This window comes from Pinus tabuliformis, chromosome 6 (assembly GCF_031772625.1).
Source record: "Pinus tabuliformis cultivar Carrire ecotype Pingquan chromosome 6, CPIR1, whole genome shotgun sequence".
Taxonomy (NCBI): domain Eukaryota; kingdom Viridiplantae; phylum Streptophyta; class Pinopsida; order Pinales; family Pinaceae; genus Pinus; species Pinus tabuliformis.
In genome coordinates, this window is record NC_142292.1 from 404,721,298 (window position 1) to 404,865,476 (window position 144,179).

The 144,179-nt window shown below is 36.7% G+C and overlaps 1 protein-coding gene across 1 annotated transcript; it reads right to left on the minus strand.

The window, feature by feature from the left end:
* Positions 1-19,031: 19,031 nt before the first annotated feature.
* LOC149259016 (putative pectinesterase 11) lies at positions 19,032-92,486 on the minus strand. Its single transcript, XM_089446170.1, has 10 exons — positions 92,424-92,486; positions 92,175-92,338; positions 91,774-91,945; positions 91,447-91,650; positions 91,228-91,324; positions 84,611-84,737; positions 20,283-20,454; positions 19,892-19,904; positions 19,657-19,771; positions 19,032-19,176 (listed from the first exon to the last, which is right to left on the minus strand). The coding sequence occupies exons 1-10, from the start codon at positions 92,484-92,486 to the stop codon at positions 19,032-19,034; spliced, it is 1,272 nt and encodes a 423-aa protein (XP_089302296.1).
* Positions 92,487-144,179: the final 51,693 nt, after the last annotated feature.

A 144,179-nucleotide genomic window follows, 5' to 3' on the forward strand; every position in this document is an offset into this window, starting at 1 on the left:
TAGATTAATTACGCAGCATATTCCTAAAATTATTACGACAGACCACAACAAAATGCTTCTCCAGCCTATCTCGATGCAGGAAGTGGAGGATGCTATGGCTCAACTCAAGGATGGCAAAGCGTCTGGTCCCGATGGCTTTACAGCTAATTTCTATCATTCTTTCTGGGAGCTTATCAAAACAGAGGTCTGGGAGATAGTGGAAGAATCGCGATCGATGCATTGGATCCTTCCCTCCCTCAACACGACCTTCATAGCATGAATACCTAAAGTGGAAGAATCCAATACTCCTGACAAATACAGGACCATCGAACTTTGCAATGTCATCTACAAACTCATATCTAAAGTCCTAGCGAATAGGCTAAAACCTCTACTCCCTCTCCTCATTTTCCCAGAGCAGACAGGCTATGTAGAAGGGAGACAGATCATGGATGATATCATTCTCTCAACTGAAGTGATCCACTCACTCAAGATACTAAAAAAGCTAGGTATGATTTTCAAGTTAGACCTTTCGAAAGCTTTTGATAAACTTAGCTGGAGCTATATAAATCAGATGTTATTAGCATTTGGCTTCAGTGCCACTTGGACATGTTGGCTAATGAATCTTATCTCCTCCCCATGTTTCTCCATACTCTTTAATGGTTCTCCTTCCACACCCTTTTGCCCTTCCCGAGGAATACGATAAGGTAACCCTCTTTCCCCGTTGCTCTTTTTTATTATGGTCGAAAGCATAAGTCACCTTCTTCATTTTGCTATCTCTTCACATACCTTAAACAAAATTTTTCTCCATGTTCTACCTCCCATCTCCCACCAACAGTTTGTCGATGACAATATGCTATTCGTCCATCCTTCAGTTCAAGAGGCCTCTACCTTCAAGTCCTTGCTCAATCTCTTCTTAGAAGCTTCAGGCACCACCATCAATGCTTCCAAATCCCATCTCTTCTTCTTCCACACGCCCACTCTTACTCAAAGAAATATAGCCAGGATTACGGACTTCCCTATAGCTAAGCTTCCTTTGAAATATCTACGAGCTCCCCTGCTAGACTCAGCTATCAAACATGCTTCCTGGAGATCCCTCCTTGACCGGTTAGAAATCAGGCTCTCCTCTTGGACCTACCGCTCGCTCAACATTGCCAGCCAGCTTGTCCTTATCAAGTCTGTTCTCCAAGCCATGCCTCTGTATTTATTTTCTATATTGGCAGCTCCTAAATGGGTACTTAAAAATATCCACAATCTTCAAAGAAACTTTCTTTGGGGTTCTTCAGGACTCAATAGAAAATGGGCTCTTGTCAAATGGACTGAGGTCTGTCTTCTGAAATCAGTTGGTGGGCTAGGTCTGAGGGATCCCCTACACAACAATCACACCATGGGAGCCTGCATCTGGTGGCACTGGATATCCAAACCACACATTCCTTGGGCTCAACTCTGGCAGGCCAAATATGCGCCAGGTAGTCAACAGGAAGATCTCATCCACATTAGCACAACCACCCCTAGCTCGTTGATCTGGAATGCTGCTAAGCAACACAATGTCTTTATTCAAGCACACAGCTTTTGGGAAATCCATTCGGGTACTATAGCTCGATTTTGGGAGGACTCCTGGCAACAAGCTCCCAAACAAGCCTCACTCTTCCACAAACCCAAGTGGCAAGCTTCTATGTAGCATACTGATCAAATCCATGTCCATCAGTTTTGGCAGCAACAATCCCCTTAAGGTTTTCAACTTTGGAAATTAGCTAGCACCTGGTAGGATAATTGGCAGGAGAAAACATATGAAGAGATTGATCAAGAGCTCAAACTCAGGAAAATCAAATACTCTAATCAAAAGGACAAAGTGCGATGGGGATACACGCCTAAAGGTATGTTTACTAACAAGGAAGTATACCAACTTCTCTATCAATCCACGCAGATAACAAAGGATCAGCTTTGGGATCAGGTTTGGCAACCATGCATCTGGCCTAAGATCTCTACCTTCCTTTGGCTTCTAAGAAAACAACGAATCCTCACTTGGGATAATCTACAAAAGCGAGGATTCACCGGGCCTTCCAGATTTCCTAATTGTAATCTTAATGTAGAGACCATCTTGCATCTCTTGGATACCTACCCATTAGCAGCACAACTTTGGGAAAGAACATAACAGTGCAACAGAAGAATGGGCAGACGTGTGGGAGATATTATAAACACTATCAGAAACTGGCCTCGACATCCTTTCCAAAGCCTTCTTCTCAATTCCATCTGGATCCTCTTACCAGGCTCTATCTCCTGGATTGTCTGGAAGGACAGAAATAACAGGATCTTCAACAATATCAGTAAGCCCCGTGATACCCTATGGCTACTTCTCAAACATAACCTTCAAGAAACTCTAGCTCTAAGACACTGGCAAGACTCAGATTTGCCAACCTCACCCTAAGAATGCCTAATTTTGAAAAATTGGAACTTGGACCTCACTTCTTTAGCTCAAGTCAAGTCCAGCTCCTCCATTCATGCTAACTCTCCCCACTCCTGGTCTCCCCCTGCCTCCCTTTCCTACAAACTAAATATTGATGGGGATACTAAGGGCAATCCTGGGCAAGCTGGCTATGGGGGTATTTTCAGAAACGATTCTGGCTCAGCACTACACATATATCATGGATCGCTTGGAAAAGATACCAATAATGCTTTCAAACTTGAAGGCTTATGGAAAGGAATTTGTATAGTAGAAACGGAAATTTTTTTCCCTCTAGAGGTAGAAGGGGATTTTCAATTTTTAATAGAAGCAGCTACTTGGATTCACTAAGGTAGACCAACAGTAAAGATTGCATCGAGCTGGCGACTTCTAAGCAGATTGCAACAAGTTGAAGAATGGCTCAGGGTAGCCTGAAGCATAACCTTCAAGCACATTCGCCATACAGCTAATAAGGTAGCAGATAGACTGGCTAACCAAGGTGTTAATCCACAGCTCCTATTCTTCTCCGGTCCAATAAGCGATGCCAATGATGCAAAACTCAAATAATACTGCACTCTTTTGGTGCAACAAGATATATCTCTCCTGGGTTCGGGTGTGTAACGTGACAAGTTGTACGAGGGCGGCTTGGTGGGCTAGTGCGTGGCTTACTACCACCGCCATTTGGCCTCGCGTGAAGCCAGATTTAATGTCTTCATCGAAAAACATCAATGCAGTGTTAATGCCATTCGCTCTCCCTCTCTAGTCTGCAATTTCTTTAGGTATGGCGCCCCTCTTAAATTACACTCTTGCTCCTCCCCTGAGCTCTTGTCGTTCCAATACTGGTGCAACACTTCACTCTCGAGCTAGTCTAGGGTATCGTTTTACTCTGGATTGTTGTGCTAAGGTATCTTTGGGCTTCCACACTTCTCATAGCCCTGTTTGCATCCACAGCTATCGCTCCTCCTTTGTTCTTCCTGTTGTTGCCAGTTTAGCTCTTCTGGCTCATTTCACAATGCCTAGATTGCACTCAAGAATGAGCTACAGAAGAGGAAGTTGTTGAGGGTTCATAACCTGCCAGCCCTCCTCCACTACCTCGGACACCTCGGCTGAAGCCTTGAACTTCTGCACTAATAGCAATCCAGTTACTAGGCGTGGACATGGTCGGGGTCAAGGGCAGAAAAATATAGCAGAGTGCTCTCAGCATTCCCATTCTCACACTACTTTTTTTTAGTTCCCTTGCACTCTCTATAATTCCTCCTTCATAGCCTCTGTCACCATCGAGCTTAGGGAGGATTATTTTGGTTCGGTTGCTGCCACACCAGGGGAGTCTTAGGAGATGTCAGTGGACGTCAATCATGGGACTTGTCAAACTAACAAGGTGCAGACTAAGGATCCTGGTGGCTCAGCTGGTCCAAGCGTCCCCACTGGTAGAGGTTCTTCAGGTATAGAAGGCCATTCCTCCGAGGAAGAAGACCCCTACAAATATGGGTGTTGCATTGTTGAAGAGGCACCTACCACCTCTCATGAAGCCTAATCAGGTCTGTGCTTCTTGGTTTTTGTTTCTTTGCTATTCGAAGCTGCTCAATTCCCTTATGGTTAATAGTCATCACATGATTTATAGTTCTCAGGCTCAGATTTTTATTCCAATGTCAAATGGCCAGTTTCCCCTGCGAGGGCGGCATTCTCCTAACTGTGTCATTAGGTCTCAGTTTCAGTTTAAGTTGTTCTTTGCGTCAGTCTCCAGTTTTGAAAGGGAAACGCATAAACGTTTACTTGTGCGGGCTCAGTTAACTTGTCCTAGTCTAAATATTCCTCTGGTCAGTCTTCAGCTTCAGTTTAAGCTTTTTCTGTTTCATGGAAGATCTATTAGTCAGTCTTTAACTAGTATTTTTGGTCAGTGATCAAGCGAGGTATTGTAAGAATGCCGCCTCTCTGGGCTAGATGTTTCGAGGCCACTGCCTCTCTGTAATTATAACTTTTTGTATCAATATAGGAGTAGATAAATTCAAAAAAAAAAAAACCACCCTAGACACACAACATCGTAGGTGCAACGTATACAACATATATACAATAGTAGTACTGCACATCAAAACCACAATGTCTCTACCAAGCAACCTTGCTTCCAGTGTCTTTCCACCATCCATGCTTATGGTAGCATGTTGCGGATCATGTTGTTTACATTTTGTTGACGTATCTCTTAGCATTACCTGTTCATAACGTAAACATAGGCATAGTATAAAAACATAATATCAAATCATATCCACATTCTATTGACCTCATAAATATGTTGAGGCTACTCTTTCCACTTGATTCCCCATAAGACTAGGAACCTCTTTCAGGCCCTTCACTTGCACAAGAAATCATTCCTCCACAGAATGATCCCTCACAACCCTGTCAAACAATGACTGACACACACACACACATATGTGTATATATAAAACTTTTAGCATAAAATAATCATGATCTCGTCAAAAAATGACATGCATACATACATATACATATTAGCATTAAACAATCATGATTTCTAATGATATTGTCAGACAATAACATACATACATACATGTATACATATATAGACGTCAACATAATCATGATCACAATATAATTAGCAAATAGCATAAGGTCAAGGTTAAAAGAATTCGATTTATCCATTCACAACATGCACAATATTGAGACAATGGTTCGCAACATAGCCAAGGCATTTGACACCTAAAATCCATTTCCTTTACCTTTCTATTTACCTTTCTCATGTTTGTACTTCCACCATCCATTTACCACAATGGACCCAACCAGTCCAACCGATTGCCATATTCTTACGTTCAACTACCCTTACTCATGCACCGAGCTTCATCGAGGTCTTACATTACATATCAGGTATCACACAACTCTTCCTAGGCTCCATTAACTTCCTTCTTCCCAACCAATTCCCATGATGCTCAAAACATAAAAGGAAAGACCAAGAGAAAAACAATAAGAAAACCATGAAAACCAATAACAATATGACACCACAAACAAAGTGCAATGGTCGTGCACCCAATGCAATCAAAACTACAAATGAAGCACAAACAAATCACAAAAGGCCAAAAGAACAAAACTAGCAACAAACACCATGACTCAATCCCCATGGATTCCCAATGCCTCCAAGGGAAATTCAATGTGATCCTTATTCAATATTTCATGGAAATCTCTTGTGCCATGTAATCCCCTGCATCATACTACCATAAACACACAACTGTAAGTGCATAAGTAAACCTAACAATATACCAGTTATCTTACCTTGTTGTGCCAAGCATGTTGCCTTGTCGTTTAACACATCCATGCCATCACTCTAGGGACGCCAATTCCCTTGAGATATATAACTATAACCGCACACCAACAATTATAACTTTCAATACATGTCCATGAATATAGCACATATCCACATAATCGCAAACAAATCAAGGTTAATAATACTTCATGTATGAAAAGCACTCATTCGTTTGGAATTAGGATTTCCAAACATATCCAAAGGAATTCTTACCCAATTCCTTTCTTTTACCATTTACCTTGCTACAATTGAGTCTTGTTATATGCTATCACATCACCCAACTGTTAAGCATATATAAGAAAATCAATTTTTACCTTTTCACACTAATGCTAAACATGTTTCCTACAATTGTTTACACATTTCAGTCACATGTTCCAAGCATCAAGGCATCATATTTATTAATTTGAAATCAAACTTTACAATTACTAACAAACATATCATAATCAACTCCCAAGTGTTATGCATAAGACTATGACTAGCACCTACTTACACTCAAATAGATATCAATTGTCTCAACACATATGTATTAGTACAACCATCTTAAACTGATATCATTTATCCATGCAATCCTATAGACACATACTCATATCATGCAAATAATCAAGCATTAAAACAACTTGCAAACATACAATGTTAAATAAATCAACTAGATGAGATAATCAAACACTCAACCATCAAATAGATGACATAATCAAACTTATTCCTTAATGTATCTCGGGGGAGGTTATCTTTTCTACACAATTAATCTAGTTTAGCATTATATAACTTCACAACATGTGAAATCAACATAAATAAGACAATGATGTCCATAACAATAACTAGCTAACATGTTCATATCATAAACACATAAACAATTGTCACTCATGCATATCAATCACATATGCACACTCAATATACATTAGTAGAACAAAATATCACAAATATGTTAAGTCATACCTAAATTCCATAACCATAATCATCTAGATAGGTCAATCAATGTTAGCATGATACATATAACCTCAAGATACTATTTGTAATGAACATACTCATCATGCATACAACTGCAATGCATATAACAACAAGTTACTATCCTTAATGACTAATCAGTGCATGTACATATGATCACACTCATTAAGTAACATATATCATACATGTAACCAAAACAATAATAGAGTGACGCAAATGTGTAACTAGGTTCTGGTAACTCTAGCAATACACATCTTATAAGGCTATCTGAGGTCTCTAAGCTGACATATCTGGGCAAATGGGGCATTTTAGATTTCAAAAGGTTTAATCTCGCTCTTTTGGCAACAAACTTATGGAGGGTATTCAATGAAGATGGCCTATGGCAAAGAATTTATTTTGGTAAATACATCTTTCAGCGTAGCATGGATGAATGGGTTAGAGCAGGGGCACATCGAATGCCCATTCGTCTATCATATGGCGAAGCATCAAGAAGGTGATCCCATATTTATGCAGTAGCCTTCATTTTCTAGTGGGCAATGGACAAAATATTTTAATTGTAAAGGATGCCATTAAGGGTGTATCTGGATGCCGTATTCTCTCAACCCCTTTGACTCATCTCCTAAATACCAAAGGGATTGATACTCTATCCAGCATGTGGCTGGGGGACTATACGTCATTTTCCACCCTGGCATGGTCCCATGCATGGCATCTTGGTATTCCTCATTTCTTTGAAGAGGAATGGGAAAGCTATCAGAACCTACTCTGCAAAGCAAGCATCACACTTTCACAACATAGGGATCAACTTGTATGGAATGGTCACATAGAAAATGAGAGGATTTGTGCCAAGGAAGCATATATGCTCATCTCTTCATACATCATGCCCCTTCCTTATGTTTACTCAATTGATCATATGTAGAGTTGGCATGTCCCTTTGAAATTAAAATGCTTTGTCTGGTTAACCATCCACAACCGCATTTTGACTTGGGATAGATTGATCAAATTGGGATTTACTGGTCTTTACATATGCATTCTTGGCAAATTAGATGGGGAAGACTGCGATGACATTTTTTCGAAATGTCCTTTTGTTAGTGTTGTTTGGGAGGAGGTTTCCCATCTCCTGGGATTAAATGTCACACGTGAATTATTTTCTATTACATATTGTCTCATATGATGCGCCCAACATGCCAGGCCTTATAGGTTTATCTCATTTATATATTTTGGAGGATTTGGTGAGCTAGGAACAACTTTGGCTCCTTCTCGATTAGTCACTTTGGTTGATTTGGATGGTATATTCCCCCTATGTTACTTTGACGGTGTATCTTCAGGGGGAAGATGTGGATGTGGTGTATATCTTCATATTGATCCCACTTCTCTATATCGTTTTCTTTGGTTTGGCAGGTATGGAGACAATTGCAGAGAAGAGATGATTGTTTGTGGGGTGACCTTCAATGTTTCTCTTGGATAGGCATTGCGAAAGTTAAGATAATTGATAACTCCCTCTCTTTAATTCAGTGGATTCAAGGTAGGAGTGATCTGGATGTCCATCATCTATGCAATTGGATGTAACAAATTCGAGACTTGAAGGCTTCCTTACCTGATGTGTCATTTCAACATGTATAACGGGAACAAAACCTAGAGGCAGACGCTCAATCTAGCACTGGTACCCAATCAAGCACTGATACCCAAACTACTATTTATAGTAGTGTTATTTTTAGCACTTCTAATTTTAGCATTTCCTGTTGCTATTTTCGACATGGAGTAGGAAGGATAATGTGCATGGACAAGTGGGATGATTCATCTCCTATTGGTTTCTCTCATGATTTCATTCGAGTGACCACCTCCCAAGGGCATGGGCAAGGGTGCACAAAAATTCGTCACGACCAAAAAGTTTGGAATTATCATGGTGAAGGTGGTTCTAATAGAATCTATTCCTGTGCCACATCTACCCATGGATGTCTGGGCCACATTTTCCAGTGGGTGTCTATTAGAATCGTGGATGTCTACCCAAGGGCATGGGCATGGGTGCACAACAAGTCATCACGACTGAAAAGTTTCGAATCATCATGGTGAAGGTGGTTCTACTAGAAGCTATTCCTATGCCACATCTTCTCATGGATGTCTACGCCACATTTTCCAATGGGTGTCTATTAGAATTGTGGATGTCTATTTGAATTTTTTTGTGTTCAAGTACTATTTTTCATGTACAGTCATATCATGATACAAGTATATGTATGAGTCAAAATTTGTTTGTATCTTTTTAGCTTTGGGTTACACCCATTAGGTAAAAAAAAATTATGAATGGACACCTACTTTTGGCATTATGCTAATGTTGATGTTTTAAAAATAAACCATACCATGTACATCTTATTATTGTGTTAATAGTAATCTCATTATTGTATATATAATGAATGTTGAGTGAACATTGTTACTACTTATTCTCTCTTAGGAGAGTGAGAGAGAGAACTATAATAATACATTTATTCAATATTGATCAATAAAATTCATAATATTGAAAAATAAATTTGTATAACAATAATTTGAATATCTTATTTTAATTTTTGTTAAACATAATTAATAAAAGAAAATACGAGTCACTTCAAAAAAAAAAATCTCCATTTTATTACCATTCCAGACCTATAATTTATACTCAAACTTGTTGTACATTACACTGCATGCATACATGCAGCACTTATTTTCTATTACCAGGGTACGAAGTCTTTGTATCCGTATAAACTTCTCATTCAAATCAGTGTTTGGGATGGGAATACTTTTTGGAATGAGATTGGTAGCTGGTGTCATATATCTATCTGATCCATCTACGCCATCAATGTAATCAATGGTTATAAACAGTGCGGCCTCTGTAGGACTGAGTTCATTCAACCATGTAAATCTTTTGGTTTCACTTGAACCAGCTCCGCAAAATTTGTACTACCCATAATGCACAGTTCTGCAGATGTAGAAAGAATGAAAACATGAATATGTTAGATGGGATTCTGAAGATTATATATATATATATATATATAGTAAGCTTAGAGTGTGTTTGTCTTCATTGTTACATCTTTCTTGTTTGTTGGATCGCACATTTGTCTTCTTAGCTTAGGAGTAGGAGTAGTGTTTTCTATTGACTTGTTTTCTTGCATGCTTGTTTGCTTACTTTCTTTGTTTGCTTGTTTGTTTTCTTTTTTGTTTTCTTACTTTATTTTCTTTCCCTTTTGCTTCTGCCCTTGCCTTGCTTTGTTGTTTGTTAGTTTGCTTGTTTCGCTCGTAGGTTAGTTTCACATGAAACCATGTATGACTCTTGAAGCAAGCTAGGTAAATTACAAGAGGCCTTGTGTTGCTATCACTCCTTGTTTATTTGTCATCCTGCCTCTCTATGAAGAACTTGTTATTTTTAGTCCATGATACGTCAAAAGAAAATACGTATTGTTTGAAGCGTACCTTGGTGAAAACACAACATTTGCGCGCTAACTAGTATCACCTACTCTAGTCGGTTGTTTTTGGGTCAATCCTTGTCAGTTCATTTAAGTAGAGTAAGGTGAGGGGGGAAACCTTAACATGCACATCAAAGGTATAATAAACTTCTTCACTACAGGAACTACCTATTCTACTCTCAATAAGTTAGGATCCCTCTTCCACCTCTGGAATGAATAAGTGTTATGCACAGTTATGAAGATGTTAAATGAAAAAATTGAAAAAGTGAAAAATCTTGAAAAAATGAAAAATGAATAAGGCGAAAGAAGAGAAAGGCTTCCTACGGAAGGAGGTGATGCAAGTAACTTTGTCGGGGTACTGACCAGGCTCGCTGGCAGCAGAGCCATGATTTTGTTCCTTGTGACTCCGTCGGGGTACTATCCAGGCTTGCTAATGGTGGAGCAACACCAAAGATGAAACTAAGACTCTGACAACTATAGTTCTTGTACACCAATATTCCCATCAACCCAAATCGAAACAGCTGTGTTGACTTGGCTTGGAATGTGTGTCAATTGACCAAGAGTTTCGTAGATGCTACAACTTACAATCAAGATAGTGTGAAACAAAGAGGAGCTGAGAATTGAACAATACATCCAGAGGTGTTAGACTTGCTTTTCATGAAAAAGGTCCACTCAAAGAGCTGGAGTTCTACTAGTATGTCACCAACTGTTGTAGCGGCTACAACCACCCTCTAAAATTTTTCCTTAGATTCATTTTGGAGCCTCCCTTCCAACTTTTCGTAGTATCTTGCCTTGCTTCGCCAAGTTCACAAACTTCAGTGTTTTTCTTACACAAAGGAAGTCAGTCTATCATAGCTCAATGCATTCCCCTCATAGGATAATCACTCAAACTTGGTCTAGTTGCAGGCTGAGCAGCTCCCTCAAGAAATTGCGTAATTCTAGAGGGGAACCAGCCTTCCCTCCAAAAATTGCGTAATCCTAACTGGCAGCCCTCTAAGCTCCAGAATTGTGCAATTCTTTTAGTCATCCCTCACAGAGAAAATTACGATATTCTCCCCAACAGAGCTACTCAGCCCAGAATTTTCAGAAATCTGGGTAGCAGTCAGATGCTCTACCTATAAATTGCACAAATCTCCTCGCTAGCTAGCCTAGCTCGCAGCCAGAAATGCACATTTTCTCCTAGAAGTTGAGTAGTCTCTTGCATGCGCAACTGAGTTGACCATTTCTCTCAAGGTCCGAGCAAAACTGACTTGCATGCATGTGATGCTTCTCCTAAGGTAGCATGCAAAGACATCCCTTGTTTCAGGGATCTATTTTTGGCACTTGGAGGTTAAATGCAAGGACCATTTCATAAACCTCACACCAAGTGTTTCTTTACCTATATTCGTGGCATGCCCATCACAACCTCGATGTTATCAAAACTCATCAACCAGAAGTTGGAGATCTCATTCCTCAATCAACCTTGCATCTCTGACATCCCACATCAAACCTAGGAGTAGTCGACACAATCAACTCAGTTGTTCTGTGTAAGACCGATTTCCATAACTTGTGTTACATTTTTGGTGCTTTTTGTGTTTCGCTTCATATGAATGCTATCTCCTTGATTTCAATGAGAACTTGTTTTCATTTTGATACATACTAATTTGTACTAGCATTGTCTCAGTTTTCATCAATATCTCACTATTGTCACATGCATGAAATTGTTTTTCATGAATGGTCACCGATTTCGTGACTCACCTCACCCACATGCATGTTGTTCCCTTTTTTGAATCTGTCATTCTTTGTTTCCATGTATGATCATTCACTTATGCTTACACTTAGTATCACCATGCATTCACACTCACACTCACTTTCAGTTTCTTATCAGTGAGTCTGGACAGCCTTGGCCCAAACTCTGCCTCACCAGGAGCCTCACCAAGAAATCATTGCACAAACCTGAGAGGGAAGGCTCTATCTTCCTCATAGGAAATGTACATTTCTACCCAGTAGCTATTCCCTAGGCCTGCTTTGCACAATCTTGAGGAACAGTGATTGCTACCTAGAAAATTGTGCAATGCAGTCATTAAGCCTGCAATCATTGCTAGTTGAAATTGTGCATTATATAATTCCAGCATTCAAGTTGGACTGTGCATTGCACAGTTCCAGTAGTGAGTTAGTCTCTAGTAGCCCAGACTGTGCGTTGTGCAGTCTTGGCAGTCAGTCTCCTGACGTCCCAGTCAAAATTGTGAAACCTTCATGATCAATCACACAGGTATGTTGCAAGTAATTTCTCAAGTTCATTTGGGTTTTTGACTTACAGATTTCTTTCCATGAGTGTTGCCATGTCTCCAGGGATTACAGGTGTTCATCTGCCTCTCAACAAGTGTAGGTACAATGGTTTCTAAGAGAGCAGAGTTGAAGACACCATTCAGAGCACACATGGAGATGTAGTCGATCAAATGTCTATGGGCTTGCCTACTCATGAAGATATCAACTTGTTTCTAGACAAGGGCATCAACGTATGACAATAGTAGCATCATAGTGAGTAGCATCATGAATAGCAGTTGAAGGCAGCATACCGAATGCAAAGAACACAATGAATGAATCGAATTCAATGAACACAATGAATGAAATGAATGCAAGAGGAAGGTTGTTGACAACATAGAGGTGGAACAAAGTTGCAAGCTCAAGTAGATCCATTGGTGATTAAAGAAATTTTGGAGACTCAAACTATGAGGGGACGGCGTGACATGAAGATCGCGTGAAGACAGAGATTGGAACAAAGAAGGAGTTGCATGTGCTGAAGCATCATCTCAAGGAAGAACATGAAACTACATAGATAGACGATTTACTTGTAGTAGGAATAGGAAAAGCAGTGGAAGCAACTTGTACTCACGGTTGAAACTGCACCTGTTCAAGTTATAGATCCATCCCAGCAACTAGCATGGAGTAGACACGACGAAAAATGTTCTTGATTACATGCAAGGGATTCAGCAGCATGCATGTTATTATGTGCATGCATGCGATCCAACCCATTCAATAAATTCACCAAGGCGAAGACAAGAAGCAAGTCCAAATGGAGTTGAAAATGTACTTCAGCAAGTTGACGTGCATGACCACCAGTACACAGTTGAATATTAGCACAAAATCTATGCATCAATGTGTTTCCGGTTTAGTTGCACCCAAGAAGACCATGTGCATGTTAGCAGACGAGTTGGATGAAGGAGTCAAACCAATGCACTAGTTACAACAGAGGCAAGAGTTCGCTTCAGCAAGATGTCACCATGGGGTGCATGCACACCATCACGGATGACCAAGCTTGGCATCAACTCACCACCTTCACCATCACAAGCATGCCAAAGAGTTGGTCTCATCACAACGGACCAAGTTCCACTGATGTATTGCATCACTTGCTCAAGCCATGTTGTCTCACATGAATACATGTGCATTGTAATGTAACGCCATGTCAAACGTAAGTCAAGTGCTAATATTTGGATGTAATAGTCATAGAGTAGGGGAAGAGTCATGAGGGTAGTTGAATTGTCACAAAGGGGAATCTCAAGGATCACCCCACCATTTGCTATAAATAGTCCCTCATAACGCATTGTAAGGGCTTTTGGTCAACCAAGCTTCCGATAAGACTATCTTGGAGAGAACTTGGATAGTATTATAATGAGCCTTGGATTCTCCACTGCACGAAGCTAGTACATCTTTTTGGAGGAGCAGGTAGATGTGGTTGTAACATTCCACCGTTCGGGCTAGCAGGTTTACATGTATGTATTGTGTGATTGGAACTTATACTTCTTTATATAATAATATCCAACAAGTTTTCATGAATATGTTGTTATTGTAGTTAGACTGTTCCGGTTGCTGTAGCAATGTATGTTGTTTAACATACATAGTTGTGCATGAACTGTTTTGTATGCAATTATATGAATCTTGTTGCAAATGTGCTATTGGTTTAACCATCACTTTGGATTGCCAGCTGACATTTTTTCCAGCTTGTGATGTATCTTCGCTCGTGTGTTCCCTTCCCAGCTAGGTACTGTTACAGGTTGTCAAGGAGAATTTAACCCACCTGTGTTAGATCCTCTCATGCACCTTCCGTGACTCACTGTAGTGATAACACCCTTGCTACCGAACGAGTTATCTTTCTTGCCTATGTGTGACATCACAGTCAAGGCATTACTATACGAACCATTGTTGGGACTCCTATCCTAAATGGTATGAGGTCTAATTGGGACTTCTTACGGGGAGATCCCCTTACATGTTGGTGGAACCAACACCATCAAGAGGTTCCTAATGCCTCCAAGGGATATTCAATTTGAGCCTGATTCAATATTTCAAGGCAGTCCCTTGTGTCATGTAATCCCCTGCATCATACTGCCATAGACACAAAACTGTCAGTGCATAAGTAAATATAACAATATACCAGTTATCTTACCTTTTTGTGCCAAGCAAATTGCCTTGTAGTTAAAAACATCTATTCCCTCACCTAAGGGACGCCAATTCCCTTGACAGATATAGCTATAGCTAGAGACCAGCTATTATAACTTTCAATACGTGTCGATGAATATTGCACATATCCACGTAGTCTCAGACAAATCAAGGTTAAGAAGACTTCCTGTATGCAAAGCACTCATTCGTTTGGAATTAGGGTTTCCAAACATACCCAAAGGAAATATTACCCAATTCCTTTCTTTTACCATTTACCTTGCTACAATTGAGTCTTTCTATATGCTATCATATCACCTAGCTGTTAACTATATATAAGAAAATCAATCGTTACCTTCTCACACTAATGCTAAACATGTTTCCCGCAATTGTTTACACATTTAAGTCACATATTCCAAGGATCAAGGCATCCTATTTATTAATTTCAAATCAAGCTTTACCAATACTAAAAAACATAACATAATCAACTCACAATTATTATGCATAATACTACTACTAGGACCTACTTACACTCAAGTACATATCAATTGTCTCAAAACATATGTATTAGTACAACCATCTTAAACTGATATCATTTATTCATGTAATCCTATAGAAACATACTAATATCATGCAAATAATCAAGCATTCAAACAACTTACAAACATATGATGTAAATTAAATCAACTAGATGACATAATCAAACACTCAATCATAAAATAGATGACATAACTAAATTCATTCCTTAATGTATCTCAAGGGAGGTTATCTTGTCTACACAATTAATCTAGTTTAGCATGATATAACTTCACAACATGTAAAATCAACATAAATAAGACCATGATGTCCATAAGAATAACTAGCTAACATATTCACATTATAAACTCATAAATAATGGTCACTGATGCACACCAATCACATATGCATAGTTAGTATAGATTAGTATAACAAAATATCACAAATATGTTAACTCATACCTTAATGTCGTAACCATAACCATCTGTATAGGCCAATCCATGTTAGCGTGATACATATAACCTAAAGATACTAGTTGCAATAAACATACTCATCATGCATACAACCACAATGCATATAACAAGAGGTTACTATCCTTCATGACTAATCGATGCATGTACATATGATCACACTAATTAACTAATATATATCATACATGTAACCAAAACAATGATAGAATGACCAAAAAGTGTAACTAGGTTCTCGTAAATCTAGCAAGATACATCTTATAAGGCTATCTGAGATCTCTAAGATGACATATTTGGGTGGATGGGGAATTTTGGATTTCAGGAGGTTCAATCTGGCTCTTTTGGTAACAAACTTATGTAGGGTATTCAATGAAGATGGCGCATGGTAGATAATTTGTTTTGGTAAATACATCTTTCAACATAGCATGAAGGAATGTGTTAGAGCAGAGGTACCCTTGAATGCCTGTTCCTCTATCATATGTTGAAGCCTCAAGAAGATGATTCCATTGTGATGCAGTAGCCTTCATTGGCTAATGGGGAATGGAAAAAATATTTTAATTGGAAAGGATGCCATTAAGGGTTTATCTTGATGCCATATTCTATCAGCCCCTTTGATTCACTTCCTAAATCACTAGGGAATTGATACTCTAGCTAGCATGTGGATGGGGGACTATACCTCATTGTCCACCCTGGCATGGCCCCATGCATGGCATCTTGATATTCCTCATTTCTTCGAAGAGGAATGGGAAAGTTATTAACTCTGCCAAGAGGGCATCACGTGGTAACAACGTAGGGATGAACTTGTATGGAACGGTCACATAGTGAATTGGAGGGTTTGTGCCAAGGAAGCACATATGCTCATCTCTTCATACATCATGCCCCTTCCTTATGCTCACTAGATTGATCATATATGAAGTTGGCATGTCCCTTTGAAATTAAAATTCTTTTTATGGTTAACTATCCACAACCGCATTTTGACTTGGCATAGATTGATCAAATTGGCCTTTATCGGTCCTGACATATGCATTCTTTGCAAATTAGATGGGGAGGACTATTATCACCTTTTTTTTAAATGTCCTTTTTCCGGTGTTGTTTGGGAGGAGGTTTCCCATCCCCTGGGATTAAATGTTTCTTGTGGACTATTTTCTATTACATATTGTCTCATATCATGGGCCCAACATGCTAGACCTTATAGGGTTATCCCATTTATACATTTTAGGGGATTTGGCTCGCTAGGAACAACCTCATTTTCAAGGGTAAAGTCCCAGATATCAAGATGGCGGACCTCAAGATTGTTGCATAGTGAAATGAAATTGGTCCATGGCATCCTAAGGCTCCTTCTCGATCAGTCACTATGGTTGATTTGGGTGGTCTATTCCCCATATGTTACTTTGACGATGTATCTTTAGAGGGAAGATGTGGTTGTGGTGTATATCTTCATATATATCCCTCTTCTCCATATCATTTTTTTGGTTTGGTGGGTTTGGAGATAATTGTAGGGAAGAGATGATTGCTTTATGGGGTGCTATTCAATGTGTCTCTTGGATAGGGATTTAGAAGGTTAAGATCATTGACGACTCCCTCTCTTTAATTCATCAACTATAGGGTAGGAGCGATCTAGATGTCCCTCGTTTATGCAATTGGATGTAATGAATTCAAGACTTGAAGGCTTCCTTACCTGATGTGTCGTTTCAGCATGTATAACAAGAACAAAACCTAGAGGCGGATGCTCTTTCCAAGCGTGGTGTGGCTCTCTCTGATGGGCATATGCTTTAGTAATACAGGGTCGATGGTATCATTAGTCGGCAACATTATTTTCAGATCTGAAGGAGAGACATTCCTATCTCTTCTGCGATTTTCAAAACTTCGTTTTTTTCCAGAATTTTTGTACTCTGTCTCTTTACCTCTGTTTTGTTTTATTTTTTCTCTCATTGTGAATAATCTTTTTCATAGTCTTATAGTGATGTATTGATGGCATATCAGTAGTCCGATTTTTTTTATATTTTGTAGTTTACAATTTAGCTCGGGAAAGACCTGCAATATATGTGTGCTAATGTAAAACAATATTCACTTCTATTGAAGACATGTTTCTATTTTTTTTTTTCTGAAAAAAAGTGTTCCAACTACACTCAGTATCTCCTGATATGCTTATCCTAGACAAAGTAAAGTAGATAGTAGCCATGAGATTGGTAAATCTGTGATACCAAGACATACGCAAGTAAAGTAATCAAGAACATGTGGGTGATTGGAAGGAACCTTGTGATATTATAGAATGAATGGGTTGTGGAAATTTTTCCCTCACATTTATGGATAATTAGATGAACAATGTGGATAACATTTTGAGTTGATGCCGTTGGGAGTAGGAAGGATAATGTGCATGGACAAGTGGGATGATTCATATCCTATTGGTTTCTCTCATGCTTTCATTCGAGTGACCACCTCCCAAGGGCATGGGCATGGGTGCACAAGAACTCGACGGAAAAGTTTGGAATTATCATGGTGAAGGTGGTTCTAATAGAAGCTATTCGTGCGTCATGGATGTCTAGGCCTTTCCAGTGGGTGTCTATTAGAATTGTGGATGTCTGTTTGAATTCTTTTATGTTCAAGTACTATTTTTATCATGATACATGTATATCTATGATTCAAAATTTGTTTGTATGTTTTTACCTTTGGGTTACACCCATTAGGTAACAAGAAATTATGAATGGACACCTACTTATGACATTGTGTTAATGTTGTTGTTTTAAAAATCAACCATAACATGTACATGTTATTATTGTGTCAATAGTAATGTCATGATTGTATATATAATGAATGTTGAGTGAACATTGTTATTACTTATTCTCTCTCGGAAGAGTGAGAGAAAGAACTATAATAATAAATTTACTTAATATTGATCAATACAATTCATAATATTGAAAAATAAATTTGTATAACAATAATTTGAATATCTTAAATTTTTTTTTTTAAACATAATTAATAAAAGAAAATACAAATCACTTCAAAAACAAAATCTCCATTTTATTACCATTCCACGTCTATAATCTATATTCAAACTTGTTCTACATTACACTGCATGCATGCAACACTTATTTTCTATTACCAGGGTACAAAGACTTTGTATCCGTATAAAATTCTCATTCAGGTCAGCGTTTGGGATGAGAATATTATCAGAAATATTACAATGCTGACAAATTGTCGGGACAGCCAAAAGTGGCTGGTGCAAAAAAATTTCAAAATATCTTGTAGAAACAGTGTTTGCATCGTGTTTTTGATGGTTGAAATGGATTCAGCACCATCAAAAACTTCTAGGACACCTAAAATTTTGAAATTTAACAACTATAACTTGGATTTACAAAATTCTTTACCAGATTTTATCAAAAACTTCTAGGAAACCTAAAATTTTGAAATTTAACTATAACTTGGATTTACAAAAATCTTTACCAGATTTTCTCTAAATATAACGGGAATTTCCAGCCTGGTTAAACTACGGGATATTTTTTGGAATGAAATTGGTATCCGATGTCATCTATCTATCTGATCCAGCTACGCCCAACAATGTAATCGATGGTTATAAACGACGCGGCCTCGGTAGGACTGAGTTCATGGGACCATGCAACTCTTTTGGTTTCACTTGCACCAGCTCCGGAACATTTGTACTGCCCATAATGCGTGGTTCTGCAGATGCAGAAAGAATGAAAACAAGAATATGTTAGAATGATAATGAGATATGATCCAGCTATGCCAATCAATGTAATCGATGGTTATAAACGGCATGACCTCCGTAGGACTGAGTTCATGCGACCATGCAACTCTTTTGGTTTCACTTGCACCAGTTCCGGAACATTTGTACTGCCCATAATGCGCGGTTCGGTAGATGCAGAAAGAATGAAAACAGGAATATGTTAGAATGAGAATGAGGTATGGGATTCTCAAGGTTGATTATATATATATATATATATATATATATATATATATATATATATATATATATATATATATATATATATATAGAGAGAGAGAGAGAGAGAGAGAGAGAGAGAGAGAGTACTGGTGCAGGCGACATAGAATAAAGGGATATCGTTATCTCTGCTGGGCTCATTCCAGTTATCACATCCTTGGGGGACAATAATGTCAGCCATGTAAGTGTAAACATACAATACTGTGGGATATGGTGCCCATGCCCTGCCCAGAAACATTAATGCGTTGCCTGTCAACATGCAGGGCAGAAAAACGAAGCCCGTGTTGTCGGATAGAGGAGATCTCTTCTGAGCTGTAAATGCCCCATTATGTATAGGAATGGCATGCAAATCTCAGCTCTGCAATCAACAAATCCAAAAATTCATTACCAGCAGCTCCCATTTTATATGAGAAATCAAAACCAAAATAATGCCTGTCTCTGGGTACTGCAGATTGTATTTGTGTTTGGTTTAAACTTTACCTCATAGATAGATCTTCCATTGCCACATACAAAATCGATAGCACCCTCAATGTAACAGTTTTGAAAATAATGCCTGCCACCTTAGTCTAACGCGGTGTCCTGATACCCTTCAAATCTGCAATCGTAAAATGCAGAACGATCTCCCGAAATCCTCACCGCCACAGCTTGATCTTCCGGGCTAAGATTTCCTGGACCATATGAATTTTGCATATATATAAACTTGGCATGAGTATTTCAAAATATATATATATATATATATATATATATAATCTAGGCATATGTCATCTCATGTACTTTTTATACTATGACATTAATAGTCAATAATAAAATTCAAAAGCCTTACCTTGATTGTGATTTTTCTGGCTATGAAATCCGAAGCATACAGAGACACCGTTGCAGAATAATATGTCCCACCGCTCGATTTAGCGCTATCATTCCAAGTGATGACGGTGTTGTTGGCGCTGGACCAAATGACCCTCCCTAATGGCTTCTCTGCAGGAATCGTCACCTTCTCTCTGCACACCAGTACCAGTACACACAAGAATAAAAGGACTCTCATATATACACCCTTTCGTTTTCTGATCACAAAACTTGGATAGTACACTGGGTAGGTTGCGTAAAAAACACTTGCACCACTGCAAGAAATACTCCTATAACAAGCAATCCTCTAGAGTTTGCCTTGGCCATGGCCATGAATGAATTAAAGGAATGGGTGGATTCACAAAATTGGTGGGTATTGAAAAGAATCTATCTACCCAATTCTATATATCTTACCGATAATCTATCATTTTCAAAGCAGTCACACAAAAAACAATAATTCGTATACTGCCAGCAGAAGTAACTAGTAAGGCCCTACACCCGATTAGTTTCACCCATACAGCTAGCTACCCTACAGCTCTCAGCCAAATGAAAATCCAATCGCTCAGCTTTGCTTAGGAGCTAGTCCTAATCTCTCTGCTCAACTGTGACATGCCTTCTCCTCTGGTTGTGTTTGTGCACACCATGACTGATCATGCGATCACTATTTGAGCCTTTGCTTTCCTAATCCACCTTAAGTGGTGTAAGATTTTTGAGATACACAGATAGATATAGATCTGCAAAACAATAACAAGCTTGCAAGAGAAGGAAGGAAGCGAGCAAGAATTGAGAAAAGAATGAAAGTTGATTCTACAATATTAGTTTTAGAATAAATACATAAAAGCAACTAAGTTAAGCTTAGTTGTACATGTAATAACTAAAGCTAACTAAATCTAAGTGTGCTTTATCTTATGTTAATGTGTACATGTGCCACATGCAAGCAATAAGTTAACTGGAGCTAATCTAGGTGCATCTACACCAACACAGCTAGTCTAAGTGCATGTACACCAACAACTGGAGCTAATCTAGGTGCATGTACACCAACACAGCTAGTCTAAGTGCATGTACACTAACTTGCATGCACAGTAAGTGCATGCACCGCTTTGGAATTTTTAAGTGTGCCCATTTTGATGAGCTTATCTTGCTCATGCATCAAAGACTGAATAAAAGAATCCAGTGAGGGCATCTTCCAATCTGCACCAGTTGCAGATCTGACTGTGTGGAATGTAGAGACGAATACTGCATACTCTGGACCAAGTTTTGATAAAATGGAAAGAATCAACTGCTTTTCTTGCTTGGATTTGTCGATCCCGCATCTTTTCAGCTGAACCAACAAGGCTTTATACCTTGTGAAAAAATCTTGAATGTTCTCAAAGTTTCTCGGATCTAATGAGTTCAACTCATTTTCGAGAATGTGACCTTGCATTTCATCCTATTTTCCAAACAATTCTTCCAAAATTTTCCATACTTCATTTGGAGTTGAACATAATTCAACATGAAATAGCAGTTCCGGAGAAATAGATAAACATAGGATGCCGAAGGCCTCGTCCATGCGATTGAAATATCTTGATTTCTCCATTGCCGATGTTGGTTCAACTTCCATTCCCATGGTTATTCGAAATAAGCCTCTACTTCTGAGATGAAGTTGAATCTTTGACTTCCATTCGAAATAATAATATGGAGTGAGAATTGTCGATTGTGGAAACTCCAATTTAGACTCCATTCTTTGCTGTTGCTTCAATCTTCTGAACCTGCAAATAAAATTGCTTGTGCACTGATTACAAATCCCTGTGCTCTGATACCATGTAAGATTTTTGAGATACACAGATAGATCTAGATCTTCAAAACAATAACAAGCTTGCAAGAGAAGGAAGGAAGCGAGCAAGAATTGAGAAAAGAATGAAAGTTGATTCTACAATATTAGTTTCAGAATAAATACATAAAAGAAACTAAGTTAAGCTTAGTTGTACATGCAATAACTAAAGCTAACTAAAGCTAAGTGTGCTTTATCTTATGTTAATGTGTACATGTGCCACATGCAAGCAATAAGTTAACTAGAGCTAATCTAGGTGCATGTACACCAACACAACTAGTCTAAGTGCATGTACACCAACAACTGGAGCTAATCTAGGTGCATGTACACCAACACAGCTAGTCTAAGTGCATGTACACCAACAACTGGAGCTAATCTAGGTGCATGTACACCAACACAGCTAGTCTAAGTGCATGTACACCAACAACCGGAATTCTGCGGAATCCACCTTAAGCGGAATTCTGCGGAATCCACCTTCTCCCTATTAATATTTGTGCAAACCCTAAACCGCGATGCTGGCGACAGAAATATTATGCTACGTAGCGGACAATGGGCCTCATATCTATACTGATCTGTTTCTATAATTTTCAAACATGGCTCAAATTCAAACTACAGTCTCTACCATTGGTTGAAATCATATGGATTTCAAGATTTCACATTTCAACGAACGGTTGAAATCTTCACGGCTTCCATCAAATGATATACGACACGATGTCATTTATCAATTCATGAGTTTGAAATAGACGACAACTCTTCTTGAGAGCGGAACTTCCTCTTACATAAACCTAAGGAGTCTTACAACTCATTATTCAATGGTCTCTTTAAAGGAGGTCTACAGTTCGATGTTCAATAATGATACAAGGGTGGTTAGAAATTTTAGACACTATGAGAGAGCGATATTTTACACGATTTTACACCATGCAAATTTATAGTATATAGATTTACTTTATAAATCAAATATTTCAATATGTATATTTAGTAAAAGATTTTAATATCTCACATATATATAGTGTCCCTATTCTATTAATAAATTTTTTTTCTTTGTATTTTGGAGCTTAGTAATTCTTTCTATGTTTAATATAGGGTTGACATGCAAGAGTTTAAAAAATACCAACAACAAAATTATATGTGTGTGAGAGAGAGAAGGGGAAATTAAACATGTAACATTTAAAAAAATATTAATGACAAGATTAATTCTATACATTATACTAAAACAAAAGAAAATTAAAGTTTCCTTATAGTTAAAACATTTTATTAGTGTGTCTTTCAAAACCAACATAGGTGCATCTTAACTCCAAAACACTCAAGAACTGAGAAGGATCAAATCTCCTAGGTTGCAAACCTTTGCTCGCATTCCAAAAATGGTTTGTATTATTTGATCGACTTGATATATATGAATCTATGTTTGTAATTAAAAAATGTCAAACCAATCTTCACATCCAAATTAAATAGGATGAAGTCTAAAATTCAAAATGGGGTGAAATTATTGAAATACGCAAACTTATTATTAAAGTATTATTAAAAACAGAAACCTTTGGAAGAAACATAAAATTTAAAATTAAAAGAGATGAACTTTTAGGATTGGAAATTAATAAGTTGAAAAATTAATAAGAAAGGGAGTAAAGGAACCACCTTCGGTGGGTTAGATTCTCATCATTATGAGACATTCTTTGGCTTGTCTCATCTATAATCACATAGTTTAATTAAATAATAAATAATTTTTCTATTTGGTGAATGCATGAAGATGAGTTACACTTTGGCAAATGTAGCCATTCAATTTTAAATTTTCCCTCTTTTATTAAATTGAAATCTTCAAAATTCATAAAAGCCTTGTGAATTATGATTCAAAATAAAAATAAATGTGGAGAATTATTCCAAACTAATTAGTGTCCCTATTCTATTAATAATTTTTTTCCTTAAAATAAATTAAATGAAAAACATGAAGAATTAGGGTTAATGATATTAGGGTTATAATTTCATAAATATGAGAAATAATACTATAAAGAGAATAAGATCAAGGTGAATCTAACTAAACTTATTAATTTCAGGTAATTAATGTTATTAATATAGATATTTATTAATTAGTCAAGATAGGTTGGATAAAGTGGAAAAAAGGGGAAGAGAGAGGGCCCATGAGGATCATAATTCTAAGAATAAAATAAGGAATCCGAATGGATTGCCCAAGAAAAATAATAGAAAACATATAAGAATTAGAATAATATTTAAAGAATAGATAAACCATATTAGATTGTGTATTAAAAGGTTTTAACATAAGTTAGTGAGAGGAAATGGGTGGACTGGATGTCTAGTGAGATGATGGATGGTGGTTTTCAAGCATTGACTAAGTTTATACATATCTTGGCCATTTAAACTATTGGGATGTTTCTCTATTTTGAGGGCTTCTCTGATGACATGATGAGTATAGAATAGAGAGGTTATGAGAATATGAGAACATCAAAATTAATGAGGTATTCAGTATTATAGGAACCCTCAATTATAAATGATTTTGAGATATGAATATTGTGGTAATATTGTATAGTTTCTTTTAGATTAAACATGAAGGACCTTCTTGTTGGCCCATGTACCCTTTTCCCTAGGAGCAGGGAATCAGATAAACTTCTAGGCTGAGCATAGGATCAGATTTGTTTATTAGATCCAAACAAATTTTTAATGGTGATGTGGGATTTAAATAGAGTCTTAATGTTTTTTTCTTGCAACAATCTTGGACATGACTGTAATAACCTTATTCTCCACTCCACTACAGTTAGAGAGACTCTAGTTCAACATACATTAGTTGTTCATAGAAACTCGTCCCCTTTCACCCTTGTTTTTAATTATATGGATCTTAGAAGGAAGTTCTTAGAGGTTATAGGTCTGAAATTACTGAGTAATTTATCATAATTATTTTTTCACAATTTCATAATATTAAATAATAATAGTCATATAATTGAGAAGAATGTTCTTTGTGAGTTAGGAAAAGCTCATAATTGGGCATGAAACATAATTTGATTAGTGAAAGAATTTGTGAGTTCTCTCCCACATATTTCATGTCTTTTTATATGTGTGTTTTTTAATTATTGCTAGTGCATGTTGACATGTCCTCTGTGGCAAAAAACATCATCTTGTTTCACTATGTATATGTGTAGTGGGTTGGTTGAAGAAGTTAATTGTGGGATATTTCAATTGAATTAGTCTCCAATGCTATCCGTAGGGTCTAGAAATTTCACTGATTTGTGAGGGTTTCATGCATGCATATTCCATCTTACTTAATGAGATGAATATGACGTATTTGCTTTAAGTATTGATAATTCATATACACTTTTCTACACATTATTTGATCTATCTAGAGAACAATACATGAAGCAATAGCCCTTTGACTTCTAAGAAAATTTATGGGTAATATAATTGACGACTCCATTGGGAAAAATCACTAGTGAGCCTATTCTCCTTCTCTTTACTACATCCCTTGCCTTGGTTAATTTATAAATAATTTTGCATTGATGGAAATCTATTTTTTCTATCCCCTGTTTTTATTTATTATTGAATTGATTCTTTATTGATTGAATTGCCCTTGAATTTTTAGATCCAAGTTTGTTTTAAAACTTATTCTAAAAAATAAATAAATAAAAGGAGGAAAAATAAGTCACATATTTTAGATCAAATTATGTGAATTTTTGTACATAATTTGAATGAAACAAATACATATATGAATTCTCCTTGAAGTTTTAGCTAAACTCAAGAAAGACATTGTCTAAAACAGGGTCTCGATAAGGAAGAAATCATTGATTGAAAACATATTAATCTTCTTATTTTTCATGACAATGATGCAAATTTATTTTCACAATATCTTTTGATACGGACCTATGTTTTACATCATAACAAACCATTTGATAAAAAAAAATTTCTAGATTTATTTCTATATGTAATATGTTTTGTTTCTTAGATATATTTAGTAACCAATTGCCTTAAAAAAAATTTGCTCTATTTCTTGTTTTATTTTATTTTTAGTGAATTTGAAGCTTCATTTGTCACCTAAAATAAAGAAAACACGTCCTCTACCCTTCATTATATAGTTTTAATTGAATTGGAAACGAAAAATGTACTTCAATAGCTTGCATTAGGGTTCATATTGAGCCTTTTTCACACCATCTCTATTTCACTCTTTAGCCCTAAGAAACAAAAAACCTAAAATAAAGTGTAATAAAATTTATTAGACATTTTTCATTATAGAAAACGAAAAGTATCTTAGGTTTGTAGATCCTTGTGGTATAGAAACCATCGAAGAAAGAGAATAACCCATGGAAGTAGCTTAAATTTTTTCGTAACATGTGCCTTTGAAGGTAAAGAAGGTGGAAGAAAGCCATATGTTGATGAGATTGAGGGTCTCAACATGAACGGAAGTGGACATTAGATTGATGCATTTAGGGAGAGGTATTTGGGGAAATAAGAACACCAAATCAAAGCTTACCTTGATGGCATGCTCATTAAGATGAAAATATTTGCCTTTCTCGATGAAGTAATGGGAATATTTGATAAAGGAGGGGGTGTAGCTAGTAAGGGATCTAAGATTTTTCTTAAGGAAACAAGAGAGGGCATGATTAGTGATCATATTTCTATGATATGGGTAGTGATCATATGGTTAGTAAAATTTTGTGGATATTCCACCAAAGAGTTGATGGATCATATTGGTAGCAAAATATCTTTCTTTAGGTATATTGTGGGGAGTTGTATGGGATCCATATTAGTTAAGCCAAAATTCATAAAACCCTGATCGTAGCCAATGAATATGTGAATAACCATTACAATCCCATTAAGTACATGTTTACAAAGCTAGAAGCACAAGTCTTAGATATAAACCCTATTTTGAGCTTCCTTATGAAGGCCACAACCAATAAGGGCAAGGCATTAGGGTAAGATGGAGGTTTTAATACAGGGGTTGGACTACATGGGAAATAAATAGACGAGTAATAAATAGAGAAGGAATTTAAGAAAGAACCTAAAAATATAAACCCCATTCGAGTGTCATGAATCATTCAAAGTCCTTATTCAAAGTGGAATCGAAGATAAAGTTCAAGTTGTATCAAGGATAGATTGATGATCTAAATCTAAATCATTGGTTGTAACAATTAGAAGACTATTTTATTGTTCACCATATGGAGGAAGAATAGAATAATTCATTTACCCAGTTGAAAATTGAAATTAAGGGCCATGCCCTGACCTCATGGGAAATCCATATGGAGACCTTGAGTTTGGAGGGGGATCCTTTAGTGACTAAGTTGGAGTATTTCAAAAGCCTCATAAATTTATAATTTTACCCTATCAAGCATTTAGCTTACCCGTGGATCTAGTGGAATTATTTCACGCAGAAGTAGGGGAAGAGAGTACATGAGTACACCACTAAATTTAGAAAGATAGCCATAATGTTGGGTATCTCCCAGAAGTACCCAAACATGATCTTCCAGTATCTTGAGGGTCTACATATCGATTTTTTAAACAAAGTGATAGTGTTAAAAACTATTTTGGTGGGTGACACTTTTGTATAGAAATAAGTCTTGAAGAACATAGTCTAGAAGAAAGTGAAATCTAATGGCTCGAACGAGAAGTTGCACCAAAACACTTCTAGGAGGGGAAGAAAAAGTGGGGAGTGGCAAAAGATAAAAATATAATAACCATAGCATGCCAATTTAGAGATACCAAGGCCACTACAACCATTTTAATATTGATGGTCATAAAGAGAAGTGTTGGAAGTTGCATCCAAACCTTAAGTTGAAGAATAAAAAGAAATATACGTAGAAGAGGAATCTCATGGCTACTTTTTCAAGAAACTAGGTTGAAATCAACTTGGAAGTGGATGATAATATCATTTGTACATCATTGTAAAATGAAGTGAATGTGAGTATCCTTCAGAAACAAGAAGATAATGAAAATAATAGTCTCTTCCACATAATGATATAGGTAAAGAATGCAAAGATTGATGCTTTGTTTGACTTTGGATCATAGGTGAACCGCATTGTGGCAAAGCAACCAAAAAAATTCTATTGGAATTTCATTATTACCCAAGCCCATATCCATTGGGATGGGTAAATAATGATGTTGAAATAAAGGTAACCAAACATTGCAAAGTTAGATTGCTACGAGTGTTAATTGTATTGATGTTTTAGAAATATATGTAGTCCCCCTTGATGAATGTGAATTGGTGTTTGGAAGAACATATATATATATAGTAAAACATATTTCTTAATAATTGTTCTACAGAATAATTGTTCTACAAACTAATTTTGTCCTAAAATAGTAAAACATATTTCTCTCTAGAACTGACCAGTTTCTCAGCTTGGTTGGTACTGATTGTTCTAGAACTGATCAGTCTCTCAGATGATTTTTCTCTTATTAATTTTTCTACAGACTGATTCTATCCTAAAATAGTAAAACATATTTCTTTCTAGAACTAACTAGTTTCTCAGCTTGGTTGGTACTTGCTGGTGAAATTTTGACTTGCCCTTATGAATGTTGATGGTGAGGTATTTTCCATCTTAGATGAGGCAGTACTAGTTGGTTCTCTACATGAAGATTATACCTTATACACACACACACACACACACACGCACATACAAATACACATCCATATATGTATATGTATGTGTATGTGTATGTATATCTGCATGTATATATGTATATATGTATAAATATATATATATATATATATGTATGTATATATGTATGTATGTATGTATCTATATAGATGTATATGTATATATGTATGTATATATATATATATATATATATATATATATATATATATATATATATATATATATTTGTATATATATATATATGTATATGTATATGTATATGTATATGTATATATATATATATATATATATATATATATATATATATATATATATATATATATATATATATATATATATATATATATATATATATATATATATATATATATATATGAGATGTAATCTTCATGTAGTGATCTAGCTAGTACTGCCTCATCTAGGATGGAAAATACTTCACCATCAACATTCATAAGGGCAAGTCAAAGCTTTAGTAGCAAGTACCAACCAAGCTGAGAAACTGGTCACTTCTAGAAAGAAATATGTTTTACTATTTTAGGAAAAAATCAGTCTATAGAACAATTAATAAGAGAATTATCATCCCTAGAGGGGTGTAGTAATAAACAAAAACAACAAGAAGAAGAGTTACTACATGCATACAAGGATGTTTTCCAAGAGCCTAAAGGGGAACAATCCAAAAGGGAAGTGGAGTATGATATATTGTTATTTCCAAACTCCCCATGGTAAAACACTGGGTTGTACAATTAGCCTGTTATAGAAGCAAGTGATGCGAAGAATTCGTTGTAGTGTATACTGGGGCAGTTGACCAAATACATCACCATGTATGTCAAACATTATCATTGTGCCTAAGAAGGATGGGACTTGGTGGATGTGTATTAATTATAGGGTGTTGAAAAAAATCATGCTTAAGAACTAGTATCAAGTACCTAGGATAAATGATTTTCTATATTAGTTGTGATAAGCCAAATGCTTCACCAAGTTGGAGTTAAAAACTAGATATCAAGGGTTTTGAGTCAGATAATAGGATTTCTGGATGACCATATTCAAAGCTAGGAAAGGTTTGTATGAGTGGTTACTCGTGCTTTTTGAGTTATGCAATGCACCAACTACACTTGTGAGGCTAGTTATTGATATACTGCACCATTTTATGGATAAATTTGTTATTATTATAGATTAATTTGTAATTTGTGGGGAAAGGGTTAGCAAAAGGCCTTTAAGAAGTTAAAAAATAACATCATTCAAGCACTAATTCTAAAATTAGCAAACCTCCAGCAACCATACGAAGTGGGGACAAATTCAAGAGGGTGTGATATGTGAGAGGTCTTGATGCAGGAAGGAGTTCTTATATGTTATCATTATAAAGTGTTTCATGGGGGATTTCTTAAGTACCCTACCTAGGACTAGAAGATATATGTCCTTGTACATTATGTGAAGAATCGGAAACATTATCTGATCAGAAAGGATGTAGTAATCCACACAAATCACCAATCATTATAGTACCTATAGGCCTATAGTAAGCTACTAAGAACTACAAGTGGATGGGGTTTCTATATTAGTTTTATTTAAAAATCAAGGATAAGAAGGGAAACAAACACAAATTGGGTGACATGATGTCAATGCCACCCACATCAAAAATCACATTTTTGGGAAATTTGATGCACATGGATCCATTCACCCATGATGCATACATAGAATCATAATTAGAGGATGAGGATTTGAAGGAGGTGTTTTAGCCTTTGTAGAGACAGAGTTATGTGCACGATAGAGACACCATAATCGATTAACATCTTCAAGATGCGTTACTTTATAGGTTGATAACATATGCATTCCTAAATGTGAGCGATTGTGGCTACTTAGAGAGGCTCACACCTCCATGGTTTTAAGGCACTCTGGTGTAGGGAAGTCAGTGGAAAACTTGCATAGGTGTGTCTATTGGTGCAATATGCAAGAACATGTAGCTAGGTTCAAAACATGATACATGTTCTTTTGTACTAGCAAGGCTAGTAATAAGAAATAGGATCTAAATCATATCGTTCCTATGCCCACTTTCCTCAAGAAATAATTTCCATGGAATTTGTGAGACATCAAAATAATGGCCTTTTAACATAAATGAATAATCCTAGAGGTCTAGAAACTTAACCCTATAAAATGAAACACAAAAAGGTTTTTGGGGCTTGAGGTGGTTAGTGATACATCAACTTCTCAAGGATTCAAATTTTTCATACAATATTTATTTGGGATTCATGATATCTCATTGGAAAGAACTATTCAAGGACCACAACTTTCTACTAGGATAAGGGAATTCCATGGTAACTCACAAACCCCCAATTTCCAAAAAGCATCATTTATTCCTAAAAAAGGATCTAGATGTTTGGGACCCAAAAGTCATAGAAAAAATACAAAGAAATAGAGAACTATTGGGACAATCGAAAGGTCGATGGCCATCAATAACCATGTTAATCAACATTCATCATTTGTTTCTATCCTTAAAGTGAATAGGAGATCCTCTTCTTATTGTGAATGTTTGATTTAGGATAATTCTTCCCTTTCAACATGTTAGAGTGGTGGGGTTATTGTGTGATTTCATCTTATGTGGACTCCAAATCACCTTGTGACAATTGATTGAGGAAACTACGTCATATGAAATTCATGAATTTTAGAGCTATATGGAACTAGGGTGACATCCGTTTTTGCCTCCAAAGTTCCCCTCAATTTTTGGATCATCTCCCTCCCATCTAATGGCTCTCATCCTTACACAACTTTATGAATATTCAAGTGAGGCATGCATTTATGAAGGAAATATTTTCATTGTCGAATTTTTTTGGATAGGGTAATATCACTATAATAGATATAACCATTTAGCCAAAGCATATTCATCTACTTGGCCTTAAAATACAGGGTTATAAAAGTTAACATGTACCTTGAAGGGTTTAATGCCATAAAAATTGTTCATTGGTGAAGGTGCCTCGATTGTTACTGGAAGTTGTTGAAGGTTCTAAGTGAAATTGTCCATAGTCTCATTTCTTTATTGTGCAAGTGTTTCCTTAGGAAAAAAGGTAGGATATTATATTGCAACATCTCTCATTTATTCTACCATTGGAGGCCACAATGTTTTGCAAGAGTGATCATTATCGAGTGAAATTAGCTTGAGACCAACTCTCAGCACCCTAACCTCGTCAAGGACATGCACTAATAAATAACGAGAATATTTCTCTCATACCATTGATTCACGTTGTACAAGGAATGAAATGGAATACAGGGAAGTAAATAGAACACGCAAATAGAAATATAACAGATATTGGAAGCCTAAATTCTATTAATAAATGAAATAGTAACACAAATTGGCTAGAATGTTGGTAGCTATCTTTGAATATAGAGAGATGTTGGCGACATTTATTTGCAAAGGATATTACAACATGCTTAAATAATGGCCTTTTAACATAAAGAAAGAACCATAGAAGTCCAAATACCTAACCCTAGAAGATGAAATAATACCAAAAGGTTTGTGGGCCTTGAGGTGGCTAGTTGGTACATCAACTTCTCACGGATGCAACTTTTGCATACAATATTTTCCAAGGACTAAACTTTTTGAATAGAGATAGGGAATGCGCTGGAAATCCATAGCCTAACAAATTTCCAAAAAGCATCACTTTTTACCTAAAAATATAGAAGATACATGTTATCATTATAAAGTATTTCATGGGGAAGTTATTAACTACCCTACCTAAGACTAGAAGATATATAACCTGGTACAATATGTGAAGAATCGAAAACATTATTTGATTGGAAAGGACGTAGTAATCCACATAAATCACCAATCATTATAGCACCTATACGTCTAGAGTAAGCTACTAAGAATTACAAGTGGATGGGGTTTCTATAGAAGTTTCATTTAGTGATCAAGTATAAGAAGGGAAACAAAAACGAGTTGGGTGACATGATTTCAATACCACCCACATCAAAAATCACATTTTTGGGAACTTTGATAAACATGGATCCATTCACCCATGATGCCTACATATAATCATATTCATAGGATGAGGATTTGAAGGAGGTGTTTTAGCATTTATAGGGACAACGTCATGTGCCCTATGTTGACAACATAATTTTTTACCATCTCCAAGATGAGTTACTCTATAGGTTGATAATGTATGCATTCCTAAATGTGAATTATTGTATCTACTTAGTGAGGGTCACACCTTCAAGGTTTTAGGGCACTCTGGTGTAGGGAACATAGTGGCAAACTTGCATAGGTGTGTTTATTGGTGCAAGATGAAAGAACATGTAGCTAGGTTCATAACAGGATACATTTTTTTCGTACTAGTAAGGCTAGTAATAAGAAATAGGATCGAAATCATCTCGTTCATACACCAACTTCTCCTTGGGAAATAATTTCCATGGAATTTGTGAGACATCAAAATAACGTCCTTTTAACATATAGAAATAATCCTAGAGGTCCAAAAACTTAACCCTATAAAATGAAACACCAAAAGGTTTGTGGGGCTTGGGATGGTTAGTTGATACATCAACTTCTCAAGGATGTAACTTTTGCATGCAATATTTATTTTGGATTCATGATAGCTTATTCGAAAGAACTATTGATCAAGGACCACAATTTTTGACTAGTGTAAGAGAATTCCATGGTAACCCACAACCCACCAATTTCAAAAAGCCATCATTTTTTCCTTAAAAAGGATCTAGATGTTTGGGACCCAAAAGTCATAGAAAAACAATAAATAATTAGAGAACTATTGAGACGGTCGAAAGGTCAGTGGTCGTCAATAACCATGTTGATCAACATTCATCATTTTTTTATATCCTTATACTGAATAGGATATCCTCTTCTTATTGTGAATGTTTGATTTAATATATTTCTTACCTTTCAAAATGTTAGAGCAGTGGGGCTATTAGATGATTTCATATTATCTGGACTCCAAATCACCTTGTGACAATTGATTGAGGAAACTACATCATATGAAATTCATGCATTTTAGATATATATGGACTTAGGGTGATATCCACTTTTCCCTCCAAATTCCCCCTCCATTTTTGGATCATTTCCCTCCCATCTAATGGCTCTCATCCTTTCACAACTTTATGAATATTCAAGTGAGGCATTCATTTATGAAGGAAATATTTTCATTGTTAAATTTTTTTGGATAGGGTAATAGCACTATAACAGATATAACCATTTCTCCAAAGCATATTCATCTACCTGGACTTCAAATATGATGATATAAAAGTTAACATTTTCCTTGAAAGATTTAGTGCCACTAAAATTGTTCATTTTTTAAGGTGCCTCGACTGCCATTGGAAGTTGTTGAAGGTTCTAGGTGAAATTTTCCATCGTCTCATTTCTTTATTGTGCAAGTGTTTCCTTAGGCAGAAAATGGTAGGATATTCTATTGCAAAATCTCTCATTTATTCTGCCATTGGAGTCCACATGGGTTTGCAAGAGCGATCATTCTCAAGTGAAATTCGCTTGAGACCCAACTCTCTACGCCCTAACATGGTTAGGGACATGCACTAAGAAATAAAGAGAATATTTCTCTCTTACCATTGATTCACGTTGTACAAGGAATGAAATGAAATAGAGGAAAGTAAATAGAACACACATACAAAAATATAACATATATTGGAGACCTAAATTCTATTAATAAATGAAATAGTAACACAAATTGGCTAGAATGGTAGTAGCTATCTTTGAATATCGAGGGATGGTGGCGACATGATTTTGAAAAATATATTACAACATGCTAAAATAATGGCCTTTTAACATAAAGAAATAACCATAGAGGTCCAAATATCTAACCCTAGAATATGAAAGAATACCAAAAGGTATGTGGGCCTCGAGGTGGCTAGTTGGTACATCAACCTCTCAGGGATGCAAATTTTGCATACAATATCCAAGGACTAAAACTTTTGAATAGGTCTAGGGAATGTGATGGAAAACCCTAGCATAACAAATTTCCAAAAAACATCATTTTTGACCTCAAAATGGCCATAAAAGTTTGGGACCCAACTTTTTTCACCTTGACCTTTTAAGGGACTTGCACTAAGAAACAATGAAGAGAATATTTCACGGATACTACCAATCTAGTTTATACAATGAATGAAATGAAATGCATGAAAGTAAATGGAAAGCACATAAATAAATATAGTAGAGATTGGAGACATACCTTCTATTGATAAGTGAAATAGTAACACAAATTGGCTAGAATAGTGGAAGCTATATATGAATAGACAAAGATCGTGGCTACATGCACTCAAAAATTATATTACATGAGGTTGGAATAAAGTCCTTTTAGAAAAAATAAAGAACCCTAGATGTCTACAAATATAACTATAGGAGATGAAACAACAAAAGGAGTGTCCACCTCATGGTGGTTAGTTGGTACATCAACTTCTCGGGGATGAGAATTTTGCATACAATATCCATTTTTGGTGCTTGATAGCTCATTAGAAAGAAATATTTGAGGAATCCAACTTCTGACTAGGTCTAGGGACTTCCATGACATTCCCTCACCCACCAAATTTCTAGAAAACCTCCTTTTTAGCCTAAAAATGACCCTAGAAGTTTGGGACCCAACTCTCTGCACCCTAACCATGTTGGGGATATGCACTAAGAAACAAAAAGGATAATATTTCTCTAATACCACTCATTTTGCTAATACAAGAAATGAAATGAAATGGAGGAAAGTAAATGGAAAACACACAAAGAAGTATATTAGATATTGGAGACCCAACTTGTATTAATAGGTGAAATAGTAACAAAAATTAGCTAGAATCGTGGAAGCTATATCTAAATAGAGAGAGATGGTGGTTACATGCATTCCTCGTAGACATTAAAAGAGGACAAAATAATGGATTTTAATGTACATAAACTACCCTAGAGTTCTAAAATCCTAACCCTCGAAGATGAAACAATCAAAGATTTTTGCACATTGGGGTGGTTAGTTGGTACTTCAGGTTCCTGGGGAAGCAAATTTTTCATACAATATTTGTTTTCGCTGCATGATATCTAGTTGGAAATAAATATCCAAAAACTATAGCTTCTTACTAGGGCTAGGGAATTTTGTGGAAATCCCTAGCCCACAAAATTTCCAGAAAACATCATTTTGGCCTCAAAATGGCCCTAGAAGTTTGGGAGCCAAAAATCATTAAAATACTACTAATAAAATAGAGAGTCATTGAGAGAGTTAAAGAGGTGGGTAGTCATCAATGCTCACCTATATCAACATTCATCATCTTTTTCTATCCTTCTAGTGAGTAGGAGCTCACTTTTCTTCTTATTGTTGTAGTTTTATGTAAAATAATTCTTTCCCTTGGGCATGTTAGAATATTGGAGCTATTGGATGATGTCATCCTTATAGAGTATTAAACACCTTGTGGCAAGTGATCAAGTCCACTCCATCATATGAATCTCATGCATTTTAGAGCTACACGACCTTGTGGTGACATTTTTCTTTCCCTTTCAAGTCCCCTCAATAGCGATTATTGAAGTAGGTTGTAGATTCTTCCTTTATTTGATGGAAATATTCTACTTTGGTGCCATTTACCATGATTTCCTAAATTATATTTTTCCTCTACCAATTTTTGGCTTGTTTATGGAAAACATTTGTCTTTTGGTCCGTTTCCCAGAGCCACACACTACTAGATTTCAGTTTCCAGTATTCTTCTTCTTTGAGAAAGGAGAGGTACTTGTCAAATTTATATTTGTCATTGATAAAAACATTTAAGGAAACTCATTTTCCATCCATGGAGGTATGAACGATGCCATTTTATTTTTCCATAGATTATGTAACAAATTGATGGGAAGGAAAATAGGATTTTACCAAGTATTTAATGTAGGATTTAAGCCTTTTGATTTTTCTTTCCAAAATATGAATTAGGTTGTTGTCTACCCAAGGAAGCTAGGATTGAGTGACCGCATTGTGGAAATTGAGATGTTGGATCCATAAGGGGATAAATCAGAACAAGATGGGATTAAAATTAAATGGAGGAGACAAGACTATCTAGGGTGATGATAGAAGGCACTCCATGGAAGGATAGAAAAACTAAGGGAGAGGTTACACCACACGAAATCATATGATATGAGGAAATGATGTAGTTTATCTATGATGTGGCTAGATCAAATCTTCTTAATATTCCATATATATTTATTGTCGGTAGATTTAAGACCCATAATATTGGAGTGTCTAATATAGTCCTCCATATTCTCTTGGAATGGATATCTAACATGCAATCCCCTCCTTTTCTCCCAGCTATGTAAGTTGGTATTGATATCCCCACCAAAGATACTAAAGGCACCAAACTCTAAGCCACTTAAGATTTATAATGGTGCCAAACATTCATGCTTTTATCGAAAATAAATTGACATATAAATATTGATGAAAAAACATACCTGGTTAGTGGTGAGGATAAGAAAGGAGTAAGCAAGCTAGTGGAAAGTTTTGAGCAAATTGAGTAATTGGTCTTGGGACTGATCTTAAAGGGTGAAAATACCTACAGATACAACTCTAGCACTTACAGAGGCACTATTGTTGCGACTCTGCATTTGATGTTATTGAAGTAAAATTTGTTACTCTTCCACTTTTATCTCATCATGCAGAACAATTGAGGGTCTTTCTTTTATCATTATATATTTTACTTCAAATCGTATTTTTTCAGACCCCAATCCCCTATAGTTCCGGGAGAGGACAAAGATTGTTTACTTTTGGATTGAGATGCCCTTTTAGAAGTGGCAGCACTAATACTTCTTTTACTTCCCTTAACTCCCATATAGGCCAGCTTGGAGATTTTTTAAAGTGGATTGATGACCAAGTTATTTTTCCTTTTATGTTTTCTCCATTCTAATTTCTCGATTGCACTTCTTCTCAGCATGGAAAAATCGACGATATTTTTCCTTTATCATTTATTCTTATAATTTTTCATCATTTAAACTAGAAAATGTGACTTCGTTGTGCCCTCTAGTGACAAAAGGAATCCTTCTTCTCCTTCTAAGGAGTCCTCTAAAGTGACTTCTCATTCTTCATTGGAATTTGAATCAATCACTCGATCTATTTGAAGTTGGGGAGATTTTGGATTACATGGAGGGTCTCTGGCATTAGAACATTTGAGGGATTTCCCATTCTTCCTCATGAACAAGAGCATCATAGAAGTTTCAAAGTTTGCCATGGTTGGCATATTTTCTTGTTCCTTATCCATTGGTATTAGATTTAATTTTAGGCGAGCTTGGCCTAGATCCCTTTTGTTGTGTATGCCCTTACTACCAGAATTATGGGGATTATTTCCTTTGCGGTGATTTATGATTTTTATCTTATTTCAAATTTATCTCCAAAAGCCCCTTTCCTATCCTAATCTTCTTTCTTTTTAAGGAAATTTATGGCAAATGTCCATAATTGCGACATATTTTTCATTTAAATGGAAGAAGATTGTAATTGATCTCCTGAATATGAGACCAACTATCTAGGTTGAGGTTAATTTCCTTCGTAAATCCTTTATCTATGTCCACCTCAATGTATATTTAGGCACAAGGGAAAATTCAGTCACATGGCTCTGCGCCATCCACATATTTCCCTAAGGAGTTTCCAATTCTTCTAAAAGTTGCATCATTCTAGTAGTGCAGGGGAGAAGGGAAAATTTACCTAGACTCAAATAGAAGTGCGAATGTCACAATCCAGTTTGATGTTTGAGCTCCAATTGTTGTGGGGAAAAGTATCCGATGCGGATGACACTAACCCTTTCTAAAGGTGACAGACTTTAGCAACAACTGAATGACAAAGTTTTCATGTTCATCTTTATGAAAGCACAGAGAGAATAGAAAGAGGATCAACCAACCTGGTGTCTTGCGCTTAGTCGATCCTTGTCCTTCTCGCTTTGTATCCCGTTCCCAGCTCTTTACTCTCCAAGCCGATCCAGCTACACACAGAATCTGCACAACAAAAGGGAGCAAACTACGAGATACAAGCAATCATAATTGAAGCATGGATTAGGTTGCATCAAATATACATGTAAACACAAAAGCATCTATGTAAAACAAGTATATAGAAGAACATGCAAACTTTATTGATAGAAAGTAACAGGGTTCCAGAGGAAGTTACAACCAATGATGTTGGCCCCAATCCAGCAGCACCTCCTCGGCAGCAAGAACTCTCTTCTTCACCTCTAGTAAAACAATCACCCAATAATCCTGGCAGTATACCAACAGCACCTCCTTGCTTATACCAAAATTCCAGCCTCCATAGACCTCATAGAAGAGCTCTATATATAGGAGAGAAGAAGAGAGGATGAGTCAGCTTGAGGCTGGCATAGAGCTGACTAGTGTCCTCTCCCTCTTCAGTTAATCTTCAGTTCTTGAGTCCACTTGGAGATCCTTGGTTACACATGGTGATCAAGTACCTCTTACTCATCACAAGGCGAATCTGATGAACCAAGTGTCAGTTTGGAAGCTTCCTGGGCAATTGACACCTTGCAGGAGGACTGTGCCACTTGGCCAATCTCGCCCAGCGCAGGTAGCCTTCATTGTTTTTGACTTCCAGCGCAGGTACAGAGTGGGACAGTTGCAATACAGCGCAGAAGCTTAGTTAAGCAGCTGACATGATCCAAAATAAGCCTGTTCTGAAGTGTTTTCAGGTGGAGAACTGATTGGAAGTGCTGTTGATTGATGACCTTGTTCTTTTAGGGGTAAGAACAACATGTTTAGGGACTGAGGATCCCTGTAATTATCGACATTCCCTGCTCCTTGACGCGAGGCACAAAAATGTCTATAACAGTTGCCCCCTAAAGTATGAGGCCGTTAATCGGGTGAAATGCTTTAGCTAGAGGGTCCGAAGTTCGTTCCAGTGCTGAGGAGAGTGCCCTGTAATACAATACAATACAATACATTATCTTTCATTCATCATTATTCTCATGATCTAGCTGAGGCGGGTATTCCCATGCTCAGCTTTCTATAAATACATTTTGGTACATATGACAGACGATCGTCTGAAGACAGACTCATAATCTTCCGCTAAAATTATCATCCTTTGAGGAGGATGATCATCTGCTGCAATGATGTACATGGCAAATGCTTTTATATTTCCTGAATATATATCGCAGCCCGGATGGATGAAACTAGATCCGGGGTCTTCAAACTCGTTCGATCTTCACTCTAAGTACAAGTCGATCCATGTGAGAATTACGCTGAAGTCGAACATGGAAAGACATCGCTTGATTACCGGTCAATAATGAAAACCGTTAACAAGCGCGAGAGGAATCACCAATAATGACGATGACCCTCAAGGTACGGCAGCACAATTCACGTGGCGTGAATAAAGGACTTGGCGTCGAACGCCACGCAAAATCTTCTGGTCGAAGGTCATTGATGTATACCTGTCGCCGGAAGTGAGAAACTTGCCATTGAGGCATGCAAGCTTCAAAGTACTGATGGGGGTGTTCCTAGATCGACTTCTTGGATAATGAGCTGAAGTCGACAAGAAGTGATCCGTCAAAGGAGGGCCTTGATGAATCCCACATCAATGACACGGAACGGAGCTAATGATTTAGTGGAGGTGAAACAAACTGTGACATATGATTCAGGGTGGCGATCATGAAATGGATGAAGGCAAATGTATGGTAGTGGATGGGACACGGTTGACACTTTCTGAATGACCCCTCTTGAACATATAACGACACTGATGTGATGGATCGGTAGCATTACCCCGAATGGATGGTGTGGCGAGGACCATGGTGATGAAACCGGTGAATGAGACAACCCAACCCGATATGATACGGAAAAAGTGTCATGTTCAAGAGTGACTTGCTACCTCTAAACTTTGATGTTCTCCCAATTTTTCCCCAGTCATTTCTGACCAGTACCTCTTTATTTTTGTCAAGCTTGAGGAGGATAACATATGCTTGTTCTATAACCTGCCCTTCGGGCAAGCCCATCGCTAAGATTTAACGAGCCTAGCGATAGGGAAACTCGTTGTCGTCTAAAGACAAGTTTGTCGCTATTTAATTATTTTAACGAGTCTAACGACAAGGAAAACTCGGTCCTTTTCATTTTTAGAGAGTCTAAAAAGGCACAGAAAGTCAACTCCATAATTCCTTTTTCGTCAGCTAATCCCTTAAGTCCGAAAAGGTATAAAACAATACAGAAGGGATGGCTGTTCGGTATTTTTAACGAGCTGAACCAGGCAAGCGCTCGATCCTTTTGTGCAATAATCCCTCAAGTCCAAAAAGATTAAAATTTAGAGGAGGGATAGCGTTCCGGTCATTTTAACGAGCTGGAAGGCCAAAACTCGGCAAACTTTTCATATTTTACGAGTCAGTGAAAAGAGCTGAAAGAAGACTCGTCTTTTGAGGAACGAGTGATAAACAGGGATAGCTACAGATTCCAGGTACAGGTTGGAATTTCCAATCACGGCAGTGTCACAAGGATTGCTAGGTGCAATCACTCTTCGCAGCTGTTTCTAAAAAGAGGTAAACACACCAATGGAAGTGAATGATCGGCCAAATGAACGGTGGAGGTGGTGGATGAAAACACGATCAAGGTTCTTATGGCTAATGAATTTACGATCTCAAAAGGTTATTTACCGGTTCATTTTTTCCATGAGCTTGAACTCTGGGGGAAACATTTGCTCACACTTTTCTATTTTTTAACGAGCATAAATTCAGGCCTAAAACTACTCGAATTTCGCGTTTATTTTTTAACGAGCATGAACTATATGCTAAAACTGCTCGATATACCAGTCATAAGAATGCCTCCTATAAGGACCAATTTTTATAGAGCTTATGCCTTACTACAGCTATGCTCTTATTTTGGCAAATTTTACTTCTGCCCCACAGGCTTTCTTTCATGCAAGTTTGGAAACGGCTAATCTTAAAACCAGATAAATAACCGCCCCTAGCTTGCACTCCAGAAAGTTTGCATGCCCCCAGGTATAGGATAGAATTTCGAGGTTGCCCCTCCTCTCTCCTACTTCTGCTTTTCTTTGGGTGTTCACAGTTATTTGTCATCTTGCTAATCTAATGCTAACGATACTTGTCTTCTCGTTATTTTAAGGGGTCTTACGCAGTACTCAGACTTCCTGTCGGCCCACTTTTAACAAACAGCTATTGTGACAATAGAAGAACACTACTCAAAGATAAAACATTGGTATTATCGAGGGAGGCTTGCCTCTTTCTTATTATCCGAAGAGTGGTTCTATTCGCTGCCGCAAATCAATCTCTTTCTTCGGCGGTGTCTATCATTGGGTTGTCCAAAGATGGTTACCCTCTGTCACAACAATACGGTCTCCTTCTTAGTTTACTGCCCCTGCTTATCCTTCAAAACATATGTTTCGATGGGCGAGGCTTGAATTTAAAGATGGTGACTACTTGTTACAATAAGGGAATTCCTACTTGGGCATTGCCCACTTTTTAGACAAAGGTGAATGATTCCCAAACACATAACTTTAACAAAAGATCATTATTCCAGAACAACCCCACTTCCTTCGGACGGGGTACGGACTAGTCATGTTCTCCTGCGGAAATTCTTCCTTATACCCGGAGTTTCTTCTGCCCGAAGCAGACCAGGGTGCATGCCCCCTGGGTCCTAGTCTTTCTTTCCGAATTACTCGCGCTCATCGGGAAGGAGGACTGGGGGCGGAGGCGAATCTTGAGTGAACAGACCATTTAGGATTGGTATTTGACTATTTGCGATGCGAGATCCCGGAAATGAAAGCTGGTCTACGAGCTTGACCACCCTTCCTTCGTGTGGAAAACACATTACTCTAAAGAGTGAGGAGACTATCGCTCCCATGCAATAAATATAGTCGCGTCCAAGGAGTAGGTTATAATCCAAGGGTCCTTGAACTACCAACACGTTCATCCTGACGGTCTTCCCCTTCAATGTAACAGGTACATCGGGGAGGATTCCTAATGGTCGACTGGTTCCTTTATCAAAACCTGAGAGATTTCTCAACTCAGGTAAAAGCGCTGGGGAACCCAGTGCTTTCCAAGCAATAGAGTAAAGGATACTCACAGATGCCCCTTCATCAATGATAGTACCAGCCATAACCATTCTATAGATCTGGACAATGATTCTAAATGGTGTACTGGCTGGTAACCGGGGTCTGCCTAGTTGATTCCAATCAAAGGATACAACCAGGTTGCTTGGTGGTGGGACCGAATATACGGCCGGATACGACTCAGATGATGTTCCTTCCTGCGATAAAGGAATGGGCGCATTGCCAGGATGCTCGCCGGAGTCGGTACTGATAAAGAGAACCTGGATGGTGTCATCCTTGTTCTCATCAGTGAGGGTGTCACATGAAGACGACACTTCGGTGACGGTGTCATTTGAAGACGGGTCTTCAATGACGGAGTCATTGGACGATAGAACCTTTGAAGGAAGAACCGGGTCAACTGCCGTTTCGACCTTTAGACTTTCGTCTGGTCTAGATTCGGTAGGTTCATTCTCAATGACTGACACATCAGCTGACCACTTGAGTGGTTCAACTGGATTTTCAACTATCGAGGGATTAGGCGCGAGTTTTCGGTATCCAGGCGGAAGTTGCACCGGTGACACCGGGCGATCTTCCAAAACTCTCTTTGCCTCATCTAAGAATGGACATTTGTGGATGGCATGGTGACCTTCACACAATAGACAGGGTGATCTTGGTCCCCTTCTTCATCCTTCACTCTCGCTAGTTGAGGGAATGCAATCAACTTGACAACCAGAGGTTGATGCTACCGGATTGTGCAACCTCGGGGACCAGTCCCTTAGTATCCGGGGAATACAAGGACAATCACGATGGAAATGGATCCCTTTGCAAATGACACATGGCGATTTAGGCCCGGTCGGTGCAGTGTGTGGGTTTTTGTCAGTTTTCTTCTGCTTGCCCCCAGTCGCCTTCGCTAGAGGCTCCTTCTGCTTCTTCCCTTTCTTCTTCTTTTCTTTCTTCTCCTTGGGAGGCTGACTTTTGCCGGCTCTACCCTGCGAAGATGAAGGATCAGAGGAAGTATCACAAGAGGTAGAAGGCTGGTGGGTAGTTCTAGATTGTTCTGACAGTTGATTCGACTGCTCAGGATTAGTGGCGATTTGGACAACATTAGTTGAAAAGAGCCAAACAGGAAGGCTGATTGTCAATCCTGGAAGTGACAATGTAGCCATATGAGGCGCACCAACATCTCCCCAAGAGGAGAAGGGATTTGGACTTCCGCCAAGGTTACTTCCTTGGTTGGTGGGCTCCATACTTTTCAACTGAAAGATCAACGTGGGAATAACAGGTGATTATGTTCCGCTTTACTATAAGTTTTATTTACGACGCTTTTAGACACAAACTTGCTTTTTCATGTTTTAAGAGTTGAGAAAAAGCTAAAGATGACTCTAGTCGCCTTCGATGTATTAACGAGCCCGAAGTGACAAATGCTCGGTTGGACCTTTTCAGTTATAGAGTTTGAAAAGGGCCAAAAGAAACTGCTCTGGAGATCTAGGCAGAGGGTGTGCCAAACCTTTCGCGAAACCACAGAATACGTTTTATGGTACGGGTGGTCGATCTTCGTGAATGCTGTGTTCACTGCATCGCGATCAGTAGGGCGGCCGATACGGTTTCCTAAGGATAAAGGATAAAAGCCTATAGGGGTCTCCCAATATACGCGACGGTACGCGGGAGCTCAAATCCGTGTTAGTGCCACCGACTCTCAGGAGGAATCACCCACCTTCGTAGAGATCGACAGTCACTATGTTTAACGACGCCGGAACACGTCTCTACCTAGACCTCTAGATGTTTGCGTTAAATTCCAAAGCGTTGTTATGTAAATTGAGTTTATTTTAATGTTGATCTTTCTTAACAGTTTGCCTTTCAGGTTCGCCACGAGATGTATATATACAACTTCCTATATGCAATCTAAGAATGAGAAGCAAAATCTTTTCAATCTTTCAACTTTGAAAACCTTAATCTACTTGAGGAAAGAGCAAGACACAACTTTTTCCACAGATCAAAGAACACACACTAAAATGCACATTTTCCTAAATCGTCAAGCATACAGTCAAATGCAAAATGCACAATGCATGTATTTCTTTTCGTTATCCTTAATGTTGATGGTTAACAAAAGGAAACTGTTGTATGATTTTTGAATCAACTTTCAAGTAGAAATAAACAAGCTTGTCCACAATCAAAAGAACACCTTTATGAAAGACTTGTTTTAAATACAGGAAAAGTATAGATTCAAACCATAAAGTGAGAAGCAAACCAATCCAAAACAGCTATGAACAGCAATAACACTAACTCATAAGATCGCAATCTAAGAGGCCACAGCTACTAGGTTCGCTTTTCACAATGGGAAATTGTAACTGAAACAAGAAATACTGAAAGAACGTTTACAATTTCATCACACAACTGAGGCGGAATAATGTCAAGGAGAAGTGGTCTACAGCAAATACAATAACCAGCAAGCAATCAGCCAAAAACAAGTGCAAACAGGGCCAAGACACAAAGGAAGAGCTGAGCTAGACTAAGGCCAACTGGACCAGCGCAGGCACTGGTCTGCCAGTTTCACTCTCAGCGCAGTTCCCGAAGGGAGCACCTGCGCTGTAATGCAGACTGCCTGTGGACAGCCTGCACTGACTTACGAGAGTTACGTCTGCTAAGAATTCCGGGTCATAAAAAGCTCAAAAATGTACTGTTTTGACTGAAATAAAATGCTATGGGTTAAGTACAGGCTAAGGGATGATCAAGAGGATAAAGATCTATCACAAAGAGTAAGGATTCATCTGTAGATTAGCTCTTTAAATCTTGAATTTGCTCAGCAAAGGAGCAAGAGTAGCAAAACCCTCTACTTCGCTTTTGATAGAGTCAAAAGCTTTTCGATTCGGTACTCCTTTCTTCAAGAAATGAATAGCAAAATTCTACAACAACAAGATACTAGGATCTCCCCAGCGGAGTCGCCAGTTTGTTGTGGGGAAAAGTATCCGATGCGGATGACACTAACCCTTTCTAAAGGTGACAGACTTTAGCAACAACTGAATGACAAAGTTTTCATGTTCATCTTTATGAAAGCACAGAGATAATAGAAAGAGGATCAACCAACCTGGTGTCTTGCGCTTAGTCGATCCTTGTCCTTCTCGCTTTGTATCCCGTTCCCAGCTCTTTACTCTCCAAGCCAATCCAGCTACACACAGAATCTGCACAACAAAAGGGAGCAAACTACGAGATACAAGCAATCATAATTGAAGCATGGATTAGGTTGCATCAAATATACATGTAAACACAAAAGCATCTATGTAAAACAAGTATATAGAAGAACATGCAAACTTTATTGATAGAAAGTAACAGGGTTCCAGAGGAAGTTACAACCAATGATGTTGGCCCCAATCCAGCAGCACCTCCTCGGCAGCAAGAACTCTCTTCTTCACCTCTAGTAAAACAATCACCCAATAATCCTGGCAGTATACCAACAGCACCTCCTTGCTTATACCAAAATTCCAGCCTCCATAGACCTCATAGAAGAGCTCTATATATAGGAGAGAAGAAGAGAGGATGAGTCAGCTTGAGGCTGGCATAGAGCTGACTAGTGTCCTCTCCCTCTTCAGTTAATCTTCAGTTCTTGAGTCCACTTGGAGATCCTTGGTTACACATGGTGATCAAGTACCTCTTACTCATCACAAGGCGAATCTGATGAACCAAGTGTCAGTTTGGAAGCTTCCTGGGCAATTGACACCTTGCAGGAGGACTGTGCCACTTGGCCAATCTCGCCCAGCGCAGGTAGCCTTCATTGTTTTTGACTTCCAGCGCAGGTACAGAGTGGGACAGTTGCAATACAGCGCAGAAGCTCAGTTAAGCAGCTGACATGATCCAAAATAAGCCTGTTCTGAAGTGTTTTCAGGTGGAGAACTGATTGGAAGTGCTGTTGATTGATGACCTTGTTCTTTTAGGGGTAAGAACAGCATGTTTAGGGACTGAGGATCCCTGTAATTATCGACATTCCCTGCTCCTTGACGCGAGGCAAAAAAATGTCTATAACACCAATGATCCTGATAAATCCCTTGTGCTCCCATGAAATATGAACCACATTGAAACATCAGGTTATGATCTGATTTATTCTAAAAATTAAGAAGGTGAGAATCCCGTTACCATAGAAAGAAGAAGTGAGACACCAAAAGGTTTGTGGGCCTTGTGGTGGTTAGTTGGTACATCCACTTCTCGGGGATGTAAATTGGCATACGATATATTTTTTTGGCGCATGAAAGCTCATTTGAAAGAAATGTTTGAGGAATACAATTGTTGACTAGGTCTACGGAGTGCCATGACATTCCCTAGCCCTCCAAGTTTCTAAAAACCTTATTTTTAGCCTCAAAATGACCCTAGAATTTTGGGACCCAACTCTTTGCACCTTGACCATATAAAGAGAAAACACATAAAGAAATATAGTAGATATTAGAGACCCAACTTCTATTAATAAATGAAACAGTAATAAAAATTGGCTAAAATGGTAGAATCTATATCTAGATAGAGAGATGATGGCTACATGCATTCCTAATAGATATTGAAAGAGGCTAAAATAATGGATTTTAATATAAGGAAAGTACCCAAGAGGTCCAAAAGATGAAACACTAAAATATTTGTGGGCATTTGGGTGGTTAGTTGATACATCATCTTCTCAGGGATGGAAATTTTTCATACAATATCTGTTCTTTGGGTGCATGATATCTGGGTGGAAAGAAATATCCTATGATTATAGCTTCTCACTGGGGATAGGGAATTGTGTGGCAATCCCTAGCCCACCAAATTTCTAGAAAAAATAATTTTTTGCCTCAAAATGACCCAAGAAGTTTGGGAACCGAAAGGCATAGAAAAACGACTAAGAAGACAGAGAGTTCTTGAGACACTGGAAGAGCCAGATAGCCATTGATATTCACCTAAATCAAAATTTATCATTTTTTTCTATTATTCTAGTGACTAGGAACTCACTTTTCTTCTTACTACTAAAGTTTTATGTAGAAGCATTCTTTCACTTGAGCATGCTAGAGTGTCGTGGCTATTAGATTATCTCATCCTTGTAGAGACTAAAGCACCTTTTGACAACTAATCGATATCACTCCATCATATGAATCTCGTGCATTTTAGAGCTACAAGGTCTTGTGGTGATATTTTATTTTCCCTTTGAATTCCCCTCCATTATTTGATTGTCTCCCTCCCATCTAATGTTCCTTGCCCTTTCACAACATTATGAATATTCTATTGATGCATGATTTTAAGAAAGGGATTGTGAAAGGTCAACCTTCACATGATCAACTCCTATGAATTAAATTGGTGGTTGATTAGTTTTATTGAACTCCTAAAATCCTTACTTTTGGTAGACAATGAGAGAAACATTTAGAATTTGCTAAGAATTTGAGCCTCATGTCTTTGTAAGAAAGGTTGTTGGATTTTATGAGCACAAGTTTTAACTTAATACTCCAAGTTTTAGCGAGGAATTCATTCTCCCACAAAAGGAAGACGTCAATAAGAGAGAAAGAATGAGGAATTCATGGAGAAGAAGGAAAAATATTGGAAGAGGAAAAGAATAGAAAAGGAGGGAAGACAAAGGAAAAGACATGGAAAACGAAGGAAAAGGGAAATAGAGAAGGGAAAAAATTTGAGGTTATTTTGATGTCTATGTTGGTATATTTCCATTCAAATTTATATAAAATTTGTTGTGACTTAAACCAACAACCATTTTAATTTTAATTTTTTGCTGAAGCATATTAACCTTGTAAAATAGTTGAATCCCATTGAGGCATTATGCATGAAAATTAATAAAATGTACAATTCAAAATAAATTTTTGTTGTAGAAATTTGGATCCTCTCCATTTGTGTTTATTCCAATTAAGAAAAGAGTGTGTTCTTCCTTATTTTTGTTGTGACTCTAAGCTTATTTTTGGTAGAACTATTAATTGTTGTTATTTGCATGTTATTTTAGGGTTCCAATACCATTCAACATATGTTTCTTGCAAAGTAAATAGAAATCATGAAAACGTAAATGCCTAAGCCTTTGATGCCACAACTAGGGCCCCTAATATAGGATAATATTCCTAATCCATGACAACATTCAAAGCATGAGGAATTCCACTTTTAATCAACGGGGGAAATATCTATTTTTTTTCATGGAAACTTGTATAATTAATTTGTTTCTTTTTATTTAGTCAAGGAAATGCCCAAATGAACTAAACAAATACTTCTTCATGATCCATGGATGGTGAACAAGGTAAATTGGTAACCTTAATTATAGCCCAACGTTAAAGGGATCAAAGAGAATTGAACCTGAACCCTTGACCTCCCAAATTTTGCGAGAAGGACAATCAATCTCACTCCATGATTATGATCCTTGATATAATATTATTATAAATGTGACCTCCATCATAAATATTGTACTTTTTATTCTCAAATATATACATAGCTTCTCAAAACTACACAAATTATATTCTAAACCAGGGGCATAACAAACATTTGAAATTTGAATTATTCTCACCTTAACTTGTCTTAAATTTGAATGAGGGTTATCTTTATCTTGTTTTCAAAATTTATTTCAAAGTGCATTAATCCATTAAATTTGAAGAATATCTTCTTATTCTTTTTTGTATGACGATTCATCTGCTATTGGTTTTCTCATGCTTCATTCATATTCTATTGGTTTCTCTCATACTTCATTCTAGTGACCAACTCCCAAGGGAATGGGTGCACAACAAGCCATCACGACCGAAAAGTTTGGAATTATCATGCGGAAGATGGTGCTGCTAGAAGTTATTCTTCCACCACGTCTGCAAGAGGATGTCTGCGTCACGTTTTCCAGTGGATGTCTATTTGAATTTTTTGTGTTCAAGTACTATTTTTTTATGTACAATCCTATCATGATATGTGTATATGTATGATTCGAAATTTTTTTATATGTTCTTAGCTTTGGGTTACACCCATTAGGTAAAATAAAATTATGAATGGACACCTACTTTTGGCATTGTGTTAATGTTGATGTTTCAAAAATCAACCATAACGTGTAGTTATTATTGTGTTAATGGTAATGACATTATTGTGTTTTCAAAATGTGTCTATTTTTATAGTCCCTTGATGGCCATGAATATTTCTAATATGTCTAGATAAGTTAGGTTATAGGAAGAATTAGGTAATTGATGCCATTGGTCTTTCTATACTGTTAATCTTGAGTTGGAATCGCTAGATCTCTCTATGGGACTGGAGCATCGAACAGTTGATGTACCGAACTGGGTTTTTTTATTTATATAATCATTCCAATGGAAATATTGAGTTCACTATGTTTTTAATGCTATATATGTTCCTTTAACATTTAATCATTCTTTCTTTTCCTTAGTAAGGGAACAAGCTAGTTGGCGAGGACCTGACCAACCTAGCTCGTTACCCTTCGATTAGTGGTAGTCATGTGTGCATTGGAATGAATATTGGAGTTTGGGTTTGACTATTTATGTGTGATTCACAAATAAACGAGCTCTGTGACTTTTTGTGTGGTCGACCATATTTGGGATTGAATGGTAGTGTTTTGGAGATTTATGCAATGATTTTTTAATGCTTCAAATAGTTATAGTGGGATATGGTATCGTTTTGAAAACAGAATTTCAATGTTGGTCTTTTGCTTGTTCTTTTTGTGAGTCTTTTATTTAAGATATTGAAAACAAAAGTTTAATTTTATACTATTTTCAATTTCCTTCTTTCATTCTACAGGAAGTTTTCCAGGTTCTGTCTACTCTTATGGTTATGTAATGAATTTTTAATACAATAACTTGTGAGATCAAACTATTTACATGGTTTAAACACTTGAAGTTGTTATGATTTCATATCATTGTGATATTGTGGAAGATAGAGGCCTCGACAAGTAGAAACTTGGAGGGTTAGGGTTGGTACAAGAATAAAGATCAATATATTCCTTGTTTAGGAAGAGTATACTTATAATCATTTGAATTCTTCCTATTATATTCAGGGTTTAACGAAACAACATAGGAGTGATTTATAATACAACTTATTCGAATACTTTGTTTTGTAAAGTAACCCAAGAGGTGGAAAGAGGAGACAGAGAGAGACCATTTGATTGTCGAGAAGGAGAAATGTTTTTATGTCTTGTTAATTAGTGTGAAATAAGAAATGTTTATTCTTAGATAAGTGAGTGCGAAGAAGAGTTTGTTTCAAAGGAAAGGTTTATGTTTTGTTTCCTTTACTTGAACTTGGTTCCCTATTCACCGTGTATGATTGGAGTCATTCCTTTTGGTTGAAGCTTAAGTCAACTTTGAGATTTGAAGATTGATGTTTCTTGTGTGATTAAGGTGAGAGTTATTTTCTTGGATTCACATGTTCATGTTTTGTTTATCACAATATTTTTCTTGCCAAATAACAAAGTGAAGATATTCTGTTCCGAGGCATCATAAACAAAGTAGTAACTTTCTTTCTCACAACAGTGAGATCCGCTGTGTGATTCTTTGGTTTATCTTGGAGCTTGTTGATCGGCGTTTGTGGTTAATGGAATGATTTATTTCTTGTTTATTATCTCAGTCACTTTGAATGGTTCATGAGTGGTTTTATTAGTAGCTACAGTGGTTTTGATATTGCAAAATCAGCTAGTGTAGGAACAGACTGGTAGAGTTCTTGATTTTTTTTATTACTGAACTTAGAGAGATTTAATGTTTGGTTGGAGATAGTGTCTTGTAATACATATTTTACTATTACTTCTTTGCAATGACTATCATGTGCCTCAAATTGTATGATCTACTAGTTTGACAAGTAAATGTTGAGGACACCTTCATGACCAATAGGAGAGTGAATTCCTCTCAATAATTTGGAGTATTAAGTTAAAACTTGCACTCATAAAATCCAACAACCTCTCTTATGGAGACATGAGGCTCAAATTTTAATCAAATTATAAGTGTTTCACTCATTGTCTATTAAAACTAAGGATGTTAATATTTAGATAAAACTAATCAACCACCAATTAAAGTTACAGGAGTTGATCATGTGAAGGTTGACCTTGCACAATCCATTTATGAAAAGCATGTATCACTTGAATACGCATAATTTTTTGAAAGGATGAGGACCATTATCTAGGAGGGAGATGATCCAAAAATGGAGGGGACTTCAAAGGGAAAGGTAGATGTCGCCACGAGGCCCTATAGCTCTAAATTGCATGAGATTCATATGATGGAGTGGCCTCTATTAGTTGTCGCAAGGTTCATTAGAATCTACAAGGATGGCATCATCCAATAGCCATAACACTCTAACATGCTCGATAGAAAGAATATGTAACACCCTCCTCTCACATTTACCCGAGCTAACCGTTCCACCGAGGTAAACATTTGACAAAGAGTTACTATGGTATTATTCAATGCCCTAAGTGTAGTTAAGGAAGTGGAACCAATGAACCAACACTCTACAGAGCTCCCTCCGGTGCTACATGAGCTCCAGGAGCTAATCGACCACTCCAGGTGCCCAACCCATGAGTTAACCTAGCCTTTCAATGAATTAAACCCTAAGTCGCTCCCATGACATGGGAATGCATGCAACTGGGGCCCTCTAGTTTATCCCACAAATACTGCAATGGAGAGACTGAAGTCTTTTTCAACCAATTCTGTGTGAGAGACTATGAGATTTAATCCAGTTTTTCAGGTCTAGTCTCCATACCACTGCATGGAACTTGATGAGACTTTCCAAGGAAATAAATGACACAAATGCAAAGCCTCTAACATAAAAATTGATCAACGAACTAACCTAAACAATCTTAACCATGTCATACATTTCATCAAACACATTAGGAACATGCAATCTGTAGGACATAATAACATATCTGAGCAGAGGGGTATCATACTTATCTGATAATTCATAAGAAACGCTGATGCCTTATCAGATTAGCTGCATGATCATCTATTAGGTCATATATTGATTGTTCATTCATTTACAATTTAAAACATGATGAGATCCATACATCATCACTATCATAAAACATGCTCAAAACCAACATGTAAACAACAAAAATAATAATGATACAAAAACCATAGAATCCACATGCAAACCAATACATTTACACATGAAATACCAAGGAGAAGGAACCCTTATTAATGGATATGAAGACTAACCAAGTTTTGGACTTCCACGAACCACTTGACCATAGATTGGCTAAACCAATTCTTTATTTCAGCCAAACACCCTTGCGCCATATTCCAAGCATGAATGTAGAACTCATAACAAAAAAAACAAATAAGATTGTATTCCGATGGATTTTTTCACCTACACCATGAGGAATTTTATTGTCTCCTAGTATCTAGTCTTTACCGCAATCCACAATCTGATTCAAGGATAATTATGCCATAATCAAGACACCACTCTCCAAGCGTTATCATATATCCTACCCCTCACTGGTCAAGGATTCCTAGTCCCGATCAAGGGCACCCACCTCTAAGTTTTGTCATATATCCCATCATTCATTGTTCAAGTATTCCTAGGCTCACCGAGGCAACATAAAACATGGTTGTACCACATCCCACATTTCGGCTCATGGGTTACTAGGCCAAGGCTTTAGCACAATTCATAGTTTGGTTCAAGGATCACTAGGCCATATGTTCTTCTTTTCATAGATCCACCTCACTTAGCTTCGAATCCATTCAAAAATCTAGCTCAACCAAACATGAGAACCACATCACAGCAATGCTATCTAGAAATGACAATGCTAGGTCGAAAAACATTGTCACTCCTAGAAAAACCCATGCCAATGACAACAAGAGAACCAAGAACACACATGCATAACCATTCATGCCAAAAATAGCAAGAAAAGAATGCATGCAAATTGATACCTATAAATAATCCCACTATAGTTGCTCAATCATGTTCTTCCTTGCTTGATCCTTTCTTTTCTTTACCTTCTTTTCTTTCCTTGATTTAATGTTGAAATGCTCTAAGAAAATTCTAAGTGTCCAAGAATGTGAGAGAGAGAGCTCCAAAACTAAATTGAGAGAAGGTTAACTAGTAAAAGCAACCAAATCACCCTCAAAAGTGTGTTTCTTAATTAGGCCTCTATTTTCTTCACCTTTCCATTATTTTCCTTCGTTTTCCTCCTCACATGCAAACTATGACCTTTCCCCTTAATTTTCTCCTAATTTCCATTATCTTCATAAATAAAATGTTAATAAATGCCTCTTGACTTTCCAAAGCCTTTTCCTTTTCCCTTTCCATTTTCATTTAGATGTAATAACCAAAATGAACACCCACTAGGATGTTTTTCCCATCATTCGGCTTGGAATATGTGTCCCATGACCTTGGTATTATATGTTTTACATGGATTTTTGACAAGGGGTGTTACAGAACCCTTCCCCTTGGGGGAACACCATCCTCAATGTTCAATGACATCTACAACCAGCAAGACCATTGAAAAGAAAAACATATTTCCCATGGAGATTTATAACATAGCTCATTGCAATATTTGCAATGATCACTATTGAAACAGGACAAACATACCATTCAATAGATCTTGATAACACACCTCATTATGGTAATTATGATAACCACCACAAATAATAATACACATTTACTTCAACAACCAAATAACAATATTGTTCATGGAGCTTTATAAATCCAGCTCAATACAATATTTAGAATGATATACACATATGAATATTTGCTAAACCAGTAAACAAAAGGACACAAAGCATGCATCCGCAATAAGGGAATCCAGAGGCTCACACCTCAAACCTCAAAACTAATACCAGGATTTAATTCCTTCCTAGGAAGTCCAAAATCCACTTCCAAAGTCAATGTTTCATCCATTGTCCAGCGGTACAATCGCGTGCCACGTATCCCCTCAGTGAACAATTACTGACTCATTGTTCCAAGGAACACTCGCATTGTGCATATGATTCCATCTCGCCATGTTAATGAGAAAAACAAATTTATTCTCGACCTTCACTTCTTTGCTACACAGTCCCTTGGGCATTTTGGTCACCCCCTTCAGTGTAGTCACACACCTTCCAATCTCCATGGGCATCTGCTTCTCTACTACAAAGTCTCTCAAGAAACCCCCCCTGGCAAGGTTTCCTCACATCAAAAGGTCTGAAAACCAAGGCATATCCCTACCTCAAAACCATCATACCAATCATAGCATTCTCATGGAAATAAATCGACACTATTGAGTACAAGTGTCCCACAATGGTCATGATTCTGAAGTTCATTAACAACATATTATTGTTTGTCCAATTCCTTTCACTATTGTTCTTATTTCTTGCAGTCAATTTCAACCACCCAACCAGGCATGTTCATGCATTCCTGTACCAAGTACATAATTTCCATTAGATTCAAAATTAATTGAAATAAATCCAAATTATACCTCATTGGTGGCTCATCTATAAGTTACACTTGCACTTCTGTTTACTTCGTGTCACAAGAAAGTCAAACTAGAGTATTTAACCAAATCATCACGTCTAAACATATCACATTTGGTTAGCTCAAAAATCAACCATCATAAATCAAAATCATAGATCACATGTAACCATCATAAACAAAAATCATAGATCACATGCATAATTAAAACTGAAATAAAATATTAATACTTATCCTTTAATTGATCCTTTTCGTATGCACACTAGATCGGTTGTCACACCTGACAAACACCTGGTTCCTTCTCTTCAACCACATACGCATACAACCACACATGATGTACAATACATGCACCTATAGGTAATATACAAAACATACGCCTACTCCAAGTGTACAACAAAACACAATACATACACTTACATATGATGTACAACACAACATAATACATACACCTACAAATAATACATCACAATGAATAAACATGTCACGATACCACGACTATGCAATGCACATACACATTACCATAGGTACACAAAACAACATGTACAACATGCACACAATGCCACATGTACACAATACAACTTGTATGACATGCACATAATACAACACGTACAACAGTACCACATGTACAACATGTACAAAATACCACATGTACAAAACATCGCCTGCACAACATGTACACAGCACCACATGTACACAACATCACCTTCACATTGTGTACACAATACCACATGTACACAGCACCACATGCATGACATGTACACATAACCACATGCACAACATGTGAACAACACCACATGTACAATCATACGCACAACACAATATGTACGCAGCAGTATATGTACAAAATGCACACCATGCCATATGTACACAACACCGCATATGCAACATGCACAAAGCACCATATGTACACAACACTGCATATCCAACATGCGCGCAACACCATCTATACACAACATTACATAAACAACATGTACACAACACCATATATAAATAGCATTGCATAAACAACATGTACGCAAAACCCTATACACACAAAATCATAGGTGCAACATATACAACATATATACAATAGCAGTACTACACATCAAAACCACAATGTCTCTACCAAGCAACCTTGCTTCCAGTGTCTCTCCACCATCCATGCTTATCTTAACATGTCACGGATCATGTTGTTTACATTTTTTTGATGTATCTCTCAGCGTTACCTGTTCATAACTTAAACATAGGCATAGTATGAAAACATAAAATCAACTGATATCCACATTATATTTACCTCATAAATATGTCAAGGCTACTCTTTCCACTTGATTCCCCATAAGACCAGGAATGCCCTTCACTTGCATAAGAAATCATTCCTCCACAGAATGATCCCTCACAACCCTGTCAAACAATGACACAAACACACACACACATATATATATATATAACTTTTAGCATAAAATAATCATGATCCCATCAGAAAATGACATGCATACATACATATACATATTAGCATTAAACAATCATGATTTCTAACGATCCTATCAGAGAATAACATACATACATACATGTATACATATATAGACATCAACATAATCATGATCACAATATAATTACCAAATAGCATAAGGTCAAGGTTAAGATAACTCCATTTATCCATTCACAACATGCACAACATTGAGACAATGGTTCCCAACATAGCCAAGGCATTTGACACCTAAAATCCATTTCCTTTATCTTTCTAGTTACCTTTCTCATGTTTGTACTTTGACCATCCATTTACTACAATGGACCCAACCAGTCCAACCGATTTTCATATCCTTACATTCAACTATCCTTAATCATGCACCAAGCTTCATCGAGGTATTACATTACATCACGAGTATCACACAACTCTACCTAGGCTCCATTAAGTTCTTTCTTCCCAACCAATTCCCAAGATGCTAAAAAAATAAAAGGCAAGACCAAGAGAAAAACAATAACAAAACCATGAAAACCAATAAGAATATGAAACCACAAACAAAGTGCAATGGCCATGCACCCAATGCAATCAAAACTGTAAATCAAGCACAAACAAATCAGAAAAGCCCAAAAGAACAAAACTAGCAACAAGCACCATGGCTCAATCCCCACGGATTCTCAATGCCTCCAAGGAAAATTCAATGTGATCCTTATTCCATATTTCATGGAAATCTCTTGTGCCATGTAATCCCCTGCATCATACTACCATAAACACACAACTTTAAGTGCATAAGTAAACATAACAATATACCAATTATCTTACCTTGTTGTGCCAAGCACATTGCCTTGTAGTTTAACACATCCATGCCATCACTCTAGGGACGCCAATTCCCTTGACATATATAGCTATAGCTAGACACCAAAAATTATAACTTTCAATGCCTGTCCATGAATATAGCACATATCCACATAATCTCAGACAAATATAGGTTAATAATACTTCATGTATGCAAAGCACTCATTCGTTTGGAATTAGGATTTCCAAACATAGTGTTGGGTCCCTATAATACTAGTGATTACCCCATTACTATTGTAGTTATATGCCTTATTAATATTGTTGTGCCCCTATTGCCCCCATATTGTTATTACTGTGCCCCATAGAATCCCTCTATTGTTATTTTTGTGGCAATATATTATTATTTTTAGGTTGGCTGGATTATATTGTGACTCCTTAGACTCCTATATATAGAAAGGAGGTTTTGTCATTTGAATCATTCAAGAATTGTTCATTTATGTAATGTAAAGCAGGTTTCCCCCTTGAAGAGGCTGAATTCTAAGGCGTTGATCTATCTTTTCTATCTTTTCTTGAGTTGGTTTCATAACATTTGGTATCAGAGCTTTGGATTCTAGGGTTTCGCTGCTCCAAACAGGTCATCGTGGCATTTTCGCTATAACTTTTTTTCTATGATGTTTCGGAAGTCACAAAAAAAAACCCATTTGACAAGAAATCTCGCTGAACCTTGGGTCCAAATTTCAGAACTTTTCGCATGATATTTGCAGAGATATGATCTGAGGAATTTGGTCTTTTTGCAGACTCCTGAATTACATTCAAAAGAGGTTACCTGGGAAAAATTGTCATAACTTTCTCTCTGAGGATCGGATTGAAATTTCATAAGAAGTTACAGAAAGAGGACAGACTTTAGTTTCTTGGATGCACTGTTCAGATCCAAAGGTTGATACAGTGACTCGTGGCACGTCGTACAAGTTCGCTCTACTGAACTAGTCTATAATCGAGTCAATGTGGGAGATTTCGCATAACTCTTCCTTGGAGAATCCAATTTGGGTCATACTTATGGCATTGGAAAGAGGACACAGAGGGCTACTGTAGGTCACAAACTTAGAACTAGAAGATTGAAAAGTACAGAGATACATCAAAGGCAATATTGAGCTCCTACAAAGTGAAAAAAGGTGTGTAGATTTTCTTAAATTTTTGCTTAAGTTTGGTTTGAAAATTTATTTTGAAGGAATTCAAAGGGAATAATAGAGAATTATTATCGGTAACTGATGCCCCGAGGAAAGAAAATGAAAACACCTAGTAAGGAACCTGAAATCTCTAGCATGACTCATGAAGAAGAAGAAGAAGAAGAAGAAATGCTATATGATATATCAAAATTACAAGAACAAGTGCAACAAGTGTCACTTGCATAAAAAGGAACAGAATCTAAAATGGATGGTTTAAGGAAAGATGTAGAAGATAAGATGGATGGTTTAAAGAAAGGTGTAGAAGCTAATATGGATGGCATGGAAGCTAAGGTGAATGGCATGGACGCTAAAATTGATGGCATGGATGATAAGATGGAAGAATTGAAGATAAATATGAATAAGTTGCTACACAAAATGGTCACTAAGGGTCAAAGGGTACTAAAGGAAACTCATGATGAGAAAAAAATAAATGTTAATCATGATTCCATAGACTCTAATGTTGGATCAAAGACTCACCATCTTCCAAAAATCGATATGAGGAAGTTTGATGGCAAGGATCCCGCCACATGGATATTACAGATGGAGCAATTCTTCGATCTCAATAATGTGCAAAACACACAAAAGGTACGTATGGCAACTTTATATTTGGAACCAAATCAATTTGTATGGTATCAATGGCTTTGCTCTTGTAAACAATTTATCACTTGGGAAATTTTTACGAAAGAATTGATAGCACATTATGAGGATACAAAAAGCAACACTTTTTTTAGCCAATTGATAAGTCTCAAACAAAAGGGTTCAATAATGGAGCACATTGAGGAGTTCCAAAAATTGAACATAAGGGTAAAAGATATTCCAGAGGAGCATATTGATGTGTTCATAGGGTCTTTAAAGGATAATATCCAACATGATGTTCGCCTTTGGGAACCTGATTCATTAGAGAAGGCATTCAGGTTAGCAAGAAAAATGGAAAGCAAAATTATGGCAACCAGGAAGCATACCACCCACAACTATAAAGACGGAAGTGTTGTTTCCCCTAGTCTTCCACAACCTATAAGGTTGACACCACAACAATTGGAAGAAAAAAGAGCAAAAGGGCTTTGTTACAGTTGTGATAGCAAATACACTAAAGGTCATAAGTGTGCTGAGAAGAAATTATTCTACATAGATTGTGAAGAGGAAGAAGAAAAGGAGCAAGAAAGGTCAAAAGAAGAGGATATACTCCAGGAACAAAGCCTAGATGAAGAACAAATAAATCCGACCATATCTTGTAATGCATTGCCAGGAATTACCACTCCTCAAACCATCAAGATAGAAGGACAAATCAAGAAGAAAAAGGTAATAGTGTTGATTGATTCAGGAAGCACCCACAATTTTATTCATTGTAAGGTAGCAAAAGAATTGAATTGCTTCCTATATCCAGCACCAGAGTGTCAAGTGATGATTGCAAATGGAGGAACAATAAATTGCTCTGGAAAGTGCCATAATATCAAGCTATCCATGGGAGAATATGTATTGACTAGCCCAATGCTTTCCATTCCAATGGGAGGTGCTGATGTTGTACTAGGAGTCCAATGGCTACAATCCTTGGGTACAATAGCTTTTAATTTTCAAGAACTTTTCATCAAATTTTCTACGGAAGGAAGGAAGTTGAATTAAGGGGTATTGCAGGGAAACCAGGAAAGATAATCAGCTCTAATGGTATGAAAAAGCTTCTAAAAAAGGAGCAAAGAGGTGTAATTGCACAATTATGTTCGCTAGATGTTTCCACATCGGAATCATCTATTTCTCCAGATCTCCAAAAAGTCCTGGACAATCATTCCAAGGTATTTGAGACTCCCAAAGGTCTCCCACCTATGCGTGATCATGATCATGCTATTCATCTGATTCCAGGAAGTGTTCCTCCAAACATCAGGCCATACAGATATCCCTATGTCCAAAAGAGTGAAATTGAACGTATGGTTGCAGAAATGCTAGAGGCTGGTATAATTCAACTGAGTCAAAGTTCTTTCTCTGCTCCAGTAGTATTGGTGCACAAGAAGGATGGATCATGGTGCATGTGTCCAGATTATAGGGAGCTCAACAAGCTCACTATTAAAGATAAGTTCCCCATTCCTGTCATTGATGAATTACTGGATGAATTGCATGGATCAATTTACTTCACCAAGTTGGATCTTCGTTCAGGATATCATCAAATCAGAATGAAGACTGAAGACATTCCAAAAACAACATTTAGAACTCATGAGGGTCATTATGAATTTTTGGTCATGCCTTTTGGCCTTACCAATGCACCTTCAACATTTCAAGGTTTGATGAATTCAATTTTCAAACCATTCCTTAGAAAATTTGTGTTAGTATTTTTTGATGATATACTAATCTACAGCAAGTCTTGGAAGGATCATGTTGAACATGTTGACAGGGTGCTACAACTATTGGAGGAGAAACAATTATATGCAAAAAGATCCAAATGTTTCTTTGGAGTCCAGGAGGTGGAATATCTGGGTCATATTGTATCTCATGAAGGAGTTAAGGTAGACCCTAGCAAAATTAAAGCCATTAAGGAATGGAAAATCCCCACATCCATAAAGCATCTGCGAGGATTTCTCGGGTTGACAGGGTATTATCGCAAGTTTGTTAAGAATTATGGGAGAATAGCAGCACCTCTAACAACATTATTGAAGAAAGATGCATTTTCATGGACTCCGGAAGCAACAAAGGCCTTTGAACATCTTAAAGAGGCAATGTGCCAAGCACCGGTCTTAGCTACACCGGACTTCACAAAAACCTTTATTGTGGAATGTGATGCTTCAGGAAATGGAATTGGTGCTGTTCTAATGCAAGATGAAAGACCCATTGCTTTTGAAAGTCGTCCAATCAAGGGAAAGTTTTTAAGCAAAGCTATTTATGAGAAGGAAATGTTGGCAATACTCCATGCACTTAAGAAATGGCGACCCTACCTAATGGGAAGACACTTCAAGGTAAAAACGGATCATGATAGCCTTAAATACTTTTTAGAACAAAGATTATCCTCTGAAGAGCAACAAAAGTGGGTCACAAAGATGTTGGGTTATGACTTTGAAATCATCTACAAAAAAGGGAAGCAAAATGTGGTGGCAGATGCACTCTCAAGAAAGGATGAGGATGTGGAAGCATTGTTGTGCGCCATTTCTATTATCCAACCAGATTGGATAAACGAAGCAAGGGAGGAATGGAAGAATGACGAAGAAGTGTGGGCACTTATTCGAAAGTTACAACAAGATTCCAGTACATCTGATACATTTAGCTGGCAAAATGATTCGTTATGGTACAAAGATCGCTTATACCTCTGTAAGAATTCCCAGCTAAAACAAAAGATTCTTATGGAATTGCACACTTCTCCCTTAGGAGGGCACTCAGGATTTTTAAAAACTTACCACAGGGTTAAGAAGGAATTTTTTTGGGATGGCCTTAAATCAGATATTCAAAAGTTTGTGGCGGAATGTTTGGTTTGCCAACAAAATAAAGTTGAAACAATTAAGACACGGGTCTATTACAACCTTTATCCATTCCAAGCCAACGTTGGGAGGAGGTTTCAATGGATTTTATCACAGGTTTACCCAAGTCTGAGGGAAAGAGTGTCATCATGGTGGTAGTTGACAGACTTACCAAGTATGCACACTTTTGTGCATTATCACATCCATTTAAAGCCAGTACAGTTTCTACTGCATTTATGGAAACAATTCAAAAGCTACATGGAAACCCAAAGATTATTGTAAGTGACAGAGATCCCATTTTCACTGGAAATTTTTGGACAAAATTATTTTCTTGTCTTGGTACTCAGTTAGCTCATAGCTCATCTTATCATCCTCAATCTGATGGGAAAACTGAGATAGTAAACAAATGTTTGGAAGGATATCTTCGTTGCTTTGTATCTGATAAACAGACACAATGGGTCAAATGGTTGCCTCTGGCTGAATGGTGGTATAACACTTCCTTCCATACAACAACAAAAATGACCCCATTTATGGCACTTTATGGGTATCAACCACCATCCATCACATCATATTTAAGAGAAAATTCTAAGGTTCAGGCAGTGGAACATCACATCGAACATCAACAACAAGTCCTCCAACTCTTAAAGGATAACCTCGTGTTGGCACAAAATAGAATGAAACAACAGGCAGATCAACATCGCAGTGAAAGAAGTTTTGATGTAGGTGATTGGGTATTCCTACGGCTACAACCATATAAGAAATGTCCCTCAAGCAAGCTAAGAAGGATAATAAATTATCACCAAAGTATTATGGTCCGTACAAGGTGTTGCAAAAGATTGGTACTATGGCATACAAATTGGAGCTTCCTGCAGCTTCTCGATTGCACCCAGTTTTCCATGTTTCATGTTTAAAGAAGGTTATAGGCGACAAGCTCCCAGTTCAAACAATATTGCCAGAACTTGACGAGGAAGGAAAAATTATATTGGAACCGGAAGCAGTCACAGAAACAAGAACTCGACAGCTACGAAATCGATCAATTTCAGAGTATCTTATCAAGTGGAAGAACTTATCCGCTGAAGATTCCACATGGGAGGATGAGAATTTTAGGCAGAAGTATCCAGAACTACTCAAGCGTTGAGGACACCACTTTTTTGAAGGAGAGGGGCATGTTGGGTCCCTATAATACTAGTGATTTCCCCATTACTATTGTAGTTATACCCCTTATTAATATTGTTGTGCCCCTATTGCCCCCATATTGTTATTATTGTGCCCCATAGAATCCCTCTATTGTTATTTTTGTGGCTTTATATTATTATTGTTAGGTCGGCTGGATTATATTGTGACTCCTTAGACTCCTATGTATAGAAAGGAGGTTTTGTCATTTGAATCATCCAAGAATTGTTCATTTATGTAATGTAAAGGAGTTTGCCCCCTCGAAGAGGCTGAATTCTAATTCGTTGATCTATCTTTTCTATCTTTTCTTGAGCTGGTTTCATAACACATAGCCAAATGAACGCTTACCCAATTCCTTTATTTTACCATTTACCTTGCTACAATTGATTCTTGCTATATGCTATCACATCACCCAACTGTTAAGTATATATAAGCAAATCAATTCTTACCTTCTCACGCTAATGCTAAACATGTTTCTTACAATTGTTTACACATTTTAGTCACATGTTCCAAGCATCAAGGCATCCTATTTATTAATTTGAAATCAAACTTTACAAATACTAACAAACATATCACAATCAACTCACAATTGTTAAGCATAATACTATGACTAGCACTACTTACACTCAAGTAGATATCAATTGTCTCAACACATATGTATTAGTACAACCATCTTAAACCGATATCATTTATCGATGCAATCCTATAGACACATACTCATATCATGCAAATAATCAAGCATTAAAACAACTTGCAAACATACGATGTTAAATAAATCAACTAGATGACCTAATCAAACACTCAACCATCAAATAGATGACATAATCAAACTCATTCCTTAATGTATCTCGGGGGAGGTTATCTTGTCTACACAATTAATCTAGTTTAGTGTGATATAGCTTCACAACATGTCAAATCAACATAAATAAGACAATGATGTCCATAACAATAACTAGCTAACATGTTCACATCATAAACAAATAAAAAATTGTCACTCATGCATACCAATCACATATGCATAGTCAGTATACATTAGTAGAACAAAATATCACAAATATGTTAACTCATACCTAAATTCCATAACCATAACCATCTGCATAGGCCAATCCATCTTAGAATGATACATATAACCTCAAGATACTAGTTGCAATGAACATACTCATCATGCATACAACCACAATCCATATAACAAAAAGTTACTATCCTTCATGACTAATGAGTGCATGTACATATGATCGCTCATTAACTAAGATATATCACAAATGTAACCAAAACAATAATCAAGTGACCCAAATGTGTAACTAGGTTCTGGTAACTCTAGCAATACACATCTTATAAGGGTATCTGAGGTCTCTAAGCTGACATATTTGGGAAAATGGGGCATTTTGGAGTTCAAAAGGTTCAATCTGTCTCTTTTGGCAACAAACTTATGGAGGGTATTCAATGAAGATGGCCTATGGCAAAGAATTTGTTTTGGTAAATACATCTTTCAACATAGCATGAAGGAATGGGTTAGAGCAGGGGCACCCTTGAATGCCCGTTCCTCTATTATATGGTGAAGCCTCAAAAAGGTGATCCCATGTTTATGCAGTATCTTTCATTGGCTAGTGGGGAATGGACAAAATATTTTAATTGTAAAGGATGCCATTAAGGGTGTATCTGGATGTCGTATCCTCTCAACCACTGTGATTCATTTCCTAAATACCCAGGGGATTGATACTCTATCCAGCATGTGGCTGGGGGGCTGTATGTCATTGTCCACCCCAGCATGGCCCCATGCATGGCATCTTGGTATTCCTCATTTCTTTGAAGAGGAATGGGAAAGCTATCAAAACCTACTCTGCCAAGCAGGCATCACACTGCCACAACATAGGGATCAACTTGTATGGAACGGTCACATAGCGAATGGGAGGATTTGTGCCAAGGAAGCATATATGCTCATCTCTTCATACATCATGCCCCTTCCTTATGCTTACTCGATTGATCATATGTGGAGTTGGCATGTCCCTTTGAGATTAAAATGCTCTTTCTTGTTAACCATCCACAATTGCATTTTGACTTGGGATAGATTGATCAAATTGAGATTTACCGGTCTTGGCACATGCATTCTTTGCAAATTGGATGGGGAAGACCACTATGACCTTTTTTTGAAATGTCCTTTTGTCGGTGTTGTTTGAGAGGAGGTCTTCGATCTCCTTGGATTAAATGTCAGACGTGAATTATTTTCTATTACATATTGTCTCATATCATGGGCCCAACATGCTAGGCCTTATAGGGTTGTCTCATTTATACATTTTGGAGGATTTGGTGAGATTGGAAAAACCTCATTTTTTAAGGTAAATTCCCAGATATCAAGATGGTGGCGCTCAAGATTGTTGCATACTTCAATGAAATTGGTCCATGGCATCCCAAGGCTCCTTCTTAATCAATCACTTTGGTTGATTTGGACGGTATATTCCTGATATGTTACTTTGACAGTGTATCTTCAGGGGGAAGATGTAGATGTGGAGTATATCTTCGTATTTATCCCTCTTCTCTGTATCATTTTTTCTCATTTGGTGGGTTTGGAGACAATTGCATGGAAGATATGATTGCTTTATGGGGTGCCCTTCAATGTTTCTCTTGTATAGGTGTTGAGAAGGTTAAGATCATTGATAACTCCCTCTCTTTAATTCAGTGGATTCAAGGTAGGAGTGATCTGGATGCCCCTCATCTATGCAATTGGATGTAACGAATTAGAGACTTGAAGGCTTCCTTACTTGATGTGTCGTTTCAGCATGTATACCAGGAACAAAACCTAGAGGAAGATGCTCTTTCCAAGCGGTCTCTCTCTAGTGGGAATATGCTTTAATAATGCAGGGTCGATGGTATCATTAATGGCCAGGCTATTTTGAGATCTGAAGGACATTCCGATCTCCTTCTAACATTTTCAAAACTTCTGTTTTTTCCAGAATTTTTGTACCCTAGCTGTCTACCTCTGTTTTGTTGTGATTTTTGTCTCAGTGTGAATAATCTTTTTCATAGTCTTATAGTGATTGTTAGAAAATTATATATTATGGAGCAATGGAACACATAAAATATTGCAGAAATATAAACACAGAAAACGCACAAAACAAGAGAAACACAGATATATGTGGTTCACCCAGTTTGGGCTACGTCCACCCCAAACAACCAGTCCTTCCTTTCTATTATCCAGCAAAATGAAGAGACACAACCTACAACAAATCTGTTGTAATATCCTCTATTTTCTCTCACAGTCTCACCTCTCTATTTCTCGCTCACAGAATACACATCTATCACACAGCCTCAAATACAATACCCTCATACAAAGAGAGGGGTTGCCTTCTAGGGCAAAAAACCCTAAATTAAACATAAGTTGTGCCGTCAGATCATCCGCCTAATCAACGGCCCAGATTGACTAGAAATTACTCTACTTTTACAAGGCAATTTTACAACTGTTTTTAGCTTCAGGGGCGCTACCCCCAAAACCCCCCCGCCAGGGGGGGGGCTCCCAAAGGTCGCAGCCGCACCCCCTGGACCCCCCCTGCAGCGATTATTTTACGAGCGGCGTTGCCGCCCCCATTTCGAACTGGGGTCCTATGTGGCGATACCTTTGAATATAGAAGATAATCAGGCTCCACACCCAACAATCTCCCACTTGGAGACTGATTGTAGCAACTCCACCGTTGCTCCATTTGCTGGACAATTACTCCTCTTTGGACCTGGCTGTTTCTCGTCTTCATTGTCATCCTTGAAGACCAACTGAAACTGAGCATATTCTCAGTTTCTCCCTGGTTACAAATTTTGTTAGCATATCTGGAGGATTCTGGCTAGTGTGTATCTTTTCCAGCTTCAACTCTCCATCTTCCAACACTGATCGTATGAAATGGTACTTGAGTTGTATGTGTTTAGTCCTGGAATGAAACGCTGAGTTCTTTGCAAGATGAATGGCACTTTGGCTATCACTGTATAATGTACCCATATCATGCTCCTTACCCAATTCACCCATGAACCTTTGTAACCAAATCATTTCTTTACTAGCCTCTGTAGCAGCAACATACTCTGCTTCTGTTGTTGAAAGTGCAACAACACTTTGGATTTTTGAAAGCCAACTGACAGTTGCTCCTCCAACAGTAAATGCATATCCTGTAGTTCTCCTCTTGTTATCTCTGTCACCTACCATATCTGCATCAACATATCCTTGTAGGGAGATGTTTGAACCACCAAAGCATAATGCTTGATTTGTGGTACCTTTCAAATATCTGAGAATCCATTTCACTGCCATCCAATGCTCCTTTCCTGGATTGTTCATGTACCTGCTTACAACTCCCACTGCATGTGCAATATTAGGCCTTGTGCAGACCATTGCGTACATTAAGCTTCCAACTGCTGATGCATATGGAACTTTAGACATATAATCCATGTCTTCTTGGGTCTTTGGGCACATTTCCTTGCTAAGTTTGAAATGGCTAGCAAAAGGCGTACTAACTGGTTTTGCATTATGCATGTTAAATCTTTTCAACACCTTTTGTATGTACTCATTCTGAGACAATGTTAATTTATGATTTTTCCTGTCTCTAGTTATTCTCATACCAAGGATTTGTTTTGCAGCTCCCAAATCCTTCATTGCAAATGAATTTGCCAATTTTCTTTTGAGCATTTCCTGCATGTTAGATCTTGCAACAAGCATGTCATCTACATACAATAAAAATATAATATAGCTGCCATCATTTTGCTTTTTCAAATAAACACAATGATCAGAGTGACATATAGTATAACCTTGTTTAGACATAAACTTGTCAAATTTTAGATACCACTGCCTTGGAGCCTGTTTTAAGCCATACAAGCTCTTCTTCAACCTGCACACTAGTTTCTCCTCCCCTTTCACCTCATATCCTTGTGGCTACTGCATATATATCTCTTCCTCCAAATCCCCATGGTGAAAGGTTGTATTTACATCTAACTGCTCAAGATGCAAATCTTCAGCTGCTACAAGACTTAAAATAGTTCTGATTGAAGTGATTTTAACAACATGAGAAAATATTTCATCAAAATCAATACCTTTCTTCTGTGCAAACCCCTTTACCACAAGTCTAGCTTTATACCTCTGTTTTCCTCCATCTTCTTCCTTCAGCCTGTAAACCCATTTATTCTTCATTGTAGTTTTTCCTACAGGCAACCTAACTAAATCCCAAGTCTAGTTATGCATTAAGGAGTCCATCTCTTCTTCCATGGCTACCTACCACTTCTTCCTACTTTCAACCTGCATTGCTTCTTCATAACATTTGGGTTCACCGGAATCAGTCAACAATAAATAATATAATGAAGGAGAGTATCGTTCAGGGGGTCTACTTATCCTGGTAGATCTTATAACACCACTTTCAGGTGTTTGGGGTGCCTGTTGTTGTTGTGGTGGTTGTTGATTATTATTATTTTTAGGCACCTTTACTTTTTCAGTGATTTCATCAAGAACTGCGTATTCCTTGATTTCCTTTTCCTGTTCCTTTTCCTGCAACTGATTCTTATACAAGACCTTTTCATTGAATATTACATCTCTGCTCCTAATGATTTTGTGATTTTCGTAATCATATAAGCGATAACCAAAATCATTAACACCATATCCAATAAAGGTACATTTCTTTCACTTTGCCTCAAGCTTTGTTCTATTTTCTTTATCAATATGGACAAAGGCCTCACAACCAAAAGGCTTTAAAATAGAGTAGTTTACCTTTTTACCTATCCATGATTCCTCTGGAACACCACCATCCAAGGAACTTGAAGGCCCTCTCTTTATTAGATAAACAGCAGTATCTACAGCATCTGCCCAAAACTGTAAAGGCAATCCTTCATGCAATATCATGCACCTTGGACGCTCCATGATTGTTCTGTTCATCCTTCCTGATACACCATTTTCTTATGGTGTTCTTGGAACTGTCTTCTCTCTACGAATTCGATGTTCTGAACAGTACCTATCAAACTCTTTGCTGCAATATTCACCTCCATTGTTTGATCTAAGACACTTCAATTTCTTTCCTGTCTCAATCTCAACCAAAGCTTTCCATTTCTTGAAAGTATCAAATACATCAGATTTATTCTTAATACAATAAATGCAAGTTTTTCTAGTTGCATCATCAATAAAAGTAACATAATAATGAGAGCCGTCGAGAGATGATACCTGAGCAGGTCCCCATACATCTATATGCACAAGCTCTAATTTTTCATTCTTCTTTTCTTTCCCAACTCTGAGAAATCTGACTCTCTTTTGTTTTCCATAAATGCAATTCTCACAGAAGTCCAAATCAACATTCTTCAAACCCGGCAATAAATTCCTTGAGTGAAGAATATTCATCCCCTTTTCACTCATGTGTCCAAGCCTATGATGCCATAATGCTGCATCTGCTCCTTTGGAAGTTAAAGCATTAACAAGGTCAGAAATACCATTGCATAAATACAATGTACGAACATTTTTGCCTTTTTCTATTACCAGGGCTCCTTTGGTGACCTTCAAAGCTTTATCTGTGAAAGTTGTCACGCAACCTTCACCACCTAACTGCCCTGTTGAAATAATATTTTTCTTTAGATCTGGAACATGCCTTACCTCCTTTAATCGCCATTCGTTTCCATTCTGCTGTTTTACAAGAACCTTACCCATTCCAACGATTTTACAGGGTTTATCATCAGCCAGATGAACTTGTCCAAAATCTCCTTGAACATAGTCATGAAAGTATTTCTTATCAGGTGTGGCATGGAATGAAGCCCCTGAATCTACCACCCAGGAATCAGTAATATTTTCGAAAGAAAGAATCAAATCATCTTCTAACACCTCACCTGTCACATTTGCTTCATGATTGTTTTCTTGTTGTGCATCTCCTTCTTTTCCCTTCCGAGATCTACAATATTTCTTTAGGTGTCCTTTCTTTTCACATTTCTAGCATACTATCCCTGATCTGGACTTGGATCTGCCTTTCCTTGATTTATTGCGATATCCTGAGCTCTTTCCTCTTTCCATTTTTCTTCCTCTAGACTATGCACTCAAAGCATTTCCCGATGTCTCACCGGAGCTTTTCCATCGCATTTCCTCGCTAAGGATAGCACCGACAACATCATCAAACTGTAAAGTACTAGATCCAGAAACAGAGTTACTAATGGCCATTACCAAACCATTCCAACTTTCTGGTAATGAGCACAAGAATAATAGAGCTCTAACTTCATCATCAAAGTTTACCCCTACAGAACTTAACTGACTTGTAACTGTATTAAAATCATTTAAATGGTTTGCAACAGATCCACCTTCCGACATATTCATATTAAATAACTATTTCATAAGAAATACCTTGTTTGAGGCCGAGGGTTTTTCATATAGTTTCGACAACATCTGCATCAAACCCTCTGTCGTGGTTTCCTTCGAAATGTTGAAGGCGACTGACGCAGAAAGGCACAACCGTATTGTTCCGAGTGCCTTTCTATCGAGAAGGTTCCGTTCTTCGTCTTTCATACCCGTCGGCATCTTTGTTTTTCCGCCCAATGGTAGGTATAGATCTTTCTGATACATATAATCTTCCATCTACATCTTCAACAACGAGAAGTTTTGGCCGTTAAGTTTCTCGACCCTAAACTTACCATCTTCCGCCATTGCTCCCACTCGAACCAAGAACCCTTCTTTCTTGCAAGTTTATCAGCCAAATAGACCTTCGGCTCTGATACCAGTTGTTAGAAAATTATATATTACAGAGAAATGGAACACATAAAATATTGCATAAATATAAACACAGAAAACACACAAAACTAGAGAGACACAGAAATACGTGGTTCACCCAGTTTGGGCTACGTCCACCCCAAACAGCCAGTCCTTCCTTTCTATTATCCAACAAAATGAAGAGACACAACCTACAACAAATCTGTTGTAATATCCTCTGTTTTCTCTCACAGTCTCACCTCTCTGTTTCTCGCTCACAGAATACACATCTATCACACAGCCTCAAATACAATACCCTCATACAAAGAGAGGGGTTTCCTTCTAGGGCAAAAAACCCTAAATTAAACATAAGTTCTACTGTCAGATCATCCTCTTAATGAACGGCCCAGATTGACTAGAAATTACTATACTTTTACAAGGCAATTTTATAGCTATTTTTAGCTTCGAGGGTGCTACCCCTGAAACCCCCCTGCCAGGGGGGGGCTCCCAAAGGTCACAGCCGCCCCCCCTGGACCCCCCTGCAACGAATATTTTACGGGCGGCGTTTCCGCCCCCATTTTCGAACTGGGGTCCTATGTGGCGATACCTTTGAATATAGAAGATAATCAAGCTCCACACCCAACAGTGATGTAATGGCATATGTATGATTTTGTTTATATTTTGGAGTTTACAATTTAGCTTGGGAAAGACCTGCAATATACGTATGCTATTGTTTATGTTTCTATTTTTTTCTTCTGAAAGAATTGTTCCACCTCCACTCGGTAGCTCCTCATCTACTTATCCCATACAAAGTAAAGTAGATAGTAGCGATGAGATTGGGAAATATATGATATCGAGATATACGCAAGTAAAGTAATCAATAACATGTGGGTGATTGGAAGGAACCTTGTAATATGATAGAATGAATGGGTTGTGGAAATTTGTCCCACAGATTTATGAATAATTAGATGAACAATGTGGATAACACTTTGATTTGACATCATTGGGAGTGTAGAAATTTCCCACTGTAGATCACTTGATAATGCAATATACTAAAGAAAAATACTTGATCTACTTCTACAACCAATTATACGGAATCTTAATCGAATTGAGCAAGATAAATTGAAGACATATAACTGATAAGAAGAAACCAATCACACATAACGAAGAAGAAATAACCTGGGGAAAGCCTCAGCCTAAAACCCTAACTTTGTATTCTCATACAAGTGGAAATATAGTCCAGATTACAAAAAGAATTAGATCACAAGCTATCCTACTCTCTTTGCAATCCCTTTGCTGCTCATAGACAGTAAAAGGCCTCACTCAAACCTTCTCCTCTGCCCTCCAAGCCTCCTATCTCTTTACGCAATTTTCCTTGGGGTCCATTGCAACCACTTGTGTGAATTGGCCTCTTCACACACTCACTAACGTCTAATCTAACTGTGCAATCCTGAAGGAGATAAATCCTTCTCCATGGATGAGTTTCCTTTATAGGAAAAATCCATCCAACTGATAGTACATTGTCCCTCCTCTGATCTCAACTGGGTCTCTATGTGAACTGACATGCATGAGTTATTTATGAGAGAATACTTAGTTATCTAAAGTGCAGTAGTTACATGCATGCAAGCATTAACTAATAGAACTTACATTAATTTAAACAAACTGTTTAAATCAATCTAATTGGACTTGACTCAGTTAACTGAGCCAACTAATTACAACTCATCCTTATCTCTTTAACTGCTGGATAAATTCCTCAATCAATGGAGAAACTAATGCGTGTCCCCACATAGACTTCATGTTTGATTTTCCTTAACTAATTAACTCAAGATGAATTAATTAATTATTTTCAAACAGCTGTTAAGTTCAAATTCGAATTTTACTTCACTATCTTAGTTTATGGACTGACTAAAATAGGAATCCATCCTGAACTGCTAAAAATAGAAATGCTATTTTTAGCACTTCCATTTTTCATTGCTTGTTACTCAATCCAGCACCGGTACCCAATCTACTTTTTATAGCAGTGCTATTTTTAGAACTTCTATTTTTAGCATTTCTTGTTGCTATTTTCAACAAGGAGTAGGAAGGATAATGTGCATGGACAAGTGGGATGATTCATCTCCTATTGGTTTCTCTCATGCTTTCATTCGAGTGACCACCTCCCATGGGCATGGGAAAGGTTGCACAACAAGCTGTCACAACTGAAAACTTTGGAATTATCATGGTGAATGTGGTTCTAATAGAAGCTATTCCTATGCCATGTCTGCCCGTGGATGTCTGCGCCACATTTTCCAGTGGGTGTCTATTAGAATTATGGATGTCTATGCAAGGGCATGGGAATGGGTACACAAGAAGCCGTCATGACCGAAAAGTTTGGAATTATCATAGTGAAGGTGGTTCTACTAGAAGCTATTCCTGCACCACGTTTTCTCATGGATGTCTGTGCCACGTTTTCCAGTGGGTGGCTATTAGAAATGTGGATGTCTATTTGAATTTTTTTGTGTTCAAGTACTATTTTTCATGTTCAATCCTATCATGATACATGTATATGTGTGATTCAAAATTTTTTTGTATGTTTTTAGCTTTGGGTTACACCCATTAGGTAAAACAAAATATGAATGGACACCTACTTTTGGCATTATGTTAATGTTGATGTTTTAAAAATCAACCATACCATGTACATGTTATTATTGTGTTAATAGTAATATCATAATTGTATATATAATGAATGTTGAGTGAACATTGTTATTACTTATTCTCTCTTAGGAGAGTGAGAGAGAGAACTATAATAATACATTTCAAGGATAATTTTAGGGGCGAATGTTCGCCCTTTGGCGAAATTAAGGGGTTTTAAATTTTTAGTGGGCGAATATTTTGTATCATAGTACATTTTTACAAATCACCTCAAATAGCCCACCTTATTTTAAGGGAGAGGATAAAAAAGGTAAATTTAGCCCTTGAAATTAGGACTTACAACCTTCCATTTGCCCATTTTCAAGAATAGGCTTTATTTAAGTGAATCCATTCGCCCATTTTCAAGAATAGGTTTTATTTAAGTGAATCCTATGGGTCAAATACCATATTTATAAAAGAGGTATGGTAAATTAATAAAAATATAAATAAATGAGAGGTATGGTAAATAAATAAAACATTTTTTATATTTACTCCATAAGTCGCCTTATATACATGTAACGGTGTAAACAAATAAAAATATAAGTAAAGTGGAGGTATGGTAAATAAATAAAACGTCTTTTTATACTTACTCAAACGGTATGGTAAATAAATAAAAATATAAATAAACTAGACGTATCGTAAATAAATAAAACCTCTTTCTATATTTAGTTCATAACCCTCGTTCTATTTATGAAGGCTCAAGAAAGAGGTTTTATTTAAGTGAATCCTATGGGCCAAATACCATATTTGTAAAAGATGTATGGTAAATTAATAAAAATATAAATAAACGAGAGGTATGGTAAACAAATAAAACATTTTTTTATATTTACTCCATAAGTCACCTTATATTTACGAACACTCAAAAAATGGGTTATATTTAGGTGAAACCTATGGCCAAAATACTATGGGACAAATACCATGGACTAGATTGTTATTAAAACCATGAAAAAAACCATTATTAACCCTAATATTAGAATTAATAAAAATAAAAATGGCACATGGTATTGACCCATGGTATTCACCAAAATGGCACATGGTATTGACCCATGGTATTCACCTGGAATGTAGCCTATTTAAATGGGGGAATTAAACCAGCATGTAGCCTATCCTAAGATTCACTAGGACTTTACAAAGTTTTATTATTTAGTGAAAGACTCGCCAAGATCTTACAAGATTTTATAATTGAGTAAAATATTCGCCATGCCTCGTGAGAGATTCGCCATAAAATTATATATACATATTATATTATTGATAAAATCGCCTTCCATTTTTCCTATATACCATGGAGATTCGCCCATTTATTATATTTATAAATTTAGGGGGGGTTCTTAAAATTTTCCCTGATACATTTATTCAATATTGATCAATAAAATTCATAATATTGAAAAATAAATTTGTATAACAATAATTTGAATATCTTATTTTAATTTTTGTTAAACATAATTAATAAAAGAAAATACAAGTCACTTCAAAAAAAAAAACCATTTTATTACCATTCCAGGCCTAAAATTTATATTCAAACTTGTTCTACATTACACTGGATGCATGCATGCAGCACTTACTTTCTATTACCAGGGTTCAAAGTCTTCGTATTCATATAAACTTCTCATTTAGATCAACGTTTGGGATGGGTATATTTTTTGGAATGAAATTGGTAGCTGATGTCACCTATCTATCTGATCCAGCTATGTGCATCAATGTAATCGATGGTTATAAACAGTGCGGCCTCCATAGGATTGAGTTCATGTGACCATGCAACTCTTTTGGTTTCACTTGCACCAGCTCCGCACATTTGTACCATCCATAATGGTTATAAACAGTGCGGCCTCCATAGGATTGAGTTCGTGTGACCATGCAACTCTTTTGGTTTCACTTGCACTAGCTCCGCACATTTGTACCATCCATAATGCGTGGTTCTACAAATGCAGAAAGAATGAAAACATGAATATGTTAGATGGGATTCTCAAGATTATATATATATATAGTAAGCTCAGAGTGTGCTTGTCTTCATTGTTACATCTTTCTTGTTTGTTGGATCACACATTTGTCTTCTTAGCTTAGTAGTAGGAGTAGTGTTTTCTATTGACTTTTTTCTTGCATGCTTGTTTGCTTACTTTCTTTGTTTGCTTGTTTGTTTTCTTTTTTGTATGCTTACTTTCGTTTCTTTCCCTTTTTCTTCTACCCTTGCTTTGCTTTGTTGTTTGTTAGTTTTCTTGTTTCGTTTGTAGGTTAGTTTCACATGAAACCATGTATGACTCTTGAAGCAAGCTAGGTAAAGTACAAGAGGCCTTCTGTTGCTATCACTACTTGTTTATCTATCATCATGCCCCTCTATGAAGAACTTGTTACTTTTAGTCCATGATACGTCAAAAGAAAATACTTATTGTTTCAAGTGTACCTTGGTGAAAACACAAGGCTTGTGTGCTAACTAGTATCACCTACTCTTGTTGGTTGTTTTTGGGTTAATCCTTGTCGGCTCAATCAGGTAGAGTAAGGTGAGGGGGGAAACCTTAACATGCACGTCAGGGGTATAATAAACTACTTCTCTATAGGAACAACCTCTTCTACTCTCAATAAGTTAGGATCCCTCTTCCGCCTCTAGAATGAATAAGTGTTATGCACAATTATGAAGATGTCAAACGAAAAAAATAAAATGAAAAAGTGAAAAAGGCTTGAAAAAATGAAAAATGAATAATGTGAAAGAAGAGAAAGGCTTCCTGCGCAGAGAGGTGATGCAAGTAACTTTGTCGGGGTACTGACCGGGCTTGATGGCAGCAAAGCCATGATTTTGTTCCTATGTGACTTCGTTGGGGTACTGCCCAGGCCTTCTAGCAGCAGAGCAACACCAGAGATGAAACTAAGACTCTGACAACTATAGTGCTTGTGCACCAATATACCCCTCAACCCAAATCGAAACAACTATGTTGACTTGGCTTGGAATGTGTGTCAATTGACAAAGAGTTTAGCAAATGCTACATCTTACAATCAAGCTAGTGTGAAATAAAGAGGAGATGAGAACTGAACAATACATTCGGAGGTGTTATACCTACTTTTCATGAACAAGGTCCATTTGAAGAGCTGGACTTCTACTAGTGTGTCGCCAAGTGTTGTAGTGGCTACAACCACCCTCTAAAATTTTACCTTAGATTCATTTGGAGCTTCCCTTCCAACTTTTCATAGCAGCTTGCCTTGCTTCATCAAGTTCACAACCTTCAGTGTTTTGTTTGCACAAAGGCAATCTTTCAATCACAGCTCGATGCATTCCCCTCACAGGCTAATCACCCAAACTTGGTCTAGTTGCACGCTGAGCAGCTCCCTCAAGAAATTGCGTAATTCTGGAGGGCAGCCAGCCTTCCCTCCAAAAATTACGTAATCCTTACTAGCAGCCTGCTGAGCTCCAGAACTGCACAATTGTTCTAGTCAACCCTCACAGAGAAAGTTACGATATTTTCCCCGGCAGGGCTACTCGGCCTAGAACTTTTATAAATCTGGGTAGCAGTCAGATGATCAGCCTAGAAATTGCACAAATCTCCTAGGTAGCTAGCCCAGCTCACAGCCAGAAATGTGCATTTTCTCCCAGAAGTTGAGCAGTCTCTTGCATGTGCAGCTGAGTTGACCATTTCCCTCAAGGGCCAAGCAAAACTAACTTGCATGCATGCATTGCTTCTCCCAAGGTAGAATGCAAAGGAATCCCTTGTTTTAGGGACCTATTTTTAGCAGATGGAGGTTAAATGCAAGGATCATTTTAGAAACCGCCCACCAAGTGTTTCTTTCCCTATATTTGTGGCGTGCGCGTCACAACCTCAATATTATCAAAACTCATCAACCGAAAGATTCAGAGCTCATTCCTCCACACCACATCTAGGAGCAATCAACACATTCAACACAGTTGTTCTGAGTAAGACCACTTTCCATAACTTGTGTTACATTTTTGGCACTTTTTGTGTTTCACTTTGTATGAACGCTATCTGCTTGATTTCAGTGAGCACTTGTTTTCATTTTGATACATACTAACTTGTACTAGCATTGTTTCAGTTTTCATCAATATCTCACTATTGTCGCATGCAAGAAATTGTTTTTCATGAATGGTCACCGATTCAGCGACTCGCCTCACCCACATGCATGTTGTTCCCTTTTCCAAATCTGTCATTCTCTGTTTCTATGTATGATCATTCACTTATACTTACACATAGTATCACCATGCATTCACACTCACATTCACTTTTAGTTTTCCGTCAGTGAGTCTGGACAGCCTTGGCCTAGACTCTACCTCACCAAGAGCCTCACGAAGAAAGCATTACACAATCCTAAGAGGGAAGGCTCTGTCTTCCTCTAAAGCAATGAACGTTTCTACCCAGCAGTTGTTCCCTAGGACTACTTTGCACAATCCTGAGGGATTGTGACTGCTACCCAGAAAATTGCGCAATGTAGTCACTAAGCCTATAGTCATTGCCAGCTGAAATTGTGCATTGCATAATTACAACAATCAAGTTGGACTATGCATTGCATAGTACCAGTAGTTAGTTAGTCTCTAGTAGCCCAGACCGTGCCTTGTGCAGTCTTGGCAGTCAGTCTCCTAACCTCCCAGTCAAAATTGTGCAACCTTCATGATTAGTCACACAGGTATGTTGCAAGTAAGTTTGCAAGTTCATTTGGGTTTTTGACTAACATATTTCTTTCCATGAGTGTTACCATGTCTCTAGGGATTACAGGTGTTCATATGCCTCTCAACAAGTGTAGGTACAATAGTTTCCAAGAAAGCAGAGTTAAAGACATCATTCAGAGCACACATTGAGATGTAGTCTATCAAATGTCTATGAGCTTGCCTACTCATGAAGATATCAACTTTTTCATAGACAAGGGCATCAAGATATGACAATAGTAGCATCACAGTGAGCAGCGTCATGAACAACAGTTGAAGGCGGCATACCAAATGCAAAAAATGCAACGAATGCATTGAATTCAACGAACACAATGAATGCAACGAATGCGAGAGGAAGGTTGCTGACAACACAGAGGCAGAATAAAGGTGCAAGCTCAAGCAGATCCATTGGTGATTAAAGAAAGTTTGGAGACTCAAACAATGAGGGGATGACGCGACATGAAGATCGCGCGAAGACAGAGATTGGAACAAAGAAGGAGTTGCATGTGCTAAAGCACCAACTCAAGGAAGAACATGAAGCTACACAGAAAGAAGATTGACTTGCAGTAGGAATAAGAATAGCAGTGGGTGCAACTTGTACTCACGGTTAAAACTGTGCCCATACAAGTTATAGATCTATCCCAGCAACTAGCATGAAGCAGACATGGTGAGAAATGTTGTTGATCACATGAAAGGGATTCAACAACATGCATGTCATTATGTGCACGCATGCGATCCAACCCATTCAGCACACTCACCAAGGCGAAGACAAGAAGCAAGTCCAATTGGAGTTGAAAATGTACTTCAGCAAGTTGACGTGCATGACCACCAGTACACACTTGAAGATCAGCACAAAAACTATGCATCCATGTGTTTCCGGTTTAGTTGTACCCAAGAAGACCCTCTGCATGTTAGTAGACGAGTTGGATGAAGGAGTCGAACCAATGCACTGGTTGCAATAGAGGCAAGACTTTGCTTCAACAAAATGTCACCATGGGGTGCATGCACACCATCACGGATGACCAAGCTTGGCATCAACTCACCACCTTCGTCATGAAAAGTATGTCAAAGAGGGTGTCTTATCAAAATAGACCAATTGCCAGTGATGTATTGCATCGCTTGCTCAAGCCATGTTGTCTCACATGAATACATGTGCATTGTAATGTAACACCATGTCAAGCGTAAGTCAAGTACCAATATTCAGATGTAACAGTCATAGAGTAGGTGAAGAGTCATGAGGGTAGTTGAATTGTCATAAAGGGGAATCTCAAGGGTCACCCCACCCTTTCCTATAAATAGTCCCTCATAACTCATTGTAAGGGCTTTTGGTCAACCAAGCTTTCTATAAGACTATCTTGGAGAGAGCTTGAATAGTATTGTAACAAGCCTTGGATTCTCCACTACACGGAGCTAGTACATAAGCAAGCACATGTGGTTGTAACATTCCACTGTTGGGCTAGCGGGCTTACATGTATGTATTGTATGATTGGAACTTACACTTCTTTATATAATAATATCCACCAAGTTTTCATGCATATGTTGATATTGTAGTTAGACTATTCTAGTTGTTGTAGCAATGTATGTTGTTTAACATACATAGTTGTGTATGAACTATTTTGTATGCAATTATATGAATCTTGTTGCAGATGTATTATTGGTTTAACCATCACTTTGGATTTCCAGCTAACTTTCTTTCAACCTTGTGATGTATCTTCACTTATGTGTTCCATTCCCAGCTGAGTACTGTTACAGGTTTCCAAGGGGTGCACTCATTTAACCCACCTATGTTACATCCTCTCATGCACCTTGCGTGACTCACTATAGTGGTCACACCCTTGCTACCGATAGAGTTATCTTACTTGCCTATGTGTGACATCACAGTCAAGGCATTACTATACGAACCACTGCTGGGACTCCTACACTAACGGTTTGAGGTCTAATTGGGACTTCTTACCGGGGAGATCCCCTTACATGTTAGTGGACCCAGCACCATCAAGAGGTTCCTAATGCCTCCAAGGGATATCCAATTTGAGCCTTATTCAATATTTCATGGCAATCTCTTGTGTCATGTAATCCCCTGCATCATACAGCCATAGACACAAAATTGTCAGTGCATAAGTAAACATAACAATATACCAGTTATCTTACCTTGTTGTGCCAAGCACATTGCCTTGTAGTTGAAAACATCCATGCCATTACCTAAGGGACACCAATTCCCTGGACAGATATAGCTATAACTAGAGACCAACTATTATAATTTTAAATACGTGTCCATGAATATTGCACATATCCACATAGTCTCAAACAAATCAAGGTTAAGAAGACTTCTTGTACGCAAAGAACTCATTCGTTTGGAATTAGGGTTTCCAAACATAGCCAAATGAATTCTTATCCAATTCCTTTATTTTACCATTTACCTTGCTACAATTGAGTCTTTCTATATTCTATCACATCACCTAGCTATTAACTGTATATAAGAAAATCAATTGTTACCTTCACACGCTAATGCTAAACATGTTTCCCGCAATTGTTTACACATTTAAGTCACATATTCCAAGGATCAAGGCATCCTATTTATTAATTTTAAATCAAGCTTTACCAATACTAACAAATATATCATAATCAACTCACAATTATTATGCATAATACTACTACCAGGACCTACTTACACTCAAGTACATATCAATTGTCTGAACACATATGTATTAGTACAACCATCTTAAACCGATATCATTTATTCATGCAATTCTATAGAAACATACTCATGTCATGAAAATAATCAAGCATTCAAACAACTTACAAACATATGATGTTAAATAAATCAACTAGATGACATAATAACACACTCAACCATAAAATAGATGACATAATTCCTTAATGTATCTCAAGGGAGTTTATCTTGTCTACACAATTAATCTAGTTTAGCATGATATAACTTCACAACATGTCAAATCAACATAAATAAGACCATGATGTCCATAACAATAACAAACTAACATATTCACATCTTAAACTCATAAATAATGGTCACTCATGCATACCAATCACATATGCACAATGTTAAATCATACCTAAATGTCGTAACCATAACCATTTGTATAGGCCAATCCATGTTAGCATGATTCATATAACCTAAAGATACTAATTGCAATAAACATACTCATCATGCATACAACCACAATGCATATAACAACAGGTTACTATCCTTCATGACTAATCGACGCATGTACATATGGAATTAACTAATATATTTTGTACATGTAACCAAAACAATGATAGAATGACCCAAAAGTGTAACTAGGTTCTGGTAAATCTAGCAAGATACATATTATAAGGCTATCTGAGATCTCTAAGATGACATATTTGGGTGGATGGGGCATTTTGGATTTCAGAAGGTTCAATCTGGCTCTTTTGGAAACAAACTTATGGAGGGTATTCAATGAAGATGGCCCATGGTAGATAATTTGTTTTGGTAAATACATGTTTCAACATAGCATGAAGGAATGGGTTAGAGCAGGGGTACCCTTGAATGCCTGTTCCTCTATCATATGTTGAAGCCTCAAGACGCTGATTCCATTATGATGCAGTAGCCTTCATTGGCTAATGGGGAATGGAAAAAATATTTTAATTGGAAAGGATGCCATTAAGGGTTTATCTCGATGCCATATTCTATCAGCCCCTTTGATTCACTTGCTAAATCACCAGGGGATCATACTCTAGCTAGCATGTGGATGGGGGACTATACCTCATTGTCCACCCTGGCATGGCCCCGTGTATGGCATCTTGGTATTCCTCATTTCTTTGAAGAGGAATGGGAAAGTTATCAACTCTACCAAGCGGGCATCACGCGGTAACAACGTAGGGATCAACTTGTATGGAACGGTCACATGGTGAATTGGAGGATTTGTGCCATGGAAGCACATACTCTCATCTCTTCATACATCATGCCCCTTCATTATGGTAATTGGATTGATCATATATGAAGTTGTCATGTCCCTTTGAAATTAAAATTCTTTGTATGGTTAACTATCCACAGCCGCATTTTGATTTGGGATAGATTGATCAAATTGGGATTTACTGGTCCTCGCATATGCATTCTTTGCAAATCAAATGGGGAAGACTACTATCGTCTTTTTTTAATGTCCTTTTGCCGGTGTTGTTTGGGAGGATGTTTCCCATCTCCTGGGATTAAATGTTGCTTGTGAATTATTTTCTATTACATATTGTCTCATATCATGGGCCCAACATGCTAGGCCTTATAGGGTTGTACCATTTATACATTTTGGGGGATTTGGTGAGCTAGCAACAACCTCATATTCGAGGGTAAAGTCCCATATATCAAGATGGTGGACCTCAAGATTGTTGGATAGTTCAATGAAATTGGTCCATGGCATCCCAAGGCTCCTTCTCGATCAGTCACTGTGGTTGATTTGGGTGGTAAATTCCCCTTATGTTACTTTGACAGTGTATCTTTAGAGAGAAAATGTGGCTCTGGTGTATATCTTCATATTAATCCCTCTTCTCCATATCATTTTTTTGGTTTGGTGGGTTTGGAGACAATTACAGGGAAGAGATGATTGCTTTATGGGGTGCTCTTCAATGTGTCTCTTGGATATGCATTGAGAAGGTTAAGATCATTGACAACTCCCTCTCTTTAATTCAGCGAATATAGGGTAGGAGTGATCTGGATGTCCCTCGTCTATGCAATTGGATGTAATGAGTTCAAGACTTGAAGGTTTCATTACCTGATGTGTCGTTTCAACATGTATAACAAGAACAAAACCTAGAGGCGAATGCTCTTTCCAAGCGTGGTGTGGCTCTCTCTAATGGGCATATGCTTTAGTAATACAGGTTCAATGGTATCATTAGTGGCCAACACTATTTTGAGATCTGAAGGAGAGACATTCCTATCTCTTCTGCCATTTTCAAAACTTCTTTTTTTTTCGAGAATTTTTGTACTCTGTCTCTTTACCTCTGGTTTTTTATGTTTTTTCTCTCATTGTGAATAATCCTTTTCATAGTCTTATAGTGATGTATTGATGGCATATCAGTAGTCCAATTTTGTTTATATTGTGTAGTTTACAATTTAGCTCGAGAAAGACTTGCAATATATGTATGCTAATGTAAAACAATATTCACCTCTATTGACGACATGTTTCTATTTTTTTCTTCTGAAAAAAAGTGCTCCAACTACACCCGGTATCTCCTGATATGCTTATCCCAGACAAAGTAAAGTAGATAGTAGCCATGAGATTTATGGATAATTAGATGAACAATGTGGATAACATTTTGAGTTGATACCGTTGGGAGTAGGAAGGATAATGTGCATGGACAAGTGGGATGATTAATCTCCTATTGGTTTCTCTCATGCTTTCATTTGAGTGAGCACCTCCCAAGGGCATGGGCATGGGTGCACAAGAAGTCGTCATGACCGAAAAGTTTGGAATTATCATGGCGAAGGTGGTTCTAATAGAAGCTATTCATGTGTCATCGATGTCTAGGCCTTTCCAGTGAGTGTCTATTAGAATTGTGGATGTCTATTTGAATTTTTCTTATGTTCAAGTACTATTTTTTCATGTACAATCCTATGATGATACATGTATATGTATGATTCAAAGTTTGTTTGTATATTTTTAGCTTTGGGTTACACCCATTAAGTAAAAGAAAATTATGAATGGACACCAACTTATGGCATTGTGTTAATGTTGATGTTTTAAAAATCAACCATAACATGTACTGTTATTATTGCGTTAATAGTAATGTCATTATTGTATATATAATGAATGTTGAGTGAACATTGTTATTACTTATTCTCTCTCTTGAAAGAGTGAGAGAGAACTATAATAATAAATTTATTCAATATTGATCAATAAAATTCATAATATTGAAAAATAAATTTGTATAACAATAATTTGAATATCTTATTTTATTTTTGTTAAACATAATTAATAAAAGAAAATACAAATCACTTCAAAAACAAAATCTCCATTTTATTACCATTTAATGTCTATAATTTATATTCAAACTTGCTCTACATTACACTGCATGCATGCATGTATGTAGCACTTATTTTCTATTACCACGGTACAAAGTCTTTGGATCCGTATAAACTTCTCGTTCAGGTCAGCATTTGGCACGGGAATATTTTTTGGAATGAAATTGGTAGCTGATGTCATCTATCTATCTGATCCAGCTACACCCATCAATGTAATCGATGGTTATAAATGGCGCGGCTTCCATAGGACTGAGTTCATGTGACCATGCAACTCTTTTGGTTTCACTTGCAACAGCTCCGGAACATTTGTACTGCCCCTAATGCGTGGTTCTGCAGATGCAGAAAGAATGAAAACATGAATATGTTAGAATGAGAATTAGATATGGGATTCTCAGGATTGATTGATTATATATATATATATATATATATATATATGTATGTATGTATGTATGTATGTATGTATGTATGTATGTATGTATGTATGTATAGTACTGGTGCAGGCGGGATAGAATAAAAGGATAGCGCTGGCTTACTTATCTCTGCTGGGATCATTCCAGTTATCCCATCCTTGGGGGACGGTAATGTCAGCCATGTAAGTGTAAGCGTACAATACTGTGGAATATGGTGCCCATGCCCTGCCCAGAAACATTAATTCGTTACCTGTTGAAATGTAATTTCAACTGCAGTACCAAGTTGAACAGTGACCGCGTACTTTCCAGCAAAACCGCCTGTTCTCCATCGCACCGCCTTTCTCGCAATGGTGGTATTTTCTCAAATGGCTCCGATCACATTCACTGCCTGACGCGTGTCCACAACAAATTTTCAAAACCGTTTTTTTTCCCTGAGTGTAAAGGTCATGTGGTTTGATCGAGCGTCAGTCGTCCAATTGAAAAGTTGGTTGATGTCCGTTGATTGAAACAAAGATGCGTATAGGCCTGCAACAAATGACATTGCGTGAAAGTTTTTGTTTGACTGACAGCTCTCCACATGAAGTAATAAATGGAATTTACAGTGGTTTGGTAAACATAGGTAAAATTTTAATTTTAATGTTTTTTTATCATGCACGGAAGTATGGGCATAGGTAATAGTATTTGTTATGTTTTTTGTTGTTGTTGTGTATTGTATATGCAAGGAGAATTTACGCACCAGAGCGTGAGTAAGGAGCGAATGAAGAAAATCTTTTACATAGAAGTGTAAAATTTTTAATGCACAGCAATGCAGATGTAATGTTCTTTTTTGTTGGGAGATTGAAATGGAATGTGCAGCAGCACAATTGTAAATCTTTTTGGTTGTTCGCTAAATATGTTTTGAAAATATACGTAGAAGCGTAGGAGGCAGAGTATATAATTTTTATTTGGTGTTGAAAAAGGATGCGCAACAGCAGGAGTTAAATTTTTTTTGTTTTGTTCATTGAGATAAGAATGTTAAAAACGCAGCAGAGTATGTAAGAGACTTTATTCTTACAGCAGTAAATGTAAGAAATTTTTACACACAATAGTGTAAAATTTCTAAAAGAGACAGAGTAATTTTTTTTGGAAGTTCTTGGAGAATCCCTCTGTGAGAGTAAGAAATTTGTATCAGGAAATTTTTATTAATGAATATAATGTTTTATCGTGCATCTGAAATACTTTGTTATGTCTAGAAACAATTTAGCTTCCCTGTGTTAAGATCCTGTGGAGAAAACAGAGCATTGTTCTTTGTTCTTTTGTGTTTGGAATTATTAGAAATTCCCAACAATGGTATCAAAGCTTGTCCAGGCTCTTTGAAGATGTCAAAGAAGATGAAGGAACGGTTTCTTTTTGTAGCAGCTTCTCGAGCAGAGTGAAGACTCAATCAAAATTCCAAGGTATTTCTCAAGCTATTTTTTTTTTTGTGTTGAAAACAGTCAGTGATTTTTAAATACACAGCCAAATATTTGAAGCATAGTTAAGAGTGCAAGAATGGTTGGTTCCAGCACCAGCACTAGCATGGGTATCTATAATACTCAGCTCCCACAATTTAATGGAAAAAACTATGACTATTGGGCAATAACTATGAAAGCTTTGCTTTCCTCACAAGACTTATGGGAATTTGTTGAGGATGGATTTGAAGAACCAGCAGATGAAAATGAGTTTAATAGGTTAACTCAAGCACAGAAAGATCTGTCGAAGAGCTATAAGAAGAAGGATTCTAAAGCCCTCTTATTTTTGTATCAAGCGGTGCATGAGAGTGTGTTTCAAAGGATAGCAGCAGCCAAGACATCCAAAGAAGCATGGAAAACTCTCAAGACAGCCTATCAAGGCATGGAGAAAGTGAATACAACAAAACTACAGTTGTTGAGGAGAGATTTTGAGAATCTTTGCATGAAGGAGTCAGACAATATTGACTCATTCTTTACACAAGTGATTGGTCTGGTCACACAGATAAGGTCTCATGGAGAGATTCTTGAAGAGAGGAGGATTGTGGAGAAACTATTGAGGATCTTACCCTCAAAGTTCGATGTGATTGTCACCACCATGGAAGAGACAAAGGATCTCACAAACCTCTCAGTTGATGAACTACATGCATCATTGATAACACATGAGCAGATATTGAGTAGAAAAGAAAACTCATCTCTAGAGCATGCCTTCAAGACCGAGATGTCCTTTAGAAGAGGAAGAGGTCAAGGCAGAGGAAACAAGAGATGAAGAGGCAGAAGCCAAAACAGAGGTGGAAGAAATAGTCCAGCAAATGTTCAAGGAAGAGGCAACAAACCAAATCAGAACCAAGGACAAGGCAGCACCCAACAAAGTGGACAACATCATGCTGAAGGAAAAAGGTATGAAAAATCCAATGTCCAATGTTATTATTGTAAAAAATATGGGCATTATGCAAATTAATGTAGGAAGAAGCAGCATCACATGAATAATAGAACTAATGCAAATCTCACTAGAGAAAATATCGGCCAAAATAATTTGTTTTTAGCTTGTAATATGACAAGAAACATAGCCTTGTTTTCTATGTTAGATCATAGTGTGAAGTCACAAGTCACACTAGGGGCTGATAACAAAGTTTCTGTTATGGGAAAAGGAGAGGTAAATGTCTTAACAAAGAAAGGAGAAAAGAAAACCATAGCAGATGTTTATTATGTTCCTGGAATGAAATGTAACCTCTTAAGTATTGGACAACTTGTTAAAAAGGGTTACAATGTTTTCTTTGTGAATGATGTATGCACCATCATAGATAGAGCACCCAGCAAGCAATGTATTGCTGAAGTGAAGATGACAAGGAACAAGATGTTCCCTCTCAGAATGAAGGTAGATTTAAAAAATAAAGAAGTAATAGCAACAGTTACAGAAGAGGCTCTCCAAAACGAACCAAAAGATGAAAATTGGTTGTGGCACTTGAGATTTGGACATTTCAACTTTGGAGGTCTTAATTTGTTGAGTAGAAAAGGAATGGTAAAAGGATTACCATTGATAGAGAAACAAACAACCTTTGTGAAGGATGTATCTTGGGGAAACAACACAGAGAAAGTTTTCCATCAGGGAAAAGCATAAGGGCAAAATCACCCTTCGAGATTGTTCACTCAGATTTATGTGGACCGATGCAAACTCCATCACTTGTAGGCAGCCACTACATACTAAAATTCATTGATGATTTTACAAGAAAAATTTGGGTTTATTTTTTAAAGAACAAAAGTGAAGTGTTTGAAAGTTTCTGCAATTTCAAAGCACTTGTAGAAAACCAAAGCGGGCTGCATATCAAAGTTCTAAGAAATGATAGAGGAGGTGAGTATATCTCCAAAGAATTTCTACGTTTTTGTAGAGAAAATGGAATTCATAAGCAGTTTACCACTAGGTACACCACACAGCAAAATGGAGTTGTCGAAAGGAAGAATAGGACACTCATGGATATGGCGAGGAGTATGTTAAAGGCAAAGCATTTTCCAAATGATTATTGGGCTGAAGTTGTACATTTTGTAGCGTACATTTTGAATAGATGCCCTACAAAAGGAGTCATGAACAGAGTGCCGAAAGAAGCATGGAGTGAGAGAAAGCAAGGAGTCACCCACATGAAAGTTTTTGGATGTGTGGCTTATGTACACATTCTAGATCAGCTAAGGAATAAGTTGGATAGCAAAGGGGAGAAATGTATTTTCATTGGATATAGTGAGGAATCCAAAGCTTACAGGTTGTATAACCCATCCACCAAGAAGCTTATTGTGAGTAGAGATATTCAGTTCATTGAGAAGGAAGCTTGGGATGGAAGCATAGAGAAAACAATGAATGTTGAAACCTCTTTGTCACATGATGAAGATGATGAGGAGATGGTTGAAACACATCCCCAAACAGTAGCACCAACAGAAGGACAGCAAGGTACACCCTTGAGGAGAAATGAAAGTGCTTCTCCAAGCACATCAAAAGGAGGAAATTCAAGTGCTTCTTCAAGCACTTGCACACCAAATGAAAGAGGTAAGAAGTTCAGAAATTTAAGTGACATTTATGAAAAAGAGGCAACAAATGAAGGTATGAATTATTTGCTTGCATTATATTTTCATGTTGATGAGCCTGTTCATTTCAAAGAGGAAATTAAGGATAAGAAATGGATAGAAGCTATGGATGAGGAAATCAATGCCATAGAAAGAAACAAGACATGGGATTTAGTTGAACTACCAAAAGGAAAAGAAGTCATTGGTGTTAAATGGGTCTATAAGACCAAGAGTAATGCTGAAGGCAAAATAGAAAAACACAAGACAAGATTGGTTGTCAAAGGATATAAGCAGCAATATGGGAGAGACTATGAGGAAACTTTCACACCGGTTGCTAGAATGGAAACAGTGAGAGCAGTGTTGTCCATAGCAGAACAAAACAAGTGGAAATTTTACCAGATGGACGTGAAGTCAGCATTCCTGAATGGAGTGTTAAAGGAAGAGGTCTACATTGAACAACCTCTAGGCTATGAAAATAAAGGGAAATAATACAAAGTGTGCAAATTGAAGAAAGCTCTTTATGGGCTGAAGCAAGCACCAAGAGCATGGTACAATAGGATAGATTCCTATCTACTGGAAAATGGATTTGAAAAATATGAGGGAGAACCCACTCCCTACATCAAAGAAAAGGATGGTAAAATAATAATTGTTGTGTTATATGTTGATGATGCTATTTTCACAGGTAATGATGACTATCTTATTGAAAATTTCAAAACAGTCATGAAAGAAGAATTTGAAATGACTGACATGGGTTTGCTGAGGTACTTCTTAGGAATAGAAGTAGAACAAAATGAAAATGGGATTTTTATCTCACAAGGGAAATATGTCAATGAAGTGTTGGAAAGATTTAATATGCAGGATAGAAAAAGCAGCAATCACTCCCATAGTAATAGGATTAAAACTCAGCAAAGAGGATAGCAGCAAGGATTTTGATCCTAGTTTGTACAAGAGTATAGTTGACAGCCTCATGTATTTAACTGCAACTAGGCTGGATATAATGTTTGTTGTTAGTTTAATTTCCAGATTCATGGAGAGGCCAAAAGAAGCACATTGGCAGGAAGAAAAAAGGATTCTGAGGTATGTTAAAGGTACTAAAAGGTTTGGCATCTTATATACTACTTCAGAATGTTCAGATTTAGTAGGATACACTCATAGTGATTGGGCTAGAAGTGTAGATGATCGGAAAATCACATCCGGTTATGTTTTTCACATGGGTTTAGGAGCCATTTCATGGGCTTCTAAAAAATAGCCTATAGTAGCATTGTCTACAAGAGACGCAGAATATGTGGCAGCTACAGTAGCAACATGTCAAGCAGTTTGGATGAGAAGGATGTTAAGGAGCTTATGCCAAGAGCAAGTAAAAGGAACTATGATTTTTTGTGACAATAGATCAGCTATTGCATTATCCAAGAATTCGGTGTTTCATAAGACAATGAAACACATTGAGACAAAGTTTCATTACATCAGGAAATTGGTAAACAATGGAGAAATTGTCTTAAAACATTGTAGAACTCAGGATCAGGTTGCAGATATTCTAACCAAACCATTGGGGAAAAAAAGCTTTGAATTTTTGAGTAAATGTCTAGGTATGACTGATAACCCAGCAGTTGAAATTAAAGGGGAGTGTTTAAATCTAATTCAACTGCAGTACCATGTTGAACAACAACCGTGTACTTTCCAGCAAAACCGCCTGTTCTCCACCGCACCGCCTTTCTCGCAATGGTGGTATTTTTTCAAATGGCTCCGATCACATTCACTGCATGACGTGTGTCCACAAAAAAATTGCAAAACCATTTTTTTCCTGCACCATAAAGGTCGTGTGGTTTGATCGAGCGTCAGTCATCCAATTGAAAAGCTGGTTGATGTCTGTTGATTGAAACAAAGCTGCATGCAGGCCTACAGCAAATGACATTGCGTGAAAGTTTTTGTTTGACCACCAGCTCTCCACGTGAAGTAATAAATGGAATTTACAGTGGTTTGGTAAACGTAGGTAAAATTTTAATTTTAATGTTTTTTTTATAATGCACGGAAGTATGGGCATAGGTAATAGTATTTGTTATTTTTTTTGTTGTTGTTGTTGTGTATTGTATATGCAAGGAGAATCCACGTAGCAGAGTGTGAGTAAGGAGCGAATGAAGAAAATATTTTACACAGCAGTGTCAAATTTTTAATGCACAGCAGTGCAGATGTAATGTTATTTTTTTGTTGAGAGATTGAAATGGAATGTGCAGCAGCACAAATGTAAATTTTTTTTGGTTGTTCGTTGAATATGTTTTGAAAATATACGCAGAAGCGTAGGAGGCAGAGTATGTAATTTTTATTTGGTGTTGAAAAAGGATGCGCAGCAGCGGGAGTTAAAAATGTTTTGTTTTGTTCATTGAGATAAGAATGTGAAAAATGCAGCAAAGTATGTAAGAGACTTTATTCTTACAACAATAAATGTAAGAAATTTTTGCACAAAATAGTGTAAGATTTCTAAAAGAGACAGAGTAATTTTTTGGAAGTTCTTAGAGAATCCCTCGGTGAGAGTAAGAAATTTGTATCAGGAAGTTTTTCTTAATGAATACAAAGTTTTATTGTGCATCTGAAATACTCTGTCTAGAAACAATTTAGCTTCCCTGTGTTAAGATCCTGTGGAGAAAACATAGCATTGTTCTTTGTTCTTTTGTGTTTGGAATTATCAGAAATTCCCAACATTACCTGTCAAATGCAGTGCACCCGTGTTGTCCGATAGAGAAGACCTCTTCTGAGATGTAAATGCCCCATTATGTATAGGAATGGCATGAAAACCGCAGCTCTCCAATCAACAAATCCAAAAATTCATTACAAGCAGCTCCCATTTTATATGAGAAATGAAAATCAAAATAATGTCTGTCTGTGGGTACTGCAGATTGTATTTGTGTTTGGTTTAAACTTTACCTCATAGATAGAGCTTCCATTGTCGCATACAAAATCGATAGCACCCTCAATGTAACAGTTTTGAAAATAATGCCTTCCACTTTCGTCTAACACGGTGTCCTGATATCCCATAAATCTGCAATCGTAAAACACAGAACGATCTCCCGAAATCCTCACTGCCAAGGCTTGATCTTCCTGGCTAAGATTTCCGGAAACATATGAATTCTGCATATATATAAAATTGACTTGATTATTTCAAAAATTATATATATAATCTAGGCATATGTCATCTCATGTACTTTTTATACTATGACATTAATAGTCAATAATAAAATTAAAAAACCTTACCTTGGTTCTGATTTTTCTGGCTGTGAAATCCAAAGCATACACAGACACTGTTGCATAATAATATGTCTCACCGCTCGATTTCACGCTATCATTCCAAGTGATGACGGTACTATTGTCGCCCGACCCACTGACCCTCACGAATGGCTTCTCTATAGGAATCGTCACCTTCTCTCTACACAACAGTACCAGTACACACAAGAATGAAAGGACTCTCATATATACAACCTTTCGGTTTCTGGTCACAAAACTTTCGTTTGCCTTCCCTTTTTGACATAATTTATTTCCCAATAAAATCCTTCATTCTAAGTAAACGACATAAATGAAATGTATGTAAGTTAGAGCTATTTCCTCCTCTTATAAAACTCTCACATTATTATTATTTGGTTTCATTAATTACCAACCTATTAATGCCGAGTCGGATATTAATCACGACGGGATTCTTATTATGCACTGGAACTGCATTGATGCCCCCCTGGACCGTTGTGAAATCGCCTTGACCTGCCTCCTTAGCTACTGTCAACACACGGGCTTTGTGAAAGTTGGCAGCAATTCCAGACCTCCAATTCTGTGGAATCCAACTTCTCCCAATTATTGTTTATACGTTTTACAGATTTTTTATGGATAGCACAATGGGTAGGTTGCGTAAAAACCATGTGTGCCACTACAAGAAATACTCCTATAACAAGAAATCCTCTAGAGTTGGCCTTGGCCATGGCCATGAATGAATTAAGGGAATGGGTGGATTCACAAAATTGGTGTGTATTGAAAAGAATGTATCAACCCAATTCTATATATGTTAGCAATAATCTATCATTTTCAAAGTAGTCACGCATAAAACAATAATTCTTATACGGCCAGCAGAGGTAATTAGTAACGCCCTACTCCCGATCAGTTTCGCTTATACAGCTAGCTACCCTTCAGCTCTCAGCCAAATGAAAACCCAAACGCTCAGCATTGCTCAGGAGCTAGTCCTAATCTCTCTGCTCAACTATTTTATGCCTTCTCCTCTGGTTGTGGTTGTGCACACCATGACCGATCATGTGATCGCTATTTGAGCCTTTGCTTTCCTAATCCACCTTTTACAAAATCCTCAAGCAGAATTCTGTGGAATCCACCTTCTGCACAATCCACCTTATCCCAATTAATATTTGTGCAAACCCTAAACCACGATGCTGGCGAGAGAAATATTATGCTACATAGTAGACAATGGGCCTCATATATATACTGATCTGATTCTATAATTTTCAAACATGACTCAAATTCAAACTACGGTCTCTACCATTTGTTGAAATGAAATGGATTTCAAGATTTCACATTTCAACACCTTCCAGCAAATGATACATGACACGATGTCATTTATCAATTCATGAGTTTGAAATAGACAACTCTTCTTGAGAGCGCAACTTCCTCTTACATAAAGCTGAGTCTTAGAACTCATTGTTCAATGGTCTCTTTAAAGGAGGTCTAAAATTCAATGTTCAATAATGATATAAGGGTGGTTAGAAATTTGAGAGACTATGAGAGAGCCAAATTTTACACCATGCAAATTTATAGTATATAGATAACTCACTCTAACAAATTTAGATAGCTAATACAAGTTATAGATAAGAAAACTATATATTGAGCGGATATTTGCCTCTATATATATATATATATATATATATATATATATATAGTTTATGTTATATGTATAATTCTAAAACTTATTTACTTTAATTTCTCATTTATTATTGAGTGGAGAGGGCTCTATATCTTAAGATGTGTAATTATATTTTTATTTGTAGTTTTGATGGAAATGTGTAATTTATTCTTTTCTTAATATGTGGGTCATTTAAAAAATATGAATGACAAAAAAAAATAATTTACCTTATAAACCAAATATTTCAATATGTATGTTTAGTAAAAGATTTTAATATCACACACACACACATATATATATGTGGTGTCCCTATTCTATTAATAATTTTCTTTTCTTTGTATTTTGGAGATTAGTAATTCTTTCTATGTTTAATATAGGGTTGACATGCAACAGTTTAAAAGATACCAATAACAAAATTATATGTGTGTGAGAGAGAGAAAGGGGGAAATTAAACATGTAACATTTTAAAAAATATTAATAACAAGAATAATTCTATATATTGTACTAAAACAAGATAAAATTAAATGTTCCTCATAGTTGAAACATTTTATTATTGTGTCTTTCAAAACCAACATAGATGCATCTTAATTCCAAAACACTCAAGAACTGAGAAGGATCAAATCTCCTAGGTTGCAAACCTTTGTTCGCATTCCAAAAGAGGTTTGTATCTTCACATATTTGATCAGCTTGATATATATAAATCTATGTTCATAATTAAAAAATGTCAAACCAATCTTCACATCAAAATTAAATAGAATGAAGTCTAAAAATCAAAATGGGGTGAAATTATTGAAATGCACAATCTTATTATTAAAATATTATTAAAAAGAGAAACCTTTGGAAAAAAAATAAAATTTAAAATTAAAAGAGATGACCTTTTAGAATTGGAAATTAATAAGTTGAAAAATTAATAAGAAAGGGAATAAAGGAACCACCGTGGGTGTGGGTGGGTTAGATTCTCATCACTATGAGACATTCTTTGGCTTGTCTCATCTATAACAAGATAATTTAATTAAACAACAAACAATTTTTCTATTAGGTGAATGCATGAAGATGACTTACACTTTTTGGCCAAATGTAGCCATGCAATTTTAAATTTTCCCTCTTTATCGAATTGAAATCTTCAAAATTCATAAAAGCCTTGTGCATTATGATTCACAATAACAATAAGTGTGGGGAATTATTCCAAACTAATTAGTGTCCCTATTCTATTAATAATTTTTTTCCTTAAAATAAATTAAATGAAAAACATGAAGAATTAGGGTTAATGATATTAGGGTTATAATTTCATAAATATGAGAAATAATACTATAAAGAGAATAAGGTCAACGTGAATCTAACTAAACTTATTAATTTCAAGTAATTAATGTTATTAATATAGATGTCTTTTAATTAGTGAAGATAGGTTGGCGAAAGTGGAAAATGGGGAAGAGAAAGGGCCCATGAAGATCATAATTCTAAGAATAAAATAAGGAATTCGAATGGATTGCTCAAGAAAAATAATAGAAAACATGCAAGAATGAGAATAAAATTTAAAGAATAGATAAACCATATTAGATTGTGTATTAAAAGGTTTTAACATAAGTTAGTGAGAGGAAATGGGTGGACTGGATGTCTGGTGAGATGATGGATGGTGGGTTTCAAGCATTGACTAAGTTTATACATATCCTGTCCATTTAAATTGTTGGGATGTTTCTCTATTTTGAGGGCTTCTTTGATGGCAAGATGAGTATAGAATAGAGAGGTTATGAGAATATAAAAACATAAAAATTAATGAGGTATTTAGTATTATAGGAACCCTCAATTATAAATGATTTTGAGATATGAATATTGTGGTAATATTGTATAATTTCTTTTAGTTTAACTTTTAAGGACCTTCTTTTTGGCCCATGTAACCTTTTCCATGTGAGCAGGGAATCAAACTTCTAGGCTGAGCATAGGATTAGATTTGGTTTATTAGATCTAAACAAATTTTTAAGGGTGGTGTGGGGTTTAAATAGAGTCTTAATGTTTTTTTTCTTGCAAAAATCTTGGACATGACTGTAATAACCTTATTTTCCACTCCACTACAGTTAGAGAGACTCTAGTTCAACATACCTTAGTTGTTGGTTGAGACTCATCCCCTTTCACCCTTGTTTTCAATTATATGGATCTTAGAAGGAAGTTCTTAGATATTATAGGTTTGAAATTACTGAGTAATTTATCGTAATTATTTTTTCACAATTTCATACTTATTAAATAATAATAGTCACATAATTGAGAAGAATGTTCTTTGTGAGTTAGGAAAAGCTCATAATTGGGCATGGAACATAATTTGATTAGTGAAAGAATTTGTGAGTTCTCTCCCACATATTTTATGTCTTTCTATATGTGTGTTTTTTAATTATTGCTAGTGCATGTTGACTTGTCCTCTGTGGTGAAAAACATCATCTTGTTTCACTATGTATATGTGTAGTGGGTTGGTTCAAGAAGTTAAGAGTGGAATATTTCAATTGAATTAGTCTCCAAGGCTATCCGTAGGGTCTAGAAACTTCACTGATTTGTGAGGGTTTCATGCATGCATATTCCATCTTACTTAATGAGATGAATATAACACATTTTATTTGAGTATTGATAATTCATATACACTTTTCCACACATTATTTGATGTAACTAGAGAAAAATACATGAAGCAATAGCTCTTTAACTTCTAAGAAAATTTATGGGTAATATAATTGACGACTCCATTGGGAAAACTCACTAGTGAGTCTGTTCTCCTTCTCTTTACTACATCCCTTACCTTGGTTAATTTATAAATAAGTTTGTATTGATGGAAATCTATTTTTTATATCCCCTATTTTTATTTATTATTGAATTGATTCTTTATTGATTCAATTTACCTTGAATTTTTAGATCTAAGTCTGTTTTAAAACTTATTCTAAAAAATAAATAAATAAAAGGAGCAAAAATAAGTCACATATTTTAGATCAAATTATGTGACTTTTTGTACATAATTTGAATGAAACAAATACATATATGAATTCTCCTTGAAGTTTTAGCTAAACTCAAGGAAGACATTGTCTAAAACAGGGTTTCAATGAGGAAGAAATCGTTGATTGAAAACATGTTAATCTTCTTAATTTTCATGACAATCATGCAAATTTATTTTCACAATATCTTTTGATAGGGACCTATGTTTTACATCATAACAAACCATGTGATAAAAAAAATTACTAGATTTATTTTTATATGTAATATGTTATGTTTCTTAGATATATTTACTAACCAATTGCCTTCAAAAAAATTTGATCTATTTCTTGTTTTATTTTATTTTTCTCTTGATTTTTTTAAGTGAATTTGAAGCTTTATTTGTCACCTAAAATAAAGAAAATACATCCTCTACCCTTCATTATATAGTTTTAATTGAATTGGAAACAAAAAATGTACTTCATTAGCTTGCATTAGGGTTAATATTGAGCCTTTTTCACACCATCTCAATTGCACTTTGTAGCCCTAAGAAATAAAAAACCTAAAATAAAGTGTAATAAAATTTATTAGACATTTTTCATTATAGAAAATGAAAAGTAGCTTAGGTTTGTAGATCCTTGGAGTATAGAAACCATCGAAGAAAGAGAATAACCCATGGAAGTAGCTTAAATTTTTTCATAACATGTGCCTTTGAAGTTAAAGAAGGTGAAAGAAAGGCATATGTTGATGAGATTGAGGGTCTCAACATGAACTAAAGTGGAGATTAGATTGATGCATTTAGGGAGAGGTATTTGGGTAAATAAGAACACTAAATCAAAACTTACCTTGATGGCATGCTCATCAAATTGAAAATATTTGGCTCTTTCGATGAAGTAATGGGAATATTTGATAAAGGAGGGGGTGTAGCTAGTAAGGGATCTAAGATTTTTCTTAAGGAAACAAGAGAGGGCATGATTAGTGATCATATTCCTATCATATGGGTAGTGATCATATGGTTAGTAAAATTTTGTGGATATTCCACCAGAGAGTCGATGGATCATATTGGTAGCAAAATAGCTCTCTTTAAGTATATTATGGGGAGTTGTATGGGATCCATATTAGTTAAGCCAAAATTCACAAAACCTTAATCATAGCCAATGAATATTTGAATAACCATTACAATCACATTAAGTACATGTTTACAAAGCTAGAAGCACAAGTCTTAGATATAAACCCTAATGTGAGCTTCCTTACGAAGGCCACAACCAATAAGGGCAAGGTATTAGGGTAGGACGAAGGTTTTAATGTAGGGGTTGGACCAGATGGGAAATCAATAGATCAGTAATAAATAGAGAAGGAATTTAAGAAAGAACCTAAAATTATAAACCCCATTTGAGTGTCGTGAACCATTCAAAGTCCTTATTCAAAGTGGAATCCAAGATAAAAATCAAGTTGTATCAAGGATAGAGCGACGCTATAAATCTAAATCATTGGTTGTAACAATTAGAAGACTATTTTATTATTCACCATATAGAGGAAGAATAGAATAATTCATTTACTCAGTTGAAAATTGAAATTAAAGGGCCATGCCTTAACCTCATGGGAAATCCATATGGAGACCTTGAGGTTGGAGGGTGATCCTTTAGTGACTAAGTGGGAGAATTTCAAAAGCCTCATTAATTTACAATTTTACCCTATCAAACATTTAGCTTACTCGTGGATCTACTGGAATTATTTCATGCAGAAGTAGGGGAAGAGAGTACATGAGTACACCACTGAATTTAGAAAGATAGCCATAATGTTTGGTATCTCCCAGAAGTAACCAAACATGATCTTCCAGTATCTTGGGGGTCTACATATCGATTTTATAAACAAAGTGATAGTTTTAAAAACTAGGTTGGTGGGTGACACTTTTGTATACAAATAAGTCTTGAAGAACATAGGCTAGAAGAAAGTGAAATCTAATGGGTTGAACCAGAAGGAGCACCAAAACACTTTGAGGAGGGGAAGAAAAAGTGGGAAGTGGCAAAAGATAAAAATATAATAACCATAACATGCCAATTTAAAGATACCAAGGCCACTATGACCATTTTAATATTGATGGTCATAAATAAAAGTGTTGGAAGTTGCATCCAAAGTTTAACTTGAAGAGTAAAAAGAAATATACTTAGAAGAGGAATCTCATGGCTACTGATTCAAGCAACTAGGTTGAAATCAACTTGGAAGTCGATGATAATATCATTTGTACATCATTGTAAAATGAAGTGAATGCGAGTATCCTTAAAAAACAAGAAGATAATGAAAATACTAGACTCTTCCACATAATGATATAGGTAAAGAAGGCAAAGATTGATGCTTTGTTTGACTTTGGATCATAGGTGAACCACATTGTGGCAAAGCTAACTTAAAAAATTCTATTGGAATTGCATTATTACCCAATCCCATATCCATTGGGATGGGTAAATAATGATGTTGAAATAAAGGTAACCAAACAATGCAAAGTTAGATTACTACCAGTGTTAATTGTATTGATGATTTAGAAATATATGTAGTCCCCCTTGATGTATGTGAAGTGGTGTTCGAAGGTCCATATATATAGTAAAACACATTTCTTACTAATTGCTCTACATAATAATTGTTCTACAAACTGATTTTGTCCTAAAATACTAAAACATATTTCTTTCTAGAACTGACCAGTTTCTCAGCTTGGTTGGCACTGATTGTTCTAGAAATAATCAGTCTCTGAGATGATTTTTCTCTTACTAATTTTTCTACAGAATAATTGTTCTACAAACTGATTTTGTCCTAAAATACTAAAACATATTTCTTTCTAGAACTGACCAGTTTCTCAGCTTGGTTGGTACTGATTGTTCTAGAACTAATCAGTCTCTTAGATGATTTTTCTCTTACTAATTGTTCTACAGACTAATTTTATCCTAAAATAGTAAAACATATTTCTTTCTAGAACTGACCAATTTCTCAGCTTGGTTGGTACTTGCCAGTGAAATTTTGTCTTGCCCTTATGAATGTTGATGGTGAAGTATTTTACATCCTAGATGAGGCAGTACTAGTTGGATCTCTACATGAAGATTACATCTCATATATATATAGACACACACATACACACACACACACACACACACATACACACACACACACACACACACACACACATATCTATCTATATATATATAGATAGAATTTTTTCTAAAATAGTAAAACATATTTCTTTCTAGAACTGACCAGTTTCTCAGCTTGGTTGGTACTTGCTACTAAAATTTTGACTTGACCTTATGAATGTTGATGGTGAAATATCTTCCATCCTAGATGAGGCAGTACTAGCTAGATCGCTACATGAAGATTACATTCATGTAGCGATCTAGCTAGTACTGCCTCATCTAGGATGGAAGATACTTCACCATCAACATTCATAAGGTCAAGTCAAAATTTTAGTAGCAATTACCAACCAAGCTGAGAAACTGGTCAGTTCTAGAAAGAAATATGTTTTACTATTTTAGGAAAAAATCTGTCTATATAACAATTAACAAGAGAAGAATCATTCCTAGATGGGTGTAGTAACAAAAAAAAAAAACCACGGGAAGAGTTACTACATGCATACGAGGATGTTTTCGAACAGCCTAAAGGGGAACCATCCAAAAGGGAAGTGGAGTATGATATATTGTTATTTCCAAACTCCCCATGGTAAAACATTGGGTTGTGCAAGTAGCCTGTTATAGAAGCAAGTGATGCGAAGAAGTCGTTGTAGTGTATACTGGAGCAGTTGACCAAATACCTCACCATGTATGTCAAACATTATCATTGTGCCCAAGAAGGATGGGACTTGGTGGTTGTTTATTAATTATAGGGTGTTGAAAAAAATCACGCTTAATAACTAGTATCATGTACATAGGATAAATGATTTTCTATATTAGTTGTGATAAGCCAAATACTTCACCAAGTTGGAGTTAAAATCTAAATATCAAGGGTTTTGAGTCAGATAAGAGGATTTCTGGATGACCATATTCAAAGCTAGGAAAGGTTTGTATGAGTGGTTACTCATGCATTTTGGGTTATGCAATGCACCAACTACACTTGTAAGGCTAGTTATTGATATATTGCACCCTTTTATGGATAAATTTGTTATTATTATAGATTCATTTGTAATTTGTGGGGAAATGGTTAGCAAAGGGCCTTTTAAGGAGTTAAAAAACAAGATCATTCAAGCACCAATTCTAAAATTAGCAAACCTCCAGCAACCCTACAAAGTGGGGACAAATTCAAGAGGGTGTGATATGTGAGAGGTCTTGATGCAGTAAGTTCTTATATGTTATCATTATAAAGTATTTCATGGGGGAGTTCTTAACTACCCTACCTAGGACTAGAATATATATGTCCTTGCACATTATGTGAAGAATTGGAAACATTATCTGATCGGAAAGGATGTAGTAATCCACACAAATCACCAATCATTATAGTACCTATAGGCCTAGAGTAAGCTACTAAGAGCTACAAGTGGATGGGGTTTCTATAGCAGTTTCATTTAGTGATCATTTATAAAAAGGGAAAAAACCACAATTTGGGTGACATGATTTCAATGCCACCCACATCAAATATCACAGTTTTGGGAACTTCGATGCACATGGATGCATTCACCCATGATGCATACATAGAATCATATTTAGAGAATGAGGATTTGAAGGAGGTGTTTTATCCTTTGTAGAGACAGAGTCATGTGCACGACGGAGAGGCCATAACTGATTAACATCTTCAATATGAGTTACTCTATAGGTTGATAATGTATGCATTCCTAAATGTGAGTGATTGTAGCTACTTAGAGAGGCTCACACCTCCAAGGTTTTAGGGCACTCTGGTGTAGGGAAGTTAGTGGAAAACATGCATAGGTGTGTGTATTGGTCCAATATGCAAGAACATGTAGCTAGGTTCAGAACAAGATATATGTTTTTCTGTACTAGCAAGGCTAGTAATAGGAAATAGGATATAAATAATCTCGTTCCTATGCCCACTTGTCCTTGGGAAATAATTTCTATGGAATTTGTGAGACATAAAAATAATGGCCTTTTAACATAAATAAATAATCCTAGAGGTCCAAAAACATAACCCTATAATTTTGGGGCTTGGGGTGGTTAGATATACATCAACTTCTCAAGGATTCAACTTTTTCATACAATATTTATTAGGGATTCATGATATCTCATTGGAAAGAACTATTGAAGGGCCAAAACGTTCTACTGGGGTAAGGGAATTCCATGGTAACTCACAAACCACCAATTTCCAAAAACCATCATTTTATTCCTAAAAAGGATCTAGATGTTTGGGACCCAAAAGTCATAGAAAAATGCAAAGAAATAGAGAAATATCGGGACAGTCAAAAGGTCGGTGGCCATCAATAACCACGTTGATCAACATTCATCATTTGTTTCTATCCTTATAGTGAATAGGAGATCCTCTTCTTATTGTGAATGTTTGATTTAGGATAATTCTTCCCTTTCAACATGTTAGAGTGGTGGGGTTATTGGCTGATTTCATCTTATGTGGACTCCAAATCACCTTGTGACAATTGATTGAGGAAACTACATCATATGAAATTCATGAATTTTAGAACTATATGGACTTAGGGTGACATCCACTTTTCCCTCCAAAGTTTCCCTCAATTGTCAGATCATCTCCCTCCCATCTAATGGCTCTCATCCTTATACAACTTTACGCATATTTAAGTGAGGCATGCATTTATGATGGAAATATTTACATTGTTGAATTTTTTTGGATAGGGTAATATCACGATAACAGATATAACCATTTCTCCAAAGCATATTCATCTACTTGGCCTTCAAATATGGGGTTATAAAAGTTAATATCTACATTGAAGGGTTTAACGACACTAAAATTGTCCATTGTTGAAGGTGGCTCGACTGCTATTGGAAGTTTCTAAAGGTTATAAGTGAAATTGTCCATACTCTCATTTCTTTATTGTGCAAGTGTTACCTTGGGAAAAAAAGGTAGGATATTATATTGCAACATCTCTCATTTATTCTACCATTGGAGGCCCCATGGGTTTGCAAGAGCAATCATTATCAAGTGAAATTAGCTTGAGACCCAACTCTCTGCACCGTAACCTCGTCAAGGACATGCACTAAGAAATAACGAGAGTATTTCTCTCATACCATTTATTCATGTTGTACAAGGAATGAAATGAAATATAGGAAAGTAAATAGAACACACACATAGTAATATAACAGATATTGGAAACCTAAATTCTATTAATAAATGAAATAGTAACACAAATTGGCTAGAATAGTGGTAGCTATCTCTAAATATAGAGAGATGTTGGCGACATGGATTTGCAAAAGAGATTACAACATGCTAAAATAATGGCCTTTTAACATAAAGAAGGAATCATAGTGGTCCAAATACCTAACCCTAGAAGATGAAACAATACCAAAAGGTTTGTGGGTCTTGAGGTGGCTAGTTGGTACATCAACTTCTCAGGGATGCAACTTTTGCATACAATATTTTTCGAGGACTAAAATTTTTGAATAGGGCTAGGGAATGCGCTGGAAATCCATAGCCTAATAAATTTTAAAAAAACATCATTTTTGACCTCAAAATAGCCCTAAACTAGAAGATATATGTTACCGTTATGAAGTATTTCACAGGGAAGTTATTAATTAACCTACCTAAGACTAGAAGATATATGCCTTGGTACAATATGTGGAGAATCGAAAACATTATTTGATCGGAAAGGACGTAGTAATCCACACAAATCACCAATCATTATAGCACCTATACGTTTAGAGTAAGCTACTAAGAATTACAACTAGATGGGGTTTCTATAGAAGTTTCATTTAGTGATAAAGTATAATAAGGCAAACAAAAACAAGTTGGGTGACATGATTTCAATGCCACCCACACCAAAAATCACAAATTTTGGAACTTTGATACACATGGATCCATTCACCCATGATGCATACATATAATCATATTCAGAGGATGGGGATTTGAAGGAGGTTTTTTAGCATTTATAGGGACAACGTCATGTGCCCTATGTTGAAAACATAATTGTTTACCATCTCCAAGATGAGTTACTCTATAGGTTGATAATGTATGAATTCCTAAATTTGAGTTATTGTATCTACTTAGAGAGGCTCACACCTCCAAGGTTTTAGGGCATTCTAGTGTAGGGAAGATAATGGTAAACTTGCACAGATGTGTTTATTGGTGCAAGAAGAAAGAACATGTAGCTAGGTTCATAACAAGATACATTTTTTTTTGTACTAGCAAGGCTAGTAATAAGAAATAGGATCGAAATCATCTCGTTCATACACCCACTTGTCCTTGGGAAATAATTTCCATGGAATTTGTGAGACATCAAAATAATGTCCTTTTAACATATAGAAATAATCCTAGAGGTCCAAAAACTTAACCCTATAAAATGAAACACCAAAAGGTTTGTGGGGCTTAGGGTGGTTAGTTGATACATAAACTTCTCAAGGATGTAACTTTTGCATGCAATATTTATTTTGGATTCATGATAGCTCATTCGAAAGAACTATTGATTCAGGACCATAAACTTTGACTAGTGTAAGGGAATTCCACGGTAACCCACAAACCACCAATTTCCAAAAACCATCACTTTTTTCCTTAAAAAGGATCTAGATGTTTGGGACCCAAAAGTCATAGAAGGGCTATAAAGAATTAGAGAACTATTGAGACGGTTTTCAATAACCATGTTGATCAACATTCATCATTTTTTTATATCCTTATAATGAATAGGATATCCTCTTCTTATTGTGAATGTTTGATTTAGGATATTTCTTCCCTTTCAAAATGTTAGAGCAGTGGGGCTATTGGATGATCTCATCTGATCTGGATTCCAAATCACCTTGTGACAATTTATTGAGGAAACTACATCATATGAAATTCATGCATTTTAGATCTATATGGACTTAGGGTGATATCCACTTTTCCCTCCAAATTCCCCTTCCATTGCTGGATCATGTCCCTCCCATCTAATGGCTCTCATCCTTTCACAACTTTATGCATATTCAAGTGAGGCATGCATTTATGAAGGAAATATTTTCATTGTTGAATTTTTTGGATAGGGTAATAGCACTATAATAGATATAACCATTTCTCCAAAGCATATTCATCCACTTCAACTTCAAATATGATGATATAAAGTTAACATGCCCCTTGAAGGGTTTAGCGCCACTAAAATTTTTCATTTTTTAAAGTACCTCAACTGCCATTGGAAGTTGTTGAAGGTTCTAGGTGAAATTGTCCATCGTATCATTTCTTTATTGTGAAAGTGTTTCCTTAGGAAAAAAATGGTAGGATATTCTATTGAAACATCTCTCATTCATTCTAGCATTGGAGGCCACATGGGTTTGCAAGAGCGATCATTATCAAGTGAAATTAGCTTGAGACCTAACTCTCTACACCCTAACCTCATCAGGGACATGCACTAAGAAATAAAGATAATATTTCTCTCATACCATTGATTCACGTTGTACAAGGAATGAAATGAAATAGAGGAAAGTAAATAGAAAACACACACAAAAATATAACATATATTGGAGACTTAAATTCTATTAATAAATGAAATAGTAACACAAATTGGCTAGAATGGTAGTAGCTATCTCTGAATATCGAGAGATGGTGGCGACATGAATTTGAAAAAGATATTACAACATGCTAAAATAATGGCCTATTAACATAAAGAAAGAACCATAGAGGTCCAAATATCTAACCTTAGAAGATGAAACAATACCAAAAGGTATGTGGGCCTCGAGGTGGCTAGTTGGTACATCAACTTGTCGGGGATTCAACTTTTGCATACAATATTCAAGGACTAGAACTTTTGAATAGGTCTAGGGAATGCGATGGAAATCCCTCGCGTAACAAATTTCCAAAAAACATCATTTTTGACCTCAAAATGGCCCTAGAAGTTTGGGACCCAACTTTTTGCACCTTGACCTTTTAAGGGACCTACACTAAGAAACAACGAGGAGAATATTTCTTGGATACCGCTAATATAGTTTATACAATGAATGAAATGAAATGCATGAAAGTAAATCGAAAGTGCATAAATAAATATAGTAGAGATTGGAGACATAACTTCTATTGATAAGTGAAATAGTAACACGAATTGGCTAGAATAGTGAAAGCTATATATGAATGGAGAGAGATGGTGGCTACATGCACTCAAAAAATATATTACATGAGGTTGTAATAAGGTCCTTTTAGCATAAATAAAGAAACCTAGATGTCTAAAATTTTTGAATAGCGCTAGGGAATGTGTTGGAAATCCATAGCCTAACAAATCTCCAAAAAACATCATTTTTGACCTGAAAATAGCCCTAGACTAGAAGATATATGTTATCATTATAAAGTATTTCACGAGGAAGTTATTAACTACCCTACCTAAGACTAGAAGATATATGCCCTGGTACCATATGTGAAGAATTAAAAACATTATTTGAATTGAAAGGATGTAGTAATCGACACAAATCACCAATCATTATAGCACCTATATGTATATAGTAAGCTACAGAGAATTACAAGTGGATGGGGTTTCTATGGAAGTTTCATTTAGTGATCAAGCATAAGAAGGGAAACAAAGACAAGTTGGGTGACATGATTTCAATGCCGCCCACATCAAAAATCACATTTTATACACATGGATCCATTCACACATGATGCATACATATAATCATTATATAATCATATTCAGAGGATGGGGATTTGAAGGAGGTGTTTTAACATTTATAGGGATAGCGTCATGTGCCCTATGTTGACAGCATAATTGTTTACCATCTCCAAGATGAGTTACTCTGTAGTTTGATAATGTATGCATTCCTAAATGTGAGCTATTGTATCTACTTAGTGAGGCTCACACCTCCAAGGTTTTAGGGCACTCCGTTGTAGGGAAGATAGTGGCAAACTCGCATAGGTGTGTTTATTGGTGCAAGATAAAAGAACATGTAGCCAGGTTCATAACAAGATACATTCTTTTTTGTACTAGCAAGGCTAGTAATGAGAAATAGGATCGAAATCATCTCGTTCATACACCCACTTGTCCTTGGTAAATAATACCCATGGAATTTGTGAGACATCAAAATAATGTCCTTTTAACATATAGAAATAATCATAGAGGTACAAAAACTTAACCCTATAAAATGAAACACCAAAAGATTTGTGGGGCTTGGGGTGGTTAGTTGATACATCAACTTCTCAAGGATGTAACTGTTGCATGCAATATTTATTTTGGATTCATGATAACTCATTCGAAAGAACTATATTTAGGACCACAACTTTTTACTAGCGTAAGGGAATGCCATGGTAGCCCACAACCCACCAATTTCCAAAAACCATCATTTTTTCCTTAAAAAGGATCTAGATGTTTGGGACCCAAAAGTCATAGAAAAACTATAAATCATTAGAGAACTATTGAGACGGTCAAAAGGTCAATGATCGTCAATAACCATGTTGATCAACATTCATCACTTTTTTATATCCTTATAATGAATAGGATAACCTCTTCTAATTGTGAATGTTCGATTTAGGATATTTCTTCCCTTTCAAAATGTTAGAGCAGTGGGGCTATTGGATGATTTCATCTTATCTGGACTCCAAATCACCTTGTGACAATTGATTGAGGAAACTACATCAGATGAAATTCATGCATTTTAGATCTATATGGACTTAGGGTGATATCCACTTTTCCCTCCAAATTCCCCCTCCATTGTTGGATCATCTCCCTCCCATATAATGGCTCTCATCCTTTCACAACTTTATTCATATTCAAGTGAGGCATTCATTTATGAAGGAAATATTTTCATTGTTAATTTTGTTTGGATAGGGTAATAGCACTATAACAAATATAACCATTTCTCCAAAGCATATTCATCTACTTGGACTTCATATATGATGATATAAAAGTTAACATGTCCCTTGAAGGGTTTAGCGCCACTAAAATTGTTCATTTTTTAAGGTCCCTCAATTGCCATTGGAAGTTGTTGAAGGTTCTAGGTGAAATTGTCCATCGTCTCATTTCTTTATTATGCAAGTGTTTCCTCAAGAAAAAATGGTAGGACATTCTATTGTAAATTTATTCTACCATTGGAGGCCACATGGGTTTGCAAGAGCGATCATTCTCAAATGAAATTAGCTTGAGACCCAACTCTCTATGCCCTAACATCGTTAGGGACAAGCACTAAGAAATAAAAAGAATATTTCTCTCACACCATTGATTCACATTGTACAAGGAATGAAATGAAATAGAGGAAAGTAAATAAAACACACACAAAAATATAACATCTATTGGAGACCTAAATTCTATTAATAAATGAAATAGTAACACAAATTGGCTAGAATGGTATTAGCTATCTCTGAATATCGAGAGATGTTGGCGACATGAATTTGAAAAAGATATTACAACATGCTAAAATAATGGCCTTTTAACATAAATAAAGAATCATAGAGGTCCAAATATCTAACCCTAGAAGATGAAACAATACCAAAAGGTATGTGGGCCTCGAGGTGGCTAGTTGGTACATCAACTTCTCAGGGATGCAACTTTTGCATAAAATATCCAAGGACTATAACTTTTGAATAGGTCTAGGGAATACGATGGAAATCCCTAGCGTAACAAATTTCCAAAAAGCATCATTTTTTACCTCAAAATGGCCCTAGAAGTTTGGGACCAACTTTTTGCACCTTGACCTTTTAAGGGACTTGCACTAAGAAACAATGATGAGAAAATTTCTCAGAGACCCCTAATCTAGTTTATACAATGAATGAAATGAAATGCATGAAAGTAAATGGAAAGCACATAAATAAATATAGTAGAGATTGGAGACATAACTTCTATTGATAAGTGAAATAGTAACACAAATTGCCTAGAATAGTGGAAGCTATATATGAATAGAGAGAGATGGTGGCTACATACACTCAAAAAATATATTACATGAGGTTGGAATAAGGTCCTTTTAGCATAAATAAAGAACCCTAGATGACTACAAATATAATGATAGGAGATGAAACACCAAAAGGAGTGTCGGCCTCATGGTGGTTAGTTGGTACATCAACTTCTCAAGGATGAAAATTTTACATACAATATCCATTTTTGGTGCACGATAGCTCATTAGAAAGAAATATTTGAGGAATACAACTTCTTACTAGGTCTAGGGAATTCCATGACATTCCCTCACCCACCAAATTTCTAGAAAACCTCATTTTTAGCCTAAAAATGACCCTTGAAGTTTAGGATCCACCTCTCTACACCCTAACAATGTTGGGGATATGCACTAATAAACAAAAAGGATAATATTTCTATAACACCACTCATTTGGCTAATACAATAAATGAAATGAAATGGAGGAAAATAAATGGAAAACATAGAAAGAAATATATTAGATATTGGAGACCGAACTTGTATTAATAGGTGAAATAGTAATGAAAATTGGCTAGAATCGTGGAAGCTATATCTAAATAGAGAGAGATGGTGGTTACATGCGTTCCTCGTAGACATTAAAAGAGGACAAAATAATGGATTTTAATGTACATAAACTACCCCAGAGTTCCAAAATCCTAACCCTAGAAGATGAAACACTCAAATAGTTTTGCACATTGGGGTGGTTAGTTGGTACTTCAACTTCCTGGGGATGCAAATTTTTCATACAATATTTGTTTTGGGTGCATGATATCTAGTTGGAAATAAATATCCCAAAACTATAGCTTCTTACTAGGGCTAGGGAATTCTGTGGAAATCCATAGCCCACCAATTTTCCAAAAAACATTGTTTTGGCCTCAAAATGGCCCTAGAAGTTTGGGAGCCAAAAATCATTAAAAACTACTAGTAAGATAGAGAGTCATTGAGAGAGTTAAAGAGGTGGGTAATCATCGATACTCACCTAGATCAACATGCATCATCTTTTTCTATCCTTCTAGCGAGTAGGAGTTCACTTTTCTTCTTATTGTTGTAGTTTTATGTAGAAGAATTATTTCCCTTGGGCATGTTAGAATGTTGGAGCTATTGGATGATGTCATCCTTATAGAGTATTAAACACCTTATGGAAAGTGATCAAGTCCACTCCATCATATGAATCTCATGCATTTTAGAGCTACACGACCTTTTGGTGAGATTTTTCTTTCCCTTTGAAGTCCCCTCAATAGCGATTATTGAAGTAGGTTGTAGATTCTTCCTTTATTTGATGAAAATATTCTACTTTGGTTCCATTGACCATGATTTCCTAAATAATATTTTTCCTCTCCAAATTTTTGGCTTGTTTATGGAAAAAATTTGTCTTTTGGTCCCTTTCCCAGAGCCACACACTACTAGATTTCATTTTCCAATATTCTTCTTCTTTGAGAAAGGAGAGGTACTTGTCAAATTTATATTTGTCCTTGATAAAAACATTTAAGGAAACTCATTTTCCATCCATGGAGGTATGAATGATGCAATTTTATTTTTCCATAGATTGTATAACAAATTGATGGGAAGGAAAATAGGCTTTTACCAAGTATTCAATATAGGATTTAAGCCTTTTGATTTTTCTTTCCAAAATATGAATTAGGTTGTTGTCTACCCAAGGAAGCTAGGATTGAGTGACTGCATTATGGAAATCAAGGTGTTGGATCCGTAAGGGGATAAATCAGAACAAGATGGGATTAAAATTAAATGGAGGGGACAAGACTATCTAGGGTGATGATTAAAGATGCTCCATGGAAGGATAGAATAGCTAAGGGAGAGTGCTGGGTCCCTATAATACTAGAGATTACCCCATTATTATTGTAGTTGCATCCCTTATTAATATTGTTGTGCACCTGTTATCCCCGTATTGTTATCACTATGGCCCATAGAATCCCTTTATTGTTATTTTTGTGGCTTTATATTATTATTGTTAGGTCGGCTGGGTTATATTGTGACTCCTTAGACTCCTATATATAGAAAGGAGGTTTTGTCATTTGAATCATCGAAGAATTGTTCATTTAAGTAATGCAAAGGAGGTTTCCCCCTCAAAGAGGCTGAATTCTAAGGCGTTGATCTATCTTTTCTATCTTTTCTTGAGCTGGTTTCATAACATTTGGTATTAGAGCTTTGGATTCTAAGGTTTCGCTACTCCAAATAGGTCATCGTGGAATTTCACTATAACTTTTTTTCTACGATGTTTCAGAAGCTAAAAAAAAAATCATTTGAGAGGACATCGTGTTGAACCTCGGTTCTGAATTTCAAAGCTTTTCGTGCTATATTGGAGGAGATATGATCTCAGGAAGCTGGTCTTTTTGCAGACTCCTAAATTACATTCCAAACATGTGACCTGGGAAAAATCATCATAACTTCCTCTCTGATCATTAGATTGAAATTTAGTCAGGAGTTATAGAAAGAGGACAGGTTGTAGTTTCCTATAGATATTTTTCAAAACCAAAGGTCAAAATAGTGACTCGTGGCACATCGTACAAGTTCAATCTATTGAACTAGTCTATAATCAAGTCACTGTGGGAGGTTTCGCATAAATCTTCCTTGGAGAATCCAATTTGGGTCAGACTGGTGCCATTAGAAAGAGGACACAGAGGGCTACTATAGGTCCCAATTTTAGAACTAGATGATTAGAAAGTACAGAGATACATCAGAGGCAAAATCGAGCTCCTACAAAGTGAAAAAAGGTGTGTATATTTTTTAAAATTTTTGCTTAAGCTTGGTTTGAAAATTTATTTTGAAGGAATTCAAAGGGCATAGTAGACCATTATTATCGGTAACTGATGCCCCGAGGAAAGAAAATGCAAAAACCTAGTAAGAAACCTGAAAGCTCTAGCATGAATCATGAAGAAGAGGAAGAAATGCTACATGATATATCAAAATTACAAGAACAAGTGCAACAAATGTCACTCTCACAAAAGCTAACAGAAGCTAAGATAAATGGCGTGGAATCTAAGATAAAGGGCGTGGAAGCTAAGATGGATGATTTGAAGATAGATTTGAAGACATATTTGAAGAGAGACATGGCAGATTTGAAGACAGATTTGAAGACAGACATGGCAGATTTGAAGACAGATTTGACAAATTTTCTACAAGAAATACTTACTAATGGAGAAAAGGTAGTAAAGGAAACTCATGATGCGAATAAAAGAAATGTTAATCATGCTTTCTTAGACTCTAATGTGGGATCGAAGACCCACCATATTCCAAAAATTTATATGAGGAAGTTTGATGGCAAGGATCCCGCAATATGGATATTACAGATGGAGCAATTTTTCGATCTCAATAATGTGCAAAACACAAAAAAGGTACGTATTGCAACTTTGTATTTGGAACCAAATCAATTTGTATGGTATCAACAACTTTTCTTTCGTAAAAAAATTATCACTTGGGCAATTTTTACGGAAGAATTGACAACATATTATGAGGATACAAAAAGCAACACTTCTTTTAGCCAATTGATAAGTCTCAAACAAAAGGGTTCAATAATGGAGCACATTGAGGAGTTCCAAAAATTTAGCATAAGGGTAAAAAATATTCCAGAGGAGCATAGGATTGATGTGTTCATAGGTTCTTTAAAGGATAATATCCAATATGATGTTCGCCTTTGGGAACCTGATTCATTAGAGAAGGCATTCGGGTTAGCAAGAAAAATGGAAAGCAAAATTATGGCAACCAGGAAGCATACCACTCACAACTATAAAGATGGAAGTGTTGTTACTCCTAGTCTTCCATAACCTATAAGGTTTACACCACAACAATTGGAAGAAAAGAGAGCAAAAGGGCTTTGTTACAGTTGTGATAGCAAATACACTAAAGGTCATAAGTGTGCTCAGAAGAAATTATTCTGCATAGATTGCGAAGAGGAAGAAGAAAAGGAGCAAGAAAGGTCAAAAGAAGAGGATATATTCCAGGAACAAAGCCTAGATAAAGAAGAAATGAATCCGACCATATCTTGTAATGCATTGGCAGGAATTACCACTCCTCAAACCATCAAGATAGAATGAAAAATCAAGAAGAAAAAGGTAATAGTGTTGATTGATTTAGGAAGTACCCACAATTTTATTCGTTGTAAGGTAGCAAAAGAATTGAATTGCTTCTTATATCTAGCACCAGAGTGTCAAGTGATGGTTACAAATGGAGGAACAATAAATTTCTCTGGAAAGTGCCATAATATCAAGCTATCGATGGGAGAATATGAATTGACTAGCCCAATGCTTTCCATTCCAATGGGAGGTGTTGATGTTGTACTAGGAGTCCAATGGCCACAATCCCTAGGTACAATAGCTTTTAATTTTCAAGAACTTTTCATGAAATTTTCTGTCGAAGGAAAGGAATTTGAATTAATGGGTATTGCATGGAAACCAGGAAAGATAATCAGCTCTAACGGTATGACAAAGCTTCTAAAAAAGGAACAAAGGAGTGTAATTGCCCAAGTATGTTCACTAGATGTTTCCACATTGCAATCATGTATTTCTCCAGATCTCCAAAAAGTCTTGGACAATCATTCCAATGTATTTGAGACTCCCAAAGGTCTCCCACCTATTCATGATCATGATCATGCTATTCATCTGATTCCAGGAAGTGTTCCTCCAAACATCAAGCCATACAGATATCCCTATGCCCAAAAGAGTGAAATTGAATGTATGGTTGCAGAAATGCTAGAAGCTGGTATAATTCAACCAAGTCAAAGTTATTTCTCTACTCCAGTAGTGTTAGTGCACAAGAAGGATGGATCATGGTGCATGTGTCTCGATTATAGGGAGCTCAACAAGCTCACTATTAAAGTTAAGTTTCCCATTCCAGTCATTGATGAATTACTGGATGAATTGCATGGACCAATTTACTTCACCAAGTTGGATCTTCGTTCTGGATATCATCAAATCAGAATGAAGACTGAAGACAATCCAAAAACAACATTTAGAACTCATGAGGGTCATTATGAATTTTTGGTCATGCCTTTTGGCCTTACCAATGCACCTTCAACAATTCAAGGTTTGATGAATTCCATTTTCAAACCATTCCTTAGAAAAAATTTGTTAGTATTTTTTGATGATATACTAATCTACAGCAAGTCTTGTAAGGATCATGTTGACCATGTTGATAGGGTGCTACAACTATTGGAGGAGAAATAATTATATGCAAAAAGATCGAAATGTTTCTTTGGAGTACAAGAGGTGGAATATCTGGGTCATATTATATCTCATGAAGGAGTTAAGGTAGACCCTACAAAAATTAAAGCCATTAAGGAATGGAAAATCCCCACATCCATAAGCATCTGCGAGGATTTCTCGGGTTGACAGGGTATTGTCACAAGTTTGTTAAGAATTATGGGAGAATAGTAGCACCTCTAACAACATTATTGAAGAAAGATGCATTTTCATGGACTCCAAAAGCAAAAAAGGCCTTCGAACGTCTTAAAGAGGTAATGTGCCAAGCACCAGTCTTAGCTACACCGAACTTCATAAAAACACTTATTGTGGAATATGATGCTTCAAGAAATGGAATTGGTGTTGTTTTAATGATAGATGAAAGGCCCATTGCTTTTGAAAGTCATCCAATCAAAGGAAAGTTTTTACACAAAGCTATTTATGAGAAGGAAATGTTGGCAATACTCCATGCACTTAAGAAATGGCGACCCTACCTAATGGGAAGACACTTCAAGGTTAAAATGGATCATGATAGCCTTAAATACCTTTTAGAACAAAGATTATCCTCTGAAGAGCAACAAAAGTGGGTCACAAAGATGTTGGGTTATGACTTTGAAATCATCTACAAAAATGGGAAGCAAAATGTGGTGGCAGATGCACTCTCAAGAAAGGATGAGGATGCGGAAGCATTGTTGTGCTCCATTTCTATTATCCAACCAGATTGGATAAATGAAGCAAGGGAGAAAAGGAAGAATGATGAAGAAGTGTGGGAACTTATTCGAAAGTTACAACAAGATTCCAGTACGTCTAATACATTTAGCTGGCAAAATGATTTTTTATGGTATAAAGATTGCTTATACCTCTGTAAGAATTCCCAACTAAAACAAAATATTCTTATGGAATTGCACACTTCTCCCTTAGGAGGGCACTCAGGATTTTTAAAAACTTACCACAGGGTGAAGAAGGGATTTTTTTAGGGATGACCTTAAATCGGATATTCAAAAATTTGTGGCGGAATGTTTGGTTTGCCAACAAAATAAAGTTGAAACAATTAAGACACTGGGTCTATTACAACCTTTGTCCATTCCAAGCCAACATTGGGAGGAGGTTTCAATGGATTTTATCACAGGTTTACCCAAGTCTGAGGGAAAGAGTGTCATCATGGTGGTAGTTGACTGACTTACCAAGTATGCACACTTTTGTGCATTATCACATTAATTTAAAGCCAGTATAATTTCTACTGCATTTATGGAAACAATTCAAAAGCTACATGGAAACCCAAAGATTATTGTAAGTGAAAGAGATCCCATTTTCACTGGAAATTTTTGGACAGAATTAGTTTCTTGTCTTGGTACTCAGTTACCTCATAGCTCATCTTATCATCCTCAATATGATGGGAAAATTGAGATAGTAAACAAATGTTTCGAAGGATATCTTCATTGCTTTGTATCTGATAAACAGACACAATGGGTCAAATGGTTGCCTCTGGCTAAATGGTGGTATAACACTTCCTTCCATACAGCAACAAAAATGACACCATTTATGGCACTTTATGGATATCAGCCACCATCCATCACATCATATTTAAGAGAAAATTCTAAGGTTCAAGCAATGGAACATCACATTGAACATCAACAACAAGTAATCCAACTCTTAAAGCATAACCTCGTGTTGGCACAGAATAGAATGAAACAACAGGCAAATCTACATCGCAGTGAAAGAAGTTTTGATGTAGGTGATTGGGTATTCCTACGGCTACAACCATATAAGCAAATGTCCCTCAAGCAAGCTAAGAAGGATAATAAATTATCACCAAAGTATTATGGTCCATACAAGGTGTTGCAAAAGATTGGTACTATGGCATACAAATTGGAGCTTCCTGTAGCTTCTCGATTGCACCCAGTTTTCCATGTTTCATGTTTAAAGAAGGTTATAGGCGACAAGCTCCTATTTCAAACAATATTGCCAGAACTTGATGAGGAAGGAAAAATTATATTGGAACTGGAAGCAGTCACAGAAACAAGAACTCGACATCTACGAAATCGATCAATTTCAGAGTATCTTATCAATTGGAAGAACTTATTTGTTCAAGATCCCACATGGGAGGATGAGAGTTTTATACAGAAGCATTCACAACTACTAAAGCATTGAGGACAACACTTTTTTGAAGGAGAGGGGCATGTTGGGTCCCTGTAATACTAGTGGTTACCCCATTACTATTGTAGTTGCATCCCTTATTAATATTGTTGTGCCCCTATTATCCCCATATTGTTATTATTGTGCCCCATAAAATCCCTCTATTGTTATTTTTGTGGATTTATATTATTATTGTTAGGTCGGCTGGGTTATATTGTGACTCCTTAGACTCCTATATATAGAAAGGAGGTTTTGTCATTTGAATAATTGAAGAATTGTTCATTTAAGTAATTTAAAGGAGGTTACCCCCTCGAAGAGGCTAAATTATAAGGCATTGATCTATCTTTTCTATCTTTTCTTGAGCTGGTTTCATAACAGAGAGGTTACACCACACGAAATCATATGATATGAGGAAATTATGTAGTTTTTCTATGATGTGGCTAGATCATATTTTCTTAATATTCCATATATATTTAATGTCGGTAGATTTAAGACCCATAATATTGGAGTGTCTAATATATTCCTCCATATTCTCTTCGATTGGATATCTAACATGAAATCCCCTCTTTTTCTCCCAACTATGTAAGTTGGTATTAATATCCCCACCAAAGATACTAAAGGCACCAAACTATGAGCCACATAAGATTTATAATGGTGCTAAACATTCATGCTTTTATCAAAAATAAACCGACATATAAATGTTGATGAAAAAACATACCTAGTTAGAGGTGAGGACAAGAAAGGAGTAAGCAAGCTAGTGGAAAGCTTTGAGAAAATTGAGTAATTGGTCTTGGGATGGATCCTAAAGGGTGCAGATACCTCTAGATGCAACTCTAGAACTTCCAGAGGCACTGTTGTTGTGACTCCGCATTTGATGTTATTGAAGTAAAATATATTGATCTTCCAATTTTATCTCATCATGTAGAACAATTGAGGGTATTTCTTTTATCATTATATATTTTACTTTAGATCGTATTTTTTCAGACCCCAATCCCCTATAGTTCCAGGAAAGGAAAAAGATTTTCTACTTTTGGATTGAGATGCCCCTTTAGAAGTGGCAACACTACTACTTCTTTTACTTCCCTTACCTCCCATATATGCCTGCTTGGAGATTTTTTAAATTGGATTGATGACCAAGTTCTTTTTCTTTTTATGTTTTCTCTATTCTAATTTCTCTATTGGACTTCTTCTCAGCATGGCAGAATCGACGATATTTTTCCTTTATTATTTTTTTTCTAATTTTTCATCATTTAAACTAGAAAATGTGACTTTGATTGTGCCCTCTAGTGAAAAAAACAATCCTTCTTCTCCTTTTGAGGAGTCCACTAATGTGACTTCTAGTTCTTCATTGCAATTTGAATCGATCACTTGCTCTGTTTGAAGTTGGGGATATTTTGGATTATATGGAGGGTCTGTGACATTAGAAAAATTAAGGGATTTCCCATTCTTCCTCATGAACAAGAGCATCATACAAGTTACAAATTTTTCCATGGTTGGCATATTTTCTTGTTCCTTATCCATTAGTATTAGATTTAATTTTAAGGGAGCTTGGCCTAGATCCCTTTTGTTGTGTATGCCCTTACAACCAGATTGGTGGGGATTATTTCCTTTGGGGTGATTTATGATTTTTATCTTATTTCAAATTGATCTCCAAAAACCCCTTTCCTATCCTAATCTTCTTTCTTTTTAAGGAAATTTATGGAAAATGTCCATAATTGCGACATATTTTTCATTTAAATGGAAGAAGATTGTAATTAATCTCCTAAATATGACACTAGCTATCTAGGTTGAGGTTAATTTCCTTCGGAAATCCTTTATCTATGTCCACCTCAACATAAATTCAGGCACAAGGGAAAATTTAGTCACATGGCTCTGCGCCATCCACATGTTTCCCTAAAGAGTTTCCAATTCTTCTAAAAGTTGCATCATTATACTAGTGCAGGGGAGAAGGGAAAATTTACCTAGACTCAAAAAGAAGTGCGGATGTCACAATCCAGTTTGAATTTTGAGCTCCAATGATTCCGATAAATCCCTTATGCTCCCATGAAATATGAACCACTTTGAAAGATCAGGTTACGATCTGATTTATTCTAAAACTTAAGAAGGTGAAAAGCCCTTTAACATAGAAAGAAGAAGTGAAACACCAAAAGGTTTGTGGGCCTTGTGGTGGTTAATTGGTACATCCACTTCTCAGGGATGTAAATTTGGCATACGATATATGTTTTTGGTGCATGATAGCTCATTTGAAAGAAATACTTGAGGAATAAAATTGTTGACTAGGTCTAGGGAGTGCCATGACATTCCCTAGCCCACCAAGTTTCCAAAAAACCTTATTTTTAGCCTGAAAATGACCCCAGAAGTTTGGGACCCAAATCTTTGCACCTTGACCATATAAAGAGAAAACACAAGGATCACTAAGAAACAACAAGGATGAGATTGATCTAATACCATTGATTTGTCTCATACACGAAAGGAAACGAAATGGAAGAAAGTAAATGGAAAACATACAAAGAAGTATGGTAGATATTAGAGACCCAACTTCTATTAATAAATGAAATAGTAATAAAAAATGGCTAAAATAGTGGAAACTATATCTAAATCAAGAGAGATGATGGCTACATGCATTCCTAATAGATATTGAAAGAGCCTAAAATAATGGATTTTAATATAAGGAAAGTACTTGAGAGGTCCAAAAGATGAAACACTAAAATATTTGTGGGCATTTGGGTGGTTAATGTATACATCAACTTCTCAGGTATGCAAATTTTTCGTGCAATATCTATTTTTCGGGCACATGATATCTGGGTGGAAAGAAATATCCTATGATTATAGCTTCTCACTGGGGCTAGGGAATTGTGTGGCAATCCCTAGCCCACCAAATTTCTAAGAAAAATAATTTCTGGCCTCAAAACGACCCAAGAAGTTTGGGAGCCAAAAGGCATAGAAAAAGACTAGGAATACAAAGAGTTGTTGAGACACTAGAAGAGGTGGATAGCCATTGATATTCACCTAAATCAACATTTATCATTTTTTTCTATCCTTCTAGTGACTAAGAGCTCACTTTTCTTCTTACTACTGAAGTTTTATGTAGAATCATTCTTTCCCTTGAGCATGCTAGAGTGTTGTGGCTATTGGATTATCACATCCTTGTAGAGACTAAAGCACCTTGTCACAACTAATCGATGCCACTCCATCATTTGAATCTCATGCATTTTAGAGCTACAAGGTCTTGTGATATTTTATTTTCCCTTTGAAGTCCCCTCCATTGTTGGATTGTCTCCCTCCCATATAATGTTCCTTGTCCTTTCACAACATTATGAATATTCAAGTGATGCATGATTTTAAGAAAGGGATTGTGCAAGGTCAATCTTCACATGATCAACTCCTATGAATTAAATTGGTGGTTGATTAGTTTTATCGAACTCCTAAAATCCTTAGTTTTGGTAGAAATTGAGAGAAACATTTAGAATTTGCTAAGAATTCGAGCCTCATGTCTTTGTAAGAAAGGTTGTTGGATTTTATGAGCACAAGTTTTAACTTAATACTCCAAGTATTAGAGAGGAATTCATTCTCCCACAAAAGGAAGACATCAATATAGAGAAAAAGAATGAGGAATTCATGGAGAAGAAGAAAAATTATTGGAAGAGGAGAAGAATAGAAAAGGAGGGGAGACAAAGGAAAAGAGGTGGAAAATGAAGGAAATGGGAAATAGAGAAGGGAAAAAATTTGAGGTTATTTTGATGTCTATGTTGGTATATTTCCATTCAAATTTATACAAACTTGGTTGTGACTTAAACCGACAAGCATTTTAATTTTAATTTTTTGATGAATCATATTAACCTTGTAAAATAGTTGAATCCCATTGAGGCATTATGCATGAAAATTAATAAAATGTACAATTTAAAAGAAATTATTGTTGCATAAATTTGGATCTTCTCCATTTGTGTTTATTCCAATTAAGAAAAGAGTGTGTTCTTCCTTATTTTTGTTGTGACTCTAAGCTTATTTTGGTAGAACTATTAGTTGTTGTTATTTGCATGTTATTTTAGGGTTCCAATACCATTCAACATATGTTTCTTGCAAAGTAAATATAAATAATGAAAATGTAAATGACTAAGCCTTGTAGGCCACAACAAGTGCCCCTAATATAGGACAATATTCCTAATCCATGACAACATTCAAAACATGAGGAATTCCACTTTTAATCAACGGGGGAAACATCTATTTTTTTCATGGAAAGTTGTATAATTAATTTATTTCTTTTTATTTAGTCAAGGAAATGCTCAAACGAACCAAAGAAATACTTCTTCATGATCCATGGATGGTGAAAAAGGTAAATTAGTAACCATAATTATAGCCCAACCTTAAAGGGATTAAAGAGAATTGAACCCAAACCCTTGACCTCCCCGATTTTGTGAGAACAACAATCAATCTCTCTCCAAGATTATGATCCTTGAAGATATAATATTATTATTAATGTAGCCTCCATCATAAATACTTTACTTTTTATTCTCAAATATATACATAGCTTCTCAAAACTACACAAGGGGCATAAAAAAAATTTGAAATTTGAATTATTCTCACCTTAATTTGTCTTAAATTTTAATGAGGGTTATCTTTATCTTGTTTTCAAAATTTATTTCAAAGTGCATTGATCCATTCAATTTGGAGAATATCTTCTTATTCTTTTTGGTATGATGATTCATCTTTTATTGGTTTTTCTCATGCTTCATTCATATTCTATTGGTTTCTCTCATACTTTCATTCTAGTAACCAACTCCCAAGGGAATGGGTGCACAACAAGCCATCACAACCGAAAAGTTTGGAATTACCATGGTGAAGATGGTGCTGCTAGAAGTTATTCCTCTGCCACATCTGCAAGAGGGTGTCTACGCCACGTTTTCCAGTGGATGTCTATTTGAATTTTTTGTGTTCAAGTACTATTTTTTCATTTACAATCCTATCATGATATGTGTATAAGTATGATTCAAAGTTTGTTTATATGTTTTTAGCTTTGGGTTACACCCATTAGGTAAAATAAAATTATGAATGGACACCTACTTTTGGCATTGTGTTAATGTTGATGTTTCAAAAGTCAACCATAACATGTAGTCATTATTGTGTTAATGGTAATGACATTATTGTGTTTTCAAAATGTTTCTATTTTTATAGGCCCTTGATGGCCATGAATATCTCTAATATGTCTAGATAAGTTAGGTTATAGGAATAATTAGGTAATTGATGCCGTTGGTCTTTCTATACTGTTAATCTTGAGTTGGAATTGTTAGATCTCTCTATGGGACTGGACCACCGAACAGTTGATGTACTAAACTAGGTTTTTTTATTTATATAATCATTCTAATGGAAATATTGAGTTCACTATGTTTTTAATGCTATATATGTTCCTTTAACATTTAATCATTCTTTATTTTCCTCAGTAAGGGAACAAGCTAGTTGACGAGGACCCGACCAACTTATCTTGTTACCCTTTGATTAGTGGTAGTCATGTGTGCATTGGAATGAATATTGGGGTTTGGGTTTGATTATTTATGTGTGATTCACAAATAAACGAGCTCTGTGAGTTTATGTGTGGTCGACCATATTTTGGATTGAATGGTAGTGTTTTGGAGATTTATTCAATGATTTTTTAATGCTTCGAATAGTTATAGTGGGATATGGTATCGTTTTGAAAACATAATTTCAATGTTGCTCTTTTGCTTCTTCTTTTTGTGAGTTTTTTATTTAAGAGATTGAAAACAAAACTTTAATGTTATAATATTTTCAGTTTCCTTCTTTCATTCTAGAGGATTCTTTCCAGGTTCTGTGTACTCTTATGGTTACGTGATGAATTGTTAATACAAGAACTTGTGAGATCAAGCTATTTACATGATTTAAACATTTGAAGTTGTTATTATTTCATATCATTGTGATATTGTGGAAGATAGAGGCCTCGACAGGTAGAAACTTGGAGGGTTAGGGTTGGTACAAGAATAAAGATCAATATATTCCCTATTTAAGAAGAGTATGTTTATAATCATTTGAATTTTTCCTATTATATTCAAGGTTTAATGAAACAACATAGGAGTGATTTATAGATGTGATTTATAATACATCTTATTCGAATACTTTCTTTTGTACAGTAACCCGAGAGGTGGAAAGAGGAGACAGAGAGAGACCATTTGACTATCGAGAAGGAGAAATGCTTTTATGTCTTGTTAATGAGTGTGAAAGAAGAAATGTTTATGCTTAGATAAGTGAGTGTGAAGAAGAGTTTGTTTCAAAGGAAAGGCTTATATTTTGTTTCCTTTACTTGAAGTTGGTTCACTTTTCACTCTGTATGATTGGATTCATTCCTTTTTGTTGAAGCTTAAGTCAACTTTGAGATCTGAAGATTGATGTTTCTTGTGTGATTAAGGTAGAGTGATTTTCTTGGATTCACATGTTCATGTTTTGTTTATCACAATATTTTTATTTCTAAAGAACAAAGTGAAGATATTCTATTTCCAGACATCATAAACAAAGTAGTAACTCTCTTTCTCACAACAATGAGATCCCCTGTGTGATTCTTTGGTTTATCTTGGAGCTTGTTGATCGGAATTTATGGTTAATCGAATGATTTATTTCTTGTTTATTATCTCAGTCATTTTGAATGGCTCATGAGTGGTGTTTTTAGTAGCTAGAGTGGTTTTGATACTGCAAAATCAGCTAGAGTAGGAACAAAGTAGTAGGGTTCTTATTTTTTTTATTACAGAACTTAGAGAGATTTAATGTTTGGTTGGAGACAGTGTCTTGTAATACATATTTTGCTATTACTTCTTGGCAATGACTATGATGTGACTCAAACTGTATGATCTACTAGTCTGACAAGTAAATGTTGAGGACACCTTCACGACCAACAGGAGAGTGAATTCCTCTCTAAATTTTGGAGTATTAAGTTAAAACTTGTGCTCATAAAATCCAACAACCTCTCTTATAGAGACATGAGGCTCAAATTTTTATCAAATCATAAGCGTTTCAGTCATTGTCTACTAAGACAAAGGATGTTAATATTTGGATAAAACTAATCAACCACCAATTAAATTCATAGGAGTTGATCATGTGAAGGTTGACCTTGCACAATCCCTTTCTTAAAAGCATGCATCACTTGAATACACATAATGTTTGAAAGGATTAGGAACATTATCTAGGAGGGAGATGATCCAAAAATGGAGGGGACGTCAAAGGGAAAGGTAGATGTCACCATAAGGCCCTATAGCTCTAAAATGCATAGATTCATATGATGGAGTAGCCTCTATTAGTTGTCTCAACGTTCTTTAGAATATACAAGGATGGCAACATCTGATAGCCATAACACTCTAACATGCTCGAGAGAAAGAATATGTAACACCCTCCTCTCACATTTACCCAAGCTAGCCATTCCACCAAGGTAAACATGTGACAAAGAGTTACTATGATATCATTCAATTCCCTAAGTGTAGTTAAGGAAGTGGAACCAATGAACCAACACTTTACAGACCTCCCTCGGGTGCTATAGGAGCTCCAGAAGCTAATCCACCACTCCAGGTGCCTAACCCACGAGTTAACCTAGCCTTTCAATGAATTAAACCAGAAGTCACTCCCATGACATGGGAATGCATGCAACTAGGGCCCTCCAGTTTCTCCCACAAAGACTGCAACAGAGGGACATAAGCCTTTTTCAACCAGTTCTGTGTGAGAGATTGCGAGATTTAAGCCACTTTTTCAGGTCTAGTCTCCATACCACTGCATGGAACTTGATGAGACTTTCCAAGAAAATAAATGACACAAATGCAAAGCCTATAACATAAAAACTGATCAATGACCTGACCTAAACAATCCTAACCATGTCATACATTTCGTCAAACACATTAGGAACATGTAATCTACAGGACATAAGAACATATATAAGCATAGGATTATCATACTTATCTTATAATTGATAAGAAACATTGATGCCTTATCACATTAGTTGCATGATCATCTATTAGGTCATATATTGATTTTTCATTCATTTACAAATCAAAACATGATGAGATCCATACATCACCACTATCATAAAACATGCTCAAAACCAGCATGGAAAGAACAAAAATAATAATGATACAAAAACCATAGAATCCACATATAAACAAATACATTTACACATGAAATACCAAGGAGAAGGAATCCTTATTAATGAATGTAAAGCCCAACCGAGTTTGGGACTTCCACGAACCACTTGACCATAGATTGGTTAAACCAATTCTTTATTTCATCCAAACATCCCTGTGCCATATGCCAAGTGTTAGGGTCAGTCTTTCGAGCCTTCCTCCAGTGATCAAATATGCTCTTACAAAGTGGTCTCAGAGTGTCAAGGTCAAGTTTTGTCATTTCAAAGAGTTTTCAAGCAAAATTTGGTCACTAGGCATTAGGTCTAGGGTTTGCTTTCACTCCTTCTAAAGTTGTCCAAATTTCAGTCCATGTCATCATTCAGCTGAGTCTATCATCATTCATAGGGTTTTCATTATCATGTCAGTGTCTAATGAGTTATTTGACACCTTGTTCATGCTTCGGTTGCGCCTAGGCAAGGTCATTTCCCTCTCCTAGGGTTTTGAAGGCAATTTCTCTTGGACAGTCAAATCATCGGCAAAACTTGTATCCAGATGTTCATACACCTTCCCCTATCCTTAAAATACCCTATCAAATGCTTCCCATCCCTTAGATCCCCCAAATTCCTCATTTTTGCACAAACCCTAGTTTCTAGCTACAACGTGACAATTTTCTAGGTTGGGCCTGTGTTTTTCCCTTTTGGACCCCTTCCCCTTGCTCAATCTCTGAGATTCCACTTTTCCCTGCTTCCTAACATCCTTCCCCACTCCCAAAAATTTCCCCAAGAATTTAGAAGTCCCCTATCCCCTTCATTTCGCTCCATTTCGACAAAATTCCTTGTTTCACACATCGGGACAAGTCGTACTCAAATGATGTTCCAGAGCAATAAAAGATGAACTTTGGAAAACTGAGAATTTTTTTATCCATAACATGCCAAAGAAGAAAAACCTCCTTCACTTTTTTCACAGGTGTCATGGTTTTAGAGAAATGTCAAAATTGCAATCGTCAGATCCAAGGAGGTTGGCCAAGGCACTAAAATGACAGAAAAAGGCCCGATCCCCTCCATATCTTGGACGAGGCTTCATTGAAGGACCAAGGCACTAAATAGCCTAGCCACAGCACAAATCCCAAGAAATTTTGAGCATTTTGGGTAAATTTTGTTTTTTTCAGGCAATTTACAGGTTTTCTCCATTAACGGGTCTCACCCCCCGCGCGACCCTTCATCCTGGCAACTCCATTTTGCAAAAACTCAGCATTTCCAGATTTTTCATGAGAAGTTACATATGCTCATCAATGGACTTGAGATTTTATGAAGTTTTGGGCCTCCAGAAAGTCAAAAAACAAGCAAAAAATGACTTTCTGCCACATTTTTGAGTTGCAGAAAGCAGTCTTGGGAGATTGCAATTTTGGAGGGGCAAATGACCACCAAATTAAGACATTCTAGTTGGGTTGGAAAGTAGACTCATAGACCTTTCCAGCAAGCCTACTCTTGCTCAATTTGGCCACCTGGAAGTGCCCCCAATGTGGTCCCAAAGGCGCGCGACACGTCAGGCAGAGGCGCACGACCCGTCAGGCAAACTTCTCCAGATTTCAGTGTACAGCTACGAAAAATGCAGTTTGACCCTGTTTGAATTTTTGAGGTGGATTATTATCCTCTTTGATGTAATTAATGTACTTTAATGACACTTTTACTCTTATGTACCTCTTCTAGAAGATTCATTCATGAAAAAGGTGAAAATTAAATGAATGAATTGGTTTCCTAGCTTATAGAGGCAAGTTGTTTTGACTGCCTAGATTTTAGTGCTCAGTTTAGAATTAGTTGAAACAGCTCCTAGAAGGATGAGCTCGACCCCTAGAGGCAAGGGAAGAGGTTGGCTTGCCTATATTATGATTTTTCTTAGTCATTTTCAGGGGTTGGAAGGTTGGGCTCTTGAGGGAGAAGTTATCATTGTATTATTCACTGTATCTCTGCAATTTTTGGCTAAGGAAGACCAGGGTTTTGCAGTCCTTTTTGGGATTCTTGTGGTTACATGTATTGATGGTTCGTTTCTCTATGTACTTGTAAGTGTGTTATGTGAATCATTTCCTTACTTTTCCTTCTGCACATTAAACAAATGAAGTGTTAAAGTAGAATTCATGACTGTCATGCTCTGCTTTTAAGTTTGTTTAATTTCAATGTTTTCTACTGTTTAAGGAGAATTCAAAGTTATTGTTTGCTCTCCTTAACTCCTCACCTGTCTTTCTCATCCATTCACGTCAATCTAAGGCATCAATACTGTATCCTATCTCACCCCAAAGAACTCCCTGCAAAAGTTGTGTCCTATCCCCGCACCCAAAATTGCCACCCTCAATTTGCCACCAAAAAACCCTAAAACTCCTAAATCAACCCTTTTGATCAGTTTACTAGCCTAAAATCAGTGTTACCCTATTGGTTATCTCGCCCATTGAAGATATTTATCGAGATAGACCAGAGAGAGCCCTCTCCCGCCCTGTAGGGCTAGCTACGAGGCTAAGTGGTTTGATGTTGCCTTGAGGTTTACCTTTCTCAGCCTGAGGTGAAATTTCAAGCGCTAACACCAAGCATGAATGTGGAACTCATAACAAAAAAAAACAAATAAGCATGGATTCCAATGGATTTTCCACCTACACCATGAGGAATTTAATTGTCTCCTAGTCTCTAGGCTTTACCACAATCCACAATCTGATTCAAGGATCACTACACCATAATCAAGACACCACCCTCCAAGTGTTATCATATATCCTACCATTCACTGGTCAAGGATTCCTAGTCTCGATCAAGGGCACCCACCTCTAGGCCTTACCATATATCCCATCATTCATTGTTCAAGTATTCATAGGCCCACCGGGGCAACATAAAACCTGGTTGTACCGCATCCCATAGTTTGGTTCATGGGTTACTAGACCAAGGCTTTAGCATAATTCATAGTTTGGTTCAAGGATCACTAGGCCATGTGTTCTTCTTTTCAGAGATCCACCTCACTTAGCATCAAATCCATTTGGAAATCTAGCTCAACCAAACATGAGAACCCCATCACACCAAGGCTATCTAGAAATGACAATGCTTGGTTGAAAAACATTATCACTCCTGGAAAAACCCATGACAACGACAACAATAGAACCAAGAACACACATGCATAACCATTCATGCCAAAACTAGCAAGGAAAGAATACATGCAAATTGATACTGACAAATAATCGCACTATAGCCGCTCAATCATGTTCCCTTGCTTGATCCTTTCTTTTCTTTGCCTTCTTTTCTTTTCTTGATCTAATGCTGAAATACTCTAAGAAAACTCTAAGTGTCCAAGAATGTGAGAGAGAGAGAGAGAATAGAGAGAAATCTCCAAAACTAAACTGAGAAAATGTTAACCAGTAAAAGCTACCAAATCACCCTCAAAAGTGTGCTTCTTAATGATGCCTCTATTTTCTTCACTTTTCCATTATTTTCCTTCGTTTTCCTACTCACATGAAATCTATGACCTTTCGCCTTACTTTTCTCCTAATTTTTGTTATCTTCATAAATAAAATGTCAATAATTGCCTCTTGACTTTCTAAAGCCTTTTCCTTTTCCCTTTCCATTTTCCTTTAGACATAATAACCAAAATGAACACCCACTAGGATGTTTTTCCCATCACTCGGCTTGTAATATGTGCCCCATGACCTTGGTCTTATATGTTTTACATGGATTTTTGACAAGGGATGTTACAGAACCCTTCCCCTTGGGGGAACACCATCGGTAATGTTCAATGACACCTACAACTAGCAAGACCACTGAAAAGAAAAACATACTTCCCATGGAGCTTTATAACATAGCTCGTTGCAATATTTGCAATGATTACTATTGAAACATGACAAACATACCATTCACTAGATCTTGATAACACACCTCATTACGGTAATTATGATAAACACCACATATAATAATACACATTTACTTCAACAACCAAATAACAATATTGTTCACGGAGATTTATAAATCCAGCTCGATACAATGTTTACAATGATATAAACATATGCATATTTGCTATACCAGTAAATAAAAGGACACAAAGCATGCATCTGCAATAAGGTAATCTAGAGGTTCACACCTCCAACCTCAAAATGAATACCAGGATTTAATTCCTTCCTAGGAAGTCCAAAATCCATCTCCAAAGTCAAAGTTGCATCCATTGTCCAATGATACAATCGCGTGCCACATATCCCCTCAGTGAACAATTACTGACTCATTGTTCCAAGGAACACTCACAATGTGCATCTAATTTCATCTCACAATGCTAATGACAAAAATAAATTTATTCCCATCCTTCACTTCTTTGCTACACATTCCCTTAGGAATTTCGGTCACCCCCTTCAGTGTAGTCACACACCTTCCAATCTCTGCGGGCATCGCCTTCTCTACTACATAGTCCCTCAGGAAACCCCCCCAGGCAAGGTTTCCTCGCATCAAAAGGTTTGAAAACCAAGGCATATCCCTACCTGAAAACCATAATACCAATCATAGCATGCTCATAGAAATCAATGGACACTATTGAATACTAGTGTCCCACAATGGTCATGATTCTGAAGTGCTTTAACAACATATTATTGTCTGTCCAATTCCTTTCACTATTGTTGTTATTTCTTGCAATCAATTTCAACCACCCAACCAGGCATGTTCATGAATTCCTGTACCAAGTACATAAATTCCATTAGATTCAAAACAAATTGAAATAAATCCAAATCATACCTCATTGGTGGCTCGTCAATAAGGTACACTTGCACTTATGTTTACCTCGTGTCATAGGAAATTCAAACCAGAATCTTTAAACAAATCATCACGTATAAACATATCACATCAAGTTAGCTCAAAAATCAACCATCATAGATTAAAATCATAGATCACATGTAATCATCATAAACCAGAATCATAGATCACATGTATAATTAAAACTGAAATAAAATATTGATACTTGTCCTTTAATTGATCCTTTCCGTATGCACACTAGATCGGTTGTCACACCTGAAAAACACCCAGTTCCTTCTCTTCAACCACGTACACATACACATAGTGTACACCACATGCATACAACCACACATGATGTATAATACATGCACCTACAGCTTATATACAACACATATGCCTACTCCTTGTGTACAACACAACACAATACATACACTTACATATGATGTACAACACAACATAATACATACACCTACAAATAATACAACACAATGAATACACATGTCACGATACCATGACTATGCAATGCATATACAAATTACCACACATACACAAAACAACATGTACAACATGCACAGAATGCCACATGTACACAACACAACATGTATGACATGCACATAATACAACACGTACAACCGTACCAAATGTACAACATGTACACAATACCACACGTACAAAACACCGCCTGCACAACATGTACACAGCACCACATGTACACAGCATCAGCTGCACAACGTGTACACAATACCACATGTACACAACACCACATGCACGACATGTACACAACACCACATGTACACATAACCACATGCACAACATGTAAACAACACCACATGTACAATCGTACACACAACACAATATGTACATAGCACGATATGTACAACATGCACACCATGCCATATGTACACAACACCGCATATGCAACATTCACAAAGCACCATATGTACACAACACTACATATCCAACATGCACACAACACCATATGTGCACAGCACCACATATCCAACATGCGCACAACACCATCTATACACAACATTGCATAAAAAACATGTACACACAACACCATCTATAGATAGCATTGCATAAACAACATGTATGCAACACCCTCTACACACAACATCATAGGTGCAACATATACAACATATATACAATAGTAGTACTACACATCAAAACCACAATGTCTCTACCAACAACCTTTCTTCTCTCCACCATCCATGCTTATCCTAGCATGTCGCGGATCATGTTGTTTACATTTTGTTGATGTATCTATCAACATTACCTATTCATAACCTAAAAATAGGGATAGTATAAAAACATAATATCAACGCATATCCACATTATATTGACCTCATAAATATGTCGAGGCTACTCTTTCCACTTGATTCCCCATAAGACCAAGAACCTCTTTCATGCCCTTGACTTGCATAAGAAATCATTCCTCCACAAAATGATCCCTCACAACCCTATCAAACAATGACACACAAACACACACACACACACACACACACACACACACACACACACACACACACACACACACACACACACGCACACACATATGTATATATATAACGTTTAGCATAAAATAATCATGATCTCATCAGAAAATGACATGCATACATACATATATATATTAGCATTAAACAATCATGATTTCTAATGATCCTATCAAACAATAACATACATACATACATGTATACATATATAGACATCAACATAATCATGATCACAATATAACTACCAAATAGCATAAGGTCAAGATTAAGAGAACTCCATTTATCCATTCACAACATGCACAAAATTGAGACAATGGTTGCCAACATAGCCAAGGCATTTGACACCTAAAGTCCATTTCCTTTACCTTTCTAGTTACCTTTCTCATGTTTATACTTCCACCACCCATTTACCACAATGGACCCAACTAGTCCAACCAATTATCATAATCTTACGTTCAACTACCCTTACTCATGTATCGAGCTTCATCGAGGTCTTACATTACATATCGAGTATCACACAACTCTTCCTAGGCTCCATTAACTTCCTTCTTCTCGACCGATTCCCAAGATGATCAAAACATAAAATGCAAGACTAAGAGAAAAAAATAAGAAAACCAATAAAAATATGACACCACAAACAAAGTGCAATGGCCATGCACCCAATTCAATCAAAACTACAAATCAAGCACAAACGAATCAAAAAAAGCCAAAAGAACAAAACTAGCAACAAACACCATGAGTCAATCCCCACAGATTCCCAATGCCTCCAAGGGAAATTCAACATGATCCTTATTCAATATTTAATGGCAATCTCTTGTGCCACATAATCCCCTACATCATACTACCATAAACACACAACTGATAGTGCATAAGTAAACACAACAATATATGAGTTATCCTACCTTGTTGTGCCAAGCACGTTGCCTTGTAGTTTAACACATCCATGCCATCACTCTAGGGATGCCAAATCCCTTGACATATATAGCTATAACTAGACAACAACGATTATAACTTTGAATACATGTCCATGAATATAGCACATATCCACATAATCTCAAACAAATCAAGGTTAATAATACTTCATGTATATAAAGCACTCATTCATTTGGAATTAGGATTTCCAAACATAGCCAAAGGAATTCTTACCCAAGTCCTTTCTTTTACCACTTACCTTGCTACAATTGAGTCTTGCTATATGCTATCATATCATCCAACTGTTAAGTATATATAAGAAAATCAGTTGTTACATTCTCATGCTAATGCTAAACATGTTTCCTACAATTGTTCACACATTTTAGTCACATGTTCCAAGCATCAAGACATCCTATTTATTAATTTGAAATCAAACTTTAAAAATACTAACAAACATATCATAATCAACTCACAATTGTTTGGCATAATACTATGAATGGAACCTACTTACACTCAAGTAGATATAAGTTGTCTCAACGCATATGTATTAGTACAACCATCTTAAACTGATATCATTTATCCATGCAATCTTGTAGACACATATTCATATCATGAAAATAATCAAGCATTAAAACAATTTGCAAACATATGATGTTAAATAAATCAACTAAATGACATAATCAAACACTCAAGCATCAAATAGATGACATAATCAAACTCATTCCTTAATGTATCTCGGGGGAGGTTATCTTGTCTGCACGATTAATCTAGTTTAGCATGATATAAATTCACAACATGTCAAATCAACATAAATAAGACAATGATGTCCATAAAAATAACTAGCTAACATTTTCACATCATAAACACATAAAAAATTATCACTCACACATACCAATCACATATGCACGGTCAGTATAGATTAGTAGAACAAAATATCACAAATATGTTAACTCATACCTAAAATCCATAACCATAACCATTTGCATAGGCCAATCCATGTTAGCATGATACATATAACCTCAAGACACTATTTTCAATGAACATACTCATCATGCATAGAACCACAATGCATATAATAGCAAGATACTATCCTTCATGACTGATCAGTGCATATACATATGATCGCACTCATTAACGAACATATAGCACACATGTAACCAAAATAGTAATAGAGTGACCCAAATGTGTAACTAGGTTCTTGTAACTCTAGCAATACACATCTTATATGGCTATCTGAGGTCTCTAAGCCGACATATTTGGGAAAATGGGGCATTTTGGATTTCAAAAGGTTCAATCTAGCTCTTTTGGCAACAAACGTATTGAGGGTATTCAATAAAGATGGCCTATGGCAAAGAATTTGTTTCGGCAAATGCATCTTCCAGAATAGCATGGAGGAATGCGTTAGAGCAGGGGCACATCGAATGCTCGTTCCTCTATCATATGGAAAAGCCTCAAGAAGGTGATCCCATGTTTATTTAGTAGCCTTCATTGGCTAGTGGGGAATGGACAAAATATTTTCATTGTAAAGGATGTCATTAAGGGTGTATCTGGATGTCGCATTCTCTCAACCCCTTTGATTCATTTCCTAAATACCGAGGGGATTGATACTCTATCCAGCATGTGGCTAGGGAACTATACGTCGTTGTCCACCCTGGCATAGCCCCATGCATGGCATCTTGGTATTCCTCATTTCTTTGAAGAGGAATGGGAAAGTTATCAGAACCTACTCTGCCAAGCGGGCATCACACTGTCACAACATAGGGATCAACTTGTATGGAACGGTCACATAGCCAATGGGAGGATTTGTGCCAAGGAAGAATATATGTTCATCTCTTCATACATCATGCCCCTTCCTTATGTTTACTCGACTGATCATATGTGGAGTTGGCATGTCCCTTTGAAATTAAAATGCTTTGTCTGGTTAACCATCCACAACCACATTTTGACTTGGGATAGATTGATCAAATTAGGATTTACTGGTCTTGGCATATGCATTCTTTGCAAATTGGATGGGGAAGACTGCTATGACATTTTTTTGAAATGTCCTTTTGTTGGTGTTTTTTGGGAGGAGGTTTCCCATCTCTTGGGATTAAATGTCACACCTGAATTATTTTCTATTACATATTGTCTCATATCATGGGCCTAACATGCCAAGCCTTATAGGGTTGTCTCATTTATACATTTTGGAGGATTTGGCGAGCTAGGAACAACCTCATTTTTTAGGGTAAAGTCCCAGAGATCAAGATGGTGGCCCTCAAGATTGTTGCATACTTCAATGAAATTGGTCCATGGCATCCCAAGGCTCCTTCTCGATCAGTCACTTTGGTTGATTTGGATGGTATATTCCCCATATATTACATTGATGGTGTATCTTTAGGGGGAAGATGTGGATGTGGAGTATATATTCTTATTGATACCTCTTCTCTATATCATTTTTTTTGGTTCGGTGAGTTTGGAGACAATTGCAGGGAAGAGATGATTGCTTTATGGGGTGCCCTTCAATGTTTCTCTTCGATAGACATTCAGAAGGTTAAGATCATTGATAACTCCCTCTCTTTAATTCAGTGGATTCAAGTTAGGAGTGATCTAGATGTCCCTCATCTATGCAATTGGATGTAATGAATTTGAGACTTGAAGGCTTCCTTACTTGATGTGTCATTTCAATATGTATACCGAGAACAAAACCTAGAGGCAGATGCTCTTTCCGAGCATGGCGTGTCTCTCTCTTATGGGAATATGCTTTAGTAATGCAGGGTCAATGGTGTCATTAATGGACAGGCTATTTTGAGATCTGAGGGACATTCCAATCTCTTTCTGCCATTTTCAAAACTTCAATTTTTTCCAGAATTTTTGTACTCTATCTGTCTACCTCTGTTTTGTTATGATTTTTGTCTGAGTGTGAATAATCTTGTTCATAGTCTTATAGTGATGTATTAATGGCATATGTTTGATTTTTTTATACTTTAGAGTTTACAATTTAGCTTGTGAAAGACCTGCAATATATGTATGCTATTGTTTATGTTTCTATTTTTTTCTTCTGAAAAAATTGTTCCACCTACACCCGGTAGCTCCTGATCTGCTTATCCCATACAAAGTAAAGTAGATAGTAGCCATGAGATTGGGAAATCTATGATATCCAGACATATGCAAGTAAAGTAATCAATAACATGTGGGTGATTGGAAGGAACCTTGTAATATTATAGAATGAATGGGTTGTGGAAATTTGTCCCACATATTTATGAATAATTAGATGAACAATGTGGATAACACTTTGATTTGATACCATTGGGAGTATATAAATTTCCCACTATATATCACCGATAATGCAATACACTAAAGCAAAATACTTGATCTACTTCTACAACCAATGATACGGAAGCTTAATCGAATTGAGCTAGAACAATTGAACACATATAACTGATAAGAAGAAATCAGTCACACATAACGCAGAATAAATAACCCGGGGAAAGCCTGAGCCTAAAACCCTAACTCTTTATTATCATACAAGTGGAAATATAGTCTGGATTACAAAAAGAATCAGCTCACAAGCTATCCTACTCTCTTTGCACTCCCTTTGCTGCTCATAGACAGTCAAAGGCCTCTCTCAAACCTTCTCGTCTACCATCCAAGCCTCTTATTTCTTTGCACAATTCTTGGGGTCCAGTGCAGCCACTTGTATGAATTGGCCTCTTCACACACTCACTAACCTCTGATCTAAATATGCAATCCTTAAGAAGATAAATCCTTCTCCATGGATGAGTTTCCTTTATAGGAAAAATTCATCCAACTGATAGTACATTGTCCCTCCTCTGATCTCAACTAGGTCTCTGTCTAAACTGACATGCATGAGTTATTTATGAGAGAATACTCAATTATCTGAAGTGCAGTAGTTACATGCATGCAAGCATTAACTAAGAAAACTTACATTAATTTAAACAAACTATTTAAATCATTCTCATTGGACTTGACTCAGTTAACTGAGCCAGCTAATTACAATTCATCCTTATCTCTTTAACTGATGCATAAATTCCTCAATCAATGGAGAAATTGTTGCATGTCCCCACATAGACTTCATGTTTGACTTTCCTTAACTAATTAACTGAAGATGAATTAATTAATTATTTTCAAACAACTGTTAATTTCAAATTCGAATTTTACTTCACTATTTTAGTTTAGGGACTGACTAAAATAGGAATCCATCCTAAACTGCTAAAAATAGCAATGCTATTTTTAGCACTTCCATTTTTCACTCCCTATTGCTCAATCTAGCACTGGTACCCAAACTATTATTTATAGCAGTGCTACTTTTAGCACTTCTATTTTTAGCATTTGTTGTTGCTATTTTCGACAGGGAATAGGAAGGATAATGTGCATGGACAAGTGGGATGATTCATCTCCTATTGGTTTCACTCATGCTTTCATTTGAGTGACCACCTCCCAAGGGCATGGGCAAGGGTGCACAAAAAGTCGTCATGACCAAAAATTTTGGAATTATCATGGTGAAGGTGGTTCTAATAGAATCTATTGTTTGCCGCGTCTACTCGTGGATGTCTGCGCCACATTTTCCAATGGGTGTCTATCAGAATTGTGGATGTCTACCCAAGGGCATGGGCATGAGTGCACAACAAGCCGTCATGACCGAAGAGTTTGGAATTATCATGGTGAAGGTGGTTCGACTAGAAGCTATTCCTGCACCACATCTTCTCATGGATGTCTGCGCCATGTTTTCCAGTGGGTGTCTATTAGAATTGTCGATGTCTATTTGAATTTTTTTGTGTTCAAGTACTATTTTTCATGTACAATCCTATCATGATACATGTATATGTATGATTCAAAATTTGTTTGTATGTTTTTAGCTTTGGGTTCCACCCATTAGGTAAAAAAATTTATGAATGGACACCTACTTTTTGCATTATGTTAATGTTGATGTTTTCAAAATAAACCATACCATGTACATGTTATTATTGTGTTAATAGTAATCTCATTATTGTATATATAATGAATTTCGAGTGAACATTGTTATTACTTATTCTCTCTTAGGAGAGTGAGAGAGAGAACTATAATAATACATTTATTCAATATTGATCAATGAAATTCATAATATTGAAAAAAGAATTTGTATAACAATAATTTGAATATCTTATTTTAATTTTTGTTAAACATAATTAATAAAGGAAAATACAAGTCACTTCAATAAAAAAATCTCCATTTTATTACCATTCCAGGCCTATAATTTATATTCAAACTTGTTCTACATTACATTGCATGCATGCATGTAGCACTTATTTTCTATTACTAGGGTACAAGGTCATTGTATCCGTATAAACTTCTCATTAAAATCAGCTTTTGGGATGGGAATATTTTTTGGAATGAAATTGGTAGCTGGTGTCATCTATCTATTTGATCCATCTATGCCCATCAATGTAATTGATGGTTATAAACGGTGCAGCCTCTGTAGGACTGAGTTCATGCGACCATGTAACTCTTTTGGTTTCACTTGCACTAGCTCCGCAACATTTGTACTACCCATAATGCGCGATTCTGCAAATGTAGAAAGAATGAAAACATGAATATGTTAGATGGGATTGTCAAGATTATATATATATATATATATATATATATATATATATATATATAGTAAGCTCAGAGTGTGTTTGTCTTCATTGTTACATCTTTCTTGTTTGTTGGATCGCACATTTGTCTTGTTAGCTTAGGAGGAGTAGTGTTTTCTATTGACTTGTTTTCTTGCATCCTGGTTTGCTTACTTTATTTGTTTGCTTGTTTGTTTTCTTTTTTGTGTGCTTACTTTCTTGTCTTTCCCTTCTGCTTCTGCCCTTGCTTTCTTTTTTTGTTTTTTAGTTTTCTTGTTTTGTTCGTAGGTTATTTTCACATGAAACCATGTATGACTCTTGAAGCAAGCTAGGTAAAGTATAAGAGGGCTTGTGTTGTTATCACTACTTGTTTATCTTTCATCCTACCTCTCTATGAAGAGCTTGTTACTTTTAGTCCATGATTCGTCAAAATAAAATACGTATTGTTTGAAGTTTACCTTGGTGAAAGCACAACACTTGCGCGCTAACTAGTATCACCTACTCTAGTCCGTTGTTTTTGGGTTAATCCTTGTTAGCTCATTCAAGTATAGTAAGGTGAGGGGGGAAACCTTAACATGCACATCAAAGGTATAATAATCCACTTCTCTATAGGAACAACCTCTTCTACTCTCAATAAGTCAGGATCCGTCTTCCGCCACTAGAATGAATAAGTGTTCTGCACAGTTATGAAGACATTAAACGAAAAAAAATGAAAAAGTAAAAAAGGCTTGAAAAAATGAAAAATGAATAAGGCGAAAGAAGAGAAAGGCTTCTTGCATAGAGAGGTTATGCAAGTAAATTCATCGAGGTACTGACCAGGCTCACTGGCAGCAGAGCCATGATTTTGTTCCTATGTGACTCCGTCGGGGTACTGTCTAGGCCTACTAGCAGTGGAGAAACACTAGAGATGAAACTAAGACTCTGAAAACTATAGTGCTTGTGCACCAATATAGCCCTCAACCCAAATCGAAACAACTGTGTTGTCTTGGCTTGGAATGTGTGTCAATTGACCAAGATTTTGGTAGATGCTACATCTTACAATCAAGATAGTGTGAAACAAAGAGGAGCTGAGAGCCGAACAATACATTTGGAGGTGTTAGACTTTCTTTTCATGAACAAGGTCCATTTAGAGAGCTGGAGTTCTACTAGTGTTTCACCAAGTCTTGTAGCGGCTACAACCACCCTCTAAATTTTGCCTTAGATTCATTTTGGAGCCTCCCTTCCAACTTCTCATAGCAGCTTGCCTTGCTTCGTCAAGTTCACAAACTTCAATGTTTTGCTTGCATAAAGGCAATTTTTCAATCACATCTCGATGCATTCCCCTCACAGGCTAATCACCCAAACTTGGTCTAGTTGCAAGCTAGGTAGCTCCCTCAAGAAATTGCGTAATTCTAGAGGGAAACTAGCCTTCCCTCCAAAAATTGCATAATCCTAACTGGAAGCCTACTGAGCTCCATAATTGCACAATTATTCTAGTCAACCCTCACAGAGAAAATTACGATATTTTCCCTAGCAGGGCTAATTAGCCCAGAATTTTCAGAAACATGGGCATCAATCAGATGCTCTGCCTATAAATTGCACAAATCTCCTGGGCAACCAACCCAACTCACAGCTAGAAAGGCATCCCTTGTTTCAGGGATCTATTTTTAGCAGTTGGAGGTTAAATGCAAGGATCATTTCAGAAACCTCCCACCAAGTGTTGCTTTCCCTAGATTTGTGGCATGCCCATCACAACCTCGATGTTATCAAAACTCATCATCTAGAAGCTGTAGAGCTCATTCCTCACATCAACCTTGCATCTCTGACATCCCACATCACATCTAGGAGTAGTCGACACATTCAGCTCAGTTGTTCTGGGTAAGACCGCTTTCCATAACTTGTGTTACATTTTTGGCACTTTTGTGTTTCACTTCGTATGAATGCTATCTGCTTGATTTCAGTGAGCACATGTTGTCATTTTCATACATACTAACTTGTACTAGCATTGTTTTAGTTTTCACCAATATCTCACTGTTGTCACATGCATGAAATTATTTTTCATGAATGGTCACCGATTGAGCGACTCGCCTCACCCACATGCATGTTGTTCCCTTTTCTGAATATGTCATTCTCTATTTCCATGTATGATCATTCACTTATGTTTACACTTAGTATCACCATGCATTAACACTCACATTCACTTTCAGTTTCCCGTTAATGAGTCTAGATAGCCTTGGCCCACACTCTGGCTCACCATGAAAGCATTGCACAATCCTGAGAGGGAAGGCTCTATCTTCCTCTCAGGAAATGTACATTTCTACCTAGTAGTCGTTCCCTAGGCCCAGTTTGCACAATCCTGAGGGACAGTGACTACTACCAAGAAAATTGCACAATCTAGTCATTAAGCCTGCAATCGTTGCTAGCTGAAATTGTGCATTGCATAATTCCACGAGTCAAGTTGGATTGTGCATTGCACAGTTCCAGTAGTCAGTTAGTCTCTAGTAGCCTAGACTGTGCCTTGTGCAGTCTTGGTAGTCAGTCTCCTGACCTCCCGGTCAAAATTGTGCAACCTTCAAGATCAATCACACAGGTATGTTGCAACTAGTTCTCAAGTTCATTTGAGTTTTTGACTAACATATTTCTTTCCATGAGTGCTATCATGTCTCCAGGCATTACAGGTGTTCATCTACCTCTCAAAAAGTGCAAGTACAATGGTTTCCAAGAGAGCAGAGTCGAATACAACATTCAGAGCACACATGGAGATGTAGTCGATCAAATTTCTATGAGCTTTCCTACTCACGAAGATATCAACTTGTTCGTAGACAAGGGCATCAAGATATGAAAACAGTAGCATCATAGTGAGCAGCATCATGAACAATAGTTGAAGGCAACATATTGAATGCAAAGAATGCGACAAATACATCGAATTCAATGAACACAATGAATGCAATGAATGCAAGAGGAAGGTTGTTGACAACACAGAGGCGGAACAAAGTTGCAAGCTTAAGCAAATCCATTGGTGATTAAAGAAAGTTTGGAGACTCAAACTATGAGGGGACGGTGTGACATGAAGATTGTGTGAAGACAGAGATTGGAACAAAGAAGGAGTTGCATGTGTTGAAGAATCAACTCAAGGAAGAACATGAACCTACACAGACAGACAATTGACTTGTAGTAAGAATAGGAAAAGTAGTGGGCGCAACTTGTACTCACGGTTGAAACTACGCCCGTTCAAGTTATAGATCCATCCCAGCAACTAGCACGGAGCAGACATGGTGAGAAATGTTGTTGATAAAATGCAAGGGATTCAGAAGCATGCATTTCATTGTGTGCATGCATGCGATCCAACCCATTCAGCACACTCACCAAGGCGAAGACAAGATGCAAGTCCAATTGGAGTTGAAAATGTATTTCAGCAAGTTGACATGCATGACCACCAGTACACACTTGAAGATCAGCACAAAAACTAGGCATCCATGTGTTTACGATTTAGTCTCACCCAAGAAGACCATGTGCATGTTAGTAGACGAATTGGATGAAGGAGTCAAACCAATGCACTAGTTGCAACAGAGGCAAGAGTTCGCTTCAGCAAGATGTCACCATGGGGTGCATGCACACCATCACAGACGAGCAAGCTTGGCATAAACTCACCACCTTCACCATCACAAGCATGCCAAAGAGTTGGTCTCATCACAATGGACCAAGTTCCAGTGATGTATTGCATCGCTTTCTCAAGCCATGTTGTCTCACATGAATACATGTGCATTTTAATGTAACACCATGTCAAATGTAAGTCAAGTGCCAATATTTGGATGCAATAGTCATAGAGTAGGTGAACAATCATGAGGGTAGTTGAATTGTCACAAAGGGGAATCTCAAGGATCACCCCACCCTTTGCTATAAATAGTCCCTCATAACTCACTGTAAGGGCTTTTGGTCAACCAAGCTTTTGATAAGACTATCCTGGAGAGTGTTGGCTAGTTGAATTGTTTATTAATTAAACAATCAAGTACCACATTAATTTGTCAACCTAGGAAAGTCTTTTATTTCAAAGGCCACCGTGTACTGTATGTACTTAATTTTTAAAAGCATTAATGAGCTGTAGTATACGCAATTCTGTTTCTCACTCTATGTTATAACAGTGCATTGCAAAAATAAAATAAAAGCAGTTAACTAAGAACACAAATCTTAAAAAGAAAAGTGATGGATGCTCTGTTAGCAGAGGATCAGGACCCTATCCTCCAGGTAAGGACGTTCAGCACCTGCCCCTGTAGCCAGATTGCTAATACACACTGCAACTCTAATTCACTGGTGAAATATCCTTTTACAGCTTCAAGAAATTAACAGAGCAGAGTACTAGCAAAAAGGAAATCATCAGAGGTAATGCTACAAAATCCAAAACAGAGTACCAGCAAAAAGAAATTACCAAACACACTTACACACTTGACAGGAAAGTAAATGGGTGAATCTTGTGAGGAAGGTGGGCCCAGTCCCTCTCACAAGATTCCCCAGAACACAAATGCTAGATTAAGTGCTGAGAACAATCTTCTATTCATCTGCCAAAAGATCCAGTTACAATAAAAGTTCAGACTTTGCTGTTTTCTTTCAAAATTTCCCTTACAGAACTATTTTTCTCCCTCCCCCCTCTCTAATGTAGATGTCTCCTCTTTATAGAGGAGACATCTATTACAATAGACTATCACAGTTCATTCAGTTAAACCTTTTTGTCAAAAATAAGAGTTACATGATGCTGTTACAACAGTGTGACAGTGTATTCTTTCTTGGGTTTCTTACTGTTACACAGCTGGTAACCGAACTTCGACCGTCTTCTTGGGATCCTCGCACTATCCTTTGTCGTTTCCCCATGGTTGCTGATTTAGTAAACCCGTGTTGTTCCTGATATTTTAGCAACTGTAACTGTGTTTTACCCTTTTTGGACAGTTGCTGATCATGTTGCGTCAGCGTGGAATTCTGGCGATCTTCAGATAGTTGCCATTTGTTATTTCCAGTTGTTGCAAAATAGCATTCCCCTGCTTTAGATAGTTGCCGTTGTTAGCTGTAGCAACTACGTAGTTGTTGCTTCTGGTGTTGCAGCAACTGCGTAGTTGCTGTTTCTGGTGTTACAGCAACTATGAATTATAATTCCTGCAGACTTTAGACAATTCAACGGTTACTTGGCAACTTAGTTAGCTTTTCCAAAGATAAATATAAAGATAACATGAATATGTAATGAATAATTAAACACATAGTCATGCAGAGAGTTACTTCATACCTTGGGGTGATTAAGTCATTATGTAATCAAAGCTTTCAACTTATGAACTGAAAAAGGATAATATTATGGCAAAAATATAAGGTCAAAAATGTTCAATTCTGAGTCCTAACATCCCCCCAACTGAAGAGATTGCATGTCCTCATGCAATTCTTACTCTGAGTCTGAGTCGGAGTACTGGGATGAACAGTGTAAATTACTGAGACAATAGTTATAGGAAGTGGCATCAAACTTATCTCTGAACCCACAGACAGTCTGTATTTGCCTCCATGCTATTGCCTCTTCCTTTTTGGATAATCCAAACTAGCCCTTGTATTGTTCACCAGATAACCATAGAAGTGGAAATTTAAATCTGTAGCCAATCCAATTTTCAGCACAGTGTTGCATGCATCTAACATAGTAAGGTACCCTTGAGATTGCTGCCTGTAAATTAGGTGGATTATAAGGGTGATATTCCTGCGTCTCCTTGGGGCAATTTTCTCAGAATAAGTTATTAGGCTTAATAGCTAAGGGTGCTTTGGTTTTCACATAATGTTGGCAATCTCGCAGGACCATTGCTTGTAGTTGCCTGACGTGATCCTTCATTTCAGGGTCACTTATCATTCTTTGATGCTGTGCAATGAAGGTGGTTGCGTTTTGAGGTTCAACCCTAATCCACAGAAGGCAATTCTGTTCATTATGTTGAGCTGAGGTAAAAGCGTTTTGCCATGTAAGTTGGTTGGCTAAAAAGGAAATGAAAGCTCTGAGCTGTATGTCGCCAACAACAGGTAGCATATTCATGTTTCTCTCTTCGGACATGGCTTCATTATGGAGATAAAGCTCGCATAACAGATTTTGATCATTTTTAGGTGCCTCTGCAAAGGTTTGCATAAATTGTTCTGATGTAACCACCTAATGAGGTCTACCTTCTCTAACTGCCTTTATCTGTAAGAATGTCAGTCGTTCCCTCAAAAATATTGCATAATTGAAAGAGGGTTTCCTTGTGGCAAGTGTTCTTTGGAATAACTCAAACATCTGGGACAATCTGGCTTTTAGTTCCTTAATTTCTTTGTACTGAGCTCTACACTGCTCAAGTGCTTCCCAGTTCTTATATGCATAATTGAACCAGATCCCCTTTTTCCGTTGGAATGCTTTTCCTTGTGACAGCTCATATTCTCTCCACCATTTTCCTTTTAATTCTTGAAAACTATCTGTTTCTGTGCATGCATCACCAACAGAGGGAAGTTCTGTTTGTGTAAAGGCATCAACAAGGATAATCTGCTCTGTGATGATTTGAGTAGGCCGAGATGATCCAATGTCTTCCTTTCCATTTCCAGCTACTGTTTCTTCTTCTTGTTCTATATTCTGTACTGATTCCTATGTATTTGCTTCCTCTTCTTGTTCCATGGCAATTTGGGTAGGACGGGGTGAGTCTATGTCTTCTTCTTCATTTCCTCCTGTAACTACTTCTTCTTCTCGTTCCATGGCAATTTGAGTAGGCCTGGGTGAGTCTATCGCTTTTTCTTCATTTCCTGATTCCTGTGTAACTGCTTCCTCCTCTTGTTCCATAGGAATTTGAGTAGGCCAGGGTGAGTCTATATTTTCCTCTTTTTTATTCCCTGTTACTTCCTGCATAGTTTCTGGAGAACTTGTTGGTTCTTGTGTTTCAGCAAGTTCTTCTGTTTGCTCCCGTGCAGTTTCTAGAGAACTTGCTGGATCTTGTGTTTCAGCAAGTTCTTCTGTTTGCTCCTGTACAGTTTCTGGAGAACTTACTGGTTCTTGTGTGTCAGCAAGTTCTTCTGTTTGCTCCTGCACCATTTCTGGAGAGCCTGTTGGTTCTTGTGTGACAACAGGTTCTTCTGTTTGCTCCTGCACGTTTTCTGGAGAGCCTGCTGGTTCTTGTGTGACAGCAGGTTCTTCTGTCTCAGCAGAGGGTTGTGGTGTTTCCATCTGTGTAACAACAGGTTCTTTTGTTTCAACCACAACATCAGGGACTTCAGTCATTGGTTCTTCCACTACTTTGTATCCTGCTTGAGTATATATCTCGCCACAATTGGCACACATATATTCATTCTCCTTACTCTTCTCTGCCGCAGATGCTACTCGTGCTAAAATGTGCAGGCTAAATTCATTTTGGTAGGCTTTCTTGATCCTTATTATTTCCTCCTAGTAATCCTAGATTTGGGACTTCAGGAATTCAATTTCTTCCTGCAGAGAAGATATGGTAGGATGATCTTGTGGAGCAGCAGGTTCCAGTGGAGGTAGAGGTTGTGCTTCAACATTGATTTGATCCCTTATACCCTCGACAGGTGGTTCTTGTGTGTCACCTTGGGTAGTGGCTGTTTCTTGTGTTGCAGCTTCTTGGCCAATATTACCTTGGGTGTCGGCAACTGGTTCTTGTGTGTCAGCTGCCTTAAAATATGATGTCACGACACTGTGAACACTCTGCATCTCAGCCTCCGAG

Bases quoted from the DNA above. Each gene is read 5' to 3' on its own strand.
- LOC149259016 (XM_089446170.1), bottom strand. From the start codon at position 92,486: ATGGCCAAGGCCAACTCTAGAGGATTTCTTGTTATAGGAGTATTTCTT. The intron at 91,946-92,174 runs GTTGGTAATTAA...ACTGTTGTGTAG, and splicing joins ATCCGACTCGGCATTAATAG to AGAGAAGGTGACGATTCCTA. The intron at 19,177-19,656 runs GTATGTTTACAC...CTGCATCTGCAG, and splicing joins GCACCATATCCCACAGTATT to AACCACGCATTATGGGCAGT.